The sequence below is a fragment of the Helianthus annuus genome, chromosome 17, assembly GCF_002127325.2.
Source record: "Helianthus annuus cultivar XRQ/B chromosome 17, HanXRQr2.0-SUNRISE, whole genome shotgun sequence".
NCBI classification, from domain to species: Eukaryota; Viridiplantae; Streptophyta; class Magnoliopsida; order Asterales; family Asteraceae; genus Helianthus; species Helianthus annuus.
Window position 1 is genome coordinate 187,695,053 of NC_035449.2, and position 144,179 is coordinate 187,839,231.

General features: G+C 39.0%; 3 protein-coding genes, 1 long non-coding RNA gene and 1 other non-coding gene across 5 annotated transcripts; 4 read left to right on the top strand and 1 right to left on the bottom strand.

The window, feature by feature from the left end:
* Window positions 1-18,733: 18,733 nt before the first annotated feature.
* LOC110918855 (proline-rich extensin-like protein EPR1) lies at window positions 18,734-20,230 on the bottom strand. The gene has a single exon (XM_022163136.1). It carries the CDS (start codon window positions 20,228-20,230, stop codon window positions 18,734-18,736), a length of 1,497 nt encoding a protein of 498 aa, XP_022018828.1.
* A 57,618-nt stretch (window positions 20,231-77,848) lies between these two features.
* LOC110923603 (protein LAX PANICLE 2-like) lies at window positions 77,849-88,965 on the top strand. The gene is made up of 4 exons (XM_022167671.2): window positions 77,849-78,566; window positions 78,653-78,703; window positions 78,790-78,862; window positions 88,589-88,965. Exons 1-4 carry the CDS (start codon window positions 78,046-78,048, stop codon window positions 88,778-88,780), a joined length of 837 nt encoding a protein of 278 aa, XP_022023363.1. The 5' UTR covers window positions 77,849-78,045; the 3' UTR covers window positions 88,781-88,965.
* Window positions 88,966-92,166: 3,201 nt separating this feature from the next.
* LOC110926385 lies at window positions 92,167-114,324 on the top strand. Its single transcript, XR_002585165.2, has 3 exons — window positions 92,167-92,270; window positions 92,747-92,800; window positions 114,270-114,324. It is a non-coding gene; the product is annotated as an uncharacterized LOC110926385 (long non-coding RNA).
* A 6,982-nt stretch (window positions 114,325-121,306) lies between these two features.
* On the top strand, window positions 121,307-121,413 carry LOC118489364. The gene has a single exon (XR_004887383.1). It is a non-coding gene; the product is annotated as a small nucleolar RNA R71 (small nucleolar RNA).
* A 19,932-nt stretch (window positions 121,414-141,345) lies between these two features.
* LOC110925402 (2,3-bisphosphoglycerate-independent phosphoglycerate mutase-like) lies at window positions 141,346-143,250 on the top strand. The gene is made up of 4 exons (XM_035986383.1): window positions 141,346-141,365; window positions 141,809-141,959; window positions 142,471-142,649; window positions 143,133-143,250. The coding sequence occupies exons 1-4, from the start codon at window positions 141,346-141,348 to the stop codon at window positions 143,248-143,250; spliced, it is 468 nt and encodes a 155-aa protein (XP_035842276.1).
* The last annotated feature ends 929 nt before the right edge of the window (window positions 143,251-144,179 follow it).

A 144,179-nucleotide genomic window follows, 5' to 3' on the forward strand; every position in this document is an offset into this window, starting at 1 on the left:
TATATAACATCAGTGGGTAAAAAGTTTTATATCAAAAAGTGGGTTTAAATAGGCTATACGCTAATTACGCCGTTTATTTAACATAAAGCTTTAGATTTACGATATTGAGCATAACTCTAAATCTGGACCTCCAACTGATATCAAATTTTTGGTGCAAGTTTATAAATCAGTAACAAAGGTTTCTACTCTTTCACTTTTTCAAAAATCACGTTTTATAGCAAAAAAAGGCAAAATAGTCATATTTAAGCATAAACCGGTAACATGCATATGAATCGGACAAGTGTTGAACCAAGTCTTAAAATCTCAGAGAGTTGTACATATATAAAAATGGTCCAAAATAAGCTCTAAGGCAGATCTCAAACATGCATGCACGGATCCGAATCGAGAGTCAAAGAAAAAGTCATTTTATAAGACTTTCGGTTCCGATCCGGGTTTATACTGAAAATTGTCGAGTTGATCATGATAAAACATGTTCTTACATTAATTACAAAGCTATTTTGATGATCAAACAGGTTGCATGTAACCTATATTACCATTTATGCGAAATTTTGCAAAAACACATTCTGTTGACTTTTTAAGAAAAGCTTTGACTCGACAATCATCATGCTTAGAGTGAGAATCTGAAAATACCCTTTTGAGGGTTTGTTACCTACATAAATACCAACTTGTAGGTACTCTCAATTCGAGAAATGACTGAGCTATTTTCGTTTAATCGAAAAGTCAAACTAAATTTACGACGGATTGACTTTCGGTTAATAAACTAAGCTAGAACGAATTTGAAAGAGTTATGAATACTTACAAGAGTCCTAATAACAAGTAGAAAGCCCTATGAACCCTTGATGATGACCAGAGAGCTCCAAAATTGCTCTTGTGAATTTTTGAAGATGCAAGTGATCTTGGTTTACTACTTCAAGACCCTTATATGCAGATTTTAATGTGTTGTGAGGCTGCCACAATAGTCTAGGGAGGTTGCAAGATGGTTACAAGTGCCCCTAAATGCATGTAAGTTGATTGGTGAGGCTTTAGAGTGGGTAACAGCTGGTTACAACTCGGAATCAGGCCCTTAACTGCAATAATCCGGTTTCTGTAGCTGGGCAGGCCTCGCGTCACGCCTAGGGCCCTAGGTGTGACACCTAGCCCCATCTGATCCTCAAATCTCTTAAATGTTGAAGTTTTGGTCCTTGGTCCTTTGTTACGTGGTTTTGGCTATCAATCTTGCTCATTAGACCCTCAAACTTGATTTTTATGGACCTTGGGACATTTACAAACATGGTAAAGTCCTTGGTTAACTTTGCGCTCACCCGAAAAGTCATGAAATTCGACGTTGACGCATTTAGCCCTTCGTGCACGGTTTTGGTCATAACTTTCTCATACGATATCGAAACTTCATGAAATTTTTACCACATATACTAGTGAGTATATTTTATCATTACAAAGCTTCGGGTTTGCCAAAAGATCACTCAGAGGTATATTTTCAACATGTTAACACAATTGGCCCCTGTAGTTTGCAATTCCTCACTTTCTTTCATTTTCCGCTTTGTATGATCCATGATTTATCCGTTTAGGGTTATAAACACCATGTAGGGTTATTTTAGAGCCTATTTATCCATTGTTGACCCTTTGGACCCTTATATTCCATAGTTTCACTATTTGTCAACTTTAGTCCCTCTAAAGTATGTTTTCACATATCCAAAGCCTCATCTAATCCATATTAGGCATTCTTGGAAGTATCATTAAAAATTAAACATTACGATGCCTCGGGTTCGCTAAAAGGTCATTCAGAGGTATAATTAAACATATTGACACTTTTAGTCCCTCTAACTTGCAAAGTTGCGCGAAACTTTACTTATAGGCATAAAAGCTTTAGTTGGCCATTAATTGGCATTCCCGAGAGTATAATTAAATATTATGAAGCTCCCGGTTTATTAAAAGGTCACTCAGAGGTAAGAATTAACATGTTGACGCTTTTAACCTCTTTATTGCGTAAACTTTCAATTGATTACGCAAACGACTACACTTATTCATCAAGTGGTACATTTGTGAATATAAACATCGTGAGAGACTATTTGGAAACTTATTTTAGGTATGCAACCACTTCCAGTCCTTTTATTATCTAGGTTTTCGATTTTTCGAAAAGTTAGTCCCTCAATTTTACTATTTGACTTCATTAGGGTTTATTACACGTGTCAATACATCATTGGACGTGATTTTACGAGGTGTTACATCCTCACCCCCTTAAAAGAAATCTCGACCTCGAGATTTGCTAAAATGTTGGAAGTACCTTTTGTCACATAACGGACTTAACTTCTATAGCATATCTGGAGTCTTTCCAAGCTCCCAATTTGACCTCTATATAATAGGTTCATGTATCCTTTTTGAGGTTTCTTATCCTGTCGATCTGCGTTCGATACAGGTTTATCATTATATCACAAGTCTGCCAACCGTTATGTGATAGTGCTTCTTGACTTATTGGCGAAACATATCCTTTAATCCTTAGGGTGTAATACATTGCGAGCTCCACCAAGCTCCTTAAATAGGTTTTAGCTCATAAGTTATTTGATCTTTGATACATTCGATTCCTTCGAATGATTTTATATATTCAGAGCTTAACTAGTCTGGTAATTAACAAATTGGCACACCCTTCCAGAGTGATATCTTTGTTGAACCTTATTCCTTAACAAGGACTTAGGAAGGTTGCTATTTTCATTAATCTTTGATTTTTCTGCCAAAACTGGCAATCTTACAGATGATCATGGATTTGTATGATCCTATTCGTTGTTTCCAAGGCAATTTTCAGATCCTGATGATTGGACGTACCAATCTTCTATTTAACAATAGGCATTCAACATTCCATCTAAGCAAGGTCTCCAAAGGAGCAGCCTTGATACTTATACATCAACTATTATAGAAAAGCTTATCTTAATGTGAAATGGTTATTCCAACCATTACTTAAAACTAATCTTAAGGGATAGTTAATCCTCACAGTTAGTCGAACAAATCGACGATACTGGGCAGCTGATGGAAATTCTTAATTGTTGCCTAATTTGGGTTGCGGTATTCAATGCATAAGCAAAATGAACCGTCTTTCTTAATTAACAATACCGAATTCTTAGAATATAGGGTTAGGTTATGTGAATTCCTTATTCTCAAAACTTATTTAATTGGGGTTTTGATTCTTCCAATAATGGCACTAGCCGTCTTGGAGATTTCATAAAAATACAACCCTAAATGGGATATAAATCTTAATTATACCTGCCTCTCAGGAGGTAAATGGGGTAAACACGATACAATGAGGTTACAGAGATTTTCCAAATCTCAGGCTCTAGTTCATCTGTCGTATTCTATGTCAGATAAGTGACACATTTATGTCACAAGTCCATGAATTCCTTAATCGGGAACATTTACTTTGATAATTCCATTCTGGATATCTTCCCTGAATACCATTAGTTGACTTTAGCACCATATGACCATCGGAATATCTTTGTGGTCCCATGCATTAAACCTCCATACTGATCAGGCATGGAAGCAATCTATGGAACATATTAAGATACATCAATCCTCATATGGCGCTTTTATCATACCGTCTGGTTTTTGCAATCGATAGAGTTCAAGGAGATATCAACTACATATGCTGACGCACACCTTCTAGAGAGAGGATACTTCTAGAGTTCCATAATTAGAGATTTCTAACAGGAACAGAAGAAATGGTTCTTATAATTTCACCTGTAAGTTTTACCTTACACTTAATATCCGGGGTTCTTACGGTAAAATTTCTAAAAGTTTGCTAAGCTTAAAATCTTATGAGAGACTTAGCAGTACCTGAATCCAAACGTACCCTTAACCAAAAGAATCCCAATAAGGGTTTATCTGGCATCATTATTAATGTGAACTGCCTCTAATTATTCATCAGGAAGATTAAACACCTCCATTCTTAATCCTTTTAAACTTAGCTATAAGATCTTTGACAATTTGTAGGGCAGTTTCGACCTTGACTGGTTATTCCTTAATCTATAAAACGTGAGTAGCTGAGGTAGATCCATAATGGATTCAGAGTAAGCAGGCTTTGAAACCTTAATGTGCCCTCTTATTGCTGATGCTAAATCATAATATATATATATATAGTGCATTTTTCTTGAATTCTAGGTTAACCGAATAAGAGCACTATTTCAACCAATGAATCAATGTTTGCAACCTACTGCCGATAGTTTATAGCTCTTATGGGGGTCGGAAAAATTCTTATTCCATCTTTTCCACTTCGCAAAGCGAATACCATGTTTTTCTAATAAGGTCCTTAAAATTTGGACCATCCCATACTGTATAAGGGGACTCCATTAGTGTCCTCACAAATCAAGGGTATTACCACCGAATGATTGTGACGCACACCTTACCGCGTGCTTTCCAGCATAACCACTGTTATACCTAATGGTTTCTACTTCTTTCAACAATTCCTTGCAATCAATGGCCCCTTTTTAACTATTGAAGTCTCTTGACTTCCAAGAGACGAAGTACTTTTTAAGTACATCCTAAAAAGAATGGGCTCCTTGCCACATATGATTTTATTTGTGTCATTCTTCGCATATGGAGTATGAATAAAACTCTTATTTTGAGTAGCGACATGTGTTTTAGAGTAAACAACATTTGGCTTCTTGAGTCATTTCATGTGTTTTCTCATAACCTTTCTAACAACTGCGTTAACTTTGGTTTTGGAGATTAACTCCTTTAACATTGAGGTTCACTCTTGATGCACCGTTAACATTTATCACATCTCTAGCATTGCGACTATTGTTTGTCTTATATAAGTTTTCCATACTCGAATCTTTTGGTATTAAATACCAAATGTAACAATTTATTGTGTGCATTTTAACAGCTAGTCATCGTTCTGATGACTTATCATACATTAACCATGGTATTATTAAACCATATAAACATTCCTAAGGAGTGTTATTTGATTGTACATCAATCATATTCAGCCTAAGACACAAAAGGATCATTAATGGCCTTTAGGGTTTTGACCGAGTCCGTTACCCTTTTAACAGGGGATCAAAATGTCCCAGCTGTCTTTGGCATATAGATGATTTTAGATAGCTCGAAGGCTTGCCATAATGGCTTTCTAAAATATGAAACATTAGTCTGTCAGGAAGGACATAAATAATCATATGGCACTAAGGCCTTGTTGCATAGGACGTTATAAGATATGGCAACAAATTCCTGTCATAGAGGACATTAATTTATAATCCGCAATCTTATTAGATTAGGGGTTTTAAGATTTGAATCTAGTTCTTCACCATTGAACAGGGAGTCATAGGCTACCATTGTCATCGTCTTGAAAGGCGATTTATTTTGGCACATAGACAAATCCTAGGACATCATTAATGGATGTTTACATATATACATATATGTATATATATAATTATCATCTTTGAGTATATCAGTCATGATCTTATCGATCTCATAGATTTTAAGGCTTGGGCATTGCCCATCACCTTCGACGATGTACCACAATGGTCATATCTGACAATGTCTCTAATGGACAATATAATATATAACCCGTGGGTGATATAGATCTTATCGGTGATTCAGGATAACACCACGAAGGGTAGTACAATAAACACACTTATATATAGGAAGTACCAGCAGCGTATCCACCATGTGTTTATTGTATTACTCTAGTTTCGTTATCTAAATCACCGTCAAGATGCATATAATCATAACCATTGAGTCGGAAAGTATTTCTTGAAATCCCCTTATGAAGATAGGAAGGCCCAAGACTGTACTTCAAATATCCTATAAAATAATATGATCATCGTATCAGATGGTATTAGTCATGATCGCACTGATCATATAGACTGTTAGGGTTGGGTATAACCCACCACTTTGAACAGGGGATCTTAAAGACCACCACTAGCTTTGTCCTATCTCAAATAGAACAAAATATAGCCCGTAGGCTTTTCATCACTAGGGATGTTAATATTATGGTGACCATACTGATGATACTGGTCAGGATCGCATTGATCATATAGACTATGGGATTTGAGCATAGCTCGCCCCCCTTGGGCAAAGAATTATAAAAGATTACAATTGCCTTGTCACTATTGGACAATATATTATATCCCGTGGGCAAAATTATCACTAAGGGATGTTAAATAACATGATCATCATATTAGATGATACTAGTCATGATCGCATTAATCTTATAGACTATTATGTTTGGACCTAGTCCAATTTTTTTAGACAGGGAGTCGTAGACCACAACCGTCGTGTTGTCTTATTGGACAATAAGTTTAGCCCGTAAGCACTTCATCACTAACGGATGTTTATAATATGATCATCTTATTGGATGACATAAGCCATGATTCCTAATTACTATGCTAGACAAGAGAAGTGGAAGAATCCAATATAAGGATGACTGTTGTGATTTTTTTTTCGAATCAAATTTGTCAAGAGTGCTAACACGTTCATAGGTGTTAACAAGGATCTGAATCCCTTGAGTAGATTTCACCATCTTGGCCACGTAGGCTAGGTCTCACCTTTAAGATTCTTTTTAAAATGCATACAGACAGGGAAGGAAGGATATTTATTTTATTCAGGATTTTTGTCATAAACCCTAATTTATAAGTTAATAATAGCACAAATGGCCTAGTCGCGTAGACAAGTTAGATTTTTTTTAAGCCATGATTTCAGAGAATCGTGGCATTAAGGTTTGAATCAAAGTTCATTACCTTTTCCTGACAGGGAGCTGTAGGCTACCACTGCCTTTAGTCTCATAGGACATTAACTATAGCCCGTAGGCACTTCCTTTATAAGGGATGTTTATTACGGGATTGCCCCTTAGGGAAAATCATTAATCATGGTATGCAGAGACCATATTTGGTTAATTTATCAATCATATTTAAGATTTCTATAATAATTTATCCTAATTATAAAACAATAACAGTTTTATTTGTGGCACAAAAGACCTAGTCACATGGACAATTTAATTTATAAGTTATGATTTCAGAGAATCAAAATATGAAGGTTTGAACCTAGTTCATTACCTTTCTCTGATAGGGAGTCATTCCTACCACTGTCTTTTGGCTCATATGGAAATAAGCAGGACCCGTAGGCACTATATTACCACGTGTGGTAACATATGATCATCTTAATTGATGACCTAAACCCATGATTCAGAGATCATAAGATTGGGTTAGGAATCTTCAGAAAGATCCTTTTATATAAAAGTGACGTGTGTGATTTTAATGGATCATGTCTGCCAGGAGTGTTAACATGTTTTCAGATGTTAACAGGGATACGAATCTTTTAAACAGGTCTTACCATCTTGGCCCGGTCTTACAATTGACCCGAAGGCTAGGTTTCACTCTTAAGATTCTTAGTTTATAATTAACGCAGAACAAATTTTAAATTGAAATGTTGATAAGGATCTGAATCTAAATTGAGGAACTGCCATCTTGGCCGGGTCTTAATATGACACGAGGCTAGGTCTTGTCCTTTTAGATTTTGCCATTTTATTATGATGGTAGATCTTGCAAAAGGAATGTTATTTTAATTTATTTCATATATTATATTCATATATATTGAATGAATGAAATTTTGATAAAGCATTCCAATGATTCTAAAAATACTGAATTGCCCTTAAAAAGGGACTTAAAAGAAATGATGTTGTCCTAAAAAAGATTGAAGGATAAAAATGTCCTTACAAGAAATTACTAAGGAAGCGAACTTCCGCAAAACGAGTTTCTTCTTTATTTTATTTCTGAATGCCTTCTTCTCGGTTGTACATTAACCCTAGTCGCAATACGAAGCTCGGCCTTTCCTAGGCTTCAAATGGGGAGAAATTTCACTACAGCTCCTTGCTTGGAGACATGTTAAAATATATATAATTGAAAGTAACAATCCTCTGAATAGAGTCGAGTGTATTCCTATGTTAAGTCTAGACTCGGAAGGTCAAAGAATGTGCTATCATGTCATTGAGATTAAACACAAAAAGCTAGTGTTTAATTCACTCAATGTTGGCTCTGATACCAACCTGCCACACCCCAAATTTCCACGTGTCTCCGGTGGGCCCGGTGGGGAGTACCGTGACGTAGTTGACATCATCATAGTCAAACAACACAATATTTAAATGCACAGCGGAAGCAAAAGATAAATATATTACAAACCGATATAAAGTAATATCGAGTAATACAAACGGAATGTAAAGGATCCACAGGCGGATAAAAAAATAAAATGAAACATTTGTTCTACAGACTTTAAGGCATCCAAGCTTGCGAGACTTATTCTGGACGCTAGAAGACAGCCAGCCTATTACGTGTAGTACCTGCACTTAACCTTTTGGAAAATACGTCAGTTTACACTGGTAAATACAATTTAACTGACTCATTTTGAAAACGTTGAAAATTGATTTGAATGCCCAAGGCACAAAACATTTTTATAACTTGGGATAACTATTTATAATAATCTTGTAAGGGATTTACATGTTACTTATGCGTTCAGTAGCCCGATCCGTAGACCGGGTTAAAGATTAATAGACACGCCACAATATAGAGTTATACACTGACGGGTGTACGCCTACACCCCGTGCTCAGGTCGTGGCTATCTCGTAAGATAATGCCGAGGATATCCGGGACATGGTCATTAACCTCCCAAAGGCTTTAAGCAATAAAACACATTCAAAACAAGGCATCTCAATAAATTTAACCTCTATTCGATTAAAGAATTCGATGTCGGACCAAGCGGTATATTATATACCGTACCCCAAGCCCGTATAGGGAAAATAAGTTAAAAGTATTTACCTGAGCTAAATATAAATTCAATCCCAGCCGTATACCACCAAGCAAGTACAGATAGCTTTTACTGGGCTCCTAAATCTGGAACGAAGGTTTTTAATAACCTATTAGATTCCTAACGGGTCTTTAATTAAGCCTAAGCTTAGACCGGTTAACTTTAAGGACGATACGGTTCAAACGCACGATTAAGCGAAGACCGGATAGAATGTGATTTAGACCTGACAAGTTTGAAGACTTGTATAATATGGGTATACTAAACACATTCTGGATTTTGAGATAAAAATGATAAGGTTTGACCCGTTTTGGTCAATTTATGCAAACTAGTTACATAAACCGAACCGAACGCGAAAAGAGCGTTACGGGTAACCATAAGAGTCATATGCAAGTTCCCTGAGATAATATGCTCTAAATATGTCATAATATCAGTAAGTTATGTTCTATTATGCCCCGAACGAATTTAAACTCAACTTATGCCTTATAAGGGCATTTTGGTCATTTAAAAGATTATAAAAGAGTTAAATTTGTAATCTGAGTTGTAGGTCTGATTCATACAGTAAAAATACTCAATTTAACATATTATAACAGTAGGGTATGTCCCATATATGAAACTTATCATTTAAAATCAAACTATGCACCTTAGGGGTATTTTGGTAATTTCACAAGGGCTAAAAGTGTCAAAACTGGAAACCTGAGTTCAAAAACTTATACTTACTGTTATTTTATAAAAATATACTAAGAATATCAGTAGGTATCAACCTTATATGTTTAATATGGTTATAGTGCATACTAGGCGTTAAAAACGCTTAAATAGGCGATTTAGAGCCGTTTCCGGATTTTTAAAAGAAAGCTGATATTTTTATATTTCCAGAATGCTCAAAATAATTTATTTAACAAATGAAATCAGTGGAAAAAGGTTTGGGGTCAAAAAGATTTATAAAACTCATTTTATGGCTTAAAAGGGTAAATTCGGTATTAACCGAATTAAACTTAGAGACCTATGTTATGCTCAGCCAAAAATTAAATAAAAATCATCAAAAATCCTAAAATATTATATAACATCAGTGGGTAAAAAGTTTTATATCAAAAAGTGGGTTTAAATAGGCTATACGCTAATTACGCCGTTTATTTAACATAAAGCTTTAGATTTACGATATTGAGCATAACTCTAAATCTGGACCTCCAACTGATATCAAATTTTTGGTGCAAGTTTATAAATCAGTAACAAAGGTTTCTACTCTTTCACTTTTTCAAAAATCATGTTTTATAGCAAAAAAAAGGCAAAATAGTCATATTTAAGCATAAACCGGTAACATGCATATGAATCGGACAAGTGTTGAACCAAGTCTTAAAATCTCAGAGAGTTGTACATATATAAAAATGGTCCAAAATAAGCTCTAAGACAGATCTCAAACATGCATGCACGGATCCGAATCGAGAGTCAAAGAAAAAGTCATTTTATAAGACTTTCGGTTCCGATCCGGGTTTATACTGAAAATTGTCGAGTTGATCATGATAAAACATGTTCTTACATTAATTACAAAGCTATTTTGATGATCAAACAGGTTGCATGTAACCTATATTACCATTTATGCTAAATTTTGCAAAAACACATTCTGTTGACTTTTTAAGAAAAGCTTTGACTCGACAATCATCATGCTTAGAGTGAGAATCTGAAAATACCCTTTTGAGGGTTTGTTACCTACATAAATACCAACTTGTAGGTACTTTCAATTCGAGAAATGACTGAGCCATTTTCGTTTAATCGAAAAGTCAAACTAAATTTACGACGGATTGACTTTCGGTTAATAAACTAAGCTAGAACGAATTTGAAAGAGTTATGAATACTTACAAGAGTCCTAATAACAAGTAGAAAGCCCTATGAACCCTTGATGATGACCAGAGAGCTCCAGAATTGCTCTTGTGAATTTTTGAAGATGCAAGTGATCTTGGTTTACTACTTCAAGACCCTTATATGCAGATTTTAATGTGTTGTGAGGCTGCCACAATAGTCTAGGGAGGTTGCAAGATGGTTACAAGTGCCCCTAAATGCATGTAAGTTGATTGGTGAGGCTTTAGAGTGGGTAACAGCTGGTTACAACTCGGAATCAGGCCCTTAACTGCAATAACCCGATTTCTGTCGCTGGGCAGGCCTCGCGTCACGCCTAGGGCCCTAGGTGTGACACCTAGCCCCATCTGATCCTCAAATCTCTTAAATGTTGAAGTTTTGGTCCTTGGTCCTTTGTTACGTGGTTTTGGCTATCAATCTTGCTCATTAGACCCTCAAACTTGATTTTTATGGACCTTGGGACATTTACAAACATGGTAAAGTCCTTGGTTAACTTTGTGCTCACCCGAAAAGTCATGAAATTCGACGTTGACGCATTTAGCCCTTCGTGCACGGTTTTGGTCATAACTTTCTCATACGATATCGAAACTTCATGAAATTTTTACCACATATACTAGTGAGTATATTTTATCATTACAAAGCTTCGGGTTTGCCAAAAGATCACTCAGAGGTATATTTTCAACATGTTGACACAATTGGCCCCTGTAGTTTGCAATTCCTCACTTTCTTTCATTTTCCGCTTTGTATGATCCATGATTTATCCGTTTAGGGTTATAAACACCATGTAGGGTTATTGTAGAGCCTATTTATCCATTGTTGACCCTTTGGACCCTTATATTCCATAGTTTCACTATTTGTCAACTTTAGTCCCTCTAAAGTATGTTTTCACATATCCAAAGCCTCATCTAATCCATATTAGGCATTCTTGGGAGTATCATTAAAAATTAAACATTACGATGCCTCGGGTTCGCTAAAAGGTCATTCAGAGGTATAATTAAACATATTGACACTTTTAGTCCCTCTAACTTGCAAAGTTGCGCGAAACTTTACTTATAGGCATAAAAGCTTTAGTTGGCCATTAATTGGCATTCCCGAGAGTATAATTAAATATTATGAAGCTCCCGGTTTGTTAAAAGGTCACTTAGAGGTAAGAATTAACATGTTGACGCTTTTAACCTCTTTATTGCGTAAACTTTCAATTGATTACGCAAACGACTACACTTATTCATCAAGCGGTACATTTGTGAATATAAACATCGTGAGAAACTATTTGGAAACTTATTTTAGGTATGCAACCACTTCCAGTCCTTTTATTATCAAGGTTTTCGATTTTTCGAAAAGTTAGTCCCTCAAATTTACTATTTGACTTCATTAGGGTTTATTACATGTGTCAATACATCATTGGACGTGATTTTACGAGGTGTTACAAGTTGGCTCTCCAACATGACGTTCGAGCCACATGCGTCCTCGTAAAGAAATACCAGGCGTTCGAGGCCCTGTAAGGTAGGTAAACAGGTATCAGCCTAAACTAACATTTATAATCAGCATATGATGCAGGATATAAGCCGGGATACTAACCTGATTAAGGAAACCTATCATGAATTTGCTGGAATCCACGAACCTGTGATCCTCATATGGGAATACATGGGGAGTAGGAGGATGATCTGCTTCCTTCCTCTTCCGGGAGCTGGAGGCCCGGGTCCTGGACGCTGGAGGAGCTTTGGGAGCGGTGGTAGTCTTTGAACTGCTGGGCTTCGGAGTGTTGGTTGGCTTTGGGTTAATTTCTTGTTTGATGGGTGCAAGGCTGGAATAACTGTCCAACTCATCAAGCTGGAAGCCTTCGAGGTTGATGACCGGCACTGTGTCAAGGGAGAAATGTTTAATTTATTTCATTTATATCTTATAGTCAAATTGCTCATCTATACTTACCGGACATTTCTGAACTGGATTTCTGACTTGAGCTTGTGAGAGACAGGGAGAAGGTTCTTTCGGAGGCAGGAAGACGGTAAATCTCTTTGATCCTGGACTGTGATTCTGCACTTGGGGGTGCTAGGTCTCTGAAATTCACTGCATGAAAAATAGGATATCAGTCAGAATATAGTTAAGAATATATTTGGGGGTGCTCCTAAAACCCTAGATCCTACCCTTGGTTAGCCAACTAATTGGCAGGTCAAGACCCCCGTCGATGGAGTCCCTCTTTACAAAAAAGAACTTTCGTTGCCACTGATCTTCGTTCTTGGTGGCTTTAAGTATTAGGGGATTTTTGGAAGTGGAAAACAAGAGAAAACGACTATTTCCATGAGATCTCAATCGGTATGCTATGGGAAGGTCATCAATGCACAAGTTAGGGCAATGGCGAGATTTGATTTGGTCAAGCACCATCAAAACCCGCCAGACCATTGGCATGGTTTGGGCGTAACTGAGACCGGTGAGCTCGAAGAAACGAGAAATAAAGGGTGGAAATGGATACCGGAGTCCTAAAGAAAAGGGGTAGGCAAAGAAGCAAACCCACTCATTCAATGACGCATCTGATCGGACTTCCCGATCGAAGGGGCGAATGACAGTTCCGGTGGGAAAAGCGCCGGAGTCCTTCAAAGCGGCGATATCGGCATTATTAAAAGAACAGATCTCTTTTTCTGGTTCTCGGATGAGATTTTGGCTCACAAGGGTTGGGATCGGATCGTTCGGGCGAGATCTTGTTCGTGATGCCATGAGGAATATCAAGCAAATAATAAGGAATTCAAAGAAAGAAGAATGTGAGAGAGAGGATGGGTACCTGAAAATTGCTTGGAGAAGAATGAAAATAATGAGAGATATCTCGGCTAATTATAGGCTGGATATAGGGGGTGAAGTGCAAAAGAAGTGTGGGAAGTTGCACAAGGTCACCTCAAACGTCATTTCATCATAAGTGCCTCGGTTTGCGAGACAAGATTTTCGAAATATATCCGTTGGATTGGTACACCAACAGATATATTTGGGGACAATTGTTATGGATCATTTTCTAAGCATACATATCCTGACCAATATCCTGCCTTTGTTTGTTCGCTTGTGACCAGGATGCTGGAAGGGGATATTACTGATATCTTGGGTAATATCCTGAGATTTGTTAATTAACCACGTGCAGGTTGAAGACTAAGACTTACCAACGGTCGAAAGGACTTCTTCTCCTTAAGACTCGGACGAATTTGTTGAAGAAGAGACGTTGAGCCCGAGAGACCAGGTCTACAACGTTCAATGAGGGAATATCCGGTGAATCCCGCAAGTTTAGGATAGTTTGTTGGTTTATCTTTACTATAAATAGATGTGGTGGATCAAGTTTAAGGCACACACTTTTTCACCAACACTTCCGTACACTTTTGCTCTCTAGCTGCTAGCAACCACTACACACAAACACTTGTATTCAAATCTCATTGTAACACTTAGTTGATCCGCACCACATCCTGCACTGTATCCTGATATTTAAAGCAATAGAAGAATAAGGCAGCTGCGATTGTCAGCTCCCGAGGTTTTATGCCGGCGATCTAGATTGATCAAGGGCTTTCCTCGTACATCTCGTGTCATTTACTTTACTTTCTGCTCATTGTTTGATCAATAATACAGCTCGATATCCTGAGCCGTATCCCGAATACTGTTTTCATAAACAACTTAGCAAGCACATTTTCAACAACACTTTCTAGCACACTACCTCACTTAACTAATTTGATCATTAAATTGCTTAGGTAATTTTTGACCAAAACAACTCATATTGATCAAAAGCATAACAAATTCAGTTCTGAAAATCAAACAAAACATGGTTTCAATGCAAAGGATTAGAAAAATAAGCGCAATATCAAACCCGTAATGCTCTAAACTCGAACCGAATATTCCTTCTTTCTTGCTCCAAAAGAAACAACCTCCTCTTTATGCCTTCTGTGATCCCCAACTAATGTTCTCGAAAAGAAAAATAGCCAATCCTCCACTGACTTCGAAAACAATAATATAGGAACCCTCAATCTTTTTTTCCTTGCTGCCGTCAAAATATAATTGCTTCCCCTTTTATAATTCGTTTAGCCGTAGGGTTTTTTTTTTCCTTTTAGCGATGTGTATATACAAGTTCAGCCATAACAATTTAACTTGGACTCAAATCCCAAGTTTCTCGATTCTGGCCCATCATGCTCCATTGATGGCATCATTGTGTAATTATAATATTTCATTAAGGGCAAACTTGGTATTTTGTGTGTATAATAAAGCCTCACAATAAAGAGCAGCTACATTCATCGTTTTGCATTTATGATTCCTTCAAATTTTTTTTTGATCACCTACGATGCATATAAACAAATATCAAATAAATTTCTTATCATGAAATTAATAGCATTCAATAATTCACTAAAGCATAATTATGACTTTGTTTTCATTAGAATTCTTCCACACTTTTCTTTAAACCTCTAAAAATTCTATTATGAAACAAATAGGAGTGAAATTTAATAAAAATTTACTCTAAAGTTACTCAAAAGTGTAGGAAATATTATACAAAAATATGTATATTTTAGAGCTTATCAAATACGCAATGAGAGGTCTGTCTGGACAATCATTTCCAAAGCCCTAACCCTTATGGGCTTGATCCTTTCCTTTCGACTTAGGGCATCGGCGACCAAATTCGCCTTCCCTGGATAATACTTGATCTTGCAATCATAGTCGTTCAACAGTTCTACCCAGCGTCTTTGCCTCATGTTAAGCTCATTCTGGTCAAATATGTGCTGCAGGCTCTTATGATCAGTGTAGATGGTGCATCACGTACCATACAAATAATGTCGCCAGATTTTCAACGCAAATACCACCGCGCCTAATTCTAAGTCGTGCGTGGTATAATTTTTCTCGTGAACCTTCAATTGGTGAGAAACATATGCTATAACTTTCTGTCACTGCATCAACACGCATCCTAAACCTTGACACGAGGCGTCACAATATACCACGAAATCATCCGTTCCTTCGGGTAGTGACAAGATCGGTGCATTACAAAGTTTGTTCTTCAACAACTGAAACACTTCTTCTTGTTTGACTCCCCAATCAAACTTCTTGTCTTTCTAGGTAAGGGAAGTCAAAGGTTGAGCGATTTTTGAGAAATCCTCGATGAACCTTCGATAATAACCAGCCAAACCTAAGAATTGTCGGATCTCGGTTGGCGTCTTTGGTGTTTCCCAGTTCTTTATCGCTTCGATCTTTGTGGGATCCACATGGATTCCATTTCCATTAACCACATGTCCAAGAAATTAGACTTCGCGTAACCAGAACTCGCACTTCGAGAACTTGGCATACAATTTCTCCTTTTTAAGTAGCTCCAAGATAGCTCTTAAATGCTGTTCGTGCTCATCCTTCATCTTTGAGTAGATCAAAATGTCATCGATGAACACAATCATGAACTTGTCAAGGTACGGCTTACAAACTCTGTTCATCAAATCCATAAAAACGGCTGGCGCGTTTTCCAACCCAAACGGCATAACCAGAAATTCGTAATGTCCATATCGAGTTCTAAAAGCAGTCTTGGGAATACTTTCCTCTTGAATTCTCAACTGATGATATCCTGATCGCAAATCGATCTTTGAGTAGTAGCTTGAACCTTGCAGCTGATCAAATAGGTTATCAATTCTCGGCAGAGGATATCTATTCTTGATAGTCAACTTGTTCAGTTCCCGGTAATCGATACACATGCGGAAACTACCATCCTTCTTCTTGACAAACAAAACTGGTGCTCCCCAAGGTGAGAAGCTTGGCCTGATGAATCCTTTGTCTAACAACTCCTGAAGTTGCGTCGACAACTCCTTCATTTCCGTAGGCGCAAGTCGGTAGGGTGCCTTAGCCACAGGCGCGGCGCCTGGAACTAAGTCAATGTGGAACTCGACTTGTCTTTACGGCGGTAATCCTGGCAAGTCTTCTAGGAAAACTTCAGGATATTCTTTTACGACTGGAACGTCTTCGATCTTTGGCTCAGCAGCTTCTTTATCCACGATGTGTGCCAAGAAGGCAACACATCCCTTCTGTAAACACTTTCTAGCTTTCAGACAGCTAATGACTCTCAGAGGCGTATCGCGCTTTTCTCCATGGACTACGATCGTCTCTCCATCTTCTGTTGGGATGCGGATGGTCTTTTCGAGACAAACAATCTCGGCTTTGTTGCTTGACAACCAATCCATCCCTACCACCAAGTCGAAACTTCCCAACTCGACTGGTAGTAGATCCAAAGTGAACTCGCGTTCTCCCAGCTCAATTACACATCCTCGGACGACTTCATTCGCTTCAACTAGCTTTCCATTAGCCAGTTCAATTGAGTACGGAATATCTAACTTACTAGCAGTTAATCCAAGCATATTCTTAAATTCTAACGATACAAAGCTATAGTCGGCACCAGTATCAAACAGAACAGATGCAAAGCGTTGGTTTATAGGGAATGTACCAGTGACAACGTTTGGATCCTGGCGCGCTTCCCTTGCTCCAATGTTGAATACTCTCCCACGGGCTTGATTCAGTTTTGGGCATTCCCTCTTAAAGTGCCCAACGTCCCCACAATTGAAACATCCCGGTCCACGACCATTACCATTTCCATTTCCACCTTGAGTGTTGTTTTGGTTGCGATTTCCATTCCCAGCTTGATTCGCAACATTCCCACGGTTTCCATTTCCGCCATTTCCTCCTTGTTGGCGGTTTCCATTACCATTCCCGTAACCTCGATTACCACCACGCCCAGCACCAGTTCCGATCCAACACGTATCCTTCGTGTGGCCGTTCTTTCCACATGATTCGCACTTCCTCAATCTGCACTGACCAGAATGATGGCGCTGGCACGTATCACACTTGGGCAGCGTGCCCATGTAACCCTTTCCTTTGTTTTCGACACCGGTTGTGGCTCTGGCCGGTGTGCTTGACTCACCCTTTTTGCTCACATTGCTGGTACCTTGCTTGAAGTTGGAAAATTTCCGTTTGTTTTCACCAGACGACTCCACATGAGTCTCTTTCTTCTTCGGTTCAGTAACTGAAAACTTGTTCAATCTAATAGCTTCCTCAGTAAGTGCCACACTGAGATCGATGGCTTCCGTGATCGTTGCAGGCTTGGACGTGGTAACCATGCTCATGATCTGGGGTGCCAATCCCCAGATGAAGCGCTCAACACGTTTAAACTCAGGCATGACCATGTACGGCACTACATGGGACAAATCGTGAAACCTTTGAACATATTCTGCAATCTTAGGACCTTCCATTCTTATGTGCCAGAACTCAGTCTCTAGCTTCTGTATTTCAGCACGCGAACAATACTTCCTCCTCATGAGCTCCTTCAGCTCATTCCATGATAACGGATAAGATGCCGCTTCTCCTAAAGTTTGCACTTGCAGATTCCACCACGATAGGGCACCATCCAGAAACAGCCCTGAGATGTAGGTCACTTGTTGCTCGGGAGCACACTTGCTCATTCTTAGGATAGAGTCTGTCTTTTCAGGCCACCTGACAAATGCAACAGCACCTCCTGTGCCGTCGAAATTTATGGGCTTACAGTCGAGGAATTGATTGTAGGTGCACCCTGCACATACGTTAGAATTTACAAATGGTATTAGCGGGCGCGCTAGAAATATCCAAATGTATCGTAGTATATCTCAAACGACTTAACATTACCATTGGGTGGATTGTTATTGCCGTTGTTGTTCGAGATATTTCCGCTTGTATCTGCATGAGAGGCCGCATACTGAGCTATAGCCGCGGCAATTATTCCTTGGAGTTCCGCCTCGGTAGTAGGCATGCACGGGTCGCGTCGTGGAGGCATCTTCTAAAAGATGATCATGTCGGTCAGGTCATAGTAAATAATATGCATATGTAATAACATTCATCAATTTTTACATGTTTAATAGTACATCATACATCCAATGATATCATAGGGTCACATAACCCTCAAAATACAAGTCAAACTACACCTATCATATACAAAAAGTGTGATCTCTCAAAAGTCTACGTATGCTGGCTCAATCGCGACTTTCTCACCAAAACGATCGACCTGCATCAAACCAAAAATATCTATGCTGATGGCGGAGGAGGAGGAAAATAAGAGAAAAGCAAGCGACGCATGTGCATCAAATCCTCCTCAAAGGCACGACAGACGTGCAGCAAATATGCAATCTGCTGCTCCGATGTCAAGAAACGAACATCTGAATCGGGGGAAAGCGGGCGGGGAGTGTGTGGTGCTGCAAAGGGGGGTCTGATAGTGACAAGGCGGACGTCGAGCTCTCTCCAACTCCTGAATACGATGGCTCAGGGCGTCCTGCTGCAGCTGCAGCGACGCAAATATATCCTCCGTAGTGTAACCCACATGAAATGGGTGGTACGGGTCAGATAATGGCATAACATGGGGCGTAGTCCACAAAAATGGCTCGCTCGATGGTACGGATGATGGTGCAGTATGGGGGAACTGGGACATGAATGGGAATGATGACGGTACAGGTGGAACAAAAACAGGCGGCTTCCTCAATGAACCCTCTCCAGGACGAGGTGGCGGTATGTCCTGGAGGAATGTTATAGGAAGATCAGTGCGATGGACGTCAGTGGTGTGTGGGTGGAACAATGGAAACTCATCGGGTGCGGAAACAGGTGCTACGGGAGGAGTGACGGGTAGCACAAACGGTGGGTAATCGTCATCATCCTCGATCCACCCGTTGTGGGTGTCAGCATAACGAGGATCTATGTGAGCGGTGAAAGGTGCGCGGTCAACCAATACCGGCACGGGATCAGGTAAAGGTGCATCAACAACAGGATCATCCACCACTGGTGGTGCAATAACGGGAAGGTCAACAATGGGCAGTGCAAGAGCTGGTGCATCATCAAGAACAGGGTCGTGCTCTGGTGCAGGATCAGGAGCAACAACAGGCTCGGGGGCCATGACAGGCTCATGGTCAACAAGATCCATATCAAAATCGGCAGGAATGTCAAACAACGGATCAATGGGAGCCACTGGCGCCTCTAAGGGCTGGTCCATATGAATAAACTCGATCTCATGATCAGGATCGAAATCAGGAGGAAAAGCTAGATCAAATTCGTCATTGACCTTGTGGTCAAACTCAAACTCGTGTGAAGGACCAGGTGCAGGTGACATCGCCATGTCGGGGTCGGCGTCAGGAGAGTGATGCTGCACACCCTGGTCGTGCAGGGACGCGGATGCCACAGACTCCAAAGAGTCTGGAACAGGTGAATCAAGAGGAACCTCCTCTACAGGGGCCTCAGCAATAGGAAGGATAACATCAGCATCAATCAGGGCCCCGCCCTCATAGTCGTCCTCAGGGGGACCCTCCTCGAACAGATCAATGTCGTCATCAGATACGACATCGAGTGGCACATCCGCCACGGGGAAAGTAGCAAGCGAAACGGGAGCAGGGATCACCGCGAGAGGTAGATCCCCAGCAGGAATGCCATCAGCAGGCTGTATCTGAACTCTGATGTCTGGCAGAGCGAACGGCTGAAAATCATCGTCATCTGTACTCGTGGTGTCTGACGTATACACGTCTCCCTCTAATGGTATCTCATCGTCTGACACAACTGCCATAGGGTCCACTGTGTCCGATACTCCTGTATCTGAAGATGATGGCATGGTGTCTGTTACAAAACCACACATATGCACATATATCAACATGAAATCAAATATGTTGGTGCATACATCTGTCGACTTCGTCTTATATCGAGTCTGGGTTGCGTTGCGGATCTGATCAAGCATGATGTCATCATATTCAATGATGACATCATAAAGATGACATCATTATTTGCAACAGTACACGAATTTACATGCACACATGAAACAGTTTCTGTTTTGGTCAAAAATTACCGAAGCAATTAAGTGATCAAATTAGTTAAGTGAGGTAGTGTGCTAAAAAATGTGTTGAAAATATGTTGGTTAAGTTGCTTAGAAAAACAGTGTTCAGGATACGACTCAGGATATTGAGCTGTATCTACAATCAAACAATGAGCAGAAAAGTAAAGGTTGACACGTGTTGTACGAGGAAAGCCCTTGATCAATCTAGATCGCCGGCATAAAACCTCGGGAGCTGACAATCGCAGCTGCCTTGTTCTTCTATTACTTCAAACGTCAGGATACAGTGCAGGATATTGATCGGATCGCTAAGTGTTACAATGAGATTTGAGTACAAGTGTTTGTGTGTAGTGTTTGTGTGTAGTGGTTGCTAGTAGCTAGAGAGCAAAGAGTGTGAGTGAAAGTGTGTGAAAAGTTGTGTCTACCTATTGTTTTGGTCAAAAATCACACAAGGATAATGCAACCAAACTCTTTGTAAACGGGGAATGATGCTTGGTATGATGAACAAAGATAAGGATCACTCAAATGAAAACTGCACAAGTGACACAAAGATTTATACGAGGAAAAAGCCCTTGATCAATGAATGACCTCCGGCATAAAAAACCTCGGGTGATGGAAACTACCGATCACCAAACTTCAATATAACAAACAATGTTTACAACTTCGGATGGTAACGAGCTAGGTACAAGGATCACTATGGTGTAGTATGCTAGTACGTGTAAGAAATGTGTTGTGTGTTCCTAATGCTTGAGAGTGCCCTTTATATAAGTGTGTGTGGTTGAATTTAGGTAAGTTACCTAACTACTAGCTCATTACCTCTTTAGAAATAGAAGTAAATTTAGCCTAACTAATTGCCCGTAAATTGTGCTAAGTTTCCATATTCTCCACAACGTCTATTTCCGGTTATACGTGTGCGAGATTAGCGTGGAAGATTCCTTAATTACGTTGCCAAGACCAGGTCCAATTCGTAATTCCTGCAAAACAACATAAGAAACAAAAGAGAACATTCGTTAGTATGAGGATCCTTAGGATGATCCATGATCCTGATCCTGAAGCTCTTCTGAGGATCACTATCTGCCACAGAAACAAGGATCACTGTTAGGATATTATGTAAGGATCATAGGTCATTAAAATCCTGCCCTAACAATTGCCCCCAAAATATAAGGAGTAATTATATAATATTAACGAGTTATATTTTGCCGATCTTATCTGTAACTAACTCAACGGATATATAGCCGTTGTGAACGAACTATCCGTTGCGACCCTGACGTCATGGAAGTGACAACCCTGCACAATCATGATTATAAATAGGAGATATAGATAGGATCGTTTGCATTTAAATTTCGGAAGTACTCCCTTTATAATCTCATCCGAAGATAAACAGGTATTCTCTCTTCATCTTCTTTCTTCTCTTGCTCTGTTTTCTTTCTCTTTCCATCATTCTGTCAAAAAATGTTGCTCCGGAACTCTCCCAGCAAGGATCCTAAGAAGAACAGCCCCTTGAAGGGTCAAGGGATCATCAAGGATTCCCCCACCGAGAGGTGTTGTTTTACCGACCCTCAAATTGACAAAATCCGGCGTTGCTTTCCGGCGAACACCCTCTTTAAACCCTTTAGCCCCACCGCTCTGAGCGATTACATCTCTGAGACTTGGGTAGCTTTCCCGACCATTCCTTTCATGATAGGATACTCGTATCCTTTCCCTCAGTTCACCTAGTCCTTTTTCTCTCTTACCGGCATCTGCTATATCCAGGCTATGCCGATGATCTGGAGGGTTTTATTTACCCTTGAGAGGATCATCGAGCAAGAGGGGATTGACTTAGGTATGGCCGAGTTGGGTGAGCTGTATGATCTCACTACTTTTGGATCCCACCGATATTTGTTCAAACGAAAAGCTGGTGAAGAGCACCCTGTTCTCAAAGTTACCAAAAATGACATGAACTGGAAGCGGCGATTCTTTTTTGTGAGGAGAGATACCATCCCTGATGGGGAGGATTTGCCCAAGAAGTGGGCTACCCATGGTAGGATAGAGGATCCTGGAAGGATCACCGTAGAGCTTATCCTTTAGTATAAGGATCACTGATATTCTTTTGTTTTCTCGTTGTGCAGTTATCTCTGTTTCTCATCTTAGGTTGACTCCTGCTGCAAAAGAGAGACTTTTGGCCTTCAAGAAGCTTGATCCTGAAATAAGAACTTTCAAGGTTACCACCCAAGATTCTCAGGAAGTATCCTCCGGTTCTGTCACTATGTCAAGTAAGTATCCTTATTTAAAGCGTAATTATTTAAGGAGAGTTAAATGAAATTAAGATACTTATCTTGTTTTGGTTGTGTAGGTGCTGGAAAATCCTCTAAGTCTGCTTCGAAGTTCGGCATCGACGATCTTACTAATGTCAAATCTTCAAGGAGAAAGACTCCTGCTAGCCCAAGTGCTTCCGTCCCCAAGGCGCCTGTCAGAGGAAAAGGAGGCAAGAAGAGAAAGGCCTCTGAAGCCGAGGATCTGCAAGGTCTGCCCCTGCTCCGCCAACAGTTCTTGGACTACTTCAACGAGGTAAGGATCACTGTCCCTGCTTGTGTATCCTGCTAGTTTTGAGGATCACTTGTTTCTGATGTTGTTCCTTGTCTTCCTTGCAGAAGTTTGCCAAGATAGAGACATATGTTGGCCACGTTGAGGATCAGGATCGCCAGATTGCTGACCTTCAACAGGTTGCGTTGAAGGATCTCAAGATAGCTGATCTTGAGAAGGAGCTCCAGGCCACCAAGGAGGAAGCCGCCAAGATGCTGATCAACTTCGACTATGAGAGGCACGAGATCACCCAGGATGCTAAGGTCTCTGCCGCAATAGCTATGCACAAGATCCAGCTGCAAATGACTATGGAGGCTCAGGATCCTGCTTTTGACAAGAGTACCTGGGATGTCGAAGGCTGGAAGGCTAGGCTGGCTGAACTGGAGGATGATGAGGAGGCTGAGGAGATCCCGATGCTTGAGGGTGGAGGCACTGGCAAGGATCAAGGTGGAGAGGCAAGTGGAGCCGGTGGTGATGGTGCAGCGAAGGTCTAAGCTGTGGGATTGGGCAATGATGGAAACTTCGAGACTTAGCCGGAGCCCAATTTTTTTGTGGTTGTTTGTTTGGATAGTTTGATGGTTTGTACTTTGAACAATAGTTTTTAGGGTAAGGATCGTGGATCCTTTGAACAATAGGTAGGATAATAGGTGGTGGAGGGATCCTCTGTTTGGGGGATGAAGCCACTTGTTATCCTGCCGATCTTTATTTCCTGCACTGCTATGACCGCATGAACAATGGACACCCTTTGCCAACCCATGTGGACGGGCCACGTTTTTGCTGGTAGAAACATGGGTTGGCAATTTTGACAACTTTTAAAGGGTTAAATATTTTGTGAATGAATAAAACTTTTAACTTTTGACTTATCCTGTGATGTTATCCTTGTATATCTTTTAAACTTTCAATTGTTTTGATTTATACTTGTCTGAGTAAGAAAAGTTAATCAAATTATGTTTAAGAAATTTAGGATATGATCCAGGATCAAGTATCCTATAGTCGAAAACTTCCAAAAAGTAGTTCATTTTAAGGATCATAGGTTCAGTTGTCAAGGTATAAGGGTTATTCAAATGAATAATGAATGAAATTAAAAATAGTTAAGGATCATACCTGAGGATCCAAGTTAGGATCCTTACCGTTAATACTGTAACCATGGTAAACATAAGAAAAGCCTTAGTAGATAACCAGGATTGAAGATCCTTAGTTGTTTAACTACGAAAACCTGAAAATAGAATATAACTTGGAACTAAGCCAATATAAAAGACAAGTTAGTAACTGGGGACAAGCCCAACAATTCAAAGGATAACTGGGGACAAGCCCAAAGGATAACTGGGGACAAGCCCAAAGGATAACTGGGGACAAGCCCAAAGGATTACTGGGGACAAGCCCAAAGGATCATAGGTGAACTGGAGTATGGCCCTTACTGGCGACTATCCAAACTTAGTGACATGATAATGCCAAAACCTTAGCTAACGTGAAAACGTTAGAAACCTTAGGAACGGATGTATGGTACGTCTACCATTATACGTAGGATCCTAGGTATAGCCAGTACGATGGAATTATCAGCCCCTAAAGCGAGTACTGGTCCCAAAGACTTGAACTATACCAGAATCATCGTGCGCTACAGGCGAAACTGGGGACAAGCCCAAGGATGACTGGGGACAAGCCCAAACAACTGGGGTTAAACCCAAGGATCTGAATTTCTTCTGAAGATTGTCGACAATATGCTAAGGATACCTGGACTATCAAAACTCGAAATCTTATGAGAGAAGGATTAAGGATACATGATCCTTATCCTTAAATAATAAAATAAGAAAATAAAGTAGTTCAAGATTAGGATATTACCGGAGTAAGGATCATTGACACCTCAAGGATCCTTCAAGGATACCTCTAATGTAAGGATCATATGTGCCAGGAGGATCCTGCTCACATGAAATATTTCTTCAAGTGGACAGCATTCCAGGCTCTTGGTAACAAATTACCTTCCATGGTTAGCAATCTATATGCCCCCTTTCCTGCTTCGGCTTCAATCAAATAAGGGCCTTCCCATTTTGGTGCCAATTTCCCATCAGCAGGATTGGTGGTATTTTGGAATGCTTTTCTCAATACCATATCCCCAACTTGGAATTTCCTTATCCTGACATTTTTGTTGTAAGCACCAGCCATTCTTTGTTGGTAGCTAGCCATCCTTATCCTAGCCAGATCCCTGATTTCCTCAATAGTATCCAAGTCTTGAGCCAGGTTTGCATCATTCTCCTTAGGATCACGGGTACTTGTTCTAGCAGTTGGAACCACCATTTCTGTTGGGATCACTGATTCTGCCCCAAATACCAAAGAGAATGGTGTTTGACTAGTAGCATTCTTGGGGGTTGTCCTATCAGCCCAAAGCACATAAGGTAATTCTTCTGCCCATTTCGCTTTCTTGGATCCAAGTTTCTTCTTCAGATTGTTGATGATGATCTTGTTGGATGATTCTGCTTGTCCATTGGCTTGTGGGTGGACTGGTGTTGATGTTATCATCTTAATCCCCCAGCTGTCACAAAAGTTAGTAGTTCTGCTCCCAATAAAATTATCACATATAATTTCAGAAGGAATGCCAAATCTAGTTATAATATTTCTCTTAATAAAGGATATAACTTCCTTTTCTCTAACTTGGGCAAAAGCTTCAGCCTCTATCCACTTGGAGAAGTAGTCAGTCATAGCAAGCATGAACACTTTTCCACCAGGTGCCTTAGGGAGCTTGCCAACTATATCCATCCCCCATCTCATAAATGGCCAAGAGGATGGTATAGGATGTAGAACTACTTAGCATACTCCACAGCATCCCTTTTCATAGTTGGCCAGTAGTATCCTGTCCTTAAGATCCTTGAGAACAATGCCCTGCCCCCAGTGTGGTTTCCACAATCTCCTTCATGGAAGTCTTTTAAAACTTCTTGAACTTCAGGATCCTCGATACATCTTAAATATGGTCCTGCAAGAGATCGCTTATACAGCATATTATTTAAGATTGTGAATTGAGATACCTTAATTCTAAAAGCCCTAGGGTTTTCTCCCATAGGAATCTCTCCGTGTTGTAAGTATCTCATGATTGGTGAGATCCATGATCCTGAACAAGATCGAGTATCCTCACTAGGGATCATTGCAGAATCCTCTTCTATTTCCATGGCCACCTGATTTTCAATAGCAGGAGCCAGGATATGGATGATGGGGATACTTATATCCTCTGGGATCTTCAAAGATGATCCTAGATTGGCCAATGCATCAGCTTCTGTATTTTCTTCCCTTGGTACCTGTGTCAAACTAAAGAAAACAAAGGAGAGTGCCAATTCTTTGACTATCTCTAAATATTTGGTTAGTTTTTCACCTTTAACAGCATAGGATCCATTAAAGTGATTAGTGATTAACAATGAATCCACGTATACCTCAAGATACCTGATCCCCATATGCTTAGCAATTTGCAAACCAGCAATCAAGGCTTCATATTCAGCCTCATTATTAGTGGCTTGGAACTCACAAGCTATGGAGTGGGGTATTATGTCCCCCTGTGGCGATTTTAGTAGTATACCAAGCCCCGTGCCTTTAACATTTGAGGATCCATCAGTATGCAGTATCCAATGATCCTTGGTCTCATCCAGCTGCTGGACTTCCAGTTCGGCTTCCTTTTGTAAATCACTACTGAAATCAGCCACAAAGTCTGCTAATGCTTGAGATTTGATGGCTGTTCTAGGCTCATATCTTATATCATGGGCACTAAGCTTTACTGCCCACTTAGCCATTCTTCCGGACATCTCTGGTTTCCTGAGGACATTCTTAATTGGAAAATTAGTTCTAACAACAATAACATGAGTTTCAAAATAATGTCTTAATTTAGTAGATGCCATAATTAATGCAAGAATAAGTTTTTCAATGTGTTAATACCTGGATTCAGCATCAAGTAAACTCTTACTTACATAATAGACAAGATATTGTGTACCTTCATGATCCTTCACAAGGACTGCACTTACTGCTTTTGAGGATACCGCAAGATATAAGGATAACACATCTCCTTTTTCTGGTTTCATCAACGTTGGAGCTGAGGACAGGTATTCTTTGAGGGCTTGTAAAGCACTCTCATGCTTCTCAGTCCATTCGAATTTCTTGTTCTTTCTTAGGATATCATAGAATTCTTTACACTTTTCTGAGGATTTGGATATAAATCTGTTTAAAGCTGCTATCCTGCCTGTTAGTCTTTGCACATCCTTAGCGTTGGCAGGGGATTTGATATTCACCAATGCTTTGATTTGTTCCGGGCTTGCTTCAATGCCCCTCTGGGTTACCATATATCCTAAGAATTTTCCTGCTTTAACACCAAAGTGACATTTTGAAGGATTAAGCTTCATGTTATAACTATCAAGGATATCAAATGCTTCCTCCAAGTCCCTTAGGTGATCCTCAGCTTTCTTGGATTTTACTGCCATATCGTCTATGTATACTTCCATAGTTTGTCCAATCTGATCTTTGAACATCATGTTCACCAGCCTTTGATATGTTGCACCTGCATTCCTTAATCCAAACGACATAGCAATATAACAATATAAACCGGTTGGGGTCATAAAAGCCGTATCCTCTTGGTCAGATGGTTCCATCTGAATTTGTTGGAATCCAGATGATGCATCCATAAAGGTTAACAGTTCATGACCTGCCGTTGCATCCACATTGGAGTCAATGTGGGGTAATGGGAAAGGATCCTTGGGACATGCCTTATTTAAATCAGTGAAATCGACACATACCCTCCACTTTCCATTTTTCTTTTGAACAACAACCACATTGGCCAGCCATTTTAGATACTTTACTTCTCTAATCATACCTGCTCGTAGTAATCTTTCTACCTCTTCCTGGATAATGGCATTTCTTTCTGGTGCAAACTTCCTCCTTTTTTATGGATTGGTTTAACTGACCTGTCAATGCCAAGTTTATGAGTGATAATATCCTTAGATATACCTGTCATATCCTCATGTTTCCATGCAAAGGTAGATTTTCTTCTTTTGAGGAAGGATACAATGTCTTCTTTCATTTGTCCAAGGATCCCTGATCCGATATAGATTTTGGATTCAGGATCATCAGGATCCAAGAGGATTTCGTCCACATCCTGCTCTCTTGCCTCCAAGACATCCCTTGGAGGATACTTTAATTGCTATTGCTCCCTTGATTTCGAGGCTGGTTTCATTGATGAGGTGTAACAATCCTTAGCCTCCTGCTGATCACTATCGATCTTGATTATTCCCCAAGGGCTAGGGAGCTTCACACACTGATGGTAGGTGGATGGGACTGCTTTCATATCGTGTATCCAGGGCCTGCCAAGGATAACATTACAACAAGATAGACAGTCAATAACACAAAATTTTTGATAATTATGTAATCCTTCCACGTAAATTGGGAGTTTGATGTCCCCCAGGGTTCTCTTAGTTTCTCCACTAAATCCTACAAGCACGGAGGATCTTGGTGTGATATCTGATTCAGGGATACCCATTTTCTTCAGAACATCAAGCTGGATAATGTTTACTGAGCTTCCTCCGTCAATTAGGATCCTGCGGACAAAATGGTTAGAAATAAAGAGAGTAATAACTAAACTATCATGATGAGGATCCTGGATGTCTACGCGATCATCCTCATCAAAGGTTATCACTTTTCCTTCCGAGACACTTGATGTTCGAATAGGTCTTTCTCCATTATCCATTTTAGCTTCCTTTGCATGCCTTTTAGCTGCTGAAAAGGATGTACCACAGATGTCTGATCCTCCAGAAATAAAGTTTATCACTTGTGCATCTGCCGGAGGAGCTGGAGCTTTTTCAGGGATCCTTTCAGGATCCTGAGTCCTTGGCTTTTTTCTTCCCAACAACTCTTTTAAATGCCCCTTGCTTAGCAGATATCCAATTTCCTTTCTCAATGCGATGCATTCCTCTGTCAAATGCCCAAAATCCTCATGGTATGCACACCACTTTGATTTATCTTTAGCTGCGGCTGATTTGTCATTTTTTCTGGGCCATCTGGCTTTTTCTCCTAGATTCTGCATTGCAAGGATTAGTTCATGGTTATCAACAGAAAAACAGTATTCAGAAATCGGAGGATAATCCTCATCATCCTCTTCTTGGTCAACAGCATGCACGTTCTGGTTGTCAGTTCTGTTGTAGGATTTGAATTTGTTGTTTTTGAAAGAGGATCCTTGCTTTTCTAGTTTTGAGGATCCTACTTGTCTCTCCTGGATCCTCTTGTCATCCTCTAGCCGGATGAACCTGAGTGCCCGAGTCCTTACTTCATCTAGGTTCCTGCATGGTGTCATAACAAGATCATCATAGAACAATGAATCCCTAAGCAACCCCATTTTGAAGGCCTCGACAGCTGTGGCTACATCCAAGTTGGGAATGTCCAAGGATTCTTTATTAAATTTGGTTATATAATCCCTTAATGATTCATTATGACCCTGAGTTATCCTATATAAATCACTAGTAAATCGTTCAAATTTTCTGCTACAAGAAAATTGATTATTGAATAAGTTAACTAAATTAGCAAACGAAGTAATAGAGTAAGGGGGAAGACTTAGCAGCCATTTAAGAGCTGATCCAGTAAGAGTGGATCCAAATCCCTTGCATAGGCATGCTTCCTTTAACCTTTCTGGAATCGGATTGATCTCCATCCTCTCCCTGTATTGTGCTATGTGTTCCTCAGGATCCGTTGTACCATCATACAGCTTCATAGTTGGAATATGGAATCTTTTGGGTATCTCAGCATCACAAATTGGTGGTTCAAAACGAGATACCTTATGGCTTCCATCTGCAATCTCCGGGATAGGTTTGACTACCCCTGGAACACTTGATATCATATCCTTCAGTTTCTGCAGTTCTCTGGCCATAGCATGGTTGATACCTGTATCCTGCATGAATCCATGGTTAGTGGTAAGAGAATTATTAAAAGTGTTACCTCCCATCGGGTTCAAGTTAGGAACATTGGATGTGAATCCATATTGCTGGGATTCTGGGATGATGGAGGGACCAGTGGAAGCAATGGTCTGCATTGGAATAAAATCTCCTTGATGAACATCTGAACTTCCTGTTTGCAAACTCTTCAAGGATCCTGGCATCTGGATGGACCCTTGAAACTGGGATGATCCTTGAACAAAAGAGGATCCTTGAACCTGGGATGATCCTGGAACAAAGGAGGATCCTTGAACCTGGGATGATCCTGGAACAAAGGAGGATCCTTGAACCTGGGATGATCCTGGAACGAAGGAGGATCCTTGAAATTGCTGTGCTCCTAAGTAGGCTCCTGAGTTCACGAAGGATCCCATATGCTGAGGATAGGATCTTGCTGGCTGGAAATATGAACCTGATGCCTGAGTCACTATTGCTGAGCCGAAGTGCACTCCTCTTGATCCACCCACATATTGAATGTCTGGGACCTCTGATGGCTGAGAAGTAATCATTGGAGTATCAAAATTCAGGGATTTGGGCACCAGTGGGGAATGATCCTCTGCCGTTCTCTTTTGTCTCTTGAGATCTCCGATTTCCTTGAGGATCCTGTCATTAGTTTCATCCTGCCGCTGCATACGATCCCTCATCTGCAAAATCAAAGTAAACATATCACTAGTACTGGGAGCAGAAGAAGTTGGAGCAGGAGAAGATGAAGGTTTAGAGAAAATGGGAGTTGGTCTCTTCTCAGCATTTTTCTGAGATCCAGCAGTTGGTGGAGGCAAAGGTGGAATGCCCTGAGATGAATTGACTGCAGACATCGCTGTGGAGGTATTCTTCAACGATGAAGCCATGCAACGCTCCGGAATGATCACCAACAGAAAAAAAAAATTTTATGAATGAAGCACCAATTGCCCCACGGTGGGCACCAAACTGTTTTGGTCAAAAATCACACAAGGATAATGCACCAAACTCTTTGTAAACGGGGAATGATGCTTGGTATGATGAACAAAGATAAGGATCACTCAAATGAAAACTGCACAAGTGACACAAAGATTTATACGAGGAAAAAGCCCTTGATCAATGAATGACCTCCGGCATAAAAAACCTCGGGTGATGGAAACTACCGATCACCAAACTTCAATATAACAAACAATGTTTACAACTTCGGATGGTAACGAGCTAGGTACAAGGATCAATATGGTGTAGTATGCTAGTACGTGTAAGAAATGTGTTGTGTCTTCCGAATGCTTGAGAGTGCCCTTTATATAAGTGTGTGTGGTTGAATTTAGGTAAGTCACCTAACTACTAGCTCGTTACCCCTTTGAAAATAGAAGTAAATTTAGCCTAACTAATTGCCCGTAAATTGTGCTAAGTTTCCATATTCTCCACAACGTCTATTTCCGGTTATACGTGTGCGAGATTAGCGTGGAAGATTCCTTAATTACGTTGCCAAGACCAGGTCCAATTCGTAATTCCTGCAAAACAACATAAGAAACAAAAGAGAACATTCGTTAGTATGAGGATCCTTAGGATGATCCATGATCCTGATCCTGAAGCTCTTCTGAGGATCACTATCTGCCACAGAAACAAGGATCACTGTTAGGATATTATGTAAGGATCATAGGTCATTAAAATCCTGCCCTAACACCTATGATCCGATCGCCCCTTTATATAGTTACAAAAAACAAACTAACTCTCCTATTATTCCGGGATGCTGGGAATATTCCATTCTGAACGTTGGGGGACTCTTTCTACTTGTTTTCCACGTGCTTATTGACTACAGAACCGGGTCTTCAGCTCATATACCCGTTACAATGTCAATAACATTGACCAACATCCGATATTCTCGCGGAATATGCCTTTCTGACCGTTACAAGACCCATTCTTCCACCATCAACGTCCATTTTTCAACCACCTTGAGCGAATCTTCAGGTAGATCAAGTCTTTTAACGTTGGTACCTTGCAACCAACGTTTTACAAGCCAATCGTTAGTAATAGTCAGGATACTGCCTCAGGATATTACCAATATCCTGGCCTGGTATCCGGATACGGTATCCTGATCCGGTATCCTGATCTGGTATCCTGATCATATACAACTAATAAAAAATCAAGATATAAAATCAGGATATGGGCTCAGAATTTCACCCATAACAATTGTCCCCAAAAATATAATTGTTGGATATCAGGATTCCAACGGATATATTTTTTTTAGTCATTCCAACATGTCTGGTAAGGATATCTGTTTTAAATATTCCTGCATAGGTTTGGTTACTTCAGAATACTATCATGTAATGAAATTAGAATTACTCCCTTTTACGCAGATTCCATCAAGGACCCTGCTACTTTTGATCCAGATGAGCTTGACAGCTTTTCTAAGCCTGTCTTGGTGAAAAAGGAGCCATATGTTGCCATCAGCTCTAAGCCCTCTGCTGCTGCTGCCAAAGGTTTCTCTTATGGTGACCTTGGCTTCATGGAATTCATCGAGCCCATGATCTCCTTCCCTAATGAGGTAAGTATCCAGATCCTGTATCTCGTACACATATACTGAACCTGTATCCTGGTTGGTTTGTCTTTAGTGATACCAGAAACACCTAGGCAATAATCTTCATTCTTAAACCTTTGAATCATTCGCAATGTCCCTAGTGGGATATAATGTTGGCATAGGTTTCCTTCTTGCTCCAGCATAAATGTCCCCAGTCGGATATAGTATCAGCATACGTCATGTTCCATCACGGACGTCCCCTGTCTGTGCAGGACCAGTATGTTGTATCGGGATATGATCCTTTAGCAATTCTTCAACCAGTTGTTTAAACTTAGCAATCTTTTTTCAAAAATTTATGTAGACTTGTAAATGATTATCTTTTTTGAAAATATACTTTGGGATTATCCAAAAAATTTGTATTTTATTGGGACTAAACCCAGTTTCCAGGCATTTAAGCCGGAGTATAAGAACCTCAAGACTTGAAAAGGTGAAAACCTTTAAGTCTTTGAGTTTTACCGGGGATTTTACCCACGTTTCGTGCGCTACAGGCGAGGGGGTGGAAAGCCCGAAACTTAGAAAGGTGAAAACCTTTATACCTTAGAAGAGTGTGAAAACACTCTTGTTTTCGTGCGCTACAGGCGGGAGTGTATAAACTCCAAGACTTAGAAAGGTGAAAACCTTTAAACCTTAGAGAGTATGAAAATACCCTTTCGCGAGAGAGGGTGATCAATCCTCATATACCTTAAGGATCCAGGGTATAGCCAACAATAACGAAATTGTCAGCCACTTTTACATGAACTGGTCCCGCCACCTTGAACTATCCCTGGATAACTTATGCTCCAGGCGGGGTGTTTAAACCCAATTCGTGAGAAAGGTGAATACCTTTAAACCTGTGAAGGGATCAGGATCCCTTAAACGTGAGAGAGGGGGCCAATCCTCTAATCTTCCGAATTATCCCGAGTGTATATCCTGGAGGTATATCCTGAAGCATATCCTGCAAAACATCCTTAAACTAAGGTGGGTGTTAGCTTGGCTAACACCCCTCCGATGCTTAAGTCAGTAATCAGTTCAAAAGAGTAAATAATATTAAACATATTAAAAGAGATAGAATTCATACCATCCTGAGTTAGAAATTAAATTCCAAACTCACATGAAATAGAGCTTTAGATGTATAGCATTCCAGGATTTTGGTAGCATACCCCCCTCCATATTCTTGAGTCGGTATGCTCCTTTTCCTGATTCGGATTCAATCTCATAGGGTCCTTCCCACTTTGGAGCCAATTTTACATCAGCAGGATTCGTAGTATTCTGAAAAGCCTTTCTTAGCACCCAATTTCCAACCTTAAATCTTCTGGTCCTAATATTCTTGTTATATGCCCTGGATATTCTCTGTTGATATGCTGCCATCCTTAGCCTTGTCGCATCTCTCTTCTCATCTATAGTGTCTAAATCCTGACTCAAGGCTTCAGGATTCTGCTCAGGATCACTTAGGGTAGATCTTGCAGTGGGTATTGTCATTTCCGTCGGAATCATTGCTTCTGCTCCAAATACCAAGGAAAATGGGGTTTGGCTTGTTGCATTCTTTACCGTTGTCCTATCAGCCCATAAAACAAAGGGTAATTCTTCTGCCCATCTTCCTTTTTTGGCTCCGAGCCTTTTCTTTAAGTTATTGACAATTATCTTGTTTGAGGATTCTGCTTGTCCATTCGCTTGAGGATGTACTGGAGTAGATGTTACCATTTTGATTCCCCAACTCTTGCAAAAGTCAGTAGTTCTCTTGCTTAGAACTATGTCTCTGACATGCGTCACATCTTCGAGCATATTCTGCGGCATCTTTCCTCATTGTTGGCCAATAATATCCTGTCCTTAATACTTTTGAGAATAACGACCTGCCCCCAGTATGGTTACCACAATCCCCTTCATGTATATCCTGAAGTACTTCTTTGGCTTCAGGACCCTCCAAGCACCTCAAATACGGTCCTGCAAGAGATTTCTTGTATAAAACATTGTTTATAATAGTGAATCGTGATACCTTCATCCTAAATGCCTTAGGATTTTCATCTCCGGGGATATGTCCTTCCTTGAGATATATCATGATTGGAGTCGTCCAGGATTTAGGATCCTTTTCAGGATACTCCGCTCCAGGATCCCGAATACCGGCTACTTCTTTTTCCTGAGGATTCGTTGCAGGATACAAGATATGTAATATTGATATTTGGGTCCCTTCAGGTATCCTGATCGATGATCCCAAATTTGCTAAGGCATCCGCTTCAGCATTATCCTCCCTTGGTACCTGTTCAAGTATAAAAACATCGAAATATCCTGCGAATTTTTTGAGAATATCGAGATATTCGATTAATTTCTCACCCTTAACTGCATAGGATCCATTAAAATGGTTAGTAATTAACAAAGAGTCAACATATACTTGCAAATTTTTGATACTCATACTCTTAGACAATTCTAATCCTGCAATTAAAGCTTCATATTCTACCTCATTGTTAGTAGCAGGAAATTCACACCTAATAGCCTGGGGTAATATGTCCCCCTGTGGCGATTTTAGTAGTATTCCTAATCCTACTCCTCTTACATTAGATGCACCATCAGTATATAATGTCCAGGATCCTGAGGATTCTCCTAACTGTTGAACTTCTAGGTCTACCTCGTCCTGAATGTCACTACTAAAATCAGCCACAAAGTCAGCTAAAGCCTGAGACTTTATGGCATTTCTAGGTTCATATACTAAATCATAAGCACTCAACTTTACTGACCACTTGGCCATCCTGCCCGACATTTCTGGTTTCCTAAGCAGATTTTTGACAGGATAATTTGTCTTAACATGTATCCTATGTGTCTCGAAATAATATCTAAGCTTCGTTGATGCCATAACCAATGCTAGTATTAATTTTTCTAAGTGAGAGTACCTAGTTTCAACATCTAATAAACTTTTACTAACATAATAAACAGGATATTGCTGACCTTCGTGGTCTTTTATAAGAACAGCACTTACAGCATTCCCTGATACAGCAAGGTATAGGGATAGTGGTTCACCATTTTCAGGCTTCATCAATAGAGGTGCGGTTGAGAGATATCGTTTCAAATCCTGCAGGGCTGCTTCATGCTTCTCCCCCCATTCGAATCTTTTGTTCTTCTTCAAGATATCATAAAAGTCTTTGCATTTCTCTGAGGATCTTGAGATGAACCTGTTTAAAGTTGCTACTCGACCTGTCAATCTTTGTACGTCCTTCAAATTTGAGGGTGATTTTATATCCAGGATAGCTTTGATCTGCTCTGGGCTTGCTTCTATCCCCCTTTTTGTCACCATATATCCAAGAAACTTTCCTGCCCCCACTCCGAAATGGCATTTAGCAGGATTTAGCTTCATGTTGTATTGATCCAGGATATCAAATGCTCCCTTGATATCCTGGAGGTGATCCTCAGCCTTTTTAGATTTCACCACCATATCATCGATATATACCTCCATGGTGTCCCCCAGTTTGTCTTTGAACATCATGTTTACCAATCTTTGGTATGTTGCACCTGCATTTTTCAAACCAAAAGGCATAGCTGTATAACAATAAATACATGTTGGTGTCATGAAGGCAGTATCCTCCTAGTCAGAAGGCTCCATTTGGATCTGTTGAAATCCTGAAGATGCGTCCATGAAAGTCAGCATTTCATGCCCGGCAGTGGCATCTACCATTGCATCAATGTGGGGAAGAGGAAATGGGTCTTTAGGACAGGCTTTGTTCAAGTCTGTGTAGTCTACACAAACTCTCAATTTCCCATTTTTCTTTTGTACTACAACCACGTTTGCTAGCCATCTTGGGAACTTAACCTCTCTGATCATTCTGGACTTTAATAGTCTTTCAACTTCCTCCTGGATAATAGTGTTCCGCTCAGGAGCGAACTTCCTTCTTTTTTGTTGCACAGGCTTGAATGATTTATCAATTCCAAGCTTGTGAGTGATAATATCTTTGGATATGCCTGTCATATCCTCATGCTTCCATGCAAACGTTGACATCCTGCATTTCAAAAAGTTAATAAATTGTTCTTCAATATCCTGAGGGATATTGGTTCCCACGAGCACCGAAATATCGGGATTATCCTGGTCTAGGATAATTTTCTTCACATCCTGCTCCGGATCTTCCACGATATCCTGGGCCCGCGTCTTTAATTGCTATGCTGCACTAGGTTTTGTTGAGGATTTCATCGAGGATGAGTAGCATTCTTTCGCCTCCTGCTGATCACTATCGACTTTGACGACTCCCCAAGGGGTAGGTATCTTGATGCATTGGTGATATGTTGATGGCACGGCCTTCATATCGTGAATCCACGGTCTTCCCAGTATGATGTTATAGCAGGTGTTTTGGTCAAAAATCACACAAGAATAATGTAACCAAACTTTATGTAAACGGGGTATGATGCTTGGTTAATTATAAAAGTAAAGGATCACTTTTGTGAGAAATATGCAAAGACACAATGATTTATACGAGGAAAAAGCCCTTGATCAATGTATGATCTCCGGCATAAAAAACCTCGGGTGATGGCAACTACCGATCACCAACTTCAATATAAGAAAAATACAGTTACAACTTCGGATGATAATGAGCTGAGTACAAGGATCACTATAGTTTCGAGTGTCTAAGCGTGTGAGAATTGTGTTGTGTGTTCTTCCGAATGAGGAAGAGTGTTATATATACAAGTGTAGGTGACCTATTTTAGGTAAAAAGACTAATAATCAGCTCATTACCCCTTTAGAAATAAAAGACAATCTAGCCTAAATTGCCGCCCTTAAATCAAGCCAAGTTTCCATATCCTCTGCAACGTCTATCTTTGATTAAGCTCGTGCTATAATTGTGAAGACGCGTCCCTTGATTATGATGCTAAGAGCGTATCCTGCCAGATGTTCCTGCAAAATAATGTTGTATTACACGAAGGTAACTATTAGCATGAGGATCCTTTCAATGGTCCATGATCCTGATCCTGAAGTCCTGCTGAGGATCACTGTCTGCCAAAGAAACAAGGATCACTGGTTAGGATCACGTATAAGGATCACGTATGATAAAAATCCAGCCCTAACAATTGCCCCCAAAATATAAGGAGTTTATTGTAAATAAATGAGTTATATTTTGCTTTGATCTTATCTGCAACGAATGACTCGGATAACTAGCCGTTAATATCGAACTAGCCGTTGCAACCCTTACGTCATAGATGTGACAATCCCTGCAAATCATGATTATGAATAGGAGATAGGGTTAGGATCACTCTGCATTTAAATTCGAGATATCTTCCCTTTATAATCGCTACCGAAGATTGTCCAGGTATTCTCTTCTTCTCTCTTTCCTTTCTTCCTTCTCTTGCTCTGTTTTTTCTGCTTTTACTCTGTTTCTGTTCCACCACGAGTATGTTGCTTCGAAATTCTCCACATAAGGATTCCAAGAAGAGCAGTCCCCTAAAAAGCCAAGGGATCATCAAGGACTCTCCTACGGAGAGATGTTGCTTTACTGATGCTCATGTAGACAGGATTCGTCATTGCTTTCCGGCGAATGCTGTTTTCAAATCCTTCACACCTGCTGCTTTGAGCGACTTTGTTTCAGACGTCTGGGTGGCCTTTCCCGCTACTCCGTTCACCATAGGGTATTCGTATCCTTTTCCAGCCTTCACCCAATCCTTCTTTTCTTTAACCGGCATATCTTATATCCAAGCTATGCCGATGATCTGGAGGGTCCTGTATACCTTCGAGAGGATCATCGAGCAGAAGGGAATTGATTTGGGGATGGCAGAGTTGGCCGCACTTTATGATCTTACCACGTTTGGATCCTGTCGATATCTGCTAAAACGGAAAGCTGGGGAGGATCACCCTGTCTTCAAGGTTACTAAGAATGACACAAACTGGAAGCGTCGCTTTTTCTTTGTTAGAAGGGATACCATCCCAGATGGGAAGGATCTGCCCAAGGAATGGGCCACTCATGGTAGGGTAGAGGATCCTGGAAGGATCACTATCAGACTTGTCTCATACGATGAGGATCACTAACGTCTTTTTTATTTTTTGTGCAGCCATATCCATTGCTTATCTTAAGTTAACCCCTGCTGCAAGAGAAAGAGTATTAGCTTTTAAAAAGCTCAATCCTGAGGTCAGAAGTTTCCAAGTCATCGTCCAAGATTCACAAGAAGTATCCTCCGCATCTGCCACTATGTCAAGTAAGTATCCTTATAAAAAAGTAGGTTATATGTAAGATTGTTTAATTAGTAAGGGGACTTATCTTGTTTTGATTGTGTAGGTGTTGGGAAGTCTGCCAAATCTGCCAAGTCTGCCTCCAAGTTTGGGATAGATGAACTTGCCAACGTCAAGTCTTCACGAAAGAAGGCTTCTGTTGCCAGTCCCTCTGCTTCGGCTCCTAAAGCACCTGTTAGAGGTAAGGGGAAGAAGAGGAAGACTTCTGAGGATCTCCAAGGATTTCCCCTGATCCGCCAACAGTTCCTTGACTATGTCAATGAGGTAAGGATCATTTCCCCTGTTGGTTATCCTTCTCTAATGTCCTGCTTGTATATCCTGCCTGTATATCCTGCTTTTTTGAGGATCACCTGATCCTGAACTTACCTTTTTTCTCTTCTGCAGAAACTTGCCGAGATTGAGACCTACCTTGGCCATGTCGAGGATCAGGAGAGCCAAATCGCCGACCTCCAACAAATGGGCGTGTTAAAGGATCTCAAGATAGCCGATCTTGAGAAGGAACTCCGGGCTACAAAGGATGAGGCTGCTCAAAGGCTAATTGATATGGATGGCGAGAAGCAGGAGATCATCCAGGATGCCAAGGTCTCTGCCGCAACTGCTATGTACAAGATTCAACTACAAATGGCTGCGGAGGCTCAGGATCCTGCCTTTGACAAGAGCTCATGGGACGTGGAGGGTTGGAAGGCAAGATTGGCAGAGCTGGAGGATGAGGACGAAGCAGAGGAGATCCCCATGCTGGAAGGTGGTGATGCTGAGAAGGATCAGGGTGGAGAAGCTGGTGGTGATGGAGCAGCAAAGGTGTGAGCTGCTGGATTGGGCGATGATGGATATTTCGAGACTAGGCCGGAGCCCAATTTTTTAGGATTGGTAGTGGTTTTTTGTGGTTGTTGATGGTTTGTGAACGATTTATGGTCTGTAATCTTTGAACAATAGTTTTTAGGGTAAAGGATCCTGGATCCTTCGAACAATAGGTAGGATTACAAAAGGTGGAGGGATCCTCTGTTTGGGGGATGAAGCCTTTGTGATCCTGCCGCTTTTACTTTCCTGTACCTGCTAAGACCGCATAGACAATGGACACCCTTTGCCAACCCATGTGGACGGGCCACGTTTTGCTGGTAGAAACGTGGGTTGGCAATTTTGACAACTTTTGAAGGGTTAATCCTTTCGTTAATAAATAAAATCTTAAACTTTTGTCGCTTATCTTGTGTTATTATCCTTTTTATTTTCAATTGTTTTGACACATGTTTGTTTAAGTAAGAAAAGTTGAGCAAATTATGTTTAGGAAATTTAGGATATGATCCTGGATCAAATATCCTATAATCGAAAATTTTCAAGGTAGTTTATTTTAAGGATCATAGGTTCAGTTGTCAAGGTCTAAAGGTTATTCAAATGAATAACGAAATTAAAAAAAATAGTTAAGGATCATACCTGAGGATCCAAGTTAGGATCCTAACCTTTAATCGGGATAACCATAAGTAAGACTTTAATGGATAATAAGGATTAAGGATCCTTAATTGTTTAATCTTCGAAAACCTGAAAAATGGAACATATCTTGGGACTAAGCCATTGTAAAAGATAAATTAGTAGCTGGGGACCTGCCCAAAGGATAACTGAGGATGATCCCGGAGGATCACTGGGGACAAGCCCAAAGGATAACTGGGGACAAGCCCAAAGGATAACTGGGGACAAGCCCAAAGGATCGTGTGTAAACTGGAGTATGGCCCTTACTGGCGACTATCCAAACTTAGTGACATGAAAATGTCAAAACCTTAGCTAACGTGAAAACGTTAGAAACCTTAGGAACGGATGTATGGTACGTCTACCATTATACGGAGGATCCTGGGTATAGCCAGTACGATGAGGTTGTCAGCCCCGGAAGTGGGTACTGGTCCCAAAGACGTGAACTATATCAGGATCATCGTGCGCTGCTGGCGGAAACTGGGGATAATCCCAAGGATAACTGGGGACAAGCCCAAGGATCTGCGTTGCTTTTGAAGATCTTTGACGATTTGCTGTAGATACCTGAACTATCATAACTCAAATGGTTCGTGAGAAGAGGATGAAGGATACAGGATCCTTATCCTTTGGTAAAAAGTAAGGAAATGTAAGTGTTTTAAGATAAGGACATTACCAGAGTAAGGATCACTAACATCACCGGGATCCTTCGAGGATACTTCAATATAAGGATCACATGCTTGAAGGATCATGTTCACATAAAGTATCTCTTTAAGTGAACAGCATTCCAGGCTCTTGGTAACAAGTTTCCTTCCATGGTTAGCAATCTGTATGCCCCCTTTCCTGCTTCAGCTTCAATCAAGTAAGGGCCTTCCCATTTTGGTGCTAACTTCCCATCAGCAGGATTGATAGTGTTTTGGAATGTTTTTCTCAACACCATATCTCCGACTTGGAACTTCCTTATCCTAACATTTTTGTTGTAAGCACCAGCCATTCTTTGTTGGTAGCTTGCCATCCTTATCCTAGCCAGATCCCTGATTTCCTCAATAGTATCCAAATCTTGAGCCAGGATTGCAGCATTTTCTTCAGGATCACGAGTACTTGTTCTAGCGGTTGGGATCACCATCTCTGTTGGGATCACTGCTTCTGCCCCAAATACTAAAGAAAAAGGTGTTTGACCAGTGGCATTCTTGGGAGTTGTTCTATCAGCCCATAGCACATAAGGTAACTCCTCTGCCCATTTTCCCTTCTTAGATCCTAGCTTCTTCTTTAGATTGTTGATGATGATCTTGTTGGATGATTCTGCTTGGCCATTGGCTTGTGGATGAACTGGTGTTGATGTTATCATCTTGATTCCCCAACTGTCACAAAAGTTAGTATTTCTGCTTCCAATGAATTGGGAACCATTATCACATACAATTTCAGAGGGAATGCCAAATCTAGTTATAATGTTTCTTTTGATAAAGGATATAACTTCTTTTTCTCTGACTTGAGCAAAAGCTTCAGCTTCTATCCACTTAGAGAAGTAGTCAGTCATGGCAAGCATAAATACTTTTCCACCAGGTGCTTTAGGGAGCTTGCCAACTATATCCATCCCCCATCTCATGAATGGCCAAGAAGATGGTATGGGGTGTAGCAATTCAGCTGGTTGATGAAGGATATTGCTGTGTCTTTGACAAGGATCACATTTCCTAGCATATTCTACAGCATCTCTTTTCATGGTTGGCCAGTAGTATCCTGTTCTAAGGATCCTTGAGAATAATGCCCTGCCCCCAGTGTGGTTTTCACAATCTCCTTCATGGAAGTCTCTCAACACTTCTTCAATTTCAGGATCCTCAATACATCTTAAATATGGTCCTGCAAGGGATCGTTTATATAGCACATTATTTAAGATTGTAAATTGAGATACCTTGATCCTGAAAGCTCTAGGATTTTCTCCCATTGGAATCTCTCCGTCTTGCAAGTATTTCATGATTGGTGAGACCCATGATCCTGAATAAGATTGAGCTTCTTCACTAGGGATTACTACAGTATCCTCTTCTATTTCCATGGCCACTTGATTTTCAATAGCAGGAGCCAGGATATGGATGATAGGGATACTTATGTCTTCTGGAATTTTTAAGGATGATCCTAAGTTGGCCAATGCATCAGCTTCCGTGTTATCCTCCCTTGGTACCTGTGTTAAGCTGAAAGAAACAAAAGAGAGTGCCAATTCTTTGACTATCTCTAAATATTTGGTTAGTTTTTCACCTTTAACAGCATAGGATCCATTAAAGTGATTGGTGATCAATAATGAGTCTACATATACTTTAAGATATTTTACCCCCATATCCTTAGCAATTTGCAAGCCAGCAATTAAGGCTTCATATTCAGCCTCATTGTTAGTTGCTTGGAACTCACAGGCTATGGAGTGGGGTATTATGTCCCCCTGTGGCGATTTTAGTAGTATCCCGAGCCCTGTGCCCTTGACATTTGAGGATCCATCAGTGTGTAGTATCCAAGGATCCTTGGTCTCATCCAGCTGTTGGACTTCCAATTCTGCTTCTTTTTGTAGATCACTACTGAAATCAGCCACAAAGTCAGCTAGTGATTGGGATTTAATGGTTGTTCTTGGCTCATATCTTATATCATGGGCACTAAGCTTTACTGCCCACTTAGCCATTCTTCCTGACATCTCTGGTTTCCTGAGGACATTCTTAATTGGAAAGTTAGTTCTAACAACAATAGTATGGGTTTCAAAATAATGCCTTAACTTAGTTGATGCCATGATTAATGCAAGAATAAGTTTTTCGAGGTGTGAGTACCTGGATTCGGCATCAAGTAAACTCTTACTTACATAGTAGATAGGATATTGTGTACCTTCGTGATCCTTCACAAGGACAGCACTTACAGCGGTTGAGGATACCGCCAAATATAAGGATAACACATCTCCTTTTTCAGGTTTTGATAATGCTGGTGCTGAGGACATATATTCTTTAAGGGCTTGTAAAGCATTCTCATGTTTCTCAGTCCATTCAAACTTCTTGTTCTTCCTTAGGATATCGTAAAATTCTTTACATTTTTCTGAGGATTTTGATATGAACCTGTTCAGAGCTGCTATCCTGCCTGTTAGCCTTTGCACATCCTTAGCATTGGCAGGGGACTTGATGTTTACTAGTGCTTTAATTTGCTCCAGACTTGCTTCAATGCCTCTCTGAGTTACCATATATCCTAGGAATTTACCTGCCTTAACACCAAAGTGGCACTTTGAAGGATTAAGCTTCATGTTATATTTATCAAGGATATCAAATGCTTCTTCCAAATCCCTTAGGTGATCCTCAGCTTTCTTTGATTTGACTACCATATCATCTATGTATACTTCCATAGTTTGTCCAATTTGATCTTTGAACATCATATTCACCAGCCTTTGATATGTTGCACCTGCATTTCTTAATCCAAAAGGCATGGCAATATAACAATACAAACCTGTTGGGGTCATAAAGGCTGTATCCTCTTGGTCAGATGGTTCCATCTGAATTTGTTGGAATCCAGATGATGCATCCATAAAGGTCAACAGTTCATGCCCCGCTGTTGCATCCACCATGGAGTCAATGTGGGGTAATGGGAAAGGATCCTTGGGACATGCCTTATTCAGATCAGTGAAATCGACACATACCCTCCACTTTCCATTTTTCTTTTGGACAACAACCACATTGGCTAACCATTTTGGATATTTTACCTCTCTGATCATACCTGCTCGAAGTAGTCTCTCTACTTCTTCTTGGATAATGGCATTCCTTTCTGGTGCAAACTTCCTCCTTTTTTGATGGATTGGTTTGATAGACCTGTCAATGCCGAGTTTATGAGTTATGATATCCTTAGATATACCTGTCATATCTTCATGCTTCCATGCAAAGGTAGACTTTCTTCTCTTGAGGAAGGATATCATGTCTTCTTTCATCTTGCCAAGGATCCCTGATCCGATATAGATTTTTGATTCAGGATCACTAGGATCCAAGAGGATTTCGTCCACATCTTGTTCCCTTGCCTCCAAGACATTCCTCGGAGGATACTGTAATTGCTATTGCTCCCTTGGCTTCGAGGTTGGCTTCATGGATGAGGTATAACAATCCTTAGCCTCCTGCTGATCACTGTCGATCTTGATTATTCCCCATGGGCTAGGGAGCTTCACACATTGATGGTAGGTGGATGGGACTGCTTTCATATCATGTATCCAAGGCCTGCCAAGGATAACATTGCAACAAGACAAACAGTCAATAACGCAAAATTTCTGGTAATTATGTAATCCTTCCACGTAGATTGGGAGTTTGATGTCCCCCAGAGTTTTCTTCGTTTCTCCACTGAATCCTACAAGCACGGAGGATCTTGGTGTGATGTCTGATTCTGGGATTCCCATCTTCTTCAGAACATCAAGCTGGATAATGTTCACTGAGCTTCCTCCATCGATAAGGATCCTGATGTTCTAATAGGCCTTTCTCCATTATCCATTTTTGACTCCTTTGCATGTCTTTTGGCCGCCGAGAAGGATGTACCACAGATGTCTGATCCTCCGGAAATAAAGTTGATCACTTGTGCATTTGCCGGAGGTGCTGGAGCCTTTTCAGGGATCCTTTCAGGATCCTGAGTCCTTTGCTTTTTTCTTCCCAATAGTTCTTTTAGGTGCCCCTTGCTTAACAGATATCCAGTCTCTTTTCTTAAAGCTATGCATTCTTCAGTTAGATGCCCGAAATCCTCATGGTATGCACACCATTTTGACTTGTCTTTAGTCCCGGATGGTTTATCATTCTTCCTGGGCCACCTAGCTTTTTCACCTAGATTCTGCATTGCAAGGATTAGTTCATGATTATCAACGGAAAAACAATATTCTGAGATTGGAGGATAATCCTCATCATCCTCTTCTTGGTCAACAGCATGCACATTCTGGTTCTCATTTCTATGGTAGGATTTGAATTTGTTGTTCTTGAAGGAGGATCCTTGCTTCTCCTGTTTTGAGGATCCTACTTGTCTCTCCTGGATCCTCTTGTCATCCTCTAGCCGGATGAACCTGAGTGCCCGAGTTCTTACTTCATCTAAATTCCTGCATGGTGTCATAACAAGATCATCATAGAATAATGAATCCTTAAGCAGCCCCATTTTGAAGGCTTCAACAGCCGTAGCCATATCCAAGTTGGGAATGTCCAAGGATTCTTTACTAAATTTAGTTATGTAATCCCTTAATGATTCATTATGACTTTGAGTTACCCTATATAAATCACTAGTTAATCTTTCAAATTTTCTACTACAAGAGAATTGGTTATTGAATAAATTAACTAAATTAGCAAATGAAGTAATAAAGTAGGGGGGAAGACTTAGCAGCCACTTAAGAGCTGATCCAGTAAGAGTGGATCCAAATCCTTTGCATAGGCATGCTTCTTTCAGTTTTTCTGGGATAGGATTGATCTCCATCCTCTCCCTGTATTGTGCTATGTGCTCTTCTGGATCCGTTGTACCATCATACAGCTTCATAGTAGGAATATGGAACCTTTTGGTACCTCTGCATCACAAATTGGTGGTGCAAAGCGAGATACCTTATGGCTTCCATCTGCAATCCCTGGGATAGGCTTGACTACCCCTGGAACACTTGAGATCATATCTTTTAGTTTCTGCAATTCCCTGGCCATAGCATGATTGACACCTGTATCCTGCATGAATCCATGGTTAGTGGTAGGATAATTATTTAAAGTGTTACCTCCCATTGGGTTCAAGTTAGGGAATCCATATTGCTGGGATTCTGGAACAACGGAGGGTCCAGTGGAAGCAATGGTCTGCATTGGAATGAAGTCCCCTTGATGGACATCTAGACTTCCTGTTTGCAAACTTTTTAGGGATCCTGGCACCTGGAAGGATCCTGGTATCTGGAAGGATCCTGGTATCTGGGATGATCCTAAAACGATGGAGGATCCTTGACCCTGGGATGATCCTGGAACAAAGTAGGATCCTGGACCCTGGGATGATCCTGGAACAAAGTAGGATCCTTGAAACTGCTGTGCTTCCGGATAGGCTCCCGAATTCATGAGGGATCCCATATGCTGGGGATAGGATCCTGCCGGCTGAAAGTGTGAGCCAGATGCCTGAGTCATTGCTGTCGATCCGAGGTGCAATCCTCTTGATTCTCCCATAATTTGCACGTCTGGAATTCCTGATGGCTGAGAAGTAATCATTGGAGTATCAAAGCTCAAAGACTTGGGCATCAGTGGGGAATGATCCTCTGCCGTTTTCTTCTGTCTTTTGAGATCTCCAATTTCCCTGAGGATCCTTTCATTAGTTTCATCCTGCCGCTGCATACGATCCTTCATCTGCAAAATCAAAGTAAATACATCACTAGTACTGGGAATATAAGAATTCATAGCAGAAGGAGATGGAGTTTTAGAATTAGTAGGAGTTTGTCTCTTCTCAGCATTCTTCTGGGATCCTGCCGGTGGTGGAGGCAGAATGTTCTGGGACGAGGTGACTGCAGACATTGCCGTGGACATGTTTTTCAATGATGAAGCCATGTAATTCTTATGAAATGATTTCGAACAAAAGGTTTTCTTATGAATGAAGCACCAATTGCCCCACGGTGGGCGCCAAACTGTTTTGGTCAAAAATCACACAAGGATAATGTAACCAAACTTTATGTAAACGGGGTATGATGCTTGGTTAATTATAAAAGTAAAGGATCACTTTTGTGAGAAATATGCAAAGACACAATGATTTATACGAGGAAAAAGCCCTTGATCAATGTATGATCTCTGGCATAAAAAACCTCGGGTGATGGCAACTACCGATCACCAACTTCAATATAAGAAAAATACAGTTACAACTTCGGATGATAATGAGCTGAGTACAAGGATCACTATAGTTTCGAGTGTCTAAGCGTGTGAGAATTGTGTTGTGTGTTCTTCCGAATGAGGAAGAGTGTTATATATACAAGTGTAGGTGACCTATTTTAGGTAAAAAGACTAATAATCAGCTCATTACCCCTTTAGAAATAAAAGACAATCTAGCCTAAATTGCCGCCCTTAAATCAAGCCAAGTTTCCATATCCTCTGCAACGTCTATCTTTGATTAAGCTCGTGCTATAATTGTGAAGACGCGTCCCTTGATTATGATGCTAAGAGCGTATCCTGCCAGATGTTCCTGCAAAATTATGTTGTATTACACGAAGGTAACTATTAGCATGAGGATCCTTTCAATGGTCCATGATCTTGATCCTGAAGTCCTGCTGAGGATCACTGTCTGCCAAAGAAACAAGGATCATTGGTTAGGATCACGTATAAGGATCACGTATGATAAAAATCCAGCCCTAACAGCAGGATAGAGAGTCCATCACACAGAAACATTGTATCGAGTTTGACTCCTTCAACATATACTGGTAACTTTATCTCTCCCACTGTGTTCCTAGCCTCTCCACTAAACCCAACAAGCACGGTGGACTTTGAAGTGATATCCATCGGAGACACATTCATTCTCTTCAGAGTCTCTAGTTGGATTATATTGACGGAGCTGCCATTATCAACCAATATCCTGCGTACAAAATGGTTAGCCACATATAACGTTATTACCAGAGCATCATGATGAGGATCCTGGACAGTATCCCTGTCATCAGCATCAAACGTGATCATTTTGTCAGTTGTGAGGGTAGTCATCCTGACAGGTTTGTCTCCCCTCTCAGCCTTAGCTTCTTTTGCATGTCTCTACGCCGCCGAATACGAAGTCCCACAAATGTCGGATCCTCCCGAAATGAAGTTGATTATCTTGGCATCCGCGGGAGGTGAGGCTGCTCGTTCAGGATCCTTCTCAGTATCCTGACCTTTATTCTTCTTCCTTCCCAAGAGATCTTTTAAATATCCCTTGCTCAGAAGATAGCTTATTTCCTTCCTCAAGGCAATGCAATCCTCCTTAACATGTCCGAAATCCTCATGGAAGGCACACCATTTGGATTTATCCTTCCAATCAGCTTTTTGTTGATTCTTCCGAGGCCACCTGGCTTTATCTCCCAAACCCTGCATAGCATACATTAGTTCAGGTATATTAACAGAAAAACAATATTCGGATAATTCAGGATATTCTTCAGGATCCTCGTCTTCGACAGCATTCACTCTCTTGTTATCATTTCTGCCATATGGCTTGGAGCGGTATGGTTTGTACGAGGATTCCGACTTCCTGTTAGTCGATTCATATGTTGAGGATGCATTCATCCTTTCTTGCATTTTCTTGTTATCCTCCAATCGAATATATCTTAGAGCCCTGTTACGAGCCTCGTCAAGATTCCTGTAGGGATTCGTTACAAGATCCTGTAAAACTGAGAATCCTTTTGCAACCCCATCTTAAAAGCTTGCACGGCTGTTGCAACATCAAGATGTGGGATATCCAAGGATTCTCGACTGAATTTGTTCACATAATCCCTCAAGGATTCCTGAGGCCCTTGAGTTATCCTGTAAAGATCACTGGTTAGTTTCTCAAAACTCCGACTGCAAGAAAATTGACTGTTAAATAAATTCACTAAGTGAGCAAATGATGTAATCGAATGCGAAGGAACACAAGCATGCTTCCTTAAGATCTGACGGGATAGGGTTAATCTCCATCCTCTCCCTATACTGGGCAATATGCTTCTCAGGATCCGTCGTCCCATCATACGACTTCACATTGGGAGTCTGGAATCTCTTTGGGATTTCTACATCACAAATGGGGTGAGCAAAGCGGGATATGTTGTGACTATCCCGGGATACTTCCGGTATAGGCTGCACTATCCCAGGCACACTTGATATCATATCCTTCAACTTTTGAAGCTCTCTGGTTATCGCTAATGTCACACATGTATCCTGTAATGATCCATGATTATTAGTAACAAGGATACTGGTGTTAACAGACAAGTTACCATTTTGGCGATTCTAGCCATATCCTGGAGCGTATCCTGGAGCATATCCTGGATCCCTCACAGTCGATGGGTATCAGTATCCTCAGCAGGTCTCTTGGAGTTGGACTTCAGGAGTTGTATTTCCTTCATTATAACTTGGTTAGTCTCCTGTTGTCTCTTCATTTGATCATGTATATCACCAAACAAAGTTAAAATTTTATCATTAGAAACCATAACAGGAGTTCTCCCTGGAACACCAGATCTGTTGACATTCTGAACGGAAGGAGTGTCTCAGGATATTTGGCTTTCATCTCTCTTTAAGGAGCTTGAACTTGTGGAGGAGGAGGAAGCACCAAACCAGTTGTTGCAGAGGTTGTAGCTGACATGGTGGAAGAGCTCATGTTTGATCTCGAGGCCATTGAAAATAATGTAGCAAAAAGTTTTGAAAATAGAAAACCAAGTAACGATTTTGCAAAAGTTTTTAGTAGAAATAGCACCACTTGCCCCACGGTGGGCGCCAAATTGTTTTGGTCAAAAATTACCGAAGCAATTAAGTGATCAAATTAGTTAAGTGAGGTAGTGTGCTAAAAAATGTGTTGAAAATATGTTGGTTAAGTTGCTTAGAAAAACAGTGTTCAGGATACGGCTCAGGATAGTGAGCTGTATCTACGATCAAACAATGAGCAGAAAAGTAAAGGTTGACACGTGATGTACGAGGAAAGCCCTTGATCAATCTAGATCGCCGGCATAAAACCTCGGGAGCTGACAATCGCAGCTGCCTTGTTCTTCTATTACTTCAAACGTCAGGATACAGTGCAGGATATTGATCGGATCGCTAAGTGTTACAATGAGATTTGAGTACAAGTGTTTGTGTGTAGTGGTTGCTAGTAGCTAGAGAGCAAAGAGTGTGAGTGAAAGTATGTGAAAAGTTGTGTCTACCTATGATCCGATCGCCCCTTTATATAGTTACAAAAAACAAACTAACTCTCCTATTATTCCGGGATGCTGGGAATATTCCATTCTGAACGTTGGGGGACTCTTTCTACTTGTTTTCCACGTGCTTATTGACTACAAAACCAGGTCTTCAGCTCATATACCCGTTACAATGTCAATAACATTGACCAACATCCGATATTATAGCGGAATATGCCTTTCTGACCGTTACAAGACCCATTCTTCCACCATCAACGTCCATTTTTCAACCACCTTGAGCGAATCTTCAGGTAGATCAAGTCTTTTAACGTTGGTACCTTGCAACCAACGTTTTACAAGCCAATCGTTAGTAATAGTCAGGATACTGCCTCAGGATATTACCAATATCCTGGCCCGGTATCCTGATACGGTATCCTGATCCGGTATCCTGATCTGGTATCCTGATCATATACAACTAATAAAAAATCAAGATATAAAATCAGGATATGGGCTCAGAATTTCACCCATAACTTTTGGTTGATTTAACTTTTGGTGATTTCGCTTGAATGGTCCAATTATAGTGATTTCGCTTGAAGTTAAATTTGTGATTTCGCTTGAATGGTCTTGATGTATTTCAAGCGAAATCAGAAGGGTATAAATAGGCTTGTGATCATTTCATTTGTAACGGAATTCAGAATCGATACCGAGGTGCTGCCGGTATTTCTTGTGACTGTAATCGCTGTTAATTCAATATACAAGAAGTTTATAGTGATATTCAAGCTGTTTTGAGTCTATAAGTTTGTTTCCGCCTTTCGTATAGTCTAAGAATTCTTCTGAACGAGTCGTTTGGGTCACAAAACAATCCTACAAAATAAACATGTAAGTCATAATAAAGCAAACAAGTAATTCTCCTAGTCTCCCTAGACTACCCTCCCAGCCTCTCAGACTGAACTTCCTAGCCTCTCAGACTAACTCCCTAGTCTCTAAGACCAACCTCCCAGTCTCTAAGACTAAGGGGCTGTTTGGTAGCCTCTGAATGGTCATTAAGAGGCTACCTCTTAATGGAACCATTAAGAATTTTACCAATGAGAAGGTAGAAGAATGTGACATGTGATGATTTACCATTCAGAGGTTACCTCTTAACCATTCAGACTTGAGGTTACCTCTTATTCATTCAGAGGTCTTAAACCATTAAGAGATAGCATTTGAATGGTCATTAAGAGGCTACCAAACAGCCCCTAAACCTCCCCAATCTCTAAGATTGAACCCCTCAGTCTCTAAGACTAAACCTCCCTCAGTCTCTAAGACTGAACCTCCCCAGCCTCTAAGGCTAAACCTCCCCAGCCTCTAAGGCTGAACTCCCTCAGTCTCTAAGACTGAACCATAAATTTTGAAAAAGTGTATTTGTGGCTTTTATTTGTAAAAATGTTTTGTATCCTGGATCTGGACGTTTTAATGTATGCAATGTAAAAATGTTTTCGTGAGAGCCCTAGTGATCATAGTCTAGACTCGAGAAAGAATCCTAGTTCGCTATGATCGAGGCTCTGATACCAAGCTATCACACCCTGGATTTTGCGGAAGCGTGGGTTTATTTGGTGTGACTTCTTAATACCATAGCACAATCATAACAATGCTATATGAAATAAAACACATGATAGTCGTCCATTCATTAAGTTTTAAAAGTTACCACAACATCATTGTTTTAAAAGTCGACACATAAAACAAAATACAACCACGACATAATTAAAACATTTTCACATGACACCACAAAAGACTTGACTAAAAACATGGTTTAAGACTTGTAACCCGTCCAGGAAAGGGTCACACCTCCTAAACCTGGATGACATCATTATTCCCTACGCAGCTTGACACGATTGCATACTTCGCCAGATCCACTAATTTCCTGAAATACATGTAGTTTGAAAAATCAATAAAAATTGAGCGAGTTCATTTAAAAGTGAGTATGTATAAACCTTTCATGTATGAATAAAAGTCCCTGGTATGTAGCAAAAAGGAAAAAGAGATCACCAATGGGTTGCAAAGCCACTGGTATGTGTGAAGAGGTGCAGGAAAACTCAAACCTAGCAAATTTGTTACCGGGCTTCGGCTGTAAGACACAGTCACCTCTATGGGCCGCCCCGGCCTCACGGGTGTGGCCTCGCTACACCCAAATAGATCTATCACTCTTGTGTCCCTCGGTCCTAACAACGAGGATTAATGGCCTTAAGTGTTGTACCCACCCCTCACATGATCTAGTAGTAAACCCTCCCTATGCTAACCATACCATGTAAATAAATGTTTGTAATAATTGTCGCATGTATTTCACCCCCGAAGTATAAAACTGAAAACAGTAAAAAGAAAAGGGGGAACATGAATTCACAGAAGTGCGTATCCCGTAACGTCAATCTCAAACTCGATCTGTTGCGTGACGACCTACACATACTAATGTCTATTAGACGAACGGGCCGTGCCTTGGTTTAGGGTTTAGTGTTTTGAGTTGCGTTACTTTGATATTATACTTGTTAAAATAATAATAATTATTTTAACTTAACTTTTGTATTTAGGAAAAATAGTTAGGCAACTATTTCGTATCCACACTTCTTAGGTATTTTATATGTGTATTTCCTTCCCAAGGATGGGGGTATTTATACATGTAAACTTGTAATTTCCGAAAAATATATTTTTAAGTCCCACTTAGAAAAATATATTTAAATTATTTGTCTAAAACATCTTAATTCCAAAATATATATATTTTTCCCAAAAATATTATATTTTTCTTCATAAATTTTCCAAAATAATATTTTACCAAAAATATAAGTATGAAAGTATTTTTTTCTGAAATATTACATAAGTTACGTTTTAGCGTTCGCGTTGCATTAATAAATGCGTAACTTAAATATTTATTTCGTGAGAGTTTTGGGTATTATTTTGGAGTCGTAATTTTATGGCATATAATAGTTATATTATTTTACCCTAAAAATAATATAACTAGTTCACAAAATAAACAAATAATCACACAAGAGTTTTAGTATAAAATATATATTCTAAATATATATTTATCAAATTTTATTTACGAAAATCAACCTCCGGCACTTAGTATTTTGTAAAAAAAATCATGGCGAAGTTTATTTTGAAAACCAAGTTAAAAATATATCTGTAAAACTTGTTAGAAAAATATTTTCTAAGTGTTGAGATTTTAGAAAAATTTCGCCTGAGTTTCCTTTGTAAATGGAGGTGTCCATGCTTACTAGCATATCATTTTCTTTTCAAAAAATCATTCAATCAATTCTCACTCAACAACATACAACCTCTATTTATCAGACTTTGTCAAAACAAGCATAAACTATAAACTCATGAACTTGAATATTTATAAAAACATGTAGTAACTTACTAGCGCACTTAGTAAGTCTTGTTACCTTCCAAAATGTGATTGGTTCTTTAAAAACTTTATTTTTAAAGAGTTTGAGTATTTACAACTTCTTGTCATATGTGACACCACGCAAAAACGTGTCCAAATTATGTATAGACATGTGTCCTGAACTTTAAACACGTGGAAATTTCGTGAAGGGCTTAAAATGTCAACATGCCAAACTTGAGCCTCTGATTGACACCACGTGGATAATATATTCTTAATCGAAAGATTAATTGAATATAAAAATCCATTTGTGTGTATATATGAAAAATGATAAGGCTACGGGAATTAAACGTGTCAACATGTTAAGTTTACCTCTGAGTGACCTTTTTTTGAACATTCCCCGAAAGCTTTATAAATTATATTAGACACATTGATAAATGGCTATTAGGGAAGTTAAACCTCGGCTATTAGTGATAGTCCATACTCCACATTCAAGAATTTGAAACTAATGTGCAATACAGACAATTTCTTCATTGATGCCAACTCTTGAAAAACTCCAAGGGGACACATTGCTCTGAGAATGACTCGGTATGATATTGCCCTGATTATCCTTAGTATATACTGCTGAACTAAAGTTCAACATCCTGGCCTGCATATGGGTATCAATATCCTCAGCAGGTCTCTTGGAGTTGGACTTCAAGAGTTGTATTTCCTTCATTATAACTTGGTTAGTCTCATGCTGTCTCTTCATTTGATCCTGTATATCACCAAACAAAGTTAAAATTTTATCATTAGAAACCGTAACAGGAGTTCTCCCTGGAACACCAGATCTGTTGACATTCTGAACGGAAGGAGTGTCTCAGGATATTTGGCTTTCATCTCTCTTTAAGGAGCTTGAACTTGTGGAGGAGGAGGAAGCACCAAACCAGTTGTTGCAGAGGTTGTAGCTGACATGGTGGAAGAGCTCATGTTTGATCTCGAGGCCATTGAAAATAATGTAGCAAAAAGTTTTGAAAATAGAAAACCAAGTAACGATTTTGCAAAAGTTTTTAGTAGAAATAGCACCACTTGCCCCACGGTGGGCGCCAAATTGTTTTGGTCAAAAATTACCGAACCAATTAAGTGATCAAATTAGTTAAGTGAGGTAGTGTGCTAAAAAATGTGTTGAAAATATGTTGGTTAAGTTGCTTAGAAAAACAGTGTTCAGGACACAGCTCAGGATAGTGAGCTGTATCTATGATCAAACAATGAGCAGAAAAGTAAAGGTTGACACGTGATGTACGAGGAAAGCCCTTGATCAATCTAGATGGCCGGCATAAAACCTCGGGAGCTGACAATCGCAGCTGCCTTGTTCTTCTATTACTTCAAACGTCAGGATACAGTGCAGGATATTGATCGGATCGCTAAGTGTTACAATGAGATTTGAGTACAAGTGTTTGTGTGTAGTGGTTGCTAGTAGCTAGAGAGCAAAGAGTGTGAGTGAAAGTGTGTGAAAAGTTGTGTCTACCTATGATCCGATCGCCCCTTTATATAGTTACAAAAAACAAACTAACTCTCCTATTATTCCGGGATGCTGGGAATATTCCATTCTGAACGTTGGGGGACTCTTTCTACTTGTTTTCCACGTGCTTATTGACTACAAAACCGGGTCTTCAGCTCATATACCCGTTACAATGTCAATAACATTGACCAACATCCGATATTCTCGCGGAATATGCCTTTCTGACCGTTACAAGACCCATTCTTCCACCATCAACGTCCATTTTTCAACCACCTTGAGCGAATCTTCAGGTAGATCAAGTCTTTTAACGTTGGTACCTTGCAACCAACGTTTTACAAGCCAATCGTTAGTAATAGTCAGGATACTGCCTCAGGATATTACCAATATCCTGGCCCGGTATCCTGATACGGTATCATGATCCGGTATCCTGATCTGGTATCCTGATCATATACAACTAATAAAAAATCAAGATATAAAATCAGGATATGGGCTCAGAATTTCACCCATAACTTTTGGTTGATTTAACTTTTGGTGATTTCGCTTGAATGGTCCAATTATAGTGATTTCGCTTGAAGTTAAATTTGTGATTTCGCTTGAATGGTCTTGATGTATTTCAAGCGAAATCAGAAGGGTATAAATAGGCTTGTGATCATTTCATTTGTAACGGAATTCAGAATCGATACCGAGGTGCTGCCGGTATTTCTTGTGACTGTAATCGCTGTTAATTCAATATACAAGAAGTTTATAGTGATATTCAAGCTGTTTTGAGTCTATATGTTTGTTTTCGCCTTTCGTATAGTCTAAGAATTCTTCTGAACGAGTCGTTTGGGTCACAAAACGATCCTACAAAATAAACATGTAAGTCATAATAAAGCAAACAAGTAATTCTCCTAGTCTCCCTAGACTACCCTCCCAGCCTCTCAGACTGAACTTCCTAGCCTCTCAGACTAACTCCCTAGTCTCTAAGACCAACCTCCCAGTCTCTAAGACTAAGGGGCTGTTTGGTAGCCTCTGAATGGTCATTAAGAGGCTACCTCTTAATGGAACCATTAAGAATTTTACCAATGAGAAGGTAGAAGCATGTGACATGTGATGATTTACCATTCAGAGGTTACCTCTTAACCATTCAGACTTGAGGTTACCTCTTATTCATTCAGAGGTCTTAAACCATTAAGAGATAGCATTTGAATGGTCATTAAGAGGCTACCAAACAGCCCCTAAACCTCCCCAATCTCTAAGATTGAACCCCTCAGTCTCTAAGACTAAACCTCCCTCAGTCTCTAAGACTGAACCTCCCCAGCCTCTAAGGCTAAACCTCCCCAGCCTCTAAGGCTGAACTCCCTCAGTCTCTAAGACTGAACCATAAATTTTGAAAAAGTGTATTTGTGGCTTTTATTTGTAAAAATGTTTTGTATCCTGGATCTGGACGTTTTAATGTATGCAATGTAAAAATGTTTTCGTGAGAGCCCTAGTGATCATAGTCTAGACTCGAGAAAGAATCCTAGTTCGCTATGATCGAGGCTCTGATACCAAGCTATCACACCCTGGATTTTGCGGAAGCGTGGGTTTATTTGGTGTGACTTCTTAATACCATAGCACAATCATAACAATGCTATATGAAATAAAACACATGATAGTCGTCCATTCATTAAGTTTTAAAAGTTACCACAACATCATTGTTTTAAAAGTCGACACATAAAACAAAATACAACCACGACATAATTAAAACATTTTCACATGACACCACAAAAGACTTGACTAAAAACATGGTTTAAGACTTGTAACCCGTCCAGGAAAGGGTCACACCTCCTAAACCTGGATGACATCATTATTCCCTACGCAGCTTGACACGATTGCATACTTCGCCAGATCCACTAATTTCCTGAAATACATGTAGTTTGAAAAATCAATAAAAATTGAGCGAGTTCATTTAAAAGTGAGTATGTATAAACCTTTCATGTATGAATAAAAGTCCCTGGTATGTAGCAAAAAGGAAAAAGAGATCACCAATGGGTTGCAAAGCCACTGGTATGTGTGAAGAGGTGCAGGAAAACTCAAACCTAGCAAATTTGTTACCGGGCTTCGGCTGTAAGACACAGTCACCTCTATGGGCCGCCCCGGCCTCACGGGTGTGGCCTTGCTACACCCAAATAGATCTATCACTCTTGTGTCCCTCGGTCCTAACAACGAGGATTAATGGCCTTAAGTGTTGTACCCACCCCTCACATGATCTAGTAGTAAACCCTCCCTATGCTAACCATACCATGTAAATAAATGTTTGTAATAATTGTCGCATGTATTTCACCCCCGAAGTATAAAACTGAAAACAGTAAAAAGAAAAGGGGGAACATGAATTCACAGAAGTGCGTATCCCGTAACGTCAATCTCAAACTCGATCTGTTGCGTGACGACCTACACATACTAATGTCTATTAGACGAACGGGCTGTGCCTTGGTTTAGGGTTTAGTGTTTTGAGTTGCGTTACTTTGATATTATACTTGTTAAAATAATAATAATTATTTTAACTTAACTTTTGTATTTAGGAAAAATAGTTAGGCAACTATTTCGTATCCACACTTCTTAGGTATTTTATATGTGTATTTCCTTCCCAAGGATGGGGGTATTTATACATGTAAACTTGTAATTTCCGAAAAATATATTTTTAAGTCCCACTTAGAAAAATATATTTAAATTATTTGTCTAAAACATCTTAATTCCAAAATATATATATTTTTCCCAAAAATATTATATTTTTCTTCATAAATTTTCCAAAATAATATTTTACCAAAAATATAAGTATGAAAGTATTTTTTTCTGAAATATTACATAAGTTACGTTTTAGCGTTCGCGTTGCATTAATAAATGCGTAACTTAAATATTTATTTCGTGAGAGTTTTGGGTATTATTTTGGAGTCGTAATTTTATGGCATATAATAGTTATGTTATTTTACCCTAAAAATAATATAACTAGTTCACAAAATAAACAAATAATCACACAAGAGTTTTAGTATAAAATATATATTCTAAATATATATTTATCAAATTTTATTTACGAAAATCAACCTCCGGCACTTAGTATTTTGTAAAAAAAATCATGGCGAAGTTTATTTTGAAAACCAATTTAAAAATATATCTGTAACACTTGTTAGAAAAATATTTTCTAAGTGTTGAGATTTTAGAAAAATTTCGCCAGAGTTTCCTTTGTAAATGGAGGTGTCCATGCTTACTAGCATATCATTTTCTTTTCAAAAAATCATTCAATCAATTCTCACTCAACAACATACAACCTCTATTTATCAGACTTTGTCAAAACAAGCATAAACTATAAACTCATGAACTTGAATATTTATAAAAACATGTAGTAACTTACTAGCACACTTAGTAAGTCTTGTTACCTTCCAAAATGTGATTGGTTCTTTAAAAACTTTATTTTTAAAGAGTTTGAGTATTTACAACTTCTTGTCATATGTGACACCACGCAAAAACGTGTCCAAATTATGTATAGACACGTGTCCTGAACTTTAAACACGTGGAAATTTCGTGAAGGGCTTAAAATGTCAACATGCCAAACTTGAGCCTCTGATTGACACCACGTGGATAATATATTCTTAATAGAAAGATTAATTGAATATAAAAAGCCATTTGTGTGTATATATGAAAAATGATAAGGCTACGGGAATTAAACGTGTCAACATGTTAAGTTTACCTCTGAGTGACCTTTTTTTGAACATTCCCCGAAAGCTTTATAAATTATATTAGACACATTGATAAATGGCTATTAGGGAAGTTAAACCTCGGCTATTAGTGATAGTCCATACTCCACATTCAAGAATTTGAAACTCATGTGCAATACCGAATATTTCTTCATTGATGCCAACTCTTGAAAAACTCCAAGGGGACACATTGCATGGCATGGTTATTAGAGCACTCAGAACTGATCATTTGGACTATTGCACTGAATTATGGTTCAAGATTCGGATATTTGAAATGCATGGTGAAGTGTATGAAAGTTAGAAAATTTTTGTCTTCTGGTCATCGGTTACGGACCGTATGGCCCTAGGCTTACGGTCCGTAAAGCAGTAACTGGGCGTTGCAAACCAGGTTCGGTTACGGACCGCAAACAATTGGACTTACGGTCCGTAAAGCAGAGGATACGGACCGCAAGAGCTTTCCCTTACGGTCCGTAAGCCCGTCGCTGGGCAGAAGTTATGGACAGATGTATGTTAAGCTGATAAACCGACTTAAACTCATAATTTTCGAAACCATGGATCATTTGACGGTATATACAAACCACTAGGACACTTGGGGTGATCCTAGGGCCTTCCATAGCAGCTGGGATTGATCCAAAAGTTGTGATCAAGTATAAATAGGACTTTTGAGTTGAGCTCTCATACCTCATTTGCAACATTTGCTAATCTACAACTCCTGGAGCATTGCAAGGACTTGGAGAAGACTTTCAAGTGTAGAAAAGATTGCTTGGACCTGTAGTAAGCCTCTAATTACCTGATTAGTCCTTATAATTAGCTTAATTATCTAGAAGTCAAACTTGACGTAAATTAAGTTTGACTTTCGTTTTAATCTCATATGGTGTAACTACTTATCAAATTGAAAGTAGTTATAAGACCACATTAGTATAGGTGATTAACCCTTAAAAGGGCATCTCCTAATTATCTCGTTTGACCAGTTAATTGTCGGGTCAAAGTAGTTTGACAAGGACAGAAACTACAAATATGATTAAAACTAACAAACCAAAGGTTCTAAATTATATTTTAGCATTCTAATAACTTGGTAATTAATATTTAAGCATGTTTTATCAGTCCTAACCCGGCAATTAATAGTCTAAGATCAGTTTATAACCGAAAGTCGCAAAAGCTTGACTTTTGCTTTGACTTTCAGTTCTGACCGTTCAAGCTTAATTCCTCTATGTTTTAAGCTTCCATTAGGACCACATTACTTAGTAATATAACTCTCTGGAGTTGTATTGCACGAAGCCAAGTGGTTTGAATTATATGCACTTGATCGTGATTATGCTTAATAATGCCTTAAACGCCCTTTTTGCATAAAACTGAGATTTTTAGCAATGTGAATGGACTAATACCTTTACTACTGATATTTAGACTTATCCCAAAAATTTAACATCAGTTCTTGGTCCCAATTAGGAGTTATGCTCAATATCGTAATTAGAAGCTTCTTATTAGTTAAATTGCGATATCTTGCATAATGCATGCTTAAACTTGGATTTTGAACCAAAACTCATTACCTTCTGTTAAGATATTATTTTTAGGGAATTGTAGGATTTTTGGTCAGATTATTATCTGTTTAAAACATAGAGTTCTAGTATGATTCGATTAATGACGATAATACCCTTTTTCAGCATAAAATGAGATTAACAAAGGATTTGAATGTCAAACCTTTTTCTACTGATTTCATATATTAAATAAATTATTTTAGGCATTCAAAACTGATCAAAAGCTCAGATTCACACAAACATCTTGATTATCGTCAATAAGCGAGTTTTACGCTAAATAGGTGCATAGTATGGTTTAAAACCATATTTAACATCTAAGACTTGTTACCTACTGAAATTCTAAACAAATTTAAATATTTTTACAGTAGGTATAAGTTATGAACTCAGGTTTCCAAAAATGTCCTTGAAAGCCTATGTGAAATGACCAAAATGCCCTTCCGGGACATAGCTTGGTCAAATATGTGTAATATCTTACTGATGTAATGAAATAATTTAAATATTTTTTTTACTGATTAGAAAGGACCATAACTTCAGTTTAATATAAAATCTCTTTTATAAGTATTTAAATTACCAAAATGTCCTTACGGGACTTAAAAATGGTTTTAAATACTTTTTGGGCATATATGTTAACATCCTACTGATATATTAACATATTTTAAGCATAACAACAATTAAGACCTGCATATAATTCTTTTGGTTACCCGTTACGCATTTTATGCGTTTGGATCGGTTACGTGACTTGTTTACGTAAAATAGCCGAAATGGGCTTAACCATATCATTTAATTTTCATTTTCCAGAATGTATTTAGTTTACCCATATTATACAAGTATCCAAGCTTGTCGGGTCTAAATCACATTCTATCCCGGTCTTCGCTTAATCTTGCGTTTAGAACCGTAAGGTTTCCTTCTAGCTAGCCGGTCTAAGTCCTTGACTTAATTAAAGACCCGTTAGCATCCTAATAGGTTAGTTAAACCTTTTATACAGATTAAATAGCTTCCAGTAAAAAGTTCCTTCAAGAACCTTAGGAATTTTACTGCTATCACCAGGTAAATACTTTTAACTTATTTTCCTTATAAGTGCTTGGGATACGGTATATTAATACCGCTTGGTCGGGTATGGGATTATTTAGTCGGATTATGATTTAAGAAATCCGCATAACCCGTTTTAATCCGTATTGTTTGATAACATAAACATTTGGGGGTTAACGACCGTGTCCTGGATATCCTTGGCTCATTAAAGTTAATAATGGCCACGACCTATGCACGGGGTGCAGGCATGCACCCGACAGATGCAAATGCTAAATTACCCACAAGTTGGGGATAACTCCTTTGTGGGTTCTATAAGTGGTGAGTCAGTTAATCATGTCCGGCTTACAAACCGACCCCACATGTGTGACAAACATGTAAAACTGTATACAAGATTTTATTAAAATTGTCCCAAGTTATAAATAATTTGTGCCATGTGCACCTAAATCAATTTTCTTAAATGTCTTCAAAATGAGTCAGTTAAATTGTATTTACCAGTGTAAACTGACGTATTTTCCTAAAGATTGATTGACAGGTACTTCCCGAAATAGGCTGGAGCTATAGGGTGTCATAGAGGATCTTGCAAATCCATAAGATACCTGAAATCTGTAGTTTTTGTTTCGTTGTACATTATGATCCGCCTGTGGATCTTATTACATTCCCGTCTGTATTATTCATATACTCGACACACAGACAGTATGGTTTGTAATAGTTTATTTACCCAGCCTTCCGCTGTGCTATATTATTGTGTGTAATGACAATGATGATATCAACTACGTCACTATACTCCCCGTCGGGCCCATCGGTGATATGTGGAAATATCGGGGTGTGACAGGTTGGTATCAGAGCCAACATTGAGTGAATTAAACACTAACCTTTTGTGTTTAATCTCAATGACACAATAAGCACATTCCTTAGACTCTCGAGTCTAGGCAAATGACCTAGGATGTATCTTTTACTTTCCTTTGCTGTTATTATGTTTTATTTTATTTTGTTTTCTTGTTTTATCAGGAAGTTCATCAACATGCCTCCAAGATTAAGGGGAAGAGGCAAGGGTCCCATGCGAGGGGGGCCGTCGAGAGTAGGACCATCTCATAGACGCACTCCATCGGCGTCCTTTTCTACCTCTGACTCTCACGATCTGTGGGGTCAACCTTTTCAGCCAGCAAGACATTCTGTCTCGCTAAGCTCTTCGCCTTCTTTCCACCCGTCTTTTGGGCCGCTAGTTCCAGACGAGCCCCAACACTCACACCACTCTCAGCAATCTCATCATTCTCACGAGTCTTACCAGTCGCACCATTCTTTGCAATCCCATTCGTTTCACCACTCTGATTCCCTCTACTCCCCGGGACAGTTTAACCCGAACGACTATGTTAACAATTTTCTTGGTTACAACCCTTTGGGCCCTGAGGACCATTTTTCTCAGGGGATGGAAACGGACGATGATCCAGATCTGGAGATGCAGACCGGAACGCCGGGTCACCCAATAAGCATATCAAGTGGATCTCCATTTCAGGGATCACCTTACCATGGGCCCGACTCGTTCCAAGAGAAAATGGCCACATATGATTGGTTCTTTACCCCATCATACCATAGCTCTCCAGCCCAACCACCTTTGGTTGAACCCCAACTCCAAGTTGTTTCACCGCCGCCACTTCCTGTAGAGGAGCCACCGCAGCCACCTCCCGAGCCTCCGGGGCAAAGGAGGAACGCACGTATGTCCGTACGGGGAGGACCTCGTTTCAGTTCTCCCCAGGGTTCGAGTTCTTATCCCCCTATTCCGGAGGACCCCCAGATGGGAGGGCCCTCGAATGCGGCGCCGGAGATTGAACCTCCGCCAACTTCTTATGCACCACCTCAGCCGCCTATGGGTTTTGATAACCAATCCCGACCTACCCAGGTTCATCTGGGTATAATCCTTTTGAAACCCCATCGGGGTACCCATCGGACTATGGAACTCAAGACCCGTACCTTACGGCTGCGCAGTATCATCACCTTTACCCTTCTTCTTACCCTTTGGTTCTTCCAACTGGATACCCGGTACAGGGTTATCAGTACCCATCGTACCAGCAACCTCCTCCTCCACAGCAGCAGCAGCAACAAACTCAGGAAATCCTGGAGAGGTTAGATAGGGTTGAGCACAAGGCTAGGAAAAACAAGGAGAAGCATAATAGCTTCATGAAGGGCCTTGCAAACCTTATCAAAAGGAAGAAGAAGTAGGGGATTGTTAAATTTTCTTGGTTGTTTGTAATCATGTCCCTGTGAGGACATTTGTTTAATTTCAGTATCAAAGTCCCTGCGAGGACTTATTTTCTTATTTCTGTAAGCCCCTGCGTGGGAAGTTTGTCTTTTCTAAGTCCCGTTTAGGGCACCTGTACTTGTTGCAAGTTTAATGAAGATTTATCTTTGGTTTTTAATTATGTATTTTATTACATCATGTTATATCTTTTCAATTTATCATTGATCCGCCAAAGAAAACTCTTAGAGGTATAACCTAGCCTAAGTATTAATTGGCTATGATGGTATAACCTTTTTAAGATAGTAAATCTCTGTTAACATCTGAAAACATGTTAACATTCCTAGCTGTGCGATACGAGAAACCACACAAGCTTCCAAAAGTACTTGGATCTTTCCAAGTTACATATAGCCCATATGATCAATGCGAATCATGGCTGATAACATCAATATGATGTGTACACCAAGACATCCTTTAGAGATGTATGCTTATAAGCAAAGGTGTAATAATGACAACGGAAGTTCAATTTATAAACTTCTTGTCAATAAGGCGATGAACTTTGTTCGACCCTTAAAAGATCATTGATCCAAGAGATCGATGGTTAGTTCATAAGTCATCCATGTGACAAGCTTCCTAAGCTATTTAAATGTCCTTCGAGACGAACTTAATGATAAATAAAATGTCTTTCACGACATTTGCAGTTGTGGAAATTTTATCTCCCCCTGCTTAATAGCATAAAGAATAGTGTATTCTATTTGATTTTAAATTACTACTTAAAATGGTCTAAATGGTTTAAATAATACCATGACCATCTGATCATCAATGCGATGAATCTATATATATAATTTAAATATTATTATTGTTTGTTATAGTATTCAGAAATGGCTGGCTCAGATGAAGCAAACAGTCATCCTGCAGAAGGCAACACCAGGATTAATATCACTGGTGCCAAACTTCAAGCAATGATCACCGCGGCAGTTTCTCAAGCGGTAGATGCTAAGTTTAAAGAGCCGAGTATTGTTAGGTCTCAAACTCACTCAAAAACCCATTCACAACCACACACTCATAAGAAGAGTGAGTCTCTGCACTCATCTAACCAGGGTAGTGAACCCAAGAAGCAGTTAGTATTTGAGTCAACCCCTAGGCACACCAAAGGTTGTACTTATAAGTACTTTGTCTCCTATAAGCCGAGAGACTTTACAAGAGAAAAGGGGGCGATTGATTGTATGAAATGGTTAGACGAGATGGAGACTATGATAGACATTAGCGGTTGCGCTAAGGAGGATGTGGTCACGTTTGTATCCCAATCGTTTAAGGGCGATGCCCTCACATGGTGGAAGGCGCTAGTACAGTCCACCGGGAAAGTTCATTTGTACAATCTCTCGTGGGAGAAGTTTGTTGACTTGGTGAAGGACACTTACTGTCCTCAGCACGAAGTAGAGAGGATAGAGACTGATTTCCTCACCCTTGTGATGAAGGATCTAGATTGTAGATCCTATGTGACTAGTTTCAATTCCATGTCAAGGCTGGTACCGTATCTAGTCACTCCTGAGCCCAAATGCATTGCGCGTTTCGGTCTGGCCCCTGAAGTTAAGGGAAATGTTAAAGCCTCTAAGCCAGCCACTTATAGATCCGCTGTGGATCTATCATTGTCCCTCACTTTGGATGTAGTGAGGAGTCGGGCGAAGAAGACTACTGAAGAGGGAAAGAGGAAAAGAGAGGATGATCAGTCTTCTCAATCAAACAAAAAGGGCAAAGGGAACTCTGGTTCCAAAAAGGGGCAATCAGACGATAAGCCTAGGTGCAAGACTTGTCACAAAAGGTACTTTGGAAAGTGCAATCGAGACCCACAGGCCAAACCATGTGGGATCTGTAAAAAGAAGGGGCACAAGTCTGTTGAGTGCCGGAATATCAAGGATGCAACCTGCTATGGTTGCAATGAGAAGGGGCACATCAAAACCAATTGCCCCAAGAACGCAAAGAAGCCAGAAGAGGCAAAGAAGAACAATGCCAGAGTGTTCCAGATGCAAGCAAGGGAAGCGGTGAATGACGAGAACGTCATAACAGGTACCTTCCTCATCAATAATATTTATGCTAGAGTCTTATTTGATTCCGGTGCTGATAAGTCCTTTGTAGACCATAAGTTCTGTAAGTTGTTGAATTTGCCTATTAAGACTCTAGACATAAAATATGAGGTAGAGCTTGCCGATGGTACCTTAGAATCAGCTTCAACTCTTTTTGATGGATGTTCAATATCCATTAAGAATCATTCTATCCCGCTATCCCTCTTGCCAATGAAATTGGCTGGTTTTGATATAGTTTTAGGCATGGATTGGTTGTCGCATAACCAAGCCCAAATTGCCTGCGATAAAAAGCTTGTCATTATCAAAACCCCCTCTGGTGAATCAGTCACCATTCAAGGAGATACACAATATGGGTTGCCCAGCAATGTGTCTATTCTCAAGGTATCCTAGTGCTTGAAAAGTGGATGTGTCATTTACATGGCACAGGTGACTGTGAATGATCCAAAACCGAAGATTGAAGGCATCCCAACCATCTCAGAGTATCCTGATGTCTTTCCTGACGAGTTACCTGGATTACCTCCGGAGAGGCAAGTAGAGTTCAGGATAGATATCCTTCCAGGATCTGCGCCTATAGCACGAGCTCCGTATTGTCTAGTGCCTACTGAAATGAAAGAGCTCAGAACTCGGTTAGATGATTTACTAGAAAAAGGTTTCATTCAGCCTAGTTCTTCACCTTGGGGAGCTCCAATTCTGTTTGTGAAAAAGAAGGACGGATCAATGCGCTTATGCATTGATTACCGTGAACTAAATAAGGTAACGATCAAGAATCGTTATCCTTTACCTAGGATCGATGATTTGTTCGATCAACTCCAAGGAGCGAGTTATTTCTCAAAGATTGATTTGAGATCTGGGTATCATCAACTCAAGGTTCGAACTGAAGATGTGCCGAAGACGACATTCAGAACAAGGTATGGACATTTCGAGTTCTTAGTGATGCCTTTTGGGCTCACTAATGCACCTGCAGCATTCATGGACCTCATGAATAGAGTCTACAAGCCATATTTAGATAAGTTTGTCATTGTCTTTATAGACGGCATACTTATTTACTCTCGTAGTCAAGTGGAACATGAAAAACACCTTAGGTGTATCCTAGGACTGCTTCGACAGGAGAAATTGTACGCCAAATTCTCCAAGTGTTAGTTTTGGCTTCGCAAAGTCCAGTTCCTTGGACATGTTGTCAGTAAACATGGCATCCAAGTAGATCCTGCCAAGGTAGAAGCTGTTATGAATTGGGAAGCGCCTAAGACACCTACGGAAATTCGTATCTTTCTGGGCTTAGCGGGATATTATAGAAGATTCATTGAGAACTTCTCACGAATAGCTGCACCATTAACTTCTTTGACCGTAAGAATATGAAGTTTGACTGGGGTCCGAAGCAGCAGGAATCCTTTGAGATTCTAAAGCAAAGATTGAGCAATGCTCCGATACTGTCATTACCGGAAAGAATTGAAGATTTTGTTGTAAACTGTGATGCTTCACACACCGGCATGGGGTGTGTACTTATGCAGCGAGGCAATGTAATCGCCTACGCATCGCGGCAGTTAAAAGTGCATGAAAAGAATTACACCACCCATGATTTAGAATTGGGCGCTGTTGTTTTCGCACTAAAGTTGTGGAGACATTACCTATATAGGACTAAATGTGTAATCTATTCGGATCACAAAAGTCTTCAACATCTGTTCAATCAAAAACAGCTCAATATGAGACAACGTCGTTGGATGGAAACTCTGAATGATTATGATTGCGAAATTCGCTACCATCCGGGTAAGGCGAACGTGGTTGCTGATGCTCTAAGCCGAAAGGAAAAGGTTAAGCCAATTTGAATCAATGCCAAGAGCATTGAGCTGAAGAATAGTCTGAATGAAAGACTATTAGCTGCACAGAAAGATGTTGTTTTGAAAGTTAATCTTCCAAATGAAAAGTTAGGTGTAACTGCTGAACAGTTAACACCTGGGAAGGATGGAATCCTCAGGATGAATAGTAGGATTTGGGTTCCTATTCAAGGAGGACTTCGAGATGTGATTCTTCAGGGGGCCCACAACTCTAAGTACTCAGTTAACCCTGGAGGTGACAAGATGTACCAAGATTTGAAGGCTAATTATTGGTGGATAGGTTTGAAGAAATCTATTGCCACCCACGTAGCTAAATGCCTGACGTGTGCTCAGATTAAGGCTGAACACCAAAAGCCATCAGGTCTTCTACAACAGCCAGAACTCCCTACGTGGAAGTGGGAGATGGTAACCATGGATTTTATAACCAAGTTACCTAAGACAAAGCACGGAAATGACACCATATGGGTTATTGTAGATAGACTGACAAAGTCAGCACATTTCTTACCCATCAAGGAGACACATAGCTCCGACAAGTTAGCCCAGTTGTACGTTGATAAGATTGTAGCTCTTCATGGTGTACCGGTGTCTATTATCTCGGATAGAGATACTAGATACACCTCTCATTTCTGGAAAAGTTTCCAACAATCTTTGGGCACTCGTTTGAATTTTAGTACTGCCTACCACCCTCAGACTGATGGACAGAGTGAGCGTACTATTCAAACCTTGGAAGACATGCTTCGTGCATGTGTTATTGATTTAGGTGGTAGTTGGGATGACCACCTACCATTGATCGAGTTCTCCTATAACAATAGCTACCATACCAGCATTCAAGCTGCGCCTTTTGAAGCATTATATGGTAGAAAATGTAGGACGCCTGTCTGTTGGGCAGAAGTAGGAGAAGCTCAGTTATCAGGACCCAAGATAGTCCTTGAGACGACGGACAAAATTGTCCAAATCCGTGATCGTCTAAAAGCAGCCAGAGATAGACAGAAGAGTTATGCCGATAAGAGACGTAAACCTCTAAAGTTTGAGGTAGGTGATAAGGTTTTACTGAAAGTGTCACCCTGGAAAGGTGTGATGCGTTTTGGTAAAAAAAGGCAAGTTGAGCCCTAGGTATATCGGACCATTCGAGATTATCGAATGTGTCGGCAGTGTAGCTTATAAGCTAAACTTGCCAGAGGAGCTGAGTGGAATTCATAACGTATTCCACGTTTGTAATCTCAAGAAATGCTTAGCCGATGAATCACTAGCTATGTCTCATAAAGACGTTCAAGTTGATAAAAGCTTGAGATTCGTGAAAAGAACAATATCGATCGAGGATCGACAAGTTAAGAAGCTCCGAAGAAAGTATGTAACTATAGTTAAGGTCAAATGGGACGCTCGCAGAGGTCCTGAATATACGTGGGAAGTCGAATCCACTATGAGGCAGAAGTACCCTCACTTATTCCAGTAAATCTCGGGGTCGAGATTTCTTTTAAGGGGGTGAGGATGTGACACCACGCAAAAACGTGTGCAAATTATGAATAGACACGTGTCCTGAACTTTAAACACGTGGAAATTTCGTGAAGGAGTTAAAATGTCAACATGCCAAACTTGAGCCTCTGATTGACACCACGTGGATAATATATTCTTAATCGAAAGATTAATTGAATATAAAAAGCCATTTGTGTGTATATATGAAAAATGATAAGGCTACGGGAATAAAACGTGTCAACATGTTAAGTTTACCTCTAAGTGACCTTTTTTTGAACATTCCCCGAAAGCTTTATAAATTATATTAGACACATTGATAAATGGCTATTAGGGAAGTTAAACCTCGGCTATTAGTGATAGTCCATACTCCAAATTCAAGAATTTGAAACTCATGTGCAATACCGACAATTTCTTCATTGATGCCAACTCTTGAAAAACTCCAAGGGGACACATTGCATGGCATGGTTATTAGAGCACTCAGAACTGATCATTTGGACTATTGCACTGAATTATGGTTCAAGATTCGGACATTTGAAATACATGGTGAAGTGTATGAAAGTTAGAAAATTTTTGTCTTCTGGCCATCGGTTACGGACCGTATGGCCCTAGGCTTACGGTCCGTAAAGCAGTAACTGGGCGTTGCAAACCAGGTTCGGTTACGGACCGCAAACAATTGGACTTACGGTCCGTAAAGCAGAGGATACGGACCGCAAGTGCTTTCCCTTACGGTCCGTAAGCCTGTCGCTGGGCACTAGGACACCTGGGGTGATCCTAGGGCCTTCCATGACAGCTGGGATTGATCCAAAAGTTTTGATCAAGTATAAATAGGACTTTTGAGTTGAGCTCTCATACTTCATTTGCAACATTTGCAACATTTGCTAATCTACAACTCCTGGAGCATTGCAAGGACTTGGAGAAGACTTTCAAGTGTAGAAAAGATTGCTTGGACCTGTAGTAAGCCTCTAATTACCTGATTAGTCCTTATAATTAGCTTAATTATCTAGAAGTCAAACTTGACGTAAATTAAGTTTGACTTTCGTTTTAATCTCATATGGTGTAACTACTGATCAAATTGAAAGTAGTTATAAGACCACATTAGTATAGGTGATTAACCCTTAAAAGGGCATCTCCTAATTATCTCGTTTGACCAGTTAATTGTCGGGTCAAAGTAGTTTGACAAGGACAGAAATTACAAATATGATTAAAACTAACAAACCAAAGGTTCTAAATTATATTTTAGCATTATAATAACTTGGTAATTAATATTTAAGCATGTTTTATCAGTCCTAACCCGGCAATTAATTGTCTAAGATCAGTTTATAACCGAAAGTCGCAAAAGCTTGACTTTTGCTTTGACTTTCAGTTCTGACCGTTCAAGCTTAATTCCTCTATGTTTTAAGCTTCCATTAGGACCACATTACTTAGTAATATAACCCTCTGGAGTTGTTTTGCATGAAGCCAAGTGGTTTGAATTATATGCACTTGATCGTGATTATGCTTAATAATGCCTTAAACGCCCTTTTTGCATAAAACTGAGATTTTTAGCAATGTGAATGGACTAATACCTTAACTAGTGATATTTAGACTTGTCCCAAAAATTTAACATCATTTCTTGGTCCCAATTAGGAGTTATCCTCAATATCGTAATTAGAAGCTTCTTATTAGTTAAATTGCGATATCTTGCATAATGCATGCTTAAACTTGGATTTTGAACCAAAACTCATTACCTATTGTTAAGATACTATTTTTAGGGAATTTTAGGATTTTTGGTCAGATTATTATCTGTTTAAAACATAGAGTTCTACTATGATTCGATTAATGAGGATAATACCCTTTTTCAGCATAAAATGAGATTAACAAAGGATTTGAATGTCAAACCTTTTTCTAGTGATTTCATACATTAAATAAATTATTTTAGGCATTCAAAACTGATCAAAAGCTCAGATTCACATAAACATCTTGATTATCGTCAATAAGCGAGTTTTGCGCTAAATAGGTGCATAGTATGGTTTAAAACCATATTTAACATCTAAGACTTGTTACCTACTAAAATTCTAAACAAATTTAAATATTTTTATAGTAGGTATAAGTTATGAACTCAGGTTTCCAAAAATGTCCTTGAAAGCCTATGTGAAATGACCAAAATGCCCTTCCGAGACATAGCTTGGTCATAAATAGTAAATTTCACATATGAGTAATATCTTACTGATGTAATGAGATGATTTAAATATTTTTTTTACTGATTAGAAAGGACCAGAACTTCAGTTTATTATAAAATCTCTTTTATAAGTATTAAAATTACCAAAATGCCCTTACGGGACTTAAAAATGGTTTTAAATACTTTTTGGGCATATATGTTAACATCCTACTGATATATTAACATATTTTAAGCATAACAACAATTAAGACCTGCATATAATTCTTTTGGTTACCCGTTACGCATTTTATGCGTTTGGATCGGTTACGTGACTAGTTTACGTAAAACAGCCGAAACGGGCTTAACCTTATCATTTAATTTTCATTTTCCAGAATGTATTTAGTTTACCATATTATACAAGTATTCAAGCTTGTCGGGTCTAAATCACATTCTATCCCGGTCTTCGCTTAATCTAGCGTTTAGAACCGTAAGGTTTCCGTCTAGCTAGCCGGTCTAAGTCATTGACTTAATTAAAGACCCGTTAGTATCCTAATAGGTTAATTAAACCTTTTATACAGATTAAATAGCTTCCAGTAAAAAGTGCCTTCAAGAACCTTAGGAATTTTACTGCTATCACCAGGTAAATACTTTTAACTTATTTTCCCTATAAGTGCTATATACAAGATTTTATTAAAATTGTCCCAAGTTATAAATAATTTGTGCCACATGTGCACCTAAATCAATTTTCTTAAATGTCTTCAAAACGAGTCAGTTAAATTGTATTTGCCAGTGTAAACTGACGTATTTTCCTAAAGATTGATTGACAGGTACTTCCCGAAATAGGCTGGAGCTATAGGGTGTCATAGAGGATCTTGCAAATCCATAAGATACCTGAAATCTGTAGTTTTTGTTTCGTTGTACATTATGTCCGCCTGTGGATCTTATTACATTCCCGTCTGTATTATTCATATACTCGACACACAGACAGTATGGTTTGTAATAGTTTATTTACCCAGCCTTCCGCTGTGCTATATTATTGTGTGTAATGACAATGATGATATCAACTACGTCACTATACTCCCCGCCGGGCCCACCGGTGATATGTGGAAATATCGGGGTGTGACATCATATTTTCTAAAAATATTTCTTTGTGAAATTTTCTTATTACACAAGTGTTTCTACACTTGTTTATCCACTAAAAATGTGTCAAGTTTATGTAAGATCCAAGTTTTAACAAAACTCATACTTTTCACTTGGTTCTTTCAAAAAACCACTCATGGATCTTTAGATCTACAAGATTATAACTTACTTTGATCTTTATTTTTCAAGAAAATACCCATTTATTCAAGTTCATAGTTTATGTGTGGATGATTCCATCATCCACAACATTCTTACTTTTTGCATCTTGCTAGTTCATGTTTTTAAGCATGATCTAGCAGGTCCATATGATGATCCATATCATTTTTACTAGCAAACAACAAACAACAATCATAACAACACAAGAATAACATGATTTCTTCATCATTATAACACTACTTCGTCACTAGTTAGTTTATGTTCCAAGACTTGTTTATGTTTCTTTAGAGTTCTTATCTTTTCATCATTCTTTTAACTATTAACCATCAAAATCAAGAAGAGAATGAAGATCTAAGACACTTACCACTAGCACAAGGCTAGGGGAGTTCAAGAGTATAAAAGTGATGGATAAAAGAAAATGAGAGCGGTCCTTGAGCTTCCGAACACACCAAGCTTGCTTGTATGATCTCTAGCACCTTTGGATGTATGTAGATTGGAAGATGAAGCTTAAATGATGGTGGTGGTGTGTGGTGTGGGGGTCGGCCGAACAAGAGAAAGGAGAGAGAGAGATGAGTGTTGTTTTGGTGGTGAAGATAAGAATGTTCATGATCCTAAGTGCTAATTTATAAACCAAGTTCACCTCTTAACCTTTGTGTAATGTGCTTCTTATTTACCAACACAATCAAATAAAATAAAAAAAGAAATCAATGGGTGGGTCACCCATTGTGACCGTCGCCCGGGGGGGGGGGGGGTATAGGGTTGGGTTTCAATGGTTAGTTACATGTTTAGTTAGAATTCAAATGTTTAGTTAGTGTGTTAAGGTGTGTTATTAATTATATAGTGTGTTAGGGTGTTCGGGAACCCTAACTAGCTCAGAAAAATAAAAACAATGTGTTTGGCAATATTTTTGTGTTCCGGGTAAAGTCCGGTTGTTCGGTTGGGTGTTGTCCGTTAAAGTGCTAAATAAATCCATAAAGGGTCTTTTATGTTACTTTAGAGTAAATTGCCATTTTAGTCCCTGAGTTTTGTCCAAATTTGTCATTTTAGTCCAAATAGTTTTTTTTTGCCTCTAGGTCCCTGACTTTTACATTTTGTTGCCATTTTGATCATTTTGTCTAACTCTATCCAAAAACCCAGTTTGTAACATGGGTATTTTGGGGATTTCCTTAAAAAATGTTTTCAGTGGCCATTTTGATCCAATTCCAAAAAATCAAAAAAATTCCAAAAAATGAACAAAATTCCAAAAAATTCAAAAAAATCTAAAAATTAAGAAAAATCTAAAAAATCATAAAAAAATTCTAAAAAATTCAGAAAAAATATAAAAATAAAAAAATTCTAAAAAATCATAAAAATTCTAAAAAATCAAAAAAATTCTAAAAAATCCAAAAATCATTAAATGTTTCGGCACAAACCGTTTCGACCCGTATCGTTTCGAACCCGAACCGTTTCGAGCTGAATCGTTTCGACGCAAACCGTTTCGACGCGAACCGTTTCGACCCCTACCGTTTCGAACCATACCGTTTCGACGCGAACCGTTTCGACCCGTACCGTATCGAACCGAACCGTTTTGACGCGAACCGTGTCGAGCCCGTACCGTATCGAAACGGTTCGCGTCGAAACGGTTCGGTTCGATACGGTACGGGTCGAAACGGTTTGGTTCGAAACGGTTCGCGTCGAAACGGTACGGTTCGAAACGATACGGGTCGAAACGCTTCGGGTCGAAACGGTACGGGTCGAAACGCTTCGCGTCGAAACGGTTCGGTCGAAACGGTTCGGGTTTGAAACGGTACGGGTCGAAACGGTTCGGCTCGAAACGGTTCGCGTCGAAACGGTTCGGTTCATACGGTACGGGTCGAAACGGTACGGTTCGAAACGGTTCGCGTCGAAACGGTTCGGTTCGATACAGTACGGGTCGAAACGGTTCGGTTCGAAACGGTTTGCGTCGAAACGGTTCGGTTTGAAACGGTTCGCATCGAAACGGTACGGTTCGAAACGCTTCGCGTCGAAACGGTTCGGCTCGAAACGGTTCGGGTTCGAAACGGTACGGGTCGAAACGGTTCGTGTCGAAACGGTTCGGCTCGAAACGGTTCGGTTCGATACGGTACGGGTCCAAACGGTACGGTTCGAAACGGTTCGCGTCGAAACGGTACGGTTAGATACGGTACGGGTCGAAACGGTACGGTTCGAAACGGTTCGCGTCGAAATGGTACGGTTCGATACGGTACGGGTTCGAAACGGTTCGCGTCGAAACGGTTCGGTTCGATACGGTACGGGTCGAAACGGTTCGGTTCGAAACGGTACGGGTTCGAAATGGTTTGCGTCGAAACGGTTCGGTTCGATACGGTACGGGTCGAAACGGTTCGGTTCGAAACGGTACGGGTTCGAAACGGTTCGCGTCGAAACGGTTTGGTTCGATACGGTACGGGTTGAAACGGTTCAGTTCGAAACGGTACGGGTCGAAACGGTTCGTGCCGAAACATTTAATGATTTTTTAGAATTTTTTTGATTTTTTGGAATTTTTATGATTTTTTAGAATTTTTTTGATTTTTAGATTTTTTTTATTTTTTTAGTATTTTTATGATTTTTAAGAATTTTTTTGATTTTTAGATTTTTTTTGAATTTTTTGGAATTTTTTTGATTTTTTGGAATTGGATCAAAATGGCAACTGAAAACATTTTTTAAGGAAATCCCCAAAATACCTCTGTTACAAACTGGGTTTTTGGATGGGGTTAGACAAAATGATCAAAATGGCAACAAAATGTAAAAGTCAGGGACCCAAAGGCAAAAAAAAAACTATTTGGACTAAAATGGCAAATTTGGACAAAACTCAGGGACTAAAATGGCAATTTACTCGTTACTTTATGTGACACATTTAATTCCCAACACCTTGGAAAGTATCTAGGACTATTTTGCCAAGTTTTTGCACTTTACTAGCATAGTTAAATGCTAAATTTTGTTTATTAAGTGCAGAATTCTGCATTTAAAGTGTGTTTTAGGCACTTCCCGGCACTATAACTATCACCTAGTGACGCAGTTTTATGGTCATCACTTCCCTACACTCCCTACTAGTATAGTATTCTATCTCTGGCTCACACTGGCCTCAAAAACATTGTCTGTCTAGGTGCTGGCATTGTCAGCATGTTTTCTGGGTTATCCGCTCACTGTGCTAACTGTGCTTTGTGCATCAAGTTTGTCACTAATGTTTGTATGAAATAAATGAAGTGACAGTATGAAATGTGATGCATATGTATGTATGTAACAGAAAACAGAAAGCAGTTTAATCACAGTTGTAATCAAGCACAGTCATTAAGCACAAATTAATTATTAATTAAGTGTACGGATACCTGTGATTGTGAGGGTTGTCACATGTCTTTTTTCCTGGATGTTTGTGTTATATTTTGTTCGACATCGTATTGTCTTATACAATCTATTGTGTCTTTGTACACTTTTTTATTTTGAGAAGTCTTTGTAAATAATTTTACCCATGTAATGTTAATAGCTGTAAACACAAATACATTTTGATACTGTTAAGTGAACCAGTTATAACAGGAAATCTGGTAATACGTATTAATTTAAGGCCTTTAATTTTTTTGTGAATCGTTGACACTAAAACTCAAAATTAAAATGAAAATATATCATTTGCATTTTTTAGAAAATATTTGATTTATTTATGGTTGGAATATATCATTTGCATTTTCATGGTAACTAGAAAAGTGACCTGCGCGCATTGCGTCGCGGGCAACCAAAGCAGAAACATCACCAACGTATGATATCAAACAAACATTCTAACTTCGTCATGGGTAGTTTATTTGCATTACAGAAGCAATTCGGGAACCGAACCGACTTAACTCATCACAGCACCTGGATTTATATCAGCTCTGAACACCTACACATTAGTGAAATAGAAGAGAAAGAAGCCAGGCAAATACAAGACAGAGACATGTGTCCCGCGCACTGCGCCGCGCTAAGCCAAATCGTTCTATAAACTTATAAGAGGTGTGTGTGGTAGAGCAAAAAGGGGAAGTGCACACGTGCTCTATACTCAAATTACGTTTTTGATTGATCACCCAAATTTGCCTTTCTTAAAATACTTGATGAAAAAATGCAACCTGGAATTTAACATCATACAATGATAATGGTAGGAAAAAAATTGCAATATCATCTTTGACTTAAATGCTGGAAGTTGGTTAAACTCAGGTTGCAGTTCCACATGGTCTTTTGTGAGAATCTGGATATGCCCATACAAAGCATGCTTAACAAAATTAAGCCTTTTTACGTTGCTTATACCTTAAGAAACATATATACACACATCTACTCAATTATAATTTCACATAAATTTCTATCAAAGTTGTTGAGTCAAACCTAAATCATTCATGCCTTTAAGTTGAGTTGGAATAACCTGCCCCATACATCAAACACATTAGACAACAAATTACATAACCGTAAAACAACAAAAACATATTATACAACAGCCAATATGAAGTTCAAACTTACCATGGAAGGAGCTTGATCTGGAATTACAATGCCTGCTTCAAAAGCTTAGAGCCATCATCAATCACCATTAGGTCTTTTGTTAATCTATAATAAAGAAATAGATTATAACATGAATTGAGTTGAAATAAGAAATGAGAAATAAGAATGCCTGTGGGCAATTGAGTATCAAAATAATAATTTCCACTAATAACTGTTATACTTCTTCATTAGTTCGACACACACTTACTTTTGAAGTTTATCTCTTTAAGACTTTCTTGTAAACCAAACCCATGACTCTATATTAAATCCATATATTTAAGTTTTCGTATTGGATATTTGTGTCACACCCTAACCGATGGCGGAAACATCGAGGCGCGGCACTAGGCGAACCAGATTGCTCAAAAGAATCCATAACAACTATTAAATGACAATATTTAAAAGGTTAATTGTCCCATACCAATCAACAAACATTCCACAAATAATTATTACAGATAGCATGTCTCAAAAGCAAATCAAGTTCGACAACCTAGATTTCTATTTATGGAGTTTCTAGACTTCCTACTTCTTTCCATCACAGCGTAGCATTGTATCAACCTGTCACATACGTTAAAATAAAGTCAATACATAAAATGTAAAGGTGAGTACACAAGTTTGCATAGCATATAGTAGAGAAAGCGTTTACGCATAACCAGCATGTATCACGTGACGGGCAAAGCAAGTAACTATCAAAACTATGTTCACCGCAGAAGGTGGGATGGCCACGCTGCCTCTCGATTTCTCCCATTTTCTCTCTCTACATGTGTGTGTTTGGCTAGGAATAAATGGGGATGTAAATGGATAATGGTTACAATCAAATTAACATATCATACAACATCAAACTGAAGAGAACACACTTTAAGTTTAGAGTACACTTACATATAGTCTAACTATAATATTGTAAATTAGAGTGTTATATAATATAATGGTAAGAATATGGTGCATGGAAAAATAGGTCTGAAATTAATCATGGCTGGGGAGGGAATAGTATTTTGTGGAAAAAGAAAAGAAAATGTATTTACGTGGGCAGGCAGGCAGGACCAATCCATAAAGGGTTGAAAACTGAAAAATAATTGTTTTTGGAAAGAAAGAAAGAAAGAAAGAATATTAATCAATTATTATTATTTATTGGAACAGAAGGTAACACCCTCCGTCTTCTTTAATCTCTAGCTTTCTTTCTACACGCAAATTAACAACAAAACTCCATCTCTTGTTTATGTTTCTATCTCCTCAGGACAAAAAAAAAAAAAAAAAAAGAATCGTCAATTCAAACCAAATAAGAGAAGAAAAGGATTAAGCAACTGAGATTTTGCTGGTAGTAATAGATCAACGAAATCCGAATTTCTTGGATGTTGTTGCGTGGCCCAGAGTCATCGTGTGCTCTACTCCTCACTTGAGGATTCAAGTCCTGCATGGGGTTGTATATGTAACATCATCATGTTTCCTGCTCATCAAAGTTTGGGTGGCTATTATTATCATGACTCTTTCCTAAGCTTAGGCGGACTGATGGCTGAGGGAGCCGACGACAATATCAGGTGTAGTGAAGAAGCAACAGCCAAAGATATTAATAATAATCAAGACAAAGACAAAGACAAAGACAAAGACAAAGACAAAGAGGAAGATGGAGGGTGGCTTAGATTGAGTCTAGGATCTAGGATAGATCTGTCACCTGCTGCAGGTAGTACTAGCAGCAGCAGCAGCAGCCCTGGTGATCATATTCATGAGGTTGCTTTAACAACCACGCCTCCTCCTCCGCAGCAGCTGAGTTTTCAATTTAGAGGGTCCATCCCGATAACACCATCACCACCTACCTTTTTTCTACAGCCACGCCGAGGTCAATACCACCACCACATGATTAATACTAGTTATTTGCCATCTTCTTCTTCTTCTTCACTCCGCCCTAGACCAGCAGCAGCTCCTTCTGGTCTTTGGTTTATTCTTCAACCCTCTCAAACCCAGTAAGTATAGTCCTTACCTTACCTTACCTAGCTAGCTATTTTAAGAAAGAAATGTATATGTGTTTGTTTGCTTTTTCTCATTGCAGGATAAAAGAACCCTATTTGCCTCAACTACCCAAGCGCTACCTTAGAATCAAGTAGGTAACATTACGCACTTACTTAACAAAACAAATACTCGATCATCCTGTCTTTATGTATTCTTCTTCATGAAATTATTATACAGGGATGGAAGGACGACTGTCGGATTGTTAATCAAGTATTTGGTTTATAAACTCCAACTGGATGCCGAATTTGAGGTAATAATAACTTTATTAACTTTCAGAGAATATCACACACATCTACAACATATATATGCATGCTAACATGTGCAACAGATTATTTCACAATGATACAAGTCCTCATATATCTATCTATCTATACACAGCTTCCTCTTCTAATTGTCTCTCTTTTATTTATCTTACTCCATCATTGTAAAAAAAAGAAGAATAAAGGAGGAAATCATCGAAACCTGCAACTTCAAATAATATGATTGGTGAAAGAAACATGATAACCAATTAAAATATATATTGGACTGAAAGTATTCTATTTTGGAACACTGATCGATCATGTAACATCAGAATTAGGTATCAAGTACATTTCTAGGTACCCTTCAGGGAACCAAAACTACTTAAAAACATATTTGGAGGGAGGGGGTTTAGGTTTTTGAGTGATGGTTGGGGTGGGGTTCATTGTTTGTATAGACGTCTCTGATAATTCACATACTCTGTTCGAGCTTGAAAAAATGTGTCATTCTGTAATATTTTATTATTATTAAAAAAGATCAAATTAGGAGACCCAGGGAAACCTGTGTTGGATCCTTGAGCCAAACGGGTTTTACCGTTAATTTCACCGTCGTGCCTACGGGCGGGTGGGTTACCGGGTTTTCCCCGGAATTGGTGGTGGACTCGGGTTACTCTCGGAGTACTCCGTTTGTCCAGTGGGTGCCCCGAGAGTGCTCGGGATTGAGTTTGTTGGCCGTTCAAAAAAAAAAAAAAAAAAAAAAAAAAAAAAAAAAAAAAAAAAAAATACTGGGCTCAATAAACCTAATGTCAAGTGAGCTAAATTCTAAACCATAAAAAATTATTTGTAAATGAGCCTATATTGGAATTGGTATGTGTTTACTATCTAAAAAGATAACATATATATATATATATATATATATATATATATATCGGATTTTTTTCTAAATCGCGTGCCTCTGGAAATCACAAGCCTTGTGCGGAGGTTCTCCCCGCACACCATCAAAGCCGCCACTTATTGTTTGTTTTGGATTTATTTGGTCGTGTTCACATTGATTCTCATTGTTCTCGCTCTAAAGTTAGTTCTCGCATGAACCTTGACCTCTATATATATATATATATATATATATATATATATAGGGAGGGGCTCATGCGAGAACCACCTTTATTGTGAGAACCGCGAGAACCAATGTGAACACAACCTAAAATAGCTAAAAAAAACCTAAAAAACCTAACCCCCACCCCTCCCCCCCAAAACCTAACCCCCCCCCCCCAAGCTAAATGCTAAAAACTAAAACCCCCAAAAAACCTAAAAAAAACCTACCCCTCCCTCAAAAAAAAAACCTAAACCCCCCTCCCCCACCCCCCAAAAACCTAAACCCCCCCCCCCCGGCCCCCCCCCCAAGCTAAAATGCTAAAAACTAAACCCCCAAAAAATCTAAAAAAAATCTAAAAAAAAAAATTTAATATTTTTTATGCTCAAATCGCTACTTTTAGTGGCAAAAAAAAAAATTTAATTTTTTTTTTGGCTTCGAAAAATAGCGATTTTTATATAAAACATATTAAAAAAATTGTGTGATTTTTAGCTATTTTTAGGCATTTTTGGTTATGTTCACATTGGTTCTCGCGGTTCTCGCAATAAAAGGTGGTTCTCGCATGATCTTCTCCCTATATATATATATATATTATATATATATATATATAGGAGAAGAATCCGTTAGGAACCACCCTTTATTGCGAGAACCAATCTGAACACAACCAAAAATACCAAAAAATAGCTAAAAAACACACAATTTTTTTTAATATTTTTTTACTTAAAAATCGTTGTATTTCGTTATTAAAAAAAATTTGGCTATTAAAAGTAACGATTTTCAAGTAAAAATATTTTAAATAAAATTGTGTGTTTTTTTTAGGTTTTTTGGGGGGTTTAGTTTTTAGTATTTAGCTTGGGGGTTAGGTTTTTTTAGGTTATTTTGTTGTGTTCACATTACTTTATTCGGTTCTCGCAATAAAGATGGTTTTCATATGAACCCTACCCTATATATATATATATATATATATATATATATATATATATAGAGAGAGAGAGAGAGAGAGAGAGATAGATAGATAGATAGATAGATAGATAGATAGATAGATAGATAAAGAGAGAGAGAGAGAGAGAGAGAGAGAGAGAGAGAGAGAGAGATTTGAATTAGGAGATCGAATTACATAACATACATATGTATGTGTTCTAATACTATAGCTAATTAATCAGTGTATTCGATGGCAAGTAATATATGATCGTTTGGCAAAACCTCAAGGGAAGATCATATCATACCATATTGTGTAGGGATCAAGTTAATATATATTGGAGTACTGAAAACTACGTGGCACCATTTGCCTGCCAAAGTAAACAGCTTGCGCGCTTGCTGTGTTACTTATATATAAATCATTGTTTTCGGTACTTTGAGTCTCTAGTTAAAAATTAAAAACCATCACACCTTCTATCTAGTGAAACCCGGCTAGCTATTACACCGGCCCTTTTGTCTGTCGACATCCATATATATAATGTCATGCAAGTGACATTTGAGTCCTTAAACCCTCATTCTCATAAATCAAACAAAATAAAACTATAAACAGAAAGAGAAATTTAATTAAGAACACTAGTTCATGTCTTCTCGAGTTTAGAAGAATTTTTATATATTAGTTTATAAACAAATATCTCATTCTTCACTGATTAAGGGTGTAAGGGGCACCTTCGGTGACCCCATTCGGTGACCCAAGTCACCTAAGGGGAACACCGCCGCCATCACTTAGGTGAGTGGTTTGGGGGAATGAAATCGGTGGGAAGTCACCGAAGAGAGGGAGGAGAGAGGAAGGAGTGGACCAATGAAAAATTTTCTTTTTTTTTTTTTAATAAAAAACCAAGTCACCTAAGAGGGGAGTGCCGCCATCAATTTAGGGTGTTAGGGGAGTTTAAGAAGGGAGTTGACGTGGCACACGAGGATTGGTTATGCGTAAGAGAGGGGACTCCCCTCTTAGAGGAGTGCCCCTTACACCCTAATGAAGAGGAATTAAGAGTAGGTACCTACCTAATTAGAAACATTAAATATGTAGAGAGATTGAAACACATGCCAACAAGTAACAAAGTCTGTCAATTCTTGTCTCGTTTCCTACAATCATGTATAAATTCGATCTCTCTGTGTACCTATCCATCTTATAAATGTATGGACTATTAATTATCTGATTAATTATATATTTGCTTGATAAGTGATTTTCTTTAGTGGTTTTATATATAAAAGTATTATATTCATATTTATAAAATACGTGTTGTTAGAGTATATGTAATTAATTAATATATAATAATAGAAGTCAACCTCATGTGGCGTAGTAGGCGTGTATATGTATATAAGCGATTCCTTTATATGATTGAGAGAGACAGATGGATAGGATCATTCATAAAGTATTTTAATTATTTTGATTTAGTTTTGTAGTTTCTAAGACTCCGTTAGTTGCTTCATTTAGCAAGGGGTAAATCCGACATAGCCATATGTCCCCGTATGAGTCGTCATAAGAATTTTACTTATTTATCCTTTAAATTTGTTAACTTATATATTTAGTTCATCTACTTTAACTTTCTCGATATACATGTTTAATCCTTCTATTTTACAAAAGGTTTTTCTCTATTAGTTAATTTTTTCTTATATATGTGTTACCCTTCCATATTAACCTTGCTAATATGAATGCTTGATCCCTCTACATTTATTTCATTTAGTGTTTCACATTTTAGTGTTTTTTTTCTCGCTAACGTGACAAACCAAACTCACCCAACCGAAAAATATTGGTATCGGTATCGGTTTTATCAAAACCAATATATTTTTTGCTTTTAGTATTTCATCTTATAGTGTGTTTACGATACTTACATTGGTGTTCCGATATTCTTTTCCCCATGGTTCTACGACAGCTTTTTCGGTTGCTATATTGAGTATCGGTACTGTACTAATAATCAAACTCCCGCCGCAATAGGCGGGCTAAATTTACTAGTTGTTATTATTATGGGAAGGCATTAGCTAGCTAGGTAAGATATATACCCTTGCGTAGTAGGCGTATATTAATGATCGGCCGTCCGCCAAAACAACTCCAACCATGTGCCATAAAACCAAATAGTTGGTTAACTAGCCATTCATGATGTCCTGAGAACTTGGTCTGGTGGTAAATTGGTCTGCTCTCCTTAGTGGAGAAGTAAGTTCGATTTCCTGCTTGGGCCATTTCAAGTGACATCTGGGTGAAGGGACTAATCAGAGCTTTGATCATGGGTTGGAACTTGACGGGAGGCGAGGTTTACGGATTCTATCCGGTTCCCGCGTATCGGGGGGCACGGTCTCATGACGGTCGAGGAGTCGACCTTGGACATAGCCCCGAGCAGGGTGGGTTTACACGTGAGATTCTTTACCGTTAAAAAATAATAGTAATAGAAATAATAACAATAATAATAATAATAATAATAATAATAATAATAATAATAATAATAATAATAATAATAATAATAATAATAATAGAAATAAAAAATAATAATAATAATAATAATTATTACCCTTGCAGTACTTTTTTCGTACATTTTTATGTGTGTAACATAGTAGGTTATTGCTTTCCAAGTTAACATCATTGATGTGTTTAAAATCAAGCTGGGTGGGTTTGGTATAGCCAGTGAGATGTACGCTAGCTAGGGTTTGAGAATGTTGGGTGATGCAGAATGAGAATGCGGAGAAAATAGGATCCATTTTTTACGTGAGTGGGTTAAGTAAGGATCCATATATGATATGTATATCGAGTATTTGAGAGGGAGAAATAAAAGAAGCATGGAATTGGTGGTGGGTCCTTGGAAATCAAAGAGTAGGTGGACCCCCTGCTTCAAGAATGAAGATGCACCTTCAAAAAAAATGTAGAAATAGATGGTTTCGTCATGCTTTCGATTCACCACCAAATCTATATACGTAGGTCACGAATTTATTGAATGTGTGTTAGGACCCACACACCTCCAAACGTTTTATAGGAATTGTGGTTTAAAGCTAGCATAACATTTTATTTTATAAGTGTATATTTATAATAATACGCTTGTATAAACTTTCAATGATAAACATCATGAAAATATGAAAGGTGTATGTACTTAATTAGTTATTATAAAGTACTTTAAACTAAATATATAACTTTTTAATAAAATAAAATTCTAATATATTATGTGAAATATATTTATATATTGTTAATTAGCTTAAAATATTAGAGATAGAAAAATACTGTTAGACGATTAGTACTTCTATTGTTAAATACTCAAAAAGAAAACTAATCTCTATAACTATGCCCCACAAAATGGACATGTAGAGCGGCTAACGAGTCAATACAGGTTTGTGTCAAAACGGGTTCTGTTTAGATAATGGTTGGTTTAGTTCGGGTTAAAACGGGTTCGGGTCCAAACAAGTACGGATCAGAACGAAGGTCAATAAGGGTAATTTTTAAAATTGGTCATTTCGGTCGGGTTAAAAACCAGCTCCAAATTAGCTTGGTTTGTAAATAAGTCAATTCGGGCATGTGTTAAAAAGCCCGACTTGACTTGAGATTGGCTCACTCGTTAGCTCTTTATATTTACTTTAGTATCTATGTATACATACATATGTATTTGACACAACCGGCCAAGACTGCATATCTATATATTGTTTAAGGGTCAGTTGGTACACCCAGAAGTCTATCCGTATACCTTGACATGGTAGACTGACATGGTTAGTCTTTGTCTGACGGCTAGTCTTATACGGATTGTATAGGGCTATACGACCCGTATAAGGATCATGTATTTTTTGAGTTTAAAGTTTGGTGTTTAGGTATGTTGTTGGTGTTTATTGTTGGTTATTTTGTTTTGTGTTTTATAATTTGTATTATACTTTTATCGTGACGTATCATACTATATCGTATCGTATTTTGTATTATATTTTATCATGATATATCGTATCGTATTTGTATTTTGTATTATATTTTATGTCGACGTGTCATATCGTATCTTGTTGTATTGCATTGTATTGTATCGTGATGTATCATACCGTATCATCAAGTGTCATATCGTATTATACATTATACATAACCAACCAATCAATCTAAACAATGTAAATAAACATCACAAATATAAATAAACTGAAACTACAAATTTAATTATATAATAAGTTTGTTTATACATAACATAATCCAAAATACATAAAAAGTAAAAATACAAAAAAGTACAGCAAACTATCCTAAACCGTCCGATCTGGATCCTGAGGATCCTGAGTGGTGCCTAATGGCCCCGAAACCTGAGCGGTGCCAGACGCCTGAGGATCCTGACCCGGGCATGGCGGCAACAACAACATCGGTAGGGGGTCCAGCCACGATCGATAACCACCTGAATATCACCCTGGATCGTCTGCATCAAAAGGGCCCGAATACGAGCTTAGTGGGCGTCGATCCGAGCCCATAACCGTAATCACCGCTAGGCACAACAACCTCAAAAAAACCAATGGTTTAAAGATGACACTAAATCTAATGCTTAATTCAAATAAGTAAATAAATGCTTACCTCGTTCAAGTCTGGCAACAACGGTCCGCTAGGCACAACAAACTAAAAAAAGGTTAAAAGATAATGGAAAGTTTAATTCCTAATACAAATAAGTAAATAAATGTTTACCTCGTTCATGTCTGGCAGCAATGGTTCCTTGTGAACACGATCTCCTCCGCGTAATCATGATTTACTCTCTCCTCGTAAGAATCAGGGACAACAAACCTCTCCTAAAACAACGACATGGTAAGTATTTCTTAAACAAAACAAGTTAATAAATACCATACCACACTGCTTTCCAAAATAAACATGCTCGTGTTGTTACCGGACGATTGGTCAAAAAAACGGAATTGAGGTCAAACCAAGACATGGTGGAATTGTTTGTCGAAAGAAAGAAAAGAAGAAGAAACAATGTTCCTATCGTCTCCCTTCGTCATTTATAAAGACAGAAAGTTGAATTCATTTTCAGAGACCAATATGGGTTGTATAGCCCTATGCGACCCGTATAGAGCTGGCGTAATATCACATCCATCACTTTCTGTCACTGTTGAGTGACATCGTACTACCTCGTACCTAATACGAGTTGTATAGACCTATACAACCCGTATAGGGTTTGCACGTGACCAACATTGCCCAATACGATTCATATAGGGCTATACTACGACCCGTATTGAGGGTGTCGATTTAATTTGCAAGTTGTGCCAATAATACGAGCCTTGTTTAATTGTTCAACAATTTACCCAACACAATAAGCATGTACGGATCTAGGCTACTTTTGTGGGTTCCCAGGAACCCATTCGCTTTGGAAAACGTGGAGAAAATTAGTAAGAACCTCTTGTGATTTGGAAAATAAATAGTGAGAATTCGTGAGAATCTATCAAAATGAACCCAGTAAAAAAAGTTTTTAGATCCGTCACCAATATTCCTTACCACCTACGGTCATCACTGTCTTGAACATCTCCCTCGTCGCAACCACCGCCAACAATTGATATAGTTGAAAGAAAAAAAACTAAACATTTCAACCCGCAACCACCATCCTCCACCCCATCGATTTATACAAGATATTGCGTTCTGACCAAATGAATTTAATTTGAAATTAGTTGTGATTCTTTTTTTAAAATAAACTTTTTTCTTTACTTAAAAGCTTCCATCTAGGTTCCAAATATCATCAATTTCAAGATTTTGTTCGTTAAAATATTAATAAAAAGAAAAAACAATAATAATAATTAATTTTGTGAGTAGTTTCTAAAAACAATTTAAATATTTAATATGATTGGATGATTTAAATGGTAAAAATAAATAAATAAATAAATAGATGGTATTAAAAACCCAAGTTTAAGTTTCTTAATTTTCTATATGTATTTACACACCTATAATTGAAATTTAAGTTAACCTAGATGTGCTATAAAATAATATTTATAGGACTAATTACACTTTTATTGAATTAATATTTATCAATCTTTTATAAAAATATTTTTAAATTTATCTTAAACAATTTTTTTACTGTCACGTCAAAGTTAACTTTTTAAAAACATATTTTGCGGACGGTATGTGTTAACATATACCATTATATTTAATTCACCCTTGTAATACATATGTTTATTCACATATTCAATATACGGGTTTTTCAATGACATAATTACTAAGTATATAGCATTATATTTATTAACCCATGTAATAAATGGGAATCTAACCTAGTAGATAAAATAATAAATTTTTTACTTGTAGGTGGTTAATTTAGAAAATTGATAAGTACTTAAAGGATGTTTTAAAACACGTTTTGTTTCTTGGTAGTTTGCTTATATAGGGATTAAACTCAACAAGTTCACATATGCAAGGAGCTTATTTAATCATAAGAAATACTAAAGAAAAAGTAAATCAATAAATGTAAATTTTGTGTTCGCTCACACTATAAGTGAACTTGTTAAGTTAGAAACCTGTGGTAGAAAACTACATAAAAAACGTTCAAAAAAAACCCAATGGTAGAAAACCAGATAAAAAAAACACGTTCAAAAAAATCCAATAAACACTTATCAATTTTTTAAATCCGCCTACAAATAAAAAAGAAATCTAAAATAATAATACCATTAATAAAACTAATCTAAAATAATAATACCGTTAATAAAACTAATTTCTAATTATTGAAATACTGGCCGAGTTACATCAATATAGCAGGTAAGCGAGCAACAAGTTGCGCCGCTACCCCTTTCTGAATAGCAAACCCTAGCCTATTAAAGACAAACCCCTGCCCCCTGTTGATGAGCAGCTGCTGTGGACAACCTTTTGGACCCTAGTCAACAAACGTATAGCTTCTAGAGCTAGGGAGCCAAAGGTGTCGAAGGCGAAGGGGACAAATGCATGTTGGTTATCAGCACATGCTTTAGCGTGTTTATCCACCTTTCAATAATTATAAATTTATATCTTTAGATAAAAAAAAGTTCTAATTAATCTCCATTAACTAATAGAATTGTTTCACATATTTGATTTGATAGCAATTTAATGTAATGTTAGATATGATAATATGTTGGATCACTAACACTAATTAATATATTTTTTAATTACATCCACCACGAGTGTATCAAATTTAATCTTTCATATTACATAATTGGTTTAGGATATGGAGTTTTCGAGGTTCGAATTTTTCAGATTTTACATATTTTTGGCACATATGGAATGAATAGTTAGAGAGAGAGAGAGAGAGATTATGGTGGACGATAATGTTTTTGTATTTTTTGGATGCAAAAGCAAAGGAGAATTTAGAGTTTAGAGAGATGGGAACCCTCTTAAAGAATTACGTAAAATATAATTAGGAAATGCAGGAAAGTCTAAGGGCATGATGAGTGTGGGTAGGAAGTCTATGAAGGGCCAAGTCCAATTATTAAAGTGTGTTTTTATTTCAACCGTGGCGGAAGGTAAGGACCATTCAACATTTTTATCATAACTTTTTAACATAATCATCTTACAATATATAAATAAATCATATAAGTTGAATGGCTCCTTTTCATTGGTATGAAATGTTGATCCGAATATCGACTTGGGTAGGACCCGCCACCCATAATCATGTGACAAACCCTTATCTCACGCATACGTAATCATCCTGGAATTGCCTTCACACACACATATTTGCATGTAACTTTATTTCATGCATCATCAATATGAGTTGCTGACGTGTATGAAAACAAACAGGTAGAAATAACATGTAAAGGAAAACAGCTTTTGCCGTTTTTGAGCCTGCAACATGTAAGAGATAATATATGGAATAATACGCCCGGAAATGAAGTGGTGTTTCTTAACTCCTCCTTCTCCTCAGCCAGCTCTATCGAGCATCTTATGGTGCTTAACTATGGTAGGATTGCATCACCAATCACGTCTAATTAGTTTGTAACAATGATCCCCTTTAATAGTCAGTCATGGAGGCAGGCAGGCATGTGGCCATCCATCATCTATTTATTCGATTTATCTTTTGTTTACTTGTTTTTTGTTTGTAGCCGTAATTAAGCCGACTTGTATCAAGTTACAACTAGCTCGTCGACCTGAAAACTCATAGAACAAACCTTCATATATTTAAATTATTACTTTCAGTTTGGCATATATACCCTTCCTCCCTCTTGTTTAATTACATACACGTCCAAACCTACGTATGTGCCACTTAATTATGTGTTAGCTTAATATACACTAAAGTGTGGTATGTCACTATTAAACAAATGTGTAACACCATCGACCGAAATCCATATCACAAGTTTTCTAAATGAGTATAGCCAACGACCCAGGTACCTGTTGGGATTCCGAGTTCGTCGCAGCGGAAATTATACTCATATCTCTCACATAATCACTCAAATCAGATTGCATATTCATGTTTGTATATGATGATAAAAACAGAGTATGCAAATTGATAAGAAACAGTGGACAATTGATAATAATAGGAATTGTTGGTGCACTATATCTGTCGACTTCGTCTTGTATCGAGTCTTAGTCTTAGATTGTTAGATCAGGGCACGTTTTACGAGAAAACTGGAGAAAGTATGTAATTTAGGTGAAGGTTTCGCTCTTAGGGACATAGGGGTTTCGCTTATGTGGTCCTTGTAGTTTCGCTTATTTGTCAAGTGGAGGTTTCGCTCATACGGCATGTTCATTGGAGCGAAACCCCATGCACTATATATAGGGACATATGAGCGAAACCATGGATGATTTCCTTGTAACTCATACCGAAGTGCTGCCGGTTTGAGATTTGGATGTAATCATTGTCAAATCAATACAGAAAGGTATTAAAAGTGATTTGCTAGCTGTTTCTAAGTCAGATACTTGTTTTCCGCACCTGTATCTGATCAAAACTCCTCTGAAATACTCGTTTGGGTCGAAACACGATCCTACAAGTGGTATCAGAGCTTCAGGATGAGGAGTTCTGCGGAGGTTAGCTGGAATTCATCAAGTTTTCTTAATTCTACACCTTCTTTCATCATTTCAGAAAATTTTTCTAGTTAAAATCAGCTCAAAATTTCACAGATTGTGCGTAATTGGACATAGACAAATCCCTGAGAGTTTGGCATTGAAATAAGAATTAAAAATGGACTAAAATTGATTCCGATTAGGTTTCGCTTATACATACATTGTGTGGTTTCGCTCATTTGAACACTGTTATTTCGCTACAAAAATCCATCTAGTTTCGCTCTAGTGAACAATTCAGGGGTTTCACTCATTCGAACCTAGTGGTTTTGCTCATTCGAACCTAGTGGTTTCGCTTATTTGAATCTAAGGTTCCGCTCTTGTGAACAAATTCAGTGATTTCGCTTATTTGGACACCCTGATTTCGCTCTTGTGTCACCAAATCAGGGGTTTCGCTCATCTGGTCATACAGATTTCGCTCCAGTGAACAATACCAAGGGTTTCGCTTTTAAGGACAGTTGGGAAAATTGTTAAAATCTGAAATGGACGAGGAATTTTATAACGCATTCGCTACTCCGGTTACCCCAATTACTATTGCACAGAACACAATACTCGAAAACGAAACAGGGACAATGCAAAAACCACCCAAACTCATGAACATAGAAGAATATAAAGGCTGGGAAAGTCGTTTCGAGAACTGGGTACAAGCAAATTATCTAGACGCTTGGGAATGTGTGGAAACTAAGTATGTGAGACCGACAAATGATGAGGAAGAGATTATTCCTCTTAAAGATCTGAGTGCTGATCACAGAAAGAAATATAAAGATGAGAAGATGATGCTGAACCTGCTACAACAAGCTGTAAAGGAAGACATTATGGTATTATTGCAACACAATGGGAGTTCTTATTCAATCTGGAAAGCATTGTGATCAAAGTTTGTTGGTAGTCAGGAGATGGTTAAGAACAAGAAGTCACTTCTAAAGAAAGAGTTTGATTTGTTTAGAGGGTTAAAAAATGAAAGCACAAAGCAAATTATAGAAAGATATTGCAATCTGTTAGCCAACATGAGAAGATTAAGCATCGAAAAAGATAATGAAAAATTGATTGAAAAACTTGCAGATGCGTTACCGCACGAGACTTGGGGAACATATCTCATGATGCTTAGAAACAAGAAAGGATTCAACACGCTCACATTGAGTAAATTCATTGAGAAACTGGAAGCTCAAGAAATGGAACAACGAAAGATAATTCGGATGAAAGATTTCGATGGTGAACAGGATATTGGGTTGTACTATAAAGCAGGGGTGAATGAGAAGTCTACAAATTTATCTCCAAAAATAGAAACTGCTTACAACGCCAATAATTCTTCTGGAGGTTCTTCATCAGGATTAAACAGCAAAACAAGTTTCACATCATTTTCGTCTTTTGATCCGAACATCTCAGCAACAAAAAATGGGAGAAAACTTCAGTGCAATATTGTGTTAAATCTTGAAAATGATCAAGATTATTCTGAGGAAGTTGCTAAAAATCACATGTCTTTATTAGGAATGGTTTTAGAATCTTATAGTTGTTTTGTTGCAGGTCGTATCGGAAATCCAATGCTAACAAAGGAGGATTACGACCAGATAGATGCTGAAGAGATGGAACTTATGGATATAAAATGGTGTTTGGCAAGTGTGTTAAGGAGAGCTGAGAAATTCAAGCAGATCACGGGGAGAGATGATCTTCGTGAGGCTAATGTTTCTACTTTAGGTTTTGACAAATCTAAAGTTACTTGTTTTCATTGCAGGGAGAAAGGTCACTTCAAGAGGGAGTGCACCAACCAAAAAGCAAGTGGAGCTCAAAATCCTTTCAACAACAACAACGATTACTACCGTATAGCCATCTACCATCAAGTTGCTCAACAACCATCTCAACAGCATCAACATCAAGCACAAACTGCACATGGAAGACCCATAATTGAAGATTCTGGAAAGAGAGCTTGTGTGGTTAATCAGGAAGAAAAAAGTCATTCAACTAGGATAAATATGTCTCAGCTGATGGAAAAGCTTGTTTGATCGATCAAGATGATGAAAAGCTACCCGAGGGTTTTAGCTGGGAAAATTTCTCTTGGGATAATTACATTCCTGATCAAGCTATAGCTTACACAGTGTAACACCCCAAAAATGAAAGACACAATAAATAATAATAAACTTAATGTGATTAAGGAATATATAGTAATATGGTACCTAAATGTGGGTTTTTAAATTAAGATTTACAAGTTAATAAACTTAAGGGGGGGAAACATGGTAAATGTCAAATTAGTAGATTAATTGTGAGAAAACCACAAAACCCACACACTGTACGTGTGTGGATCGACGAGGAACAAAGAAAAACAAGGGCTCACCCTTGTTCTCACCAAATTCACCAAATTGACAAGGGAAAATCGATGTTTATCAGTTGCATGTGGTAGAATTTCGATCATTTACCCATACCCAATCAAGTGGTAAGTCGAATTTCTGGATTTGATAAATTGTAGAATTAGGGTTTCGACCCAATCATGAAATCGTGTTATGATTTGTGTTGTATAGATGATAAGAATGCCCCCTAGAGTAGAAATCATGCTTGATTTTGGTTAATTGAAAGAAAGCCTCTATAAACCCACTTTGTGAAATTTGTGATTATGAATATGAGGATTATAGGAAAGATGAATAGATGTAATTTTACATGTAAATCAGCTTGTAGTACCCGAATGCTAGATAAATTGATGTAGATTAAAGGAATTGTAAGAATTAGATTGAGTAATGATGATGTATAGGATGGAATAGCAAGTCATGCTTAAAATGTTTGTACACTACGCTTTATTAAAGTAATGCACGCTAGGTGTTCGATGAAATGCTTGAATGAGTAGTTATGTGTAAATTGGAAAATGATGGAATGAAAGTTAGGGTACTAAACGAATGAATGATCATGTTGATTTAGGTGTGAAGGAAGAAGGTTCGAATTCTAAGAAGCCGGAAGGATCACAAGACCGAGGTATGTTCCATTGCACACGAAAGTTTACTTTTAATGTGTTAATAATCATGTTTGATAACCTTTGTTTTAATGCTTATATCATGTTATAGAGATTACGGTGCTAGTAATGAATAGCAAATCCCTCGTGGATTTGTTTATGCTAACGAAGAATTATGCTATGTTATGCAAGTCGACCGGTTCATGTAACTAGGTCGAGTAAGGATATGAGTCCATCCGATTAGAACGGGTGGTCGTGTAAGCAAAAATCATATGCATGAAGCTCAATCCGTTATGCGGATAAGATAAAGAATAATGTTGAAAGCAAATAACCCAATTAAACGGGTCGAATGTGTATGCTTAACTCTCAATGAGAGTGTTTATGCCAAACCCAATTAAACGGGTCGAATGTGTATGCTTAACTCTCAATGAGAGTGTTTATGCTAAACCCAATTACTTGGGTAGTCGTATGCGTAAAATAATGAGAATTCTTGTATGTATGGAGTTAGAATGAAAGAGTTATGAGTTAACAAGTGTGATAACTAACTTTTTAAAAATTTGGTTGTTAATGTGGGTAAAACTCCACTTTAGGCGATTTGGAGATATGGAGCGAGCACGTGTTCATGCCTTATTGTACCAAGCGCTTCCGCTAGTTTATATGCACACTTTTTGGGTCCATGTTTTGTTACTTTGTTTAATCTTGTTAGAAGTCCTACACATAAAACTTGTTGTCTTCATTTCAGGAAGTTTAATGTTTAAATGGGTCGTGGTTTGTCGTTAGTTTATTGTGTTAAAAACAGGGGGCACGTTCGTTGTATGAACGGGTCATGCCCAATTTTTGTAAGAATTTTATTATGTATCAAATTTGGTGTTTCGATGTCTTTAGTTTATTTAGTTTTAAGTAAACTAGTATTTTTATGGAAAAGTGGACCTTACAAGTTGGTATCAGAGCCAAGGTTTGAGGGATTCGGGCAAGAGTCCTAGCGCTCGAACTCAAACCAAATGGCTCGTGCTAATGTGCTCGCTCCAAGATCGCCAATGAGGTAATAATTTAAGTTCCCGATGAATACTAGTATATGTAATGAGTTTGAGATGTAAAAATTAAGTTAAGGATGTGAAGTAAATAGTATGGGTAGCAAAACAATGAATTCCAGGTACCGTATGGCTGGAAAACGAACCCGAGAAAGAATTAAAACGTTAAAAAAATGAAGCTGCAGCGGACAAGCAAACGGCTGGCCGTCGCCGACGGCCAGACACCCGTCGCCGACGCCGTACCCCCATCCGACACCTTAACACCCTGCCGACGGGTGATCATGTCCGACGCCCATTTAAGAGCCCGTCGCCGACGAGCATCCTATCCGTCGCCGACGGCTTACACAAATACCGATTTGCTGATTCTTTTGTTTTTCACGTTATGTGTTGCCGGGCTATCCGAAAACTCATTTTATGACTAAATAGAATTCATATAAGGCTTAATAGGAGTATGCAATCACAATTGGTGATTTCAACAAGAATGAATTCGTAAGAATGGAAAGTGATAAACCGAATTGTATGAGATGAGCTAAGTAAATGCTGATTAATGAACAATGATATATACCGAAAGTTTGTGATTTGTATAAAACAAAAATATGCTATTGTATAGATGGCTGATGCAAGCAACGTTAATGATGATGATGATATAGTTAGACATGAAGCATTTGAGAGCAAGGTCACGGAAGTAGCGGAAGGGGTTATGCAAGCTAATCTTCCCCGATTAGCCTAAGAAGTAGAAAGCCGAGTTTTAGGAGTCGTGGATGCTATGATGACTAGTAAGATTGAGGAATTGAAAGAATTAATTGAGGGATCCAAAGGTAAAGGCAAGGAGCGAAGGTGCACGTATAAAGACTTTATGGCATGCCATCCAACAACATATGACGGTAAAATCGATCCGATCGAATGTCAAAGATGGATCTCTAATATAGAGGCAGTGTTTATACGAAGTCGGTGCGATAAGGAAGATCAAGTGATGTTCGCTACCGGTCTACTAACCCATCAGGCGAAAGATTGGTGGGATGCGCACAGTAAAGAAGTAGGCGAAGATAGACTTCAAATTATGACTTGGCAGGAGTTCAAGGGGCCCTTCATGAGATATCATTGTCCTCAGTCGGCTATCGACAAGATTCAGGAGGATTTCTTACGCCTTCGACAAAAGAATGATTCAGTAAACGAAATATCAAACGCTTTCATGGATAAGATGAAGTTCTGTGGGGATTTGGTGACAACCGAAAGAATGAAGATAAATCGTTTCTATGGCGTGTTAAAGGCAGAAATTAGAGAGTTCATCACCCCCTCAAAATGTGAAACCCTCGATGAGCTCATCAATTTAGCTCGGGATAGAGAGATTGAAATTAAAAGGCAAGAAGAGCGAGGTGAAAAGAGACCAAGCGAAAAGGGTGCAAGTTCTAGTCCATCTAAAAAGGGGAAGTTTCAGGATCAAGGAAGGAAGGGTAAGTCGAAGGGTGGAATTACTCCATGCAAGACTTGTGGGAAGCTCCATACCGGAAAGTGTTTGTTAGGCAAAAAGGGGTGCTTAAAATGCGGTAAGGAGGGGCATTCGTCTTATCAATGCCCGAACAACCCGAAGACTTGTTTCAATTGTTTCGAAAAGGGGCATATCAAATCGGAATGCCCGAAGCTTCAGCAAGAGTCAAAGAAAGAAGATAAGAAGCAAGAGGGTTCTAGGGCGAAAGGGAGAATGTTTCAAATCACATCTGAAGAAGCCAAATCCCAGCCGAATGTGGTCTCAGGTATCTTTTTAATAAACTCCATACCGGTTTATGTTTTTTTTGATACCGGAGCCACTATGTCGTTTATCTCTAGTGAAGTCGTACAACATCCTTCCTTTAAGATTGAACGAATGTCGATACCCTTAGAAGTAGAAATAGCAGATAGCAAAAATTATTTGTTGCACGAAATATGTAAGAATTGTAAATTAACCATTGAGGATGAGGAGTTTGCTATTGACCTCATACCTATGATCTTGGGGGAATTTAAAGTAATAGTGGGTATGGATTGGATGTCTCAAAACCACGCGGAGATAAATTGTGAAACCAAAACTATACTTCTCCAAACTCCAAGTGGAAGGCGATTAAATATACAAGGCGAAAGAAAGATGGAAGCGAAGTTATGTACTCTCGTTCAAGCTATTAAGTATGTGCTTAACGGGAGTAGGGCATTGTCACACCCCGATTTCCACGTGTCTCACCGGTGGGCCCGGTGGGGGATTACCGTGACGTAGTTGGCAACAATATAGTCAAACCACACAATTATATGAATGCACAGCGGAAGCATAAAGATAAATATAATTCAACCATTGATTGTAATATCGAATGTATCACAAATAGTCGAATGGTATCCTCAGGGGGATCAAAATAATAAAAATATTGTTCAACAGACAAGGCATCAAAAGCTTGCGAGACTCTTTAAGATGCTTCGGAGCTATAGCCAGCCGATTACGTTTAGTACCTGCAGTTAATCTTTTTGGGAAGATACGTCAGTTTACACTGGTAAATACATTCAACCGACACTTTTCTAAAATGTTTATTAAAATTGATTTGAATGCACAAGGCACAAACTCTTTTATAACTTGTGATAATTTATAATTAAATCTTGTAAAGAATTACATGTTTGCTATGCGTTCGGTCGCCCGGGTCGTGCCGGGTTAAAGTTTAATAGACACACCACATAGCGTAAAACCGAGGTGGGTAAACCAACGGTTACACCTTTAATTAATATAGACACAATGCCGGGTGTACGCCTACACCCGGATGTCGAGGTCGTGGCCATTTCGTAAAATGATGCCAAGGATATCCGGGACATGGTCATTAAGCCCCCAAAGGCGTTAAGCCAACAAAACAAGTTTTTAAACGGGTCACATTGATAATACCCAACTACAAATGAGTTGGGGTCAATTGCCCGACCAAGCGGTATTTTAGATACCGTACCCCAAGCCCGTAATACGGAAAATAAGTTAAAAGTATTTACCTTTGCAAGTATAGTCCTTAATTGATTAAATCACAGATATCTTTTACTGGGCTCCTATTCTGGAATGAAGGTTTTAAAATGACCTATTAGAATCCTAACGGGTCTTTATATTAGCCGTAGCCTAGACCGGTCAGTTTCAAAGGATAGATACGGTTTAATCACGTGAAAGGCGAAAAATGGAATGTGATTCTGACCCAACAAGTTTGAAGGCTTGTTTTATATGGGTTTAATATTCACACTCTGGATTTTGGGGTCAAAATAATATGGTTTGGCCCGTATCGGCTAATTTATGTAAACTAGTTACATAAGCCGAACCGTGCACGCAAAGGGCGCAACGGGTAACCGTAGGAGTTCTATAATGTTTTCCTAAGTCAATATACTTTAAAGAGGTTGTGGTATCAGTAGGATACCTTCCATAATGCCCGTAACGAGTTTAAGTTTATTATACGCCCCGTAGGGGTTTTTCGGTCATTTTAAGGACTTTTAAAAGAGGTTTTAGAGTTCTACAGGAAATCTGAGTTTCCCGAACAGTTTATAAAGTCTAAAATACTTTATTTATTATTTAAAATCAGTAGCAACTGGAATCGGGTCAAAAGACCTTGTAGAACTCAAGTTATGGCCGAAAAAGGGTATATTCGGTATTTACCGAACCGTTGCCATAACCGCAGGTTATGAGCAGGTTAAAAATAATTAAAATCTTTAAAAATCCCAAAATATTATTTTAAATCAGTGAGTAAAAGGTTTGGCGTCGAAATCCGGGTTTAGATAGGCGTTATGCTAATCGCGCTATTAAATTACTAAAGTTTCGCAATTTGCGCTATTTAGCATAACTCCTATTCTGGACCTCGGATTGACACGAAGTTTTAGGGACATGCTTAGAAATCAGTACCCAAGCTCATGATTCGTTCACGTGTCCGAAATTCTCGTTTTAAATTAAAAAGGGCGTTACGGTCAACTTTTAAGCACTTAACGGAAAGGTGTAAAGAATTTGGACAAACGACGAACCGGTCACAGAGGGTGATACCATCATGTGACCTGGTCCTAAGAGAGTCCTAAGGCATATCTACATTGCACTAAAACAGGTCAGAACTGAAGTCAAAGCAAAAGTCAAAGTTTTGTGACTTTCGGCTCCGAACCGGGTCAATATAGCAAATGGTCGAATCAAACAAGCTTAGACGTGTTAATATACTTATTATCATGTTTTATGAGTGTTCAAACAGGTTGCATACCGTCTACATTACAGATTATATGAAAAATCGCAAAATAGCTTTCTGTTGAATTTTTCTAAGCATGTTTGACTCGTTATTTGAACTAGTTAGAGTGGTGATCAGGGGGAACCCTTTTAGGGGTTTATTACCCACATAGATACCAATTTATAACTACTTTCAATTCGAGATATGACTGAGCCATTGTAGACTAATCTCGAAGTCAAACCGTAATTACGACGGTTTGATTTCTAGCTAAATAACTAAGCTAAATTCAATTTAGAAAGGACTTGAATACTTACTGAAGTCCTATGCTTGCTTAGAGAACACTTGAGAGGAATGTTGAGCTCCAGAAATGATCAATGAAGGCAGAACAAGGTGTGAGGAAAACTTGGTGCACAATGAGGCCTTTTATAGGCACTTTGATCCATTGTGATCATGACAACAAGGCCTAAAATGGGTTCTAGATGATCAACAACTGTCCTAAAGTGTTAGGAGATGATTAGGGGTCGCCCATATCTCTTGGAAGATCTTAACATTAATGATTTACTGTTTACAACAGCCAACAGCCAACTTTCTGTCGCTGGGCATCGCTTACGGACCGTATGGCTTGGGCCTTGCGGTCCGTAAGCCTGTAGCGGGAAATGTTTTGCCCTTTCACCCCCTTACGGTCCGTAAGGCAGGACCCTTACGGTCCGTAAACGCTTAGCAGAGGCAAAAAAATTTAACCTTTCAAGGTTTGAATGGTCAACTTGTTATACATGATTTTGAATCCGGAATAAGTCAGATGGAGGTCCTTTATATCCCATGCTTGCACCAGTTATGTCTACTCCATCATGTATTATTCATTGGGGCAAGTATGGGGGTCATGAGCAATTATTTAGATTGTATTATTTTCTTTAAGATCCAATATTAGCAACTTGGACACTTTTGATTGCTAGTAATTACCGGATTAAGATATATATATTAGATGCTTATTAATTTTGTTTAGGGCCTTGGGATTTATAATGTTGAAGTCGCTCAGAGGTATAGAATTAACATGTCGACACATTCGAAAATCCTACCACATATCCTAATTAAATCCGGGTTTATATTATTTTTGTCGTATTTGACACGTGTCATTTATTTATTGGACGCAAAAATTCGAGGTGTTACAGGCATATTTAGCTTACGTGGTAAATACTCAACAAGGCTGCCCGAAGTTTGAAGATGTCGAAATTGTGAACGAATTTCCGGATGTGTTTCCGGAGGAATTGCCGGGACTCCCTCCCGAGCGAGAAGTAGAATTTAAAATCGAATTGAATCCGAGTGCGAAACCGGTTGCGAAGGCTCCCTATAGGTTAGCTCCCACGGAGATGCGGGAATTAATGACGCAATTACAAGACCTCCTAGACAAGGGTTTCATACGCCCAAGTGTGTCGCCTTGGGGAGCACCTGTCTTATTTGTTAAAAAGAAAGACGAGTCGATGCGCATGTGCATCGACTATAGGGAGCTGAATAAGCTGACCATAAAGAACCGCTACCCTTTACCTAGAATTGATGACCTTTTTGACCAATTACAAGGGGCGAGTTGGTTCTCCAAGATAGATCTGCGTTCGGGGTACCATCAAGTTAGAGTACGAGAAGAAGATATTCCAAAGACCGCATTTAGAACCCAATATGGACATTATGAGTTTTTAGTTATGTCCTTCGGGTTAACTAATGCGCCAGCGGCATTTATGGACCTTATGAACCGGGTATGCCGACCCATGTTGGACAAATCAGTGATCGTATTCATAGATGACATTCTGGTTTATTCACGAAGCAAAAACGAGCATGCAATGCACTTGCGCGAAGTACTTGAAGTTCTCCGTAAGGAGAAACTCTACGCCAAATTCTCAAAATGCGCCTTTTGGCTCAGGGAAGTGCAGTTTCTGGGGCATGTGATCAATTCGGAGGGTGTGTTAGTAGATCCGTCGAAGATCGATGCTGTAATGAAGTGGGTTTCTCCGAAGAACCCGACCGAAATAAGAAGTTAGATGGAGGTCCTTTATATCCCATGCTTGCACCAGTTATGTCTACTCCATCATGTATTATTCATTGGGGCAAGTATGGGGGTCATGAGCAATTATTTAGATTGTATTATTTTCTTTAAGATCCAATATTAGCAACTTGGACACTTTTGATTACTAGTAATTACCGGATTAAGATATATATATTAGATGCTTATTAATTTTGTTTAGGGTCTTGGGATTTATAATGTTGAAGTCGCTCAGAGGTATAGAATTAACATGTCGACACATTCGAAAATCCTACCACATATCCTAATTAAATCCGGGTTTATATTATTTTTGTCGTATTCGACACGTGTCATTTATTTATTGGACGCAAAAATTCGAGGTGTTACATCCTCACTCCCTTAAAATAAATCTCGGCCCGAGATTTACTCAAACAAATAAGGGTATTTCTCTTTCATCGTGGATTCAACTTCCCACGTGAATTCGGGACCTCTCCGGGCATCCCATTTAACCTTAACTATAGGTACATGCTTTCTTCGAAGCTTTTTCACCTGTCGGTCTTCAACCGACAAAGGCTTCTCCACAAACTTCAAGCTCTCGTCTATATGCACATCTGTATGAGGTATCACCAATGATTCATCAGCGAAGCATTTCTTAAGATTGCAGATATGGAACACATTGTGAATTCCATTGAGCTCTTCTGGTAAGTTCAACTTATAGGCAACTGACCCGACACGTTCGATAACCTCGAAAGGTCCTATGAATCTCGGGCTCAGCTTGCCCTTCTTACCGAAACGCATCACCCCCTTCCAGGGTGATACTTTAAGTAATACCTTTTCACCTACTTCGAAGTGAAAATCCTTACGCTTTGGATCGGCGTAACTTTTCTGCCTATCACGGGCAGCTTTGAGACGCTCTCGAATCTGGACAATCTTGTCCGTTGTTTCGAAGACTATCTCTGGTCCTGATAATTGGACCTCTCCAACTTCCGCCCAACAAACAGGCGATCTACACTTTCTACCGTATAATGCCTCGAAAGGCGCAGCCTTTATGCTGGTATGGTATGGTAGCTATTGTTGTAGGAGAATTGGATTAGTGGTAGGTTCTTATCCCAACTACCACCCAAATCGATAGCACATGCACGCAGCATGTCTTCTAACGTTTGAATAGTGCGCTCACTCTGACCGTCTGTCTGAGGATGGTAAGCCGTACTAAAATTCAAGCGTGTGCCCAAAGATTGCTGGAAGCTTTTCCAGAAATGAGACGTGTACCTAGTATCTCGATCAGAGATAATAGACACAGGTATGCCATGTAAGGCTACAATCTTATCAACGTATAACTGGGCTAACATGTCGGAGCTATAAGTCTCCTTGATGGGTAAGAAATGAGCTGACTTAGTCAGTCTATCGACTATAACCCATATCGTGTCATTTCCTTTCCTCGTCTTGGGTAACTTGGTAATAAAATCCATAGTTACACATTCCCACTTCCATTCAGGAAGTTCAGGCTGTTGTAGCAAGCCAGACGGCTTTTGATGCTCAGCCTTGACTTGCGCACAAGTCAAGCATTTGGCTACATAAGCGGCTACAGACTTTTCCAAGCCTATCCACCAATAATTTGCCTTTAGATCCTGATACATTTTATCTGCTCCAGGATGAACAGAATATTTGGAGCTATGGGCTTCCTGGAGGATAACATCTCGTAGTCCTCCATAAATTGGAACCCATATCCGCCCATTCAATCGCAAAATTCCATCCTTGCTAAGAGTTAACTGCTCCTCAGTCACTCCCAGCTTCTCCTTAGGATAATTAGCTTCCAACACAGCTTCTCTCTGTGCAGCTAACACCCTTTCAATCAGATTATTCTTTACTTCGATGCTCTTAGCATTGATTCGGATGGGTTTCACCCTTTCTTTTCTACTCAGGGCATCAGCGACTACATTCGCCTTGCCGGGATGATATCTGATTTCACAATCATAATCATTTAAGGTTTCCATCCAACGGCGTTGCCTCATGTTTAATTCCTTCTGATTAAACAGATGTTGAAGGCTCTTGTGATCTGAATAGATCACAAACTTGATTCCGTACAGATAATGCCTCCACAGTTTTAGTGCGAACACAACGGCACCCAGCTCCAAGTCATGGGTGGTGTAATTCTTCTCGTGCACCTTTAACTGTCTTGAAGCATAGGCAATAACTTTGCCTTTTTGCATGAGCACACACCCCATGCCAGTGTGTGATGCGTCGCAGTAAACTACGAACTCTTCGGTACCTTCCGGTAGTGTCAACACAGGGGCGTTGCTTAGCTTTTGCTTTAAAATATCAAAGGACTCTTGCTGCTTAGGGCCCCAAACAAACTTTTCCTTCTTCTTGGTCAAGGAGGTTAAGGGCGCAGCAATCCTTGAAAAATTTTCAATGAATCTCCTGTAGTATCCTGCTAACCCCAGGAAACTACGAATTTCGGTAGGCGTCTTTGGCTCTTGCCAATTCATGACCGCCTCTACCTTAGCGGGATCCACCTAGATGCCATGCTCGCTGACGACGTGTCCAAGAAATTGGACTTCTCGAAGCCAGAATTCGCATTTAGAGAATTTGGCATAGAGTTTCTCGCGATGCAGCAATTTGAGAATACAACGAAGGTGTTTCTCATGGTCAGCTTTGTTCTTTGAGTAGATAAGAATGTCGTCGATGAACACGATGACGAATTTGTCTAAGTACGACTTGCAGACGTGATTCATGAGGTCCATGAATGCAGCCGATGCATTTGTGAGCCCAAAAGGCATCACTAGGAACTCGTAGTGACCGTAGCGAGTCCTAAATGCTGTTTTATGTACGTCTTCATCTCTGACTTTCAGTTGATGATAGCCTGACCTCAAATCGATCTTCGAAAAGTAACTTGCCCCTTGTAACTGATCGAACAAATCGTCGATCCTTGGCAAGGGATATCTATTCTTTATCGTGACCTTATTAAGTTCGCGATAATCGATGCACAGACGCATCGATCCGTCCTTCTTCTTCACAAACAGGACAGGTGCTCCCCAGGGAGACGAACTAGGTTTGATAAAACCTTTAGCTAGCAGTTCATCCAGCTGGGTCCTTAACTCCTTCATTTCGGTCGGTGCTAGCCTGTAAGGCGCTCTAGCAATAGGTGCTGCTCCAGGGATGATATCAATCCTGAATTCCACTTGTCTATCTGGTGGCAACCCAGGTAGATCTTCAGGGAAAACTTCTGGATACTCCGAAATGACGGGAATGTCTTCTATCTTTGGTTTAGGCTCTTCAATAATCACATGTGCCATGTAGATGACACAGCCTCTCTTTAAACATCTTGAAGCCTTGAGCATTGTTATGTTCTCGGGCAATCCATACTGCGTATCTCCTCGAATGGTGAGCGATTCACCAGTCGGGGCCTTTAGCACTATATGTTTCTGTTGCAGACGATCTGGGCCTGGTTGTGGGATAACCAGTCCATGCCCAGAACTATGTCAAAAACCAGCCAGTTTAAAGGGAAATAGAGATAGAGGAAAGGAGTGGTTCTTAATGGATATCACACATCCATCTAGTATAGTGGAGACGGTTTCTACAGTGCCATCTGCTAGCTCTACCTCGTAATTCACATTTAAGGTTTTGACAGGCATATTTAGCAATTTGCAAAATTTTTGGTCTACGAAGGACTTATCAGCGCCTGAATCAAAAAGTACTCTTGCAAAGATATTATTTACGAGAAAAGTACCTGTGATTACGTTATCGTCTTGCAAAGCTTCCTTCACATCCATCTTGAAGACTCTTGCATTATTCTTTTTGGCTTCTTCCGGCTTCTTGGCGTATTTGGGGCAGTTGCTTTTAATGTGCCCCTTCTCATTGCAGTTATAGCAGGTCGCATCTTTTATCTTCTTGCAGTCCACAGTCTTGTGGTACTTGGACTTGCACAGTCCACAAGCATATGACTTCGACTGGGACTGTGAGTTTGACCCGAGCCTACACTTCCCAAAGTAATACTTCTGGCAGTTTTTGCACTTGGGCTTCTCTCCAGATTGTTGCCCATCTTTCCTCGACTCTGACCCTCTCTTGCCATCACCGTTCCCACGGTGTTTCTTGCCCGACCTTCGTGAGGTATCGTCCTCACGCTTCCTCTTCTCGGCCTCTTTGTTCCTCAGCGACCGTTTCCGGACCGCATCCTGAGTGAGGGACAAAGATAAGTCGGTCACAGATCTGAAGGTCGTTGGCCGAGAGGCCTTCACGCTTGCCTTAATCTTGGGGGCTAACCCACCGATGAAACGAGCGATTCTCCTTGGCTCCGGGGTTACCAAATATGGAACCAACCGAGACATCGTGTTGAAGCTCGTTAGGTAAGCTTGGCAATCGAGGTTTGTCATCACCAATGATACAAAGTCGGATTCTATCTTTTCCACCTCATGTTGAGGGCAGTAATTTTTCTTGATGAGAGAAATGAATTCCTCCCACGTCATGCTGTATAGAACAACTTTTCCCGAGGCCTGGACCAGCGCCCTCCACCAAGCCAGGGCCTCGCTCTTAAATGATTGCGACACAAACTTTACCACGTCCCTTTCCGCACAGCCACTGATGTCCACCACGGTGTCCATCTCATCCAGCCACGTCATACAATCGACTGCGCCTTTCTCCCCAGTGAAGTCTGGGGTTTACAAGACACAAAGTACTTGTAGGTGCAGCCCCTGGCACGGGATGCATCAGTATACTCCCTTTCACGACGAACGCTGTTTTCATTGGACGAGTGATTATCGTCGTCCTTTTTGGGCTTTGACAGGGGTTTGCTGTGGGATTTTGAGTGTGTTTTCGTCTTGGAGGGTGGTTTGGATACGGTTCTGCTCCGAGATTCGGTATGTTCCTCGTATTGTCGATCTAGAGCTGCTTGAACAGCGTTGTCGACAAGAGCTTTTAATTGAGCGCCCGTTAAATGTACTTGGGCATTATCGTATTCGTCTTCACTCGTATGACTATTTTCTCCATTAGGTTCAGCCATGGTAACTTGAATCTATTACAGAAGATAACGAAAATTTTTATTTAGGAGTTTATTATTGAATTGTCTTTTATGGCAATTCATTAACCATGGTAACAAAGACCATATCTGGTTAATTTGTTACTCACTTTTATTTAGGATTTGAACATACTTATCCTAATTACAATTAATATTGCTAGTGGCATAAAAGCCTAGTCACGAGGACATTATTATAATACTAGCCGAGATTATAGAGAATCAAGGTATGAAGGTTTGAACCGTAGTCCTTTTTACTCTTTCTGATAGGGAGTCATAGACCACCACTGTCTTTTGTCTTATTATGACAATGATTAGGGCCCATAGGCACTACATCACTAATGGATGTTTGATAATTCGGCTCGTAGGCACTATATCGCTAATGGATGTTTAACAAGTGATCATCTTCATTGATGATTTAACCCATGATTTATTATATCATTAATTTGGGCCTTGGAATCCTTAGAAGGGATTCTTATTCAAGAATGACGCGTGTGATTTTAACGAATCACATCTGCCATGAACGTTAACATGATTACAGAGGTTAACTGGAATTCTGAATCTTTTAATCAGGTCTTACCATCTCGGCCGGGTCTAAAAGACACCTGGCTAGGTTTCACTCTTAAGATTCTTTATTTAGGCAGATTTAATTTAAAAAGAATGATTTTGATTTATTTCATATATAGTAATAACAAAAATGAAATTATAACATAACATTCCATAACTTCAAATACGATTACACGCTGCCCTAAACGGGACCTTTAAACAAGTACATTCCTACATAGAGGTTAATAAAGAGACAAGTCCACGCAGGGACTAATACAAGATAGACGTCCGCGCAGGGACTAAAAGATAAGTCCACGTAGGGACTGAAATACGATAAATGTCCACGTAGGGACTTATTTAAAATAGGCATTACATTAGAACATATATAAACTAAGGGTCACGTTTCTTCTTCTTGCCTTTCAACAGGTTCGCTAGACCCTTAAGGAATCCCCTGTTGTTCTTTCGTTCTTCTTCGAAATCCTGTTCCACACGAGTTAAGCGGTGGAGGATTTCTTCTTGTTCGGGCGGAGAAAAACGTGGTTGTGGCGCCGGTTGCGGAACTGGAGGTCTAGGAGGTGCTGGATACCCATGAGCTGAGTAGTCCGGTATCCCCATGTTTCCAAAATCTCCGTCGGGATAGCGGGCATTATACCTAGCCGCGATCACATATGGGTCGCGATCATAGTTGTAACTATAATGCGCGTGCGACGATGGTTCGAACGGGTTGTATGCCGCTGGACCCGTGTATGCAGGTATTGGGTGGTCATACCTAAATGGTGGCGAAGATGGTGCAATTGGTGCGGAGTTCGCCTCCTGTACTGGACTTGAAGGTCCTTCTTCAGGTACCAACGGATAGTGACTAGCACTCGAGTGGCGAGGGGTGCTGAAATGAAATTCCCCTCCTCGGGTAGACATCCGTGCGCCTGATCTTCTTCGCCTTGGCGGATCTGGAACTACTGGTTGAACCGGCGGCGGTGGTGGTGGCGTAACTGCCACGAAACGTGGATCCTCGGAGGGATCTTGTTGTTGTTGCTGCTCGTGTTGCGATGTCTGATGGGAGGGTGTGAAGTACCACTCGTGTTGGTTGAACAACGCCTGGAAGCTATCTGGGCCCTGATAAGGTGTCCCATGAAAAGAAGACCCATCGGAGATCTCGATAGGATGTGTGGGCGTACCACGAGCAGGTTCTATTGGATCTGTGTCCTCATCCATGTGGTCTTCTGAGAAGTGATCTTGTGGTCCTAACGGGACAAAGCCTGCAGGTTCCTGAATGTAATCTGCTGGGTTAAACTGGCTCCTGAAGTAAGGAGTGGGATCGTCAAAAGCACGGTGCGATACCGAACGCTGCAGAGGTATGTAGGAGGGTTGAGGGTTATTGGGATCATTTTCGGAATCTGGCCCGAACGAGTGATGGTACGATGGCGTCGAGCTATAAGAGGTAGAATGTCGAGCAGGTTCAAAAAGGTCTCTTCGTCTTTGTGGTTCTTCACTCCTTGTGGTCAAAGGAGCTCGCGTATTCGAAGGTCCAGCTTTGTGATCGTGGTGAGTAATGATCGTTCCTCTGCCTCTTCTTCCCCTTCCTCTTCCTCGGAAAATTACAGGTGCCATATTTCCTAGCTTTTAAAACTTTAAATAATAATAATAATAAAAAGACAATTTGGAATAGCAATTCGAATTTGTCCTAGGTTCTTGTCTAGACTCAAGTATGTGCAATTGTGTCACTGAGATTAAACATATTAGGATAGTGTTTAATTCACTCAATGTTGGCTCTGATACCAACCTGTCACACCCCGATTTCCACGTGTCTCACCGGTGGGCCCGGTGGGGGATTACCGTGACGTAGTTGGCAGCAATATAGTCAAACCACACAATTATATGAATGCACAGCGGAAGCATAAAGATAAATATAATTCAACCATTGATTGTAATATCGAATGTATCACAAATAGTCGAATGGTATCCTCAGGGGGATCAAAATAATAAAAATATTGTTCAACAGACAAGGCATCAAAAGCTTGCGAGACTCTTTAAGATGCTAAGGAGCTATAGCCAGCCGATTACGTTTAGTACCTGCAGTTAATCTTTTTGGGAAGATACGTCAGTTTACACTGGTAAATACATTCAACCGACACTTTTCTAAAATGTTTATTAAAATTGATTTGAATGCACAAGGCACAAACTCTTTTATAACTTGGGATAATTTATAATTAAATCTTGTAAAGAATTACATGTTTGCTATGCGTTCGGTCGCCCGGGTCGTGCCGGGTTAAAGTTTAATAGACACACCACATAGCGTAAAACCGAGGTGGGTAAACCAACGGTTACACCTTTAATTAATATAGACACAATGCCGGGTGTACGCCTACACCCGGATGTCGAGGTCGTGGCCATTTTGTAAAATGATGCCAAGGATATCCGGGACATGGTCATTAAGCGCCCAAAGGCGTTAAGCCAACAAAACAAGTTTTTAAACAGGTCACATTGATAATACCCAACTACAAATGAGTTGGGGTCAATTGCCCGACCAAGCGGTATTTTAGATACCGTACCCCAAGCCCGTAATACGGAAAATAAGTTAAAAGTATTTACCTTTGCAAGTATAGTCCTTAATTGATTAAATCACAGATATCTTTTACTGGGCTCCTATTCTGGAATGAAGGTTTTAAAATAACCTATTAGAATCCTAACGGGTCTTTATATTAGTCGTAGCCTAGACCGGTCAGTTTCAAAGGATAGATACGGTTTAATCGCGTGAAAGGCGAAAACCGGGAATGGAATGTGATTCTGACCCAACAAGTTTGAAGGCTTGTTTATATGGGTTTAATATTCACACTCTGGATTTTGGGGTCAAAATAATATGGTTTGGCCCGTATCGGCTAATTTATGTAAACTAGTTACATAAGCCGAACCGTGCGCGCAAAGGGCGCAACGGGTAACCGTAGGAGTTCTATACTGTTTTCCTAAGTCAATATACTTTAAAGAGGTTGTGGCATTAGTAGGATACCTTCCATAATGCCCGTAACGAGTTTAAGTTCATTATACGCCCCGTAGGGGTTTTTCGGTCATTTTAAGGACTTTTAAAAGAGGTTTTAGAGTTCTACAGGAAATCTGAGTTTCCCGAACAGTTTATAAAGTCTAAAATACTTTATTTATTATTTAAAATCAGTAGCAACTGGAATCGGGTCAAAAGACCTTGTAGAACTCAAGTTATGGCCGAAAAAGGGTATATTCGGTATTTACCGAACCGTTGCCATAACCGCAGGTTATGAGCAGGTTAAAAATAATTGAAAATCTTTAAAAATCCCAAAATATTATTTTACATCAGTGAGTAAAAGGTTTGGCGTCGAAATCCGGGTTTAGATAGGCGTTATGCTAATCGCGCTATTAAATTACTAAAGTTTCGCAATTTGCGCCTATTTAGCATAACTCCTATTCTGGACCTCGGATTGACACGAAGTTTTAGGGACATGCTTAGAAATCAGTACCCAAGGTCATGATTCGTTCACGTGTCCGAAATTCTCGTTTTAAATTAAAAAGGGCGTTACGGTCAACTTTTAAGCACTTAACGGAAAGGTGTAAAGAATTTGGACAAACGACGAACCGGTCACAGAGGGTGATACCATCATGTGACCTGGTCCTAAGAGAGTCCTAAGGCATATCTACATTGCACTAAAACGGGTCAGAACTGAAGTCAAAGCAAAAGTCAAAGTTTTGTGACTTTCGGCTCCGAACCGGGTCAATATAGCAAATGGTCGAATCAAACAAGCTTAGACGTGTTAATATACTTATTATCATGTTTTATGAGTGTTCAAACAGGTTGCATACCGTCTACATTACAGATTATATGAAAAATCGCAAAATAGCTTTCTGTTGAATTTTTCTAAGCATGTTTGACTCGTTATTTGAACTAGTTAGAGTGGTGATCAGGGGGAACCCTTTTAGGGGTTTATTACCCACATAGATACCAATTTATAACTACTTTCAATTCGAGATATGACTGAGCCATTGTAGACTAATCTCGAAGTCAAACCGTAATTACGACGGTTTGATTTCTAGCTAAATAACTAAGCTAAATTCAATTTAGAAAGGACTTGAATACTTACTGAAGTCCTATGCTTGCTTAGAGAACACTTGAGAGGAATGTTGAGCTCCAGAAATGATCAATGAAGGCAGAACAAGGTGTGAGGAAAACTTGGTGCACAATGAGGCCTTTTATAGGCACTTTGATCCATTGTGATCATGACAACAAGGCCTAAAATGGGTTCTAGATGATCAACAACTGTCCTAAAGTGTTAGGAGATGATTAGGGGTCGCCCATATCTCTTGGAAGATCTTAACATTAATGATTTACCGTTTACAACAGCCAACAGCCAACTTTCTGTCGCTGGGCATCGCTTACGGACCGTATGGCATGGGCCTTGCGGTCCGTAAGCCTGTAGCGGGAAATGTTTTGCCCTTTCACCCCCTTACGGTCCGTAAGGCAGGACCCTTACGGTCCGTAAACGCTTAGCAGAGGCAAAAAAATTTAACCTTTCAAGGTTTGAATGGTCAACTTGTTATACATGATTTTGAATCCGGAATAAGTCAGATGGAGGTCCTTTATATCCCATGCTTGCACCAGTTATGTCTACTCCATCATGTATTATTCATTGGGGCAAGTATGGGGGTCATGAGCAATTATTTAGATTGTATTATTTTCTTTAAGATCCAATATTAGCAACTTGGACACTTTTGATTGCTAGTAATTACCGGATTAAGATATATATATTAGATGCTTATTAATTTTGTTTAGGGCCTTGGGATTTATAATGTTGAAGTCGCTCAGAGGTATAGAATTAACATGTCGACACATTCGAAAATCCTACCACATATCCTAATTAAATCCGGGTTTATATTATTTTTGTCGTATTCGACACGTGTCATTTATTTATTGGACGCAAAAATTCGAGGTGTTACAGGCATATTTAGCTTACGTGGTAAATACTCAACAAGGCTCCCCGAAGTTTGAAGATGTCGAAATTGTGAACGAATTTCCGGATGTGTTTCCGGAGGAATTGCCGGGACTCCCTCCCGAGCGAGAAGTAGAATTTAAAATCGAATTGAATCCGAGTGCGAAACCGGTTGCGAAGGCTCCCTATAGGTTAGCTCCCACGGAGATGCGGGAATTAATGACGCAATTACAAGACCTCCTAGACAAGGGCTTCATACGCCCAAGTGTGTCGCCTTGGAGAGCACCTGTCTTATTTGTTAAAAAGAAAGACGGGTCGATGCGCATGTGCATCGACTATAGGGAGCTGAATAAGCTGACCATAAAGAACCGCTACCCTTTACCTAGAATTGATGACCTTTTTGACCAATTACAAGGGGCGAGTTGGTTCTCCAAGATAGATCTGCGTTCGGGGTACCATCAAGTTAGAGTACGAGAAGAAGATATTCCAAAGACCGCATTTAGAACCCAATATGGACATTATGAGTTTTTAGTTATCTCCTTCGGGTTAATTAATGCGCCAGCGGCATTTATGGACCTTATGAACCGGGTATGCCGACCCATGTTGGACAAATCAGTGATCGTATTCATAGATGACATTCTGGTTTATTCACGAAGCAAAAACGAGCATGCAATGCACTTGCGCGAAGTACTTGAAGTTCTCCGTAAGGAGAAACTCTACGCAAAATTCTCAAAAAGCGCCTTTTGGCTCAGGGAAGTGCAGTTTCTGGGGCATGTGATCAATTCGGAGGGTGTGTTAGTAGATCCGTCGAAGATCGATGCTGTAATGAAGTGGGTTTCTCCGAAGAACCCGACCGAAATAAGAAGTTTTCTGGGCCTCGCTGGATACTATAGACGGTTCATACAGGATTTTTCAAAGATAGCCTTACCCTTAACAAAGCTGACGAGGAAGAAAGAGAAGTTTGTGTGGGGTAAAGAACAGGAGGAGGCCTTTCAAATATTAAAGGAAAAACTATCACGTCCGCCGGTTTTGACATTACCGGATGGGACTGAAGACCTGGTGGTCTATTCAGACGCTTCACATCAGGGATTAGGCTGCGTATTTATGCAAAGGGGAAGGGTTATCACTTACGCTTCACGACAATTGAAGCCGCATGAAGTGAACTACCCAACCCACGATCTAGAATTGGCAGCGGTAGTATTCGCCTTAAAGATATGGAGGCATTATCTTTATGGCACGAGATGCACAATTTACTCAGATCACAAAAGCCTCAAGTATTTCTTCGAGCAGAGAGACTTAAACATGAGGCAACGGAGGTGGCTGGAACTTATTAAAGATTACGATTGTGATATCCTATATCACCCGGGAAAAGCAAATGTGGTGGCCGACGCGTTAAGCCGAAAAGAATATCCACCTCCCATCCAAGTGAAGTCCATGAAGATGATCGTTACGCCCCGTTTATTTGATATGATAAGAAATTCCCAAATAAAAGCTCTCGGAGCGGAAGATTTAAAGAGAGAAAGATTAAAAGGTGTGGTCGATAAGCTAGAAGAAAATTCGACCGGACTCAAAGTAAGGTTCGGCCGAATTTGGATACCTATTTTCTGTGAAGTCAAAGCAGCGCTACTTGAAGAAGCACACAAATCCTGATACTCGGTTCACCCCGGGGCTACTAAAATGTATCAAGACTTGAAAACCAATTATTGGTGGTCGGGTATGAAACGTGATATTGTTAAGTATGTCAAGAAATGCCTGACTTGTTCCCAAGTAAAAGCTGAACATCAAAAACCATACGGGGAATTACAACCTTTGGAAATTCCGGTATGGAAATGGGAGGAACTAACAATGGACCTGGTAACCAAGCTTCCTAGAACAAAAGGGGGGCATGATACAATATGGGTAATCGTAGATCGACTTACGAAAAGCGCACACTTTCTACCCATCAAAGAAGCTTATTCTTCCGAGAAGATGGCAGAGATTTATATGAATGAGATCATATCCCGACATGGCGTGCCTGTGTCAATCGTCTCGGATAGGGATACTAGATTTACCTCTCGCTATTGGCAAAAGTTTCATGAGAGTGTGGGTACGAAGTTACACATAAGCACGGCATACCACCCTCAAACTGACGGCCAATCAGAAAGAACCATTCAAACACTTGTCGATATGTTGAGAGCGTGTGTCTTAGACTTTGGGGGAAATTGGGATGACCACTTACCACTAGTGGAGTTTTCTTATAATAATAGCTACCATAGTGGAATTCGAATGGCACCTTACAAACTGCTTTACGGGAGGAAATGTAGAACCTCGGTGTGTTGGGGGGAAGTGGGACAAAGAGAAATTGCTCCAATTGACTTGATATCATTAACAAATAAAAAGGTTGAATTGGTTAGGGCTCGACTGAAAGCAGCCCAGGACCGGCAAAAAGCTTACGCGGACAAGAGAAGGCGTCCTATTGAATTCCAAGTCGGAGATTTTGTTCTACTGAAAGTGTCCCCATGGAAAGGTATAATCCGTTTTCGTAAACGGGGTAAGTTAGGGCCTCGTTACATCGGACCGTTTAAGATCTTGGCTCGGGTTGGAAAAGTTGCATATCGATTAGAATTACCACCTACTCTAGACGGAATTCATAATACCTTCCACGTGTCGCAATTGAGAAAATGTCTTGCGGATGAGACCGCATTAGTATCTCTCGATGACATCGAGATAGACGAGGGGTTGAATTATGTCGAAAGACCAATAGCCATTAAAGATACCAAGGTGAAGAAACTCCGTAACAAGGCTGTCCGACAAGTGTTGGTACAGTGGAAGCACCGAAAGGGGTTAGAACTCACATGGGAAGCGGAAGATGAAATGAGGAAGCAATATCCATTCCTTTTTGGTATGTATACGTTTAAAATGGTTGTATGTCCAGGTTTCGGGGACAAAACCTCTTTTAAGGGGGGTAGACTTGTAACACCCCAAAAATGAAGACACAATAAATAATAATAAACTTAATGTGATTAAGGAATATATAGTAATATGGTACCTAAATGTGGGTTTTTAAATTAAGATTTACAAGTTAATAAACTTAAGGGGGGAAAACATGGTAAATGTCAAATTAGTAGATTAATTGTGAGAAAACCACAAAACCCACACACTGTACGTGTGTGGATCGACCAGGAACAAAGAAAAACAAGGGCTCACCCTTGTTCTCACCAAATTCACCAAATTGACAAGGGAAAATTGATGTTTATCAGTTGCATGTGGTAGAATTTCGATCATTTACCCATACCCAATCAAGTGGTAAGTCGAATTTCTGGATTTGATAAATTGTAGAATTAGGGTTTCGACCCAATCATGAATCGTGTTATGATTTGTGTTGTATAGATGATAAGAATGCCCCCTAGAGTAGAAATCATGCTTGATTTTGGTTAATTGAAATAAAGCCTCTATAAACCCACTTTGTGAAATTTGTGATTATGAATATGAGGATTATAGGAATGATGAATAGATGTAATTTTACATGTAAATCGGCTTGTAGTACCCGAATGCTAGATAAATTGATGTAGATTAAAGGAATTGTAAGAATTAGATTGAGTAATGATGATGTATAGGATGGAATAGCAAGTCATGCTTAAAATGTTTGTACACTACGCTTTATTAAAGTAACGCACGCTAGGTGTTCGATGAAATGCTTGAATGAGTAGTTATGTGTAAATTGGAAAATGATGGAATGAAAGTTAGGGTACTAAACGAATGAATGATCATGTTGATTTAGGTGTGAAGGAAGAAGGTTCGAATTCTAAGAAGCCGGAAGGATCACAAGACCGAGGTATGTTCCATTGCATACGAAAGTTTACTTTTAATGTGTTAATAATCATGTTTGATAACCTTTGTTTTAATGCTTATATCATGTTATAGAGATTACGGTGCTAGTAATGAATAGCAAATCCCTCGTGGATTTGTTTATAACTAACGAAGAATTATGCTATGTTATGCAAGTCGACCGGTTCATGTAACTAGGTCGAGTAAGGATATGAGTCCATCCGATTAGAATGGGTGGTCGTGTAAGCAAAAATCGTATGCATGAAGCTCAATCCGTTATGCGGATAAGATAAAGAATAATGTTGAAAGCAAATAACCCAATTAAACGGGTCGAATGTGTATGCTTAACTCTCAATGAAAGTGTTTATGCCAAACCCAATTAAACGGGTCGAATGTGTATGCTTAACTCTCAATGAGAGTGTTTATGCTAAACCCAATTACTTGGGTAGTCGTATGCGTAAAATAATGAGAATTCTTGTATGTATGGAGTTAGAATGAAAGAGTTATGAGTTAACAAGTGTGATAACTAACTTTTTAAAAATTTGGTTGTTAATGTGGGTAAAACTCCACTTTAGGCGATTTGGAGATATGGAGCGAGCACGTGTTCATGCCTATTGTACCAAGCGCTTCCGCTAGTTTATATGCACACTTTTTGGGTCCATGTTTTGTTACTTTGTTTAATCTTGTTAGAAGTCCTACACATAAAACTTGTTGTCTTCGTTTTAGGAAGTTTAATGTTTAAATGGGTCGTGGTTTGTCGTTAGTTTATTGTGTTAAAAACAGGGGGCACGTTCGTTGTATGAACGGGTCATGCCCAATTTTTGTAAGAATTTTATTATGTATCAAATTTGGTGTTTCGATGTCTTTAGTTTATTTAGTTTTAAGTAAACTAGTATTTTTATGGAAAAGTGGACCTTACACACAGCTTTTGTTGCCAAAGTTGAAGAAGATAGTGATGATGATGGAACTAAGTATTATGCGCGAAGAATGGCAGAACATCTGAAGATGATGGCAGAAAGTGACAGTGAGGATGAGAAGGCAAAGAAGAAGGTAAAGACACCGGTGAGTAGTGATGATGAATCAGTACCGGTGGTCCGACAAAAGGTGAGAGAAATTCCAAAGTTCAAGATCAATGAAGAGGTTATTGCAAAAGAGATTCCTGTGAACTGTGAAACTTATGAGATAATGAAAAAGAAAAACAGTGAATTGTTTAACAACATGAACAGGTTGAAGGAATCTTATGATGTGCTCAACAAATCAATGAACATGTACAATGATACAAGTGAAGAGCAAGCAATCGCAATGAAGACGCTTCAAGGAGCATTCATGACTAAACAAAAAGTTGTGAATAACTATACAGAGAGATGTGCTGCTCTTGAACAAAAACTAGAGCTTCAAAGAATCGAAACTGAAAGAGTTAATCGTTTATTGAAAAGTTATTCATGTACTTCTTATGTCATCGAGAGGATATATCCTACTGTTGAAGGTATGAATGCATGGGAAGGAGATGAAGTAACAGAAGAAAAAGATGCTGGAAAAGATGCTGAAAACAAGACTCCTGGAAGAAAGTCGAAAAGAAGAGTGACACAAAGAAAAAGACTGACAAGAAGAATTCTGGTAAGAAACAAGGTGTCAGTTACAACAAGTGTCCACCCCCACTGGAAAATGGATATTTGCCCAGAAATCCAAATGATGAAAGAGTCAAAAAGGCTATAAATTTGCAATGGGAGTCGGAGTCGGCAGTCAATCTACCAGAAAGTATTGATGTCGTTTATACATCGTATGACACTGATCAACAGTCTCAATTGATGAAGATAGTGGTGGATCATGTGTTAGAAAATGATGAAACAGAAGTGTCAAAGTCGGAGTCCGCGTCAGAGTCTGATGTGTGTCGGTGTATATATAATTTAGATGTATAATTAAGCCCTTTTTTTACACCTTTAGCCAAGTTTTAAATTTATAAAACACGATATTTACTAACACTAAACACACATATGGGCAAGTGCACCCATCGTAGACGTAGTATAGTGTTGGTAAGATACCGAGGTCGTCCAAGGACACAAGAGCTTTTAGTACCGGTTTATCCTCAACGTCTAATCAAATCAAAAAGTTAGAAAAATGTTTTTAAACTAAGAAAATAAAAACTAACTAAATGCTGAAAAATAAAAATAAAATAAAAACAGATAGACAAGATGAATCGCTTGGATCCGACTCGTTTATTAGTATAACCTTTGATTATTTTCGCACTTTTGCACTTATTTAAGAGATTATCTTAGTTATTGTAGTAGGCCCCTCTTTTGAAGGCGACGTTACCCTCAACCCAGTAGTTTGAGTCAGCAAGGATACAATCCTAAAGGGTTGGATTATTGGAAGATAATGAATTAAGTTATTAATGCAAATTATGGTAGGCCCCGCTTTTGGCGGTGACGTTACCCTCGACTAAGTAGTCTGAGTCAGCAGGGATACAGTCCTAAATAGCCGGGTTATAGTATTAATAGTAGTTAACTTATGAGGGGGTCAAAGAGTTTGGATCCCCGCCATCCAATACCTATGGGCATTGAAGGAGATCCTACTAAATTTGACCCATGTCCCTTGCAGGACCTCTAAACGCTGAACAAGGGCAAGACCCTTACCAAACCGTTCCCTTAACCCCCGACCAGGTAGCCAACATACCTCCATATAGACCGTGGAGATATGAATGGTGAAAATCTTTTATTTTATATAGACAGTAAAATAATGCCAAGACACCACGGACAAACGATAAGGAAAGATCACCTTCAACATAAGTAACTAGTTATTAAAGTCATTAATACAAAACCAAATAAAAAGTGCAAAAGATTAAAAATAAAAAGTATTATACTAAACACTTGTCTTCACCAAGTGATGTAAGAGACTTAGGCAAACATGGCCTTGATTGTCAAGAACTCTTACTATCAATCTTGGATCCCGAGACGACTCACACACTCTACGATGGACAATGGATGATGGTGGTGGATGATGGTGTTATGGTGGTGGTGGGTGGTGGATGAAGTGTGAGAGAGGTGGTGTGCCAAGGGATGGATTGGAATGAAACCAAGCACTCCTATTTATAGGCTGAACAGAAGGCTGGGCACGGCCCCGTGTCCGCTGGACACGCCCCCGTGCCCGTCTGACACTCTCTCTCTCTTCATTAATTGTAATTCGCAATTACAATTAATGCGCCTGCTGTACTTTCACCACGCCCCCGTGCTCACTGGACACGGCCCCGTGGTGGGCAATAGAAGCTTCTACAGGTTTGTCTTTTCTGCTGCTTCTTGGGCACGGCCCCGTGTTGGCTGAGCACGGGGCGTGTTCAGGCTTCTGTTTTCTCTTCTTTGCTTGGGGAGGTGCCGTTGAGGGTTCAGGCAGTCTACTTTTATTCCTTTTCTTGTATTTGTGTTAGAATTGGCTGTCTTTTTGCTTCTTTTGTGATTTTGAGCTCATTTCATCCTGAAAATACAAAAGGAAGACAAAAACACTCTTTTTCCAACATTAGTACTTAAAAAGGGTTAGTTTTATGTCTTATTTGATGTAATTTATATGTTGCATTTTACACACATCAAATACCCCCACACTTGAACTTTTGCTTGTCCTCAAGCAAAACTCTTTAAATGTGGCTTACACTCCCAAATGGAATAGGTAGAAGAGAAGGTTTTTGGCTTGTCATAGAGTGTCGGGAATCCAAGATCTTTTTGGGTTTTATTTTTATTTATTTACAATCCTATTCGTTATGATTTATTTAGAACGTTTCATAGGATAAATTACTTGTTTGGGCATAACATGCCTTTTTAAAATTTCATTTATATACAAGTTCACATACCTCACGGGATAAATCACTCAACACTCGGCCGAAGGTGTATTTTTTTAGTGAATCACTCGAGAGCAGCATGGAACTTACGCCTTCCATAGGCTTGCGAAGCAATCAATCCTCCTCCTTTTTAACTTTTATACCTTTGTAAATATCAAGAGGACTTTTTGGGTGAAGGGTTAGGCTTGGGCTAAAGGTGGGTGGTTGGGTTAGTGGTTAGTAAAAGGGCGAAAAGCGTAAAAAGCGTCGGTTTTCGTAACACACTTTGTTTTTAGTGACTTTTTTTTTGAAGTATTTCTCCAAACAAGCTTTTGTTTGTATAGCTTTGTTTGTTTTTAACTTCATCATCATTTTTTTTTTGTCAGTCACATAAAAGAACGAGCTTGCGAAAAACCGAGCTTGTTACTAAAATAAAGGGTGAAAAACAAAAAGGGTTTTTGGTGGGTAAAAAGGGTTTAGGGTAATGAAATGAAAGGTTTAGGCTCAAAGGGGTTAACTAGGGGGATTTTGGGTAGGTGGTAAAAAAAATGAAAAATAATGGTGTAGAAAGAAAAATGGTTAGTCCTAATGCCTCCATCATTTACTTACTTGGGTTTAAGTTGGTAAGGACCGGGAATGAATCGTCGTGGCAAGTTCTAGAGTTGTAAGAACCAAGCGGCTATTCACACAAGAAACGAAAAATGAGCATTTAGTCTAAAGATGTAAATTTGTATACTCAATAAAGGCTCAAAACTCACTTTTGTGGGAATGGGTTTTTAATGTGATCAAGTATATATAATCAAATTTTAACTAGACTTGTTATGCCGTTTCATAATTTTCTTATGTTGGTTCTTGTTATCACGACGCTCTCGGTTGTAAATTTTATAAAAATATAACCTTATTAATCTTGTGATTCCCAACTTAAACTTTAGACAAGTAAGAAAAAATGAATTTTTTTTTTTTGAAAAAATTTGGGGTGTTTAGCGGTTCCAATAGAGTTTTGTGTAAGGCTTGTTGTTAGGACTTGCAAAATTTCAAAGTGTTAGCTTCCCCCCCACACTTAAATTACACATTGTCCTCAATGTGTCCCAAAAATAAATTTTTAGGTTGATTGGATGTGTAATGTGGTGTTAAAAACAAAGATTTATGTTACTGGCAGTCTGGACACGGCCCCGTGGGGACCAGACACGGCCCCGTGTTCAGGTGCCAGTAACAGAAATTAAAGAAATGAGACAGAAGCCTGGACACGGGGGCGTGTCTGGTGAACACGGCCCGTGTCCAGTTACCTGAACTGGGCGTTTTTCTGCAGGTGGCTCAGCACGGGGCCGTGTTGGTTGAGCACGGCCCGTGTTGAGCCTTCTGTGATAGAGATTTGTGTCGGGTTGCTCCGTTCTTTGTGCATGGGGTCATTTTTCTCGTTCCCTTTTTCATCCATTACCACCATGAGTGTGTCTTATTCCTGCAAATTAAAACTAAAAGATTAAACTAAACTAGGGATAGTTCCGCGGAATGCCTCCGTGGTGCGCCATGTTTATAAGGGTCCTTGGCTAGACCCAATGCGAGGTTATATGTTTTCTGAGTGGGATGCTTGGCGTCCCATGTTACACCGTCGGAGAGCAGCATCCAAGCTCGAATCAATAACCTTCATGTAATTGACCGGGTCGTCGTCCTCTATTCTCTTCCCAACTCCGAACTTTACTTCATCATCCCCATACCTCAAGGTGAGTGTTCCGTCATTCATATCTACCACTGCTTGGGCGGTGGCAAGGAAGGGTCTCCCTAGTATGAGGGGGACCTCGGTGTCTTCCTCCATATCAAATATGACAAAGTCGGCTGGATAGACGAATCTGCTTACCTTTACCAAGACATTTTCGATGACACCTTGTGGAAATTTGACGGATTGATCAGCGAGTTGTATGCTCATTTTTGTAGGACTCGTGGTTCCCAAGCCGAGTCTTTTAAACATTGATGAGGGCATGAGGTTAATGCTAGCCCCAAGGTCGGCTAGGGCATTACGAACGGGGGATTCCCCTATTGAGCAGGGAATCGTGAAGCTTCCGGGGTTGATTTTCTTTTGGGGAAGTTTATTGAGTACGAGGGCAGAGCATTCTTCGCCTAAATTGACTAATTGCAGATTTTCAATTTTCTTTTTATGCGTAAGGAAATCCCTCATGAATTTAGAGTATTTGGGCATTTGGGTTACGACCTCGATAAAAGGAATATTGACATGCAATTCCTTTAATAGGCTTTCGAACTTTGCGAATTGCTCATTGGTCTTTTGACGAATTAACCTACCGGGGTACGGAACTCGAGGAGCTTTGGTAGGCTCTGGTGACGGAGGGGAGTTCTTCTCCTGCAGAGGTGTGGGTACTGTTTCTTCTGTTTGCGGCGGCGCTTCTGCAGGCCCTACGGTGCGGTTTCGTAGCGTGATGAGGTGAACTTGCGCTTTTGGGTTTGTTTCGGTATTGCTAGGTAATGCGCCTTGCGGTCTCTTGGCAAAATTTTGAGCTATTTGATTTAATTGTTTTTCTATGTTTTGAATACTAGCTTGTTGATTTCTAAAATTTGATTCTAATTGTAGAAATCTTTCCGAGTTTTTCTTTTCAGTGTCGGAGATGAGGCGAGATACAGTATCTTCAAGCCTTTCTCGTCCATTTTGTTGTTGAGTGAAATTTGGTGACTCATTTCCTGGTTGTTGAAAGTTTGTTCGTTGGGTTTGTTGGTTACTACTATTGCTGGGTTCTCTCCAACCAAGGTTTGGGTGGTTTCGCCATCCTTGGTTGTAAGTTCCCGTTGGGGGACCCGACGGCCTAGGTCTATTATCAATGTAGTTTACCATTTCTTGTTGATCGTCCGTTTCTTTCATACAACTCCAATTTTCATGTGACCCACCACAACCTTCACAAGACATAACCGAGACTGTTTTTGACATTTCTAATTTTTTTATTTTTGAAGAAAGGGCCTCGATTTGGGCTTGTAAAGAAGTGCTTTCATCGACCAGGGCAATAGATTTATTCCCCCGGGGGGTGTGCCATTGAAAATTGGTCTGAGCAATTTCCTCTATTTGATTATATATTTCGTGCGGGCGTCGATTACCTAAATGTCCCCCGGAGCTAGAATCAAGTGTCTGCCTTGTGTGTGGTAACAATCCATTATAGAAAGTGGATACTTGTTGCCATATCGCAAGGCCGTGATGTGGACACTTGCGTAATAACTCCTTGAACCTTTCCCAAGTTTCATACAAGGATTCCCCATCCTCTTGTGAATATGTATTAATTTCAGTCATTAATTTAGCAGTTTTAGCGGGAGGGAAATACTTATATAGAAATTTTTGGGCTAGTTCATCCCAGGTGTTTACCGATCCAGCTGGGAGGGCGTTGAGCCAAGCTTTCGCTCGGTCTTTTATTGAGAAAGGAAACATACGGAGGCGGATGGCGTCATTTGATGCTCCGTTGATCCGAAAGGTATCACATATTTCTAGGAAATTAGTGATATGTAGATGGGGATCCTCGTCCGCAAGCCCATGGAAGGTTGCGGAGTTTTGGAGCATTTGTATCAAATGCGGCCGAAGTTCGAAGTTATTAGCTTCAACATTCGGAGCATTGATAGCGGCGCCTAGGTTACCTACGGTGGGTCGTAGATAATCCATAAGGGTACGTTGGTCCGCCATTGGAGGTGGATCACCCGAAACCTTCTCTTGGTTTTTAGCTTTTAATCTTTTTCTGAGAAAGCGTTCGGGTTCTTCTAGAGGTTCTTTTATGTCCTTATTAGAACTGGAGCTCATACACTATGTAAGATTGGCGTCGGGTTCCAAGTCCTGCAATAAAAACAAAAAAGAATGCTGGTCAGAAGGTTCACCACGGCCCCGTGTTCAGCGAACACGGCCCGTGGTCGGAGTTACAGTTAATATTTTTCCAGACCCCAGTTACTAGAAGTTGGACACGGCCCCGTGTTGCACCGACACGGCCCCGTGGTCAGCCTTCTGTAACTTGGAAAACCAAAAACTGCCAGTAACGATGCTGGGCACGGCCCGTGTCCGACCAGGCACGGCCCGTGCTGAGCTCTGCAGAAGCTGAAAAACTAAGAAAATCCTAAAAATTAAAAAGAAAAATAAAAAATATGATTAGGCCGTTGATTCCTAACTTTCTTAAAATCCTTGTGTCCCCGGCAGCGGCGCCAAAAACTTGATGTGTGTCGGTGTATATTTAATTTAGATGTATAATTAATCCCTTTTTTTACACCTTTAGCCAAGTTTTAAATTTATAAAACACGATATTTACTAACACTAAACACACATATGGGCAAGTGCACCCATCGTAGACGTAGTATAGTGTTGGTAAGATACCGAGGTCGTCCAAGGACACAAGAGCTTTTAGTACCGGTTTATCCTCAACGTCTAATCAAATCAAAAAGTTAGAAAAATGTTTTTAAACTAAGAAAATAAAAACTAACTAAATGCTGAAAAATAAAAATAAAATAAAAACAGATAGACAAGATGAATCACTTGGATCCGACTCGTGTATTAGTATAACCTTTGATTATTTTCGCACTTTTGCACTTATTTAATAGATTATCTTAGTTCTTGTAGTAGGCCCCTCTTTTGAAGGCGACGTTACCCTCAACCCAGTAGTTTGAGTCAGCAAGGATACAATCCTAAAGGGTTGGATTATTGGAAGATAATGAATTAAGTTATTAATGCAAATTATGATAGGCCCCGCTTTTAGCGGTGACGTTACCCTCGACTAAGTAGTCTGAGTCAGCAGGGATACAGTCCTAAATAGCCGGGTTATAGTATTAATAGTAGTTAACTTATGAGGGGGTCAAAGAGTTTGGATCCCCGCCATCCAATACCTATGGGCATTGAAGGAGATCCTACTAAATTTGACCCAGGTCCCTTGCAGGACCTCTAAACGCTGAACAAGGGCAAGACCCTTACCAAACCGTTCCCTTAACCCCCGACCAGGTAGCCAACATACCTCCATATAGACCGTGGAGATATGAATGGTGAAAATCTTTTATTTTATATAGACAGTAAAATAATGCCAAGACACCACGGACAAACGATAAGGAAAGATCACCTTCAACATAAGTAACTAGTTATTAAAGTCATTAATACAAAACCAAATAAAAAGTGCAAAAGATTAAAAATAAAAAGTATTATACTAAACACTTGTCTTCACCAAGTGATGTAAGAGACTTAGGCAAACATGGCCTTGATTTTCAAGAACTCTTACTATCAATCTTGGATCCCGAGACGACTCACACACTCTACGATGGACAATGGATGATGGTGGTGGATGATGGTGTTATGGTGGTGGTGGGTGGTGGATGAAGTGTGAGAGAGGTGGTGTGCCAAGGGATGGATTGGAATGAAACCAAGCACTCCTATTTATAGGCTGAACAGAAGGCTGGGCACGGCCCCGTGTCCGCTGGACACGCCCCCGTGCCCGTCTGACATTCTCTCTCTTCATTAATTGTAATTCGCAATTACAATTAATGCGCCTGCTGTACTTTCACCACGCCCCCGTGCTCACTGGACACGGCCCCGTGGTGGGCAATAGAAGCTTCTACAGGTTTGTCTTTTCTGCTGCTTCTTGGGCACGGCCCCGTGCTGGCTGAGCACGGGGCGTGTTCAGGCTTCTGTTTTCTCTTCTTTGCTTGGGGAGGTGCCGTTGAGGGTTTGGGCAGTCTACTTTTATTCCTTTTCTTGTATTTCTGTTAGAATTGGCTGTCTTTTTGCTTCTTTTGTGATTTTGAGCTCATTTCATCCTGAAAATACAAAAGGAAGACAAAAACACTCTTTTTCCAACATTAGTACTTAAAAAGGGTTAGTTTTATGCCTTATTTGTGTAATTTATATGTTGTATTTTACACACATCAGAGTCAAAGTCTGAGTCAAGTACTTCGGGCCAAACAGAAAAACAGGACAAAATAGTGTATGATAGAGAATTCCTGTTATCAAAATCTAATTTGGATGATGAACCGTTTAAAGTTACTTACACTTTGAATGATTCTGACAAGTTATATTCTGATGAGGAATTTCCAATAAGAGGTGTCAAAACTGAACTGATAAAAAAAGATTTTCAAACTCACAGAAATTAATATTTCTGAAATAAAAGACTTATGTCTTAATGAAAAACCTAAAAGATGCACCTCAAGAGTGCAACAAAGATTAAACAAGAAAATGGATTACAGTTCTGGTTTTGATTTCCAAAAGAAATCAAACCATAACGGTAATTTCAAAAAGAAAGGTCTTGGTTTTACTCCAACAGAAAAACAGAAAAGTGAAAAATATGTTCGTGATTTTAAATCCAAAATGACATTTGTTTCAGGAACGTCATCTGAAGAAGAAGAAAAGAAAGATTTCTGGAGGCAGTCAAACAATGAGTTCCTTGCAAATAAGCAAGATGAAATGAAGAAGATAACTGAGCAGAAGAAGGACACGAGAACCTGTTTCAAATGCAAGACTGTTGGACATATTGCCAGAGAGTGTTCTAAGGCAGTACAATCAAAACAGGGAGTATCTCGTAAACTCAAAGAGCAAGTGGATGAGTTTGAACCACCAATTGACAGAACAAAATTGTTTCAAAATTCTATATTTGAAATTGGTGAATGTTCGAACAAGTTTTACAAGAAGAGAGCTAAATCTGACAACCAGAAATGGGTTGTTAAGAAAGCTGCTAAAAGCTCTAGCGATGATTCTGATAGGTCAAAATCAGAGGAGCTATCTTCTGGCGATGAATCTGACTCCACAAAGTCAGATGAGCCACAAATTGTTTCAAAAGATGAAGATATTTCAAAAGATGAAAACTCAGTTCCGACTGTGAATGATGAGGATTTTCCATCACTTCGGGCTGAAAATTATAAAAAGAAAATTGGCAAAATTGAAATTCCTAACCAATTTTATAATGACAAACAGGATTTTGATGCTGAGAAGGTCTTTAACCCCAAAGTTAAACATATCTTTGGTAAGATGATTGATCGAAAAGTCAAAGGGGTTAAAGAATTTTATGAAAAGAAGAGGAAAGGTAAGAAACCGAGTGATGGTGACTCGGTGACACTCAAGGCCGGTCAGGCTTGGGTGGATATTTTCTTCAACTAAAAACCTGACTTGCCGGAGCTCCCAGGTTGGTAAGCGAGGAGCAGGTATCGGCATCTTTCTTGAAGATTGGTTACGATAATGTCAATCATACAAACGGTAAAGAGGTTTGTTGTGTTGTTTTACAAGTGGTTAGGAGATTTGATTGTGCATACTTGCATATGGTAAATCAAGGACATTAATTTGTACTTGCATTTTCCTACAAGTGGTTGAAAGACAAGATGATGAACCACATCCCCAAATTTATTATTGATAAACCTACAAGTGGTAAAATCAAGCAAACTTATTTTCCGGAAAAACCATTTTGATTAAAACAAACATAAGTGTTTTGAAATCTAAATGGGAAAATAGTTTGTTGATATGGGGAGTTCTGATTGTTTATGCCAAGTGAAGGGCGATTTGATATCGGTTGTCAAGTTTTGTACAGTTTGTTTAGTTTGTGTCAAGTGGGTCAAGAGTTTAGATAGTTTTCAAATTTTTCTTTAATGTGTTTGCATTTTAGGGGGAGTAAAAAATTTCAGAAAATCCAAAAACATTAGAAAATTTGAAAAAAAAAAGCCAAAAACATGATAAAATAAAAAATGAGTTTTGTTGTGAAAAGAGGAAATGATAGTACATCAGTAGACTGTCATAACATGCTAAAGATATGTAAAGATAAAATGTGATAAACAATCTTACTGCGGATGTGTCGGTAGATTTTTACACATTTAGTAAATTGTGACGAGATATAAACTTAAATTTCAAACTTGCTTATTCAGTGGGTTAACAAAACTGCTTGGATATATAGGTAACCCCTGAAATCTTGTTTGAAAGGTCCCTTATTCTGAGATACTAGGTCTTTATGCTCAGTGATATCTGGGGTATTATCCCATGACTTCTGTTGTATGGAAGTACTGACCTAGTCCCCAGATAATGCTTTCCGCAAATGCTTGAAACATAGCATCGCCCTCAGCAAGCTGATGAAACAATAAAATTGATAGTCGCTGCTGTTGTAACAAAAGATCCTCTAAAGGGGACACACCAAAAGTCGAAGCTGTCATCTCTCTGCGTATACGGAAGTATCGACCTGAGCTCTCACGGCCCTCGCACATAACCCCTATACAGATATCATCTGTGGTATACTCACCTCTAAGACTGAATATTGGGATCTGGATACGGGAGTATATTCAAATAGTGGGACACACGGATAAGTTTAAGTGCTTAAGACATTAATATTATATCTCGGATCAGTTGAACTTTGTGTGAAAATTTAAGTGGATAAGTATACTGACAATCTAGGTGAATTGTTTAGAACTTAAAATGAAATGAAGCTTAACGGTGTTTGTGGCATGTCTCATTAACTGATATGATCCTCTTACACAGACTCACAAAAATATTGTTTGTAAATATTTTAATTTCTGCATATTGTTATTTCTACATTTAGTATTAGTCTTTGTTTTTACAAGTGATGTCAGTTAAGTTCTTTCATAAAAGTTCCAAAAAGATTTGTGTGTGTTTTAGCATAAATTTTGAAAAATTCAAAAAGATTTTCGACGACTGATATTGAAAAGCTGATTATCAAAATTCTAAGTGCTAAACATGATGAACAAATGGTTTGGGAGAATGTGTTGATTTAACAAGAAAATGATATAATTGCAAGTGGTTCATCAGAAATGAATTGATATATTTGTTTGAGATAGTTTCAAATGTTGTCTATATGCTTAAATGTTTATCATAAAACTTATGTTTGTGGTAGAGTTTTATGCAGGATGAGTTAACATTTGAGGGGGAGTACATGTTGATGATGATGGATTTAGAAGATGTCAACATCCAAGAGAAGAAGTTTGTTGGTGATAAAAGAGAAAGAGATGAAGATAGAGAAAGAGAAGCCCAGAGACTGATCAAGATTGAAGATGCGTAGACACGACATTGTCAAAGACTCGATGAATGACTCGTCAACATCTGAGGGGGAGTTTGTTGGTGCATTACATCTGTCGACTTCGTCTTGTATCGAGTCTTAGTCTTAGATTGTTAGATCAGGGCACGTTTTACGAGAAAACTGGAGAAAGTATGTAATTTAGGTGAAGGTTTCGCTCTTAGGGACATAGGGGTTTCGCTTATGTGGTCCTTGTAGTTTCGCTTATTTGTCAAGTGGAGGTTTCGCTCATACGGCATGTTCATTGGAGCGAAACCCCATGCACTATATATAGGGACATATGAGCGAAACCATGGATGATTCCCTTGTAACTCATACCGAAGTGCTGCCGGTTTGAGATTTGGATGTAATCATTGTCAAATCAATACAGAAAGGTGTTAAAAGTGATTTGTTAGCTGTTTCTAAGTCAGATACTTGTTTTCCGCACCTGTATCTGATCAAAACTCCTCTGAACGACTCGTTTGGGTCGAAACACGATCCTACAGGAATTGTCTTGGTACCCGGCAAAGATTGCCGGCAACGATCATATAGACATCATAGAAGACGGTTATGCGGCGGTTAATTATGGCGGGAACAACCGTCAGTTAAAACGGTGTCTCACCAACCTACATGCCTCTTCGCTTATATTGTCATACATACATATAATCCTAAGTTAATTGTCTTAATAATTACAAACATAATAATTAAGTTTAACAATCTAATACACTCCCCTAAACTTAATTAGGTTTAGAAGACTTCTTGAGCACACTTCGGTTGGCATCTTCCAGTGTTTTTTGCTGCCTGCTTGAAATCAAATCATCGTCTTTTATGCAGCTTCTTCATTCCCAGCCAATCACTACATGCAAACAGAGCATATTGTGTAGACATGGATTCTTCATTCACTGGTGCTTCACTATCACTTTTACTTACTGTCTCGATTAGCAGTGGATGGTCCTTCATTTTCATGTGTTGCTTCCCTTGCTATAACTTTCTCTTGTACAGACTTGAACTTGTAATAATATTCGAGAACATCCAGATACATTGCAAACGCAATTCTCCTAAGTTCACCATCTTTATAGTCGTATCCCATATCCTTTGCCACCACTGCCCAAGTGTTGTTTGAAGTAACATTCTTGTCGCCACCGTCTCTTTTCACAACCATGTACAAATCGAGTAAATCAATTTTCCTATTATCATCTGAGTAAGGAGGAACTGGTCTTGAATTGATTCCCAGTTTTTGTCTTAAAAACCATTCTATCATTTCTTCGAATTTGACTTCTAATTCATGTTTGAATTTGAAAACGTATTCAACATCTTCTAATTTGTCTAACAGGGACATACAGTCTGAAAAATCTTGAAATTGCATTCACATAACATCATGATTCAGTTCCGTTGACGACATATTCATATTCTCGAAATAATTGTTCAAATAACTCGCTTTATAATCTTCATGTGTGTGATTCTTGTTAATCACAGTTTGTCTCTCTCTTTCTCCTATCTCTTCTTCTTTCGTTAAGCCAGTAATTTCATTCTTGACACTTGAAACAGGCGAACTAAACATAGGATAAATTTGACATTTTTCACCACTTATCTTAACCGTGTAACCTTGTAAAACCAATTGATCCATGCTTAATATATCCTGTTTAATTCAGGAGTATCAAATACACGTTGAATCCGTATTGATTCACTCCCAGACTTAACTTCTACCGCCCCTAAACCCCTGATAAACAAGAAATCATTTTCCCTTGTACGAGTTTCTACTCCACACGAATTCTTGATTCGTTTGAAAACATTCAGGTTTCCTACATAGTGATGTTTAAATTTTGTACTTAATAACCACATATCCGCCCATGTTCCACCATCTGTGCCGGTAACGATTAATTCTTCAGAGAAGTTGATCTCTTCCATCTGGTTCTGAATTGCGGTGTTGATTGCATACCGGATTAATTGTGTCGCTCCATCTTTTTCATTTGTTTTGCACGAATTGATTCGGTGACCGGGTTCATGACAGTAATAACACCGTCCATTGAATTTGTCCCTCCTTCGTCTTTCATTCATTTCATCGGAACATTGTTTGCATGGCATCGTTGTTGACGTCGGATGCATGATATCATCTTTCTTGACCGCGGCTCTAGAATCTCTCGCTTCATTCTTGAATACATTCGTAACCTCGGAGTTGTGCGATCGGGGTTGAATTCGTCTCCGTCTCCATATTCTCTGTTTTTGTTCTTCATTAGGCTGTGCCCGGAATCGTATAATATCGATCGATTTTCTTAGATTTCCCATCGTGGCTCTGATACCACTTTGTTGGGATTCCGAGTTTGTCGCAGCGGAAATTATACTCATATCTCTCACATAATCACTCGAATCAGATTGCATATTCATGTTTGTATATGATAATAAAAACAGAGTATGCAAATTGATAAGAAACAGTGGAAAATTGATAATAATAGGAATTGTCTTAGTACCCGGCAAAGATTGCCGGCAACCATCATATATACATCATAGAAGACGGTTATGCGGCGGTTAATTATGGCGGGAACAACCGTCATTTAAAATGGTGTCTCACCAACCTACATGCCTCTTCGCTTATATTGTCATACATACATATAATCCTAAGTTAATTGTCTTAGTAATTACAAACATAATAATTAAGTTTAACAATCTAATAGTACCATCAGTTTTGCTGGGAACCCAGCCTTACAAGCTTTACTGACGAAGGACCTGATGATAAACCAGGAAAAACTTTTCAATGAAATTACAAACCAGACTTTTTAGACAATTATCATAGTAGGGTGGTTTACCTTCGATAAAACAATGATACTATTCATTCTTAGGCTTTTCAAGGATTATCGGTGTGGGGTTCCTTATTGTTGGTGATCACGTCGGTAATATTATGACTTCTATAATAGGGTGGTTTACCTTCGATAAAACAATGATACTATTCATTCTTAGGCTTTTCAAGGATTATCGGTGTAGGGTTCCTTATTGTTGGTGATCACGTCGGTAATATTATGACTTCTATCATTAAAGACTTCTTGGCCATCAAAAAAAATAAAAATTTGGCCACTAGAGGAGGAGGAGGAGAACCGTGGGTAATCCATTGGTAATGCTCGTCAATTTGTTGTCATATTTTATAAATTAGTCATACCTAACCTATACACCAATCTAGGAAGAGGATTTCGTGGCTGAGCAAAAAGCTATTGCATTGGTACACCAGTCTGTAAGGGATGATACTATCTCTATGATCGATTACAAGAATTCAAAAGATTTGTGGGAAAAGCTGGAGAAAAAGTGCACGGGTGGAGAAGAGATAGTTAAAAACAAAAAGTCATTGTTGAAAAAAGAGTTTGATTTATTTGCTTGAATGAAAAACGAAACTGTTCGTCAAATGATAGAAAGGTTTTGCCATTAAAAGCAGAACTAGACAGATTCGGCATCAAGAAAATCAAGAGGAGTTAGTTTATAAAATGTTTGAAGCGTTACCGAATAAAAAGATTGGCAGTATTATTGATTGGTGCTAAAGAACACAAAGCCCATGGCAGAGATTACATTGAACTGGTTGATTGAAAAACTAGAAGGGCACGAGTTGGAGATCAAAAAGTTTAACAAAGTGAATAATACACAGTATCAACAAAATGTGGATTTGTACTACAGGGGTAGCATGATTCCAAAAGCTTCGTCACCAAAGACTGCTTTCAGTGCTGAAAGTTCAAACACTGTTGCAAAAGAGAATTCAAGCAGTGGGCCTCATTGAGTGGTTACGGGTATCATGGTACTGGCTCAAGTACACCTACATCATCTGCATCAAACACACAACAACCTCAAAAAGCTTCAAATGCTAACGTCTTTCAATGCAACATTTCCGTCAACCTCAACAATGCCCAGAACTTCAATGAAGAAACTGCTAAACAACAAATGGTGTTTCTTGCATCGATTTTGGAATCTTATGAGAGTCTAGTAGCGGGGAAGATTGGCAACACGAATCTTACTAAAGAAGATTACGAGCAGATCTGACCTGAGTGAGTTCATTCGAGCCGAATTCCTGGTCCTCACAGAACTCTGTAATGCTCAGTCAAACTCCCGGGTGTGCCTAAGATTGGCCACTAACACTTTCATCCCTTATAATGACAATATGCCACTAACACTAACACTTTCATCCCTTATAATGACAATATAAATGAAACTAGAAAGTAATGTGCCAAAATTGTCAAGAGTTGAAAGTATAATTAGTCCTTAAAAGTTACAGGGACCAAAAAATGACAACTGCCAAAGATGTATGTTGGGCAAGACTTCGCTCGCGGGCCGCGAGCCTGGGCCTGTTTTCTCTCGTGGGCCGCCAGGCTGCAAAACAGCAGCAACATGGTTTTATGTTGTTGGTTTTGTTAATTGTTTGAAGCCTACACTTGTCTAGATCACTCCAAACGAAACAAGGAACATGTTAATGGTTTTAAATACCTGCTATAACACTTGTTATGATCCCAATGAGTCCCTAAAACACTTGGCAAGATCTTGTTCAATCTCAAAATCTATAAATAGGTGATGAATTCTTTCATTCAAACTTGCACCTTCCTTTCTTTCTCTCTATCTCTCAATCTTGGAAGTTCCTGAGTAATTGGGAGTATCCTTTGATTTCTTTTCAGTCCCTAGGACCATTTGTAAGTGTTCCTTTCATGACTAGTTCGTTTATTAGGCTTTTAAAGCCGAAAAGTCACGCGTTTACGATAAACGCTTTGACTTTCAGTTAGACCTTGAATGGTCAAGCCATTGTTCACAACGAACATGGCTACGTGATCGTAATTAGGTAGGTGTTAATCCCTCAAAAGGGCACCTCCTAAGAATCACGTTTGCTTGGTCAATTGACGAGTCAACGCATTAATGTTTAAAAAGTCGACGGGTTAAATTTTGAAATAGTTATGATATAAGTTTAGAAGTGTTCTAAAATATGTTTTATCATTTAAACAACTTAGTAGTAATTATTAGAACATGTGTAAACATGTTCGGCTCGTCGATTCCAGTTTTAAGGTCAATTCGCAACCGAAAGTCGTGAAGTTTGACTTCTTCTTTGACTTTCGATTACGAACCGAATTAGACTAGTATACTTCTGATTTTAAGGTCCCGTTATGATCATATTATGATGTACCATAACCCTATAAGGTTACATTATATGATCATGCTAGTAATCTGAGTTTATGCAAGTTACCATAATTATGCCATACTTTGACCGTTATGCCCTTTTTCAGCAAAAATGAGGTTTTAGACACCAATAAGCTTGCAAATGATTTAGGTACTAATATGTTAACATGTTTAACATATTTTGACATTACAAATTTGATCATAAACTGAGTTTGCATATAATGTCGTAAATTGTGCTTTAAATTGACCAAAATGCCCTTTAGGCGCATAGATCAGTTTTGAGCATAATTTTTCATACCAAACTCATTGCCTACAAATGTAATATCATAATTAGAATATTTTGGGATATCAATTCTATTTACAAACTGAGTTTATGCATACGTTCTTGAATTATATCCTTAAATGACGATAATGCCCTTTTGCGACTAAAATGATTTTACAGCATAAGTTTCATAGAAAACCTTTTGACCACTGATATGTTATATTATTTAACATATTCGGATCATATAAACCTGGTCATAACATCAGTTTTCCTAAAACATCGCATATATCGTCATTTAACGACTTTAACGCCGTTTCGGCGCGTAGCATGGTTTTATACCATAACTACCAACCAAGACTTGTTACCTACTTATTTTATAACTCATTTAAATGTTTTTATAGTATGTACATGTTATAAACTCAGATTCCCAAATTAGCCTTCAAAACTATGTGTGAAATTACCAAAATGCCCCTACAGAGCATAGTTTGGTTTTAAACTATTAAACACACATATGTTTGATAACCTACTGATATTATATCATAAATAAAGTATTTTCACAGAATGTTTATGGTCGTAGCATCAGATTGTACGCAAGTTCCTTTTATACATCGTAAAATGACCAAAACGTCCTTATGAGGCATAATTTGATTTTAAAACCTTAACGGGCATACAAGTTGACATCCTACTAATATTATAACTTTTTTAAAGTATATTGGCATATGGAACTTGTTCATGACTCATCCGGTTACTCGTTATCGCTTATACACGTACGGTTAGACTTACGTAACTAGTTTACGTAAGTTTACCGAAATAGGTTTAACCTTATCATTTATATCTCAAAATCCAGAACGTATTTAGTTTACCCATATTATACAAGTCTTCATACTTGTTGGGTCTAAATTTCATTCTATTCCGGCCATCGCTTAATCTAGCGTATCGTGCCGTTATTAATACTTTAAGCTAGCCGGTCTAAGTCTATGACTTAAATACGACCTGTTAGCATTCGAATTGATTGTTTATACCATCAATCCAGACTAGAGCCTTCTGGTAAATTGTACCTATGCTTACTTAATTGAATACGGCTGAGTTATTATAAATCTTGCAATCTAAGACAGGAGCTAGCTCAGGTAAATACTTTTAACCTATTATCCCTTATACAGGCTTGGGATATGGTAAAATATTTACCGCATGGTCGGGTATGGGATTCAAAGACCAATGTGTCGGGAAATCCAAATAAACCGTTTTAATTCGTATTGCTTGACTGGAACATTGGGGGTTAATGCGATCATGTCCTGGATATCCTTGACTCATTTAATTATTAGTGGACACGACCTAAGCACGGGGTGTAGGCATACACCTGACAGATGCGATAAGGTTTATTATTCCCCAAAAAGGGAATAAGATATAAATTTTGATACCCAAATATGGGTTTCTCGAAAAGGGATAAGTGGTGTGTCGGTTAATCATGAACCGGCATAGTTTCCGGGCCCCGTATGTATGAGCAAGTTATGTAAAACTGATAACATGAGATATAGTTTGTCCCAAGTTATAAAAGATTTTTCGTGCCTTGTGCACCTAAATCAATTTTTTTTAAAATGATTTCAAAATGTGTCGGTTGATTGTATTTACCAGTGAAAACTGACGTATTTTCAAAAGACTAAGTGACAGGTACAAATACGTAAATAGGCTGGAAGCTGCTCGGATTTGTTAGACGAGGAATTTGCAACTCCTTCGCATAAGCCTATAGTCTGATGTTCTTCTTTTGTATTTAATGATCCGCCTGTGGATTATTACATGCTCGTCTGTATTTATTACTTTGGTATTTTCAGACAATTGAGTTTGTAATAATATATTATATTCCAAAGACTTCCGTTGTGCTATTATGTGTATGTTTAACTATGACGATACCAATCTGACGTCACGATACTCCCCATCGGGCTGACCTGTAAATATCGGGGTATGACATAAACGCCTTAAATAAACGCAAAAGCATCATTGGTGGATTAAAATCATCGCTCCCGGTATTATATTACAACTTTCACATGTTACCCTATTTCGAACCGATGAGCGGACTAGTGGCATTTTTACCATCCAAAATCAATACCCACTAAACTAGTGAACTAGTTAGACTTTATTAAAACCCTAAACTACCTTAATTAAACCTACTTTGTCTAATTACCGAAATATCTATCTTATTTATAAATCATCACATGTCTAATTTATAAAATATTAACCAAGCCATACTTGTACCCCCCCCTTCTAGTTGACGGCAACAAGTGGGTCACACCACTTGTTTGGTGTTGAAAATTGTTGAATGTATGTATGGTGTGTAGATTTGGAAGTATGGTGTGAAGTTGCAACATTATAACCTATCATTACATCATCATAAGAATTCTTATGACATCTTTCACCACATTTCAACAACACAAAAACCTTTCCTTTTCCACTCTAACATTCGGCCAAACAACACCACCATAAAATCCTCATTTTCATTCACTAAACACTATAATCTACACCATTTTAAGCCATTTTAAGGTGATTTAAGGTGCTTGTAAGCTTGGAGAATCATTAGAGATCACTTTGGAGCTTTTAAGTCTTCTTAATCTTCATCCCACAATCCACTAATCACTTGCAAATTTATAAGATCGTCATCTACCATTTTTAAGCTTGTTATAATATGTAGATTATAAAAGTACATGTTAAATCATCTTGAAAAACAAAAATCAAAGCTAAACCACTAATCTCAACATAAAAAGTCAACTAGAGTGATATATTTTGTGTTGATCATGTTGATTTGTGCTAATTAGTGTTTATACTTTTGATGATTATGTTAAAGTAGGATGATTAAATAGATGATCTTGTATAATCTAGGCTAGAAATGATGATCTAAACCTTTGATGTTTAGATCTTAAAAAGTAGGGTTTCAGCCCAACAGTGGTTTTAAACATCTGTTTTCTCACAAAACACTGTTTTAACGCAACAGTGGTTTCAACCACTGTTTTCTCCACAAAACACTGTTTTAACCCAACAGTGTTTTCATCCATCTGTTGACCCAACAGTGGTTTGAAAAGTGGTTTCAAAACACTGTTTTAACCCAACAGTGGTTCAAAAAGTGGTTTCAAAACATTGTTTTCATCCATCACAACAATTATTATTTAAAAATAACAAACAATTTAATGCCAAAACATATATTAAGAAGCAGAACTCTTGCCTCCATTTCTGCTTCTCCCTTTTGTAGGCTGTTTAGAATACTGTTGTCTGTAGATGGTAACTATTTTAAACGGAGATCTATTGTCGCAACCTCGGTCCCCTATTTCCCCGGGAACGGGCGGTCGCGGCCAGTTTCAGTGGTATCGGTGTTTATCAGTTTGGCAGCGGAAATTTCATCAGGACCGTAGTTAGGAAATATTTTATCAGAGTAAAATGTCACGCTTTTATAATATCAAACAAATGGGAAAATCCCAAGTTTCCAATATACACATTTTTATAGGGACAAACCCTATTTTATTTAAATAAAAACATCTCTTATTTAGGTAACTTTTATAGCCGCTTTTCCAAGCATTCAGTGCTGTCCAGCTAGCTTCTATCTGGCTTTCAAATTTTGTTACCTGAAACGCGTTTAAAAATATTTTGTCAGTGTGAAATACTGGTGAGTGAATCCCAGTTTAATCAAGACAGGTAAAAAAACCATTTACAGCATTGAGGGCGATCTCACAATTACATTTGTTTATTTTCTACTTTAATTACCACACACGGTACTGTCAACCCGACTTGTGGTCATGTTACTACTCACAGTGTAGTAACAAATTTTGTATACAAAACCCCAACATACCGACGATAATTGTAGAATACAAATACTCAATTACTGTTTAATATAATGTAAAACATTTGAGGTTTTGTAAAAACAATTTGCAAAAAGGAGGATTACTCACAAAAAGGTTTACACAAAAAGAGGATTACTCACATTGCTATCTTAGGGTTTTCCTTTGTGATTTCCTGGTGATTATCTATTAATTACACAATGCACACGCGTTAGTATAATAACCCAATATTTACATTAGTTATACCCTCCCCGAGACAGAACTCCAACGACTACGTCGGGAAGAGCCTCGACAGCCGTTACGGAATCCTAAATCAATCGGGCAGCGTATCTAATACGTAACCAGGGGTTTTAATATTTACAACGAGGCAGAACTTCGTTATTTAGGGGGGGTATTATGCCCGAGTATAGTGTATACTATGTAGAAATTGAGAGAGAATGTTGAGAATTGAACGACGGAAAAGTGAAACTGATCGATCTCATTTATAGGCTGGAAATCGGTTTTGTCGCGCCCCGCGTAAGCCGAAGGTTAATCCTTCGCGGCCTGCGACATAGGGGTAGTAGGGCCTAGCTTAGTCGACTCAGACCACTAGCCTTCACACGCGTTGTGCCACGTGGCACCTCAGGGTGCGGCCTGGTGGGTGATCTGTCGCGGCCCGCGTAAGACGAAGAGGAGGTCTTCGCGGCCCGCGAGCGAACCCATAAAACTTGATTTTATTAAATTTTTAATTATATAAGAGTATTCGGGACCGGTTTTCATATACGGGGTGTAATTTAGGACGTATAGGGACACTCTAAACATATCAGGGGTGTCGGAAATTAATTTTGGAGGGTTGTTATATCCTCCCCACCTTGTTTTAGAACTCGTCCTCGAGGTCTACTGGAATAAGTGCGGGTATTTCCTTTGCATTTCTAATTCAAGCTCCCAAGTGTATTCTGGTCCTCTCTTGGAATCCCATTTCACTTTGACCAGAACTAATCTCTTGTTTTTAAGATTCTTGACTTTTCTGTCTTCGATTTGTATCGATCTTTCTACAAATTTAAGCTTTTCATTTACCTCTATATCCTTAAGAGGCACTACTAGTGATTCATCGGCTAAGCACTTCTTGAGATTGCATATATGAAATACATCATGTATTCCTGCCATTTCCTCTGACAGTTGTAGTTGATAAGCTACTGGTCCTATTCTTCTGATAATCTCAAAAGGTCCAACATACCCGGGGCTCACCTTTCCCCTTTTGATGAATCTTACCACTCCTTTCCAAGGAGAAACTTTCAATAACACCTTATCTCCTACTTGAAATTCCAACGACTTTCGCCTGTTATCAGCATAACTCTTCTGTCGATCACGTGCTGCTTTTAGTCTTTCCTTGACTTGAATAATCTTGTCGGTTGTTTCTTGTACTATCTCAGGTCCGGATAATTGTTTTTCTCCAACTTCTGCCCAACAGACTGGAGTTCGGCACTTCCGTCCATAAAGTGCTTCGAATGGTGCAGCATTGATACTGGTATGATAGCTGTTATTGTAAGAAAATTCTATCAAGGGTAAGTGATCGTCCCAATTACCTCCGAAATCAATTACACAAGCTCTAAGCATATCCTTTATCGTCTGAATTGTCCTTTCGCTTTGTCCGTCCGTTTGAGGATGATAAGCAGTGCTTAGACTTAACTTAGTTCCCATTGTCTTTTGGAAACTTGTCCAAAAATGAGAGGTAAAACGACAATCTCTATCGGAAACAATTGATAAAGGAATTCCATGTAAGTAAACTATTTCATTTACATACAACTTGGCTAGTTGTTCCATACTGAAAGTTTCCTTCATTGGTAAGAAATGAGCCGACTTAGTTAGCTTGTCTACAATCACCCAGATTGTATCATTACCTTTTCTTGTTTTGGGTAATTTGGTAACAAAATCCATTGTTATTAACTCCCATTTCCAAACTGGCATTTCTAACTGCTGCAACAAAGCTGAAGGTTTCTGATGTTCAGCTTTAACTTATGAACAAGTTAAACACTTAGAAACATAGGCTGCGATATCCTTTTTCATTCCTATCCACCAAAAATTCTTTCTTAAGTCCTGATACATCTTATCACTTCCAGGACGCATCGTATACTTAGATTTATGGGCTTCCTCTAATATATGATGGCGTAGGTTTCTTAATTTGGGTATCCACATTCTTTTCTTATGGAATCTCCAAATTCCATCTGTTACTTGTTCTAATTCCTTAATCATTCCTTTCAATTTTTCAGTATCATCCTTGATTACTTATTCTTGTGCTTTCCCGATCTGTTCATTTAAATCTACTTGTAGATTTAATTTAAGAGAACGCACTCCTTTTGGCTTTTCATAATTCTTCCGACTTAAGGCATCCGCAACTACATTAGCCTTTCCTGCATGATACTGGATATTACAATCATAATCACTAAGAATTTCCATCCAGCGTCTTTATCTCATATTCAACCCCTTTTTCCCGAAGACATATCTTAAACTCTTATGGTCGGTGAAAATTGTAAACTTACTACCGTAAAGGTAATGTCTCCAAATTTTAAGGGCAAAAATTATAGCTCCTAATTCCAAATCATGGGTTGAATAATTTTCTTCATGATTCTTGAGTTGTCTAGATGCATAGGCTATAACCTTTTGACGTTGCATCAACACACATCCATAACCTAACTTAGAAGAGTCACAATAGACTACAAAGTCTTCAGTTCCTTCTGGTAACGCTAGTATGGGTACGTTGGTTAATCTTTGTTTAAGAATTCTAAAGCCTTCTTCCTGTTTTGGTCCCCATTCAAACATAACAGATTTACAAGTTAGCTTAGTTAAGGGAATGGTTATTCTAGAAAATCTCGGATAAATCTTCTATAATAACCGGCTAATCCTAGGAAACTTCTAACCTCGGTTGGTGATTCAGGGGTTTTCCATTTGGTAATCGCCTCAATCTTTGTAGGATCCACATGAATTCCTTCATGATTTACTAGATGCCCAAGAAACTGTACTTCTTCTAACCAAAATTCACACTTCGAAAACTTTGCATAAAGCTTTTCTTTTCTTAATAAACTTAGGAGTGCATGCAGATGCGTTGCATGTTCCTCTTTGCTCTTAGAATATCATCTATAAAGATAATTATGAATTTATCCATATGGCTTACATATTCGGTTCATCATGTTCATAAATGCGGCTGGGGCATTGGTTAAACTAAATGGCATGACAGTAAATTCATAATGGCCATACCTTGTTCTGAAAGCGGTCCTAGGAATGTCCTCTTCCTGTACCTTTAATTGATGATATCCTGATCGTAAATCGATCTTAGAGAAAAATCGAGCTCCTTGCAATTGATCAAATAAATCATCGATCCTCGGTAATGGGTACCGGTTTTTAATCGTGACTTTGTTCAATTCACGGTAATCAATGCACATTCGCATTGACCTGTCTTTCTTTTTAGCGAATAATATTGGTGCTCCCCATGGTGATGAACTTGGCTGTATCAATCCTTTTTCCAACAATTCATCCAATTGTTTCTTTAACTCTTGCATTTCTGCCGGAGCCAAACGGTAAGGTGCTTTGGCAATTGGTGCTGTTCCTGGTAGCAGATGAATTCGGAATTTGACTTCCCTGTCCAGTGGTAATCCTGGTAATTCTTCTGGAAACACATCTGGAAGTTGAGATACTACTGGAATATCTTACATATCTTTTCCTTTAGTGTTAGTGATTATGGAAATCAAATACACTAATGATCCTTTCCTTATATAACTAGCTGTTTTCATCACAGAGATGAATTTTGTGGATCTAGAGGGTTTATCTCTTTTAACTGTGATCTTTTCACCCTTTGGTGAATTTACTTGGATTGACTTTTGATCACATAGAATACTGGCTTTATTGGCTATTAACCAATCCATTCCTAATACATCAAATCCTGCCAGATTCAATGGATAAAGGTTTGCAATAAACTTTTGATTTAAAAATTCTATTCTTGCTCCCTGCTAGATTTCGGAAATCTTAATGGTTTCCCCATTTGCTGTTTCTACTAGACATTCTTGTGGGAGTTTAGTTAATGGTTGATTGAGAAGTTTGCAAAATAAAGTATTAATAAGACTTTGGTTCGCACCAGAGTAAAATAATACTTTAGCAAAAATATCATTAACTAAAAACGTACCGGCAATCACGTCTGGAATCATCTTGGCTTCTTCTGCAGTCAGAACAAATGCTCTAGCATTTTTGGTAGTCTTATTGTTTATGGCTGGAGCTAGTTTTAGACAGTGTGGCTTGATGTGCCCTTTTTCTCCACAGTTGAAGCACACTCCATTACTAGGTTTCTTCCTACAATCTTCTTCCTTGTGTCCTGGTATCATGCAGAAGTTGCAGTAAGTGGAGCATCTTCCTGAATGCTTCTTCTTGCAGGCCTTACACTAAGGTGCAGAGTTAGAATCTACATTTTTCCCACTGTTAGAATTTCCAAAGCGAAATTCCTGGGTAAGCCTTCACTACTAGAAAATTGGGCAATTATGACCAAAATTTGCTACCGAAAAAAATGATAGCAAATTCAGCCACTGATTTGCTACGGAAATGAAAATAAGTGTGTTTACCATGATATGGTAGCAAAGTGGTTGCAATTTTTGTCACCTTTTTATTTTCGGTGGCAATTTGTGGGAATGATACGCAACATGAAAAAATTCAAATAGGGGGATTATTTTTTTAGTGGATCTACGCGGCGCGCTTCAAAAAATTGGGATTATTTTTTTAGGGTTCCAACCAAATAACTCCCCTCCCAAAATTTTAATCCTTGCTTCTCACCCGCTCCCCTACGTCTCACCAAATTCTTGTAATTAGGGTTCCTAATCTCCATGGAAATCCACTCGTAAGGTACAAATCCTCCACTCTTTCTTGATTTCTGCACTTGATTTAACTGTATTGTCAACTAAAATCACTTTGATTTCACCGATTTCGAGCGCCCCTGATCGGTGAGATTGGTGAAGGCTCATGGTAAGGTCGAGCTTCTGACTGATGATGACATGGGGAACAGTGAAGTCGGGTATAATGCTCTTGGTGCCGGATGAATTTTTGCTCAAGGGTGATTTCTTTAATCCCCTTTCATTTTTCGTCATTGATTTTTGATAATTTGATGTTTGGTATTACATTACTGGTAAAATTCTTGTTGAATAATTTGCATCTATTATGAAAGAGTATACAAAATTAAGCTTCACAATCAAATGAGCTGATCATATGCAGTGTCAAATTTGTGTGGTTTTGTTCATTCTTTGGTGATTTATCATCTATGTTGCATATTAGACATGTTTGGATGTACATAAAATTTGATCACATTACAAAAGGAAATCACTAAAATGTAAATTGGGGATATATAGGATTCTGGTTTTTTTTTCTATTTAAAAACGACATAAGGGTTCTTAAGTTGTTACAATAATGAGCCTTGATTGTTGATTATGTTTACTAACAAGATTATACTTGTTCAACTAGTGCAAAACTTGTTGATGATGCTCTTGCCTCTGGAAAAATTTACGAAGACGAAGGTTTCGGTTACATCAAAGAATCTTTCGCAAATAACACCTTGCACCTTATTGGATTGATGAGTGATGGGGGTGTGCACTCGCGCCTTGATCAGTTACAGGTGTGTAAGTTTCAGCATATAACCAGACCAACAAATATCTATCTACTGAAGTAGGGGTGCAAACGAGCCGAGCCGAGCCGAGTCCGAGCTCAACCAGGCTCGAGCTCGAGCTCGTTTAACATATGAAAGCTCGAGCTCGAGCTCGGCTCGAAGGTAATTTTTCAAGCTCGAGTTCAGCTCGGGCTCGACTCGTTTGGTATTTATTAATTAATTTTTATTAAGTATAATTATTGTTATACATATAATTTGGTTATTTTTTATATTTATATAAATGGTAAATATTATTATTTAAATATATGTTTAATATATTAATAAAAATATATTAAAAGAAAGCTCGTTAAGGCTCACGAGCCGGCTCGAGCTCGATAAGCAAAGCTCGGGCTCGGGCTCGTTTACTAAACGAGCTTGATTTTAGGTTCGGGCTCGAGCTCGAGTAGCTCGTGAGTAGCTCGGCTCGTTTGCACCCCTACTTTTTATTGATAACCATCATGTCTAACTTATTGGTCTGTAGTTGCTGCTCAAAGGTGCTAGTGAACACGGTGCCAAGAGGATACGTGTTCATGTACTTACTGATGGCCGTGATGCTGTGGATGGTTCAAGTGTTGGCTTTGCAGAGACACTTGAAAAGGATCTTGCAGAGCTACGTGGGAAAGGCATTGATGCGCAGGTTACATCGGGTGGAGGTCGCATGTATGACACCATGGACTGTTATGAGTTAACTCGTACATGTTTATAAGTATGAACCTCTTGAACAAGTTTTACACATGTTCATAAGCTGTGTGGAAATGTCTCTGCACAATTGTTTATAACTTTTACATGTTTATATTGTCTTCTAACCCAAACAGTTTATACAATATTTATACCTTCTTGGAGGTTAAAAATCTGATTTTATTCATACCTTAAAAAAATCCTGATTTTATTCATACATATATCGGGTTAAAAATGTATCTTTTTGTTGAAAATTGTAATCTGTTATTTCTCCACTGCTGGTTTAGAATCAATTGTCGAGTTTCCTTGTTATAAAGTATTCAAGTTTACCAGTTCGTTTATGTTAATGATAATTAATTTCTTAATATGGCATTACATGTACAGCTCTTGGGGTTGAGAAAGTGCAAGGAAATTCATACATACATATAGATATACATAAACTAATTTTTTTTTAATGTTCATTAGGCCCACACATTGGAGAAGTTTGGTTCAGGATATAGAGGTTCTTGTTGTCAACTCATCAGCACTAGGAAATTCAAAGGTGATGACACCAGAAACTCTGCTTTCAGTTAATATCAGATGATCGTGTCTGAAGGAAAAAAAAAGCGAATTATTTGCAAGAAATTCACACATTAATGTCTTCATCTGCTGGTATCTCTCATAAAGTCAGTGGTTCTTCACTGTGGATTCTTATTGATCTTGCGCTTGAAGACGCCATGGATGTTTCACAAGTCGATACAACAAGCGCCATCGAAATTATCACACGTAAGTTTATATCAATAATATAAACCACATTTAATCAGAAACTTTGAATAAAGATTTTATGTTCTCTTATTACAGGTCATGGAAAAGCTCTTCAAGCATTACATGGAACCAGTTGGCACGAGTGTTTGCTCGGTCTTTGGATGGCGCTCTTCGGCTTGTTCAGAGGGTTCGGATTTCTATCAAATTTAGTCTTTTTTTTTATCAAAACAACCTGCAAATTTGGATGTTTAATCGTCTTGTTTGTTTTCAGGAAAGAGATCCCATTGAAGGTCCTATGTCGCGTTTGGATACTCGTTTATGCATGTTTAATCGTATTACTGTATTACTGGCCAGGTTACGTAACAGGTCGTATTAACCAAATCCCGCATGGCGTGTCAGCTCAGGTTGAACCCGCCAAACCGTTTAGCTAAACGGGTCAAGTTCGGGTCAACCTGGTCGGGTTGACGGGTTGACCCGTTTAACCTATTTCTATAATATTATATTTTTTACAATATGTTTTATGTTATAAATTAAATTTGGTGTGTATTTTATACTATACTTATAACTTAAAAATAAAACTAGACATAAGATTTTATGATTTTAATGTAATTTTTTATCTAATTTGTGTTTTTTTTGTAGTAGATGTTAATTTTAATATATTAAATTGCTGAAAAAAATTAAAAAAATAAAAAAAATTTGCGTTGAACTGGTCGGTTTCGGGTCAGCCTACGAATATTCGGGACACGTTAGTTATAATAATGTTAATTT

Excerpts from the sequence above, each read along its gene's own strand:
- LOC110923603 (XM_022167671.2), top strand. The coding sequence starts at position 78,046 with ATGTTTCCTGCTCATCAAAGTTTGGGTGGCTATTATTATCATGACTCT. Across the intron at positions 78,567-78,652 it reads CTTCAACCCTCTCAAACCCA|GATAAAAGAACCCTATTTGC; the intron begins GTAAGTATAGTC and ends TTCTCATTGCAG. Across the intron at positions 78,863-88,588 it reads AACTGGATGCCGAATTTGAG|GTAGAAATAACATGTAAAGG; the intron begins GTAATAATAACT and ends GAAAACAAACAG.
- LOC110918855 (XM_022163136.1), bottom strand. The coding sequence starts at position 20,230 with ATGCCATCATCTTCAGATACAGGAGTATCGGACACAGTGGACCCTATG.
- LOC110925402 (XM_035986383.1), top strand. The coding sequence starts at position 141,346 with ATGGGGAACAGTGAAGTCGG. Across the intron at positions 141,366-141,808 it reads ATGGGGAACAGTGAAGTCGG|TGCAAAACTTGTTGATGATG; the intron begins GTATAATGCTCT and ends TTGTTCAACTAG. Across the intron at positions 141,960-142,470 it reads CGCGCCTTGATCAGTTACAG|TTGCTGCTCAAAGGTGCTAG; the intron begins GTGTGTAAGTTT and ends ATTGGTCTGTAG.